Here is a 144179-nt window from a genome sequence, read left to right as displayed (position 1 = left end):
AACGAAATTTTTCTATAGAAAAACTTCAACAACGGAATTTTTTCCATAGAACAACTTCACCAACGGAATTTTTTCTATAGGACACTTCACAACGAATTTTTTCTATTGAAAAACTTCACCAACGGAATTTTTTCTGTTGAAAAACTTCACCAACGGAATGTTGTTCTATTGAAAACTTCACCAACGGAATTTTTTTCTATGGAAAACTTCACCAACGAATTTTTTCGGTTGAAAAACTTCACAACGGAATTTTTCTATTGAGAACTTCACCAACGGAATTTTTTCTATTGAAAAACTTCACCACGGAATTTTTTTCTATTGAAAATTCAGCAACGACTTTTTTCTTTAGGAAAGGTCTTCAATGTTTTTTTTTTCTAGAGAAAAATGTGGGTCCCACGGATTTTTTCTATAGAAAAATGTCACCAACGGAATTTTTTCTATAGAAACTCACACGAATTTTTCTATAGAAAACTACAACAACGGAATTTTTTCTATAGAAAAACTTCACCAACGGATTTTTCTATAGAAAACTTCACAACGGAATTTTTTCTATAGAAACTTCACCAACGAATTTTTTTTTCTATAGAAAAACTTCACCAACGAATTTTTTCTATAGAAAAACTTCACCAACGGATTTGTTTCTATAGAAAAAGCCCCCAATGGACTTTTTTCTATTGAAAAATTTGACCAACGGACTTTTTTTATTGAAAAAATTCACCAACGGATTTTCTTTATAGAAAAAATTCACCAACGGACTTTTTTGTATAGAAAACTTAAACACGAATTATTTCCATAGAAAAGTTCACCAACGGAATTCTTTCTATAGAAAAAATTCACCAATGGAATTTTTCTATAGAAAAATGTCACCAACGGAATTTTTTCTATAGAAAAATGTCACCAACGGAATTTTTTCTATAGAAAAATGTCACAAACTGATTTTTTTCTATAGAAAAAATTCAGCAAACGACTTTTTCTTTAAGAAAGATCTTCAATGTTTTTTTCTATAGAAAAATTCACCAACAACTTTTTTTTGGTATAGAAAGATTCAACAAGCACTTTTCATACAAAATTTGTTTAGAAATTGTGTTCAAGGATCATCTGTGTTATGGACGTGGATTTTTTAAAGACTTTTATTATGGAATCCCAGAATTATAAACATGTTTTCATAAAAGAGAAATATGCAAGATAAGACTTTTTTAAATGACTCATACACACACACACCTACACAGAGACACTCAAAAAAGTACGCGTGCGCAAATGAAACATATTTTTGGTTGGGATCGAAATGAAGAAAATTCGATGGTCATAAAAAGAAGCCGAATAGTAACTCCCCCTTTTCGATGTAAATTATTGGTTCCATACATTTTATTTAGGTTTCCTTGTTTTTTATTGGGATGCCATGTGCGTACAAATCCCCCTCTGTCGAAAAAAAGCCAAGCTAACATACATATCTTGGGTACTTATGATGTCGACTATGACGATGTTAAGCCCAGCTAACAATGAAAAATATGTTCCAAAGATAAACCCAGCAATTCTTCTGCGACTTGGACTCCTTTTCATTTTTTTTTTTATTTTTTGGTTTCTTTGTTAAATTTCATAAGCGACGATATTTGGCTACTGGTCTTTACCCAGCGACAGACGATGCTGCTGATCATGATGATTATGAGGAATGGTGACGACGATGACGATGTTGATTACGATGACGGAACAACAATCTTCTGTGTTGTAGATTTTGGGAGGAGGGGAGCGGGGCAAGGAGGGAGTTTCAGATTGTGCCTTAATTATTGAAGAAAATTATTCCAAAACTTGTTTCTCCATTATGTTAAGGAATTACCTTTGGCCAAGATGAATCAAAAAAGAGCACAGCAATATGTTACACATGCATGTGTTGGTCGTCCCCGCTCAAGTGGCCGGCTGACACTCCTCTTGAGAGCGCAAATCAAAAAGAAAAGACTATTAAAAAGTTATTTTGTTTTCGGGCTACCACTTTATGGCGTTACGCAGCAGCACAAGATTTGGACGCATGAAATCAACTAAATGGGGTCTGTCTGTTCGGACGTCTGGCATTATTGCTTTTTGTTGTTGTTAATATTTTTGTTAAGTTGCCTGTCTGGCACTCGATTCAACCAGCCATTCCATATTTTTTTTTTTGGTTATTATAAATGTCTTTCCCTTCCGTTCGCGCTCAAAAACGCAAGCAGTTATACCGAATTTTAATGAGTTTTTTCTCCATCGTTTAACCCAAAACTATCAAGATATCAGTAAAGGTAAATAAGAAGAAGTGGTGAAGTTGTGTGTGTGTTTTTTTCTCTGAGCCTGGGGTAAATAATTCGTTTAGAATTTTTTTCACATTAAATTGTCATTATTTGGAGGGAGAGGAATTTTTTTTAATTTTTTTAGGGTAAATTTTAATTTTAGGGTAAATTTGCATACAATTTTCACAATATGGGAACATTTGGGAAAATTGAAAGACTTGATCGATCTTCAGACTTCAATGCGGGAGAAAATATTAGTAAATACGCTTATGTCGATATTTCGATTGGATATCCCAAGAGAAATCCGAAGTCATTCTGTAAAAAAGCTTCACCTAGGTATTTTTGTTGATACAAGACTTCCATAGGTATAAAAGAAGTATACAGGGTGGGATAAAAAAACCTCCATCCCCTTCAACTGCTGTCATTTCTAAGCCACTCGTCCAGCGTGTGACAGTTTTCATTGGGCCGTTTGAAGCCATAATTCGTGCCAAAGTTGGCCAATTCGAACACATCTAAACTTATTCTAAATTAAAAATATTTACAAAATTTTTTGATTTCATTCAATAAAATTTAAAAAAAAAAAAACTAAAAATTATGGCGTTTGACTTGTTGCAATTTTTTATCTCACCCTGTATAATTTTTTATTATGTTCTACAGTCCTCTAAAGAGAAAAACACTTAATTTGAATCTTCAAAAGATTAGAACCCTCTGTGGATTCTCTAACGACCAGCTATGGGCCTTCATCACATCCCACTGTGCGTAATCTAGCCCATATGGAAGATACCATTAGTTTTCGAAGACAAATTACTGCCTCGCATTATGCGAATTAAAAAAATACAACTAAAACATTATAAAAAGTCAATTTCTCGCAGTCGGTAGGATTCGAACCTACGCTCCCAGAGGAATCTGATTTCTAGTCAGACGCCTTAACCGCTCGGCCACGACTGCCGCATGGCAATGGCCAAACAAAGCACGACTAGCAGACACCATTTCACAAACCACAAACGAAGAAATGTAAACAACACGCGAGTGCGAGTGCTTTATCGATCACCCCCATCGACAATACTCTCACACAATATCAGAGCAAAGCAAACACAACGCAACGACAGAGAGGAGAGGAGCATTGCTGCCATACCCCCAACTGTCAACAGATGTATTTGAATGTTCGCCGGGTCGTTCATTAGCCCCCGAAATTATCTTTTGTTTGCATTCATAATTTTTATTAAATATTTCTTGTTTTGTTTGTGGCGAAAAATTTGTCAAATAAAGCGGATGGTGAATAAAAAAACACACCACCCAAAAACCATTAAAAATGTTTTAAATGAATTATTTATTTTTTTTTTTTTTTCATTTATTTCTGTTGATGTTTTATTATTGTCTTGGGGTATTTATAAGTTGTTCGATCTTTGCTCTTTCTCTTGTTCACTCTCTCTCTCTCTCTTTCCATCTTTTCCGCCAATCATCAACACATCAAAAATTTGTGTGTGGCAAGGCAAAACAATTTGGCAGAACATGAAAACATGTCATAACAAAAGCACACACACACTTGCACTTGACAAATTAAATTTAAAACCCACAAAAAATAAAAACAAATCAAATATTGAAATTCCTTTCGACAAAAGTCCAACAACACAACCACAACGACAACACAGAGCCAAGGAATTATATTATTTTTTTTATTTTTTTTATTTTTTTTGAAATATAAAACACTGTGCGAACGTGAGTGACATGATTTCTATAAAGGAATTTAATTTCGTATAGGTAGACGAAATATAAAATAAAATAATAATAAAACGAAATTCTTGTTTTGCAAATACTATTATCTCTGAATTGCCGGTGATTATGGGGAAGAGGAAGCAATCTGATGGTGGGAAGTTCAATAAATTTCGAGGAAAATGATGAAACTTCCAATTTTTGCTGTATTTGAAAATTTACTTACGTTCTCTAAGACAAAGCATTTAACTTGTGTTAATTACACAGGGACTATCAGGAGAAATTTGGATAATAATTTAAATTTTTAAACGTGTTATCCTCAAATCAACCCTACGGCGTATACATTACGTCAACACTCAACGCTGCAGTACCACTTTTACAAACATAGAAGTACTAAAAACTACTAACAGAATGGGAAAATTTCAACCGCCAGGGATGGAAAAATGATACTGTGTATCAAATATATTATCACAATTTGAGCTGAGTTTACAGCCATAGGATTTTCGAACTCCCGAGTATCAACAAAATTAGTGTGGAATACAAAAAAGTGCATCGATTAAAAAAAGGAGTGAAAGGGAGATAAATATGAACTTGTAGCTGAACTACCCACCCTACAAAACCATTAGGAATTAGACATATTCCGAATGCTATTTTTACAGAACTTTTTCTTTGCTTTCTAACAGTCTTTAATTCCAATACCATAGCAAAATTGGTTTCAACCCTCAAATTCAGAGCTTCAATTTACTCGTTTTTACTCAAGAGTGAATTAAACTCGCGTGCGCCATTGCTTAAAGAGTAGAAGTTTTACACGAAGTTTACTCTCCACTCTTTTGTTTTAGGTAGGAGCATTCGCAATAAGAGTGTAAGTCAAAATGCTCGAAACAGAGTAAATGTTTGCCGTAAGAGTAAAACCGAGCGGAAAAACATTTTGATTGATGATTTGTGTTTAGAGAAGAGACTAATGGATTTTGCCTATAAAAACAAGAAATACCACTTGCTTTGTTGGTAGTTTGCGACAAGGCTCATCAACGTTTTTGGTTTTGTTTGTAGCTGTGGGTTGCGAAAATACCTCAAGTTTCAAATATAACAAAAACTAAAGAATACTCGTCGAACATAGAATCTTTTAGATTGAGTAAAGCCTACTCGCTCTTATTCGAGTGGAATAGAAAAATACAAAGTACTTAATTTATTAATTTTTTCACTCCAAGAGTCCTCGCGCTCAAATTCAAGTAAAAACAATGTCAAAATTTTCGAAAGACCGAAAATAAGGTGAATCATTATGGAAAACTATTGAAAAATTGGGACCGATTGCGATTTTTTTATTGCGGCGCCTAATCTTAACACTTTTCTAATCTTAACACTTTGCATTCTAAGGTTGCTCTTCGATTACAATACCTTGGGAAACCTAATCGAATCTAACTTTTTCTAAAGGAAAACTGTGGTCCCACCACATGGACCTCATCTAAAAAACTCCTCTTTCGAAGGGTCACCTTCAGACAGCTCGACCACATTCCTGTTGAACAACTTGGGATCCACCATTTTTCTGAGTATTCGAGAATGACATTAGCTTTGACTTTTTGTAGCTTCTTCTGCGTAATAATAAATATTGATGATATTTCAATTCTTGATCCTTTGTTGTGGTGGAACTAATTTCATCTGATGACCTGGTTTAACAAATATTTACAACGTTTTCAATCGATCGCATCGTTCCATCCCACTATCCTAAGAGTAGTATACTTGTGTGTCTGTGTGTTCACCACAGTTCAGTGACAATGGACTGGCATGCGTTGGCGGAAGTTTTGTTGCATTTTGTTGTGGACGCGCACAACGCATTCTTTACGAATGACCGACAAAGTAAACCAACAATAAATTCCGAATTATACGCATTCCAATTGGACAGACGAAAGGACAGACTTCTACTGAGGATGATTTCAACGGGGCATTGAGTTGCATTCTTTCTTCATTTGGTTCGAGGTAGGTATTTGGACGAACATTTTTTGGACAAACCACTGCCAGCCAGCGAATCTGTCAATTCCGTCCGTTACATGGAATGTTGGGGACACACACACACACTGACTCACTCACGAGTCATTTCCATGATGACCTTAAAATGTATGTTAATACGCCAAAAGGCCCCTTACATAAAAGGGAATGGGGAAAATGATTCATTTTTAAATCACTACGGTGTCGAAAATTGAAAAATTCAATAAATAATTCTGAAATCATAAAATTAAAATATGTATGCAAGGAATTTTGGGTATGGATGGTTGTAATTTTAATGCGACTAAAATAAGTCTCAGGAGAAAGCAAAGCCTACAATAAAATAAATCAATAAGATAATTCGGAAACAATTTCAAAACTCTCTTCCATATATTTCAGAATTTCAGAATTCATGTTTTCTTTTGATAATTTTTTTAAAGTAATTGGACCGCATACCCTCTTTAGATACCACCTCCTAAACCAATGAAATACACACATTCGCCTATTGAAATATTTATGCCCACAACTGTATGTTTTTCTTTAAACAACGACAACAACAGCAGCAACAACAACAAAACTTAATAAAACCATTTGTCTATTGTCAAAAATTGTTGTTTGGTCGTGAAGAATTCCGTTGAAACACACAAACAAACACATAACTTATTATTTTGTGTTATTGGTTCCGTTTTCTTGTTATTTTTTTGTTTTGTTTTCCCAAAGAAAATTTTCTAGTTGTTGTTTGTGGACCTAGCCTACTTAACGCCCACTTTGGAGGGGATGAAAGACACATGAATGTGGCCACAATTGAGGCTATTTCATGGAGACAGTGGTCAGGGCAGAAATGCAAAAGTAATAGTTGCAAAATCCAAAATGCAAAAATTAAAACAAAATCTATTAAAAAATGAAACATTGAATTTTAATAAATGATGTAAAATTACTTATCCATATATTGCTGCGACTTATTCCAACAGAATCTAAAAAATTCCATCTACAAAACTACTGTCCAAATCCGCCAAGTATGTATGAGTGCACGAGTGTAGGCATATTTTCTTGTGGACGTAAATAAATATATTTGTTGTGTGTGATTTTTTTTTTTTTGTAGATGTCCATTTGGTATGTTAATTTTGAAGAATTTTATTTATTTCAGAATTTCATCTGTCATTTTATTTGTGTGAATGTGAAATACGCTTGAAAACAATTTCAGGCATAATGAATGGCTATATAAAACAAATTAATTTTATTTTCAACAAACATGTCGCGCCCCTCTTGCCATACCCCTTGGGCATCCACCACTTATGGCACATTAAAAACATTGGGGGATTAAGGCAGGAATTTCTCAAAAATGAAATATGAATTCTTCAAAAAACAAAAAAATATTCCTGCAAACCAACAACAAAATGTGATTTCAAGACATAGTTAGACATACCATTGCTAAAACAATTAAAATCGGATGGAATACAAGCAAGACTTGACTTCTCGTACACATGTCAAAAGCGAGCAACACCAAACGGCCACCAAGAAATGCTGTTCTAGGAATTGTTGTTGTGTGTTACGCTTAATTAAACCGTAATTATGGCAGCAAACCCACTTAGCTATGTTCTGTCATTCATTCACTGCCATCTGCCGTTGGTGTAATACTAGGAAATTGTCTCGTTGTTAGCCACCTCTTTTTTTTTCAAAGAATTAAAATATTTCAAATGACTGAACCCAAGTACGGTGTCAAATGTGAATTCACCTTGCTTCCGGCCATAGGGGTTTCTTTCAACATTCTTTAACAAGAATTGTGTGTGCTACAGTCAATGAAAAAACTTTCAGGGTTCAACAAGTAGATATTGAGGTGTTTTACGAAATTTGAATAACAATTTCAAGTCGCTTTTAAAGTAATGATTGGGGTTGGGAAATTTGTTAAACGCTAACATATTTAATACGTTACTAGGTAGAATAATTTTCCAAAACGTCGAAATTTTAATAACCTCCACCATTTGGAAGAAAATTGAAGAATTTCAAAAATTACTAAAAATACGGTTATGCCTTTATACGGGGGCTATACGATGACGTGGACCTGCATAAGTAATGTCTTTGTCATAGGTTGTATTACCTTTTAAGATCATCAAATACGAAATTTGAAAAAAATTCCGGCGAATAACGTCGCTCAAATCATCAAAATACCGAATAAAAGGTGAATATAAAATGGGGAGGTTCCGTCATATGGGGCTATACGAAGACGTGGACCTAAATATAAAATTTTTAAGCAGAGGCTGTAGTACCCATTACGAACTTTGAAGACGAAATTTGAAACGATTCGTGTGAATAATGTCGCTAAAATCATCAAAATACCGAATATCGGGAGGTACCATTAAATGGGGGCTATACAAAGACGTGAACCTGCATAGCCAATTTTCTGTCATAGGCTGTAGTACCCATTACGAACTATTATTATGAAATTTGAGACAATTCTTTCACCAGAATGTCCTCAAAAACATCAAAATATAGAATATAGGGAGGTACCGTTATATGGGGGTTATACCTATATAGCCCATTTTCAATACCAAAAGTCCTGCAGACTAAAGACACATTTGAGTAAAGTTTTATCAACCTAACTCAATTTATTCGGATGCTAAAGTGATTTCCACAGACAGACAGATGGACGGTCATCGTTAAATCGACATAGAATTTTATGCTGATCAAAAATATATATATCTTGTGGGGTCTAAAATGTATATTTCGAGATATTACTATGGTAGAGGGTATAAAAAGTAATATTACATTGACAAAGTTCAAGAGCAGTATCCCTACTAATAACAGGTGCCTTCAACAGCACACCTCAGGCTGCGCTGGACACCTTACTATGCTTAAGCCCACTAAGCATACACGTAGAGGAACAGGCAATTAGATGTGCTCTTCGATTCAGAGAACTAAACCAATGGCGCAGACAATCCTTTAGACATTCTGCGATCTTAGGGCGTGTAAGGAATGTGGGAGTGAAAGCCAACACAAGTGGTTATATTTCACCCACCTGACATCTACATACCTGGGACCGAAATTGAGACGATCGAACATTTGCTCTGTCACTGTCCTGCACTCATTAACATGAGACACAAGTTGTTGAGGGAACAGGTGCCACATGATTTGTGTTCGTTTCTAACACTGACCCTACAGTAATTTAATTAGCCAGGCGATTTAAATGGCTAAAGACGACTCTATTTCCTATCAATAATATTTCGCCTTTGTCATCACTAGCAGACTTTTGATGCTTTACTCCTCCCCAGAATCAGAGGAAGCTATCTTATCGATACCGAATGCGAGAATTTGGGGTTTAACTCTAGTTTACACAAAACAATGTCGAAAAAAACGAAGGGTTTTTACTAAACTAAAGTTGTACCAAATTTGGCCCCATATTAAAATGGCTACATTTGTACAATTGCTATATCTTAAGTAATATAAACATCAATGGCTTTATTTTCCCAAAAATCTTGAACAACTATGATCAGAATCCCTCGCACACAAACAACCATTACAACTGTAACTGTTTATTGTTTACAAAAATTGCATAACCGTTATTCCACAAATCTTCTTTACTCGCCTCAAAAAATAGTAAATCGCTACAAAAAAGTGTTGCATGCTTTTAGGCTTTCAGTGTCAATACCAAGAGCAATAAATCTTTTCTTTCTTACCATTCGCACTGTCCTGCTGCACCATGATGGTGGCGGCGGCACGTGATAAAACATCCAAGGCTGATTCCATGTTGGTGCTGTTGTTGATCCAAAAGAGTATTTATGATGTGTATTTCTTCCGAATTTTATGCAATTTTGAAGTAAATTTATTTGTTTTTCTGTTTGATTTTTCTTCTTCTTCAACTATTTTAAGACACTTTCACAATTTTCTTTTCCTTTTCTAATTCAAAATTTTCTTTTCTTTTAAATAAAAATATATTTTTGTTCGTTGCACACAAACGAGTTTTGGCTTGATTTTATTTTTTGGTTGAGTATTTGTCTTGTTGTTGTTAATTTTGTTGGTGGTGTTGTTGGCTGGTTGGCAGGCTGGCGGCGGGTGGCGTTGATAAAACAGATATTGTGTTGAATTCTTTTTTTTTTCTTTGCTTGCCTTATGCCGTTGTCGTCAAAATGTCTGCTGGTTACTGAACATTTGTCGTATTTTCCTTTTTTATCAACAAATTTGCAGAGTATATATTTTCACAATTTCTTCGGCCGAGTGGGTGGATGGATGGGATGGGAGTCAGCAAATAGCAATAACACGAAAAGTAACGCACAAAAGAGATTTAAAAATTTACTTTTACTTGAGAGTCGCTCTAGCACACAAATCAATACCGCGCGTAAATGTTGTAGCTGTTATCTTTTTTTTCAAAAATTAAAATCGGCAATTCCCAGCGACTCCAAACTCCAACTCATACTGAGTTTTATTCTGAGATTCTTTTTTGTTTTTAGCGCTGGTGGTGGTGTTGGTTGCTTTTAAATCTTCTGATCAAATGCAAATTAATTTGGTGAAATTTCACAATGTTTCACTTAAGATTCACAAACACACACACACGCAAACACGGCGCGAACAAAACACAATAACCGCACTCAGAGCTCAGAGGCAGCAACACAAAAACAATGATACCAATTTGGGCAAAATGACCTGAAAAGAAGACAATAAAATTTGTGATTATTATGCTGCTCGATTTGGATGGACAATATTTTGTGTTAAATTATTTAAAAGTTTTGAGCCACCATTTGAGCAATAACACTCGGTACATTGAATTACTTGTTGGGCAACTGCTTACTGTTGGTCGTTTGCTGGTTATCCTACTGCGGCTGGGCCTGTGTATTCGTTTAATAGTATCGCTGGGATGCAACTTGGCGAAAAACACAAGACAACAACAAAAAAGTATACAAAATCGACGAAATACAACAAGAAAACAGACGAATAAAACTTAAAAATGGCAGAGCAAAACCGGCAAACGTCACACCAACAACAACAACAACAACAAAAGCAGGAGCAGCAGTAATGAAACAACATCACAACACCACACTTGAAGAAAGCACCAAACCAAAAGTGGCAAATCAGTTAAACACACAGGCACACAAATGCTCGGGCAGAAGCAAAAGATGCAAGCACCCGGAGGAGGAGTAGGATGAAAAGGTAGCACAAAAAAGCTGTAGATTAGAGTGGTTCGTGGTTCAGTCCAAGCCTGAGGCCGAGAAGTTGGCGGGGCCAGGTTGTAGAGCCAGTCATCAGCTCTATACAACCCATATGGTAAAACTTGTTGTTGTTGGTGGTGGTAATGCTGCTGCTGCTGCTGCTGCTTCTACACGCCGATGATGATGACGGACGATCGTTGGTGATGGTGTGGTGGTGGTTCACTGCTGGCTGGTTGTCGTCGTCGTCATGCCCTGATACAAATTCTGAAGTAGGAGAAGCAAGAGGAGGGAGTCGAACATGAGGGAAGTATCAGAAAACAATGCAAACTGTAGAGTGGCGAAGGAGGAGGAGGAGAGAAGATGAAGCACAAACCGAGAGAGATAGGCCGTACGTTGTTTTGTTAGTCATTTCCAACAACAAGTCAGGCAGCTGTTTCAAAACTGCTTACTTTTGGAGTGTGTGGACGATGCGAACGAACGTAACGTTGGTCTCAGTTGAGTGTGTACGTAGCTATGTTTGTGTGTACATTTGTTTGCCCGCATGGACGGATGGATGGATGGATTCGAAACGAAGTTAGTGGGGCGATGAAGAAGTAATAAGCACGATGAGGTTTGGACAGGTTTGGGCAAACACAAGACCAGAGCAAGAGCAATAAACACATAAGAATACAGAGTACTAAGTCAGTGTTTGTGGAGGATGACGATGATGAAGAGAAATCAAACTTAAGGCAATGGACGAATTCGATGGGTGCTACGTACATGGGTGTTTAATGGGTTATCCATTTACAATAACAAATCCATTTTTGCGCTACTCTAAAAAAATAAGTGTTACATTTTATTATTACCGGCATGACATTCCTTCACATAAGTTCACCACAACCACTCACAAAATCACTTTGTTATTTTGGAGGTCACCCATAAAGCGACAAAAAAAGCACCATTACACAGCACACAGTAGACCAGCACTACATAACAAGCACCACCAACCAAACGAACGAATGGCAGCTATCATTTACCTACCTCATAAATTCAAAACAATTGTTGTAATTCCATTCCAGCAAATGATTTCTACGATTCTATTTCTCTTTGGCTGTGCACTTTTTTACGACATTCTTTCATAGCCTCTGCTGTCCTCAATTTGAAACGCTTACGATTTCTCAATTTTTGGTGGCGAAAATAAATTGGACTCCTTAATAATCAAAAGAATATTCACTAAATTTTCGCAATTTTGATGAAAGGAATGCGAAAAATTTTTATGACGTTGGGTAAGCAGTGTTGCCAAGGCATTCTTTTTCACGGCAATTAATGTCTTGCGAAAGGAAATTCCCAGAGTTTACTACAAAAATACCCAAAATGCCAAGAATAAAGTGACCTTATAAATCTTATTTTCCACTGTAAAAATAATGATAAAGTCAAAGAAAAGAAAGAAAAAAGAAATTATATATTATATTGACTAGTCTGTGGGGGATATGGTTGTTAGTAAGTGTATTGATGCATTTGTTGTTTAAGTAACCGTTTTTTGTTTGCAACATAAGAAGTCGACAACTCTGGAGAAGAACTTTTAAACAGCTGTTCATTTGCCGATTACTGCCAATGTAACTACGTAACGTGTACAGAACTATTTTGGGCTTGAATCAACGGAGTTTTTATATAAACATTTAAAAATATGTCAATGTAATGTCAATACTAATCGTGACAGAGCACTCAACTTAGAAAAGGTTTTTTTATAAGCATGTTTACATATGCGTGTTTAAAATCCCATGATTTACGAAATTCACACTTGTCATATTTATTTATTTTAAGGTGATGTGAAACAAACAATACGTCAATTCTTAATTACGTGTGTATATATGACATATTGCATGGGAAAATTGAAAAGGTAACGATATGCAATCATATGTTTAAATTTAAATTTGATAAGCTAATTTACAGATAAATACAGAGCTGGGCCTCAATTCTTGTTCTATGAAAATGTGAAACGAAAACTTTTATAAAACAAAGAAATATCAAATGAAAAATATTATCATTGTAAAATTAAGAAGGAAAAGTCATGTCATACAAGCATTCCCACCTCTGAATTTTCTGTAATTTACCCTGTCAAATTACATGGCAAAGAAAACAGGTTCCAATCTCTGATTTGTTTGTTTACAATAGATTTATGAATATAAATTTTGGCAATGAAATCTTGTCAAAGAAATTGTAAGCATATGATTGCATGACTTTGCCTTCTTAATTCCACCATGATTATTATAAGGGAGATATTTTTCATTTAATATTTCCTTTATAAAATTTTGCATTTGACATATCTTTCCTTTATAAAAGTTTTCATTTCACATTTTCATAGAACAAGAATTGAGGCCCAGGCCCTTGATATTATTATTTGAAATTAGGTTACCTTAATCTATATGTGGACAATTGCGTTAGAACTTAAAGCTCTAGCAGTAATATTATTATCAATTACAGTGCATAAAGTTTAAATAAATCCGCCTCAAGTTAAAATGGTAGCATGATAACACATATGTTTCAAAACTTAACTATTAAAATTTGTTCCGTTCTCCCTCTTTTACCACTAAATATGTACATGAACACAGCAAATGTAAATCATTAATATTTTCTATGTGGTGAACCATGGCACAATGAAATAAAGGTAACTTCATTTCAGATTAACATTACCAGCATTTTCTGTAATTTACTTTGTCAAATTTCACTGCATACAAAACAGTTTCCATCTCTGATTTTGTGTGTGTACAATGAATTTATGAATTTAAATTTTAGATTTTCATTTTTATTTTTCTCTCCACTACACATTTTTTGGTTTTTACAATATTTCCTCTGTTTCGTTTTTACAAATTGATTTCCAATATCAAACATGGTTAGCAACAACTGTCCCAGAAACTGTTAGGCATTAAAAAAACTATCCAACAACTATGTGTTGTGTAAACGGCAATTAAGCAACATGTCTGTTTCAGCATTAGTTATATATCAAAGCTGAAAACTGTGAATCTGCACTACTAACATTTACGTTAAATTTTTTGAATTCTGCCATACGCTACCATCCACACTAATTGGACTCCCTTTTGCTGTTCTTATCTTGAGTACGTTACTTCAGAACATACGTCATGACTAATTTAAGTTGTGTGAGTGTTTTCAGAAGTGGACATGAATTGACTTGGAACTGGAAGCAAAACTTATTTTTTTTATAAAAATTTAGTGAATAATCAATAATTCCTGTGAAAATAGATAAGGTATTTTAGAGGAGAACGCAGTATTTTCGGGCAATTTACAAAATTCCTAAGCCTTTATACAGCCTAAGGAGTTTTTTTTGTTGTAATTCGTGCATAGAGAGGTTCCTTTTTTCGTTGTTTTTTTTTTTTTGGAGATTGAAAACAGCAGCGACAGAAAGTCAGCGCATAAAAAGCCATTGACTACTGACTGAAAACTAATCTTTATCACATGCAAGACGCGTGTGAAGGTGAAAGCGTGTGGAAAAACTTCATATTTTCATCAAAATCATAATAGGAAATTTGTCATCGACTTGCCGGAGCGCGGTGTGCATCAAAGCAGGTGGCTGTGCATTGACTCAAGGTCGTTTACTTTCTGCCGTGTTGTGTTAGTTGGTCTTTTGGCGAGAGAGGAGCAGAAACAATAGCAAAGCAAACAAAGTGCTTATCTTTCACTTGCAAGAATGGCCATTAGTTTCGAGAAACATCGGCCAGAAATTGAAAGAGCATGGAAAGAAGTCTTGGATGACAAATCGCCAACAGATTGGTATGTATGACAGCGCAGCGTAGAGGGGCACTCCCCGATAACAAAATTTGCATATCAATAAACACAATGTGAGCTGGCTTTTTAATGCTGATCGTTTTTATAGGGCTTTGTTTGGATACGAGGGACAGAGCAATGACTTGAAGTTGGTAAGCAGTGGGGAAGGCGGTGTGGAAGAATTATGCGAAGATTTGAACAGTGGGAAAATTATGTATGCCTTTGTTCGCATAGAAGATCCCAAAACGGGTTTGAAAAAGTTCCTCTTGATCAATTGGCAGGTGAGAAAAATGAATGAGTTATACCATATAAATGAGTCGTAAATAATGCTTTTAAATTATCCTTTTGTAGGGAGAAGGTGCCCCAGTGCTGCGCAAAGGCACTTGTGCAAATCACATACGCGATGTGGCCAAAGTACTTTCGGGGGCTCATTTGACAATAAATGCCCGTAATGAAGATGATATTGATTTGGAACGTTTGCTCAAGAAACTGAGCACAGTTAGTTCGGCGTATAGCTTCAAAGAGCCACGTACTATGCAAGAGGAGCAAAGGACACCCATTGGCACCAACTATACAAGGGTGATACCCACAAAGGAACTGAATCCAACAGTTATGCAAGATTTTTGGAAGAAAGAAGAAGAGGAGGAAAAGCGTCGTCTACAGGCCGAGAAACAGCAGCGAGAAATGGAGCAAGCCAAATTGGAAAAGGAGCAAAGAGCCCGCGAGGAAAAGGAACATTTGGAAAGAGAAAAGAAATTGCAAATGAACAATAAATTGCAGCCGGCTCATGTACCTATTAAAACGTAGGCATTGACTAAACGTTTGGATTGCAATAAATATTTCAATAGAATATATCCTTTTTTTAGATCACCACAACCTTTGAGCCCTGAGAAGACCATGCCCAGTTCGGCATTGACAGAGGCCGAACGCATGCGACAACAGCGCAGTCAAGAAGCCAAAGAGCTCATAGGCTCTCGGGTAGGAGCAGCCAAGGCCATGTTTACCAAGCACACCAGTGAAGGTCAATTAATCAACAAGTAAGTTGTTTTCAAGAGATATTTTGAAGAAGGCCGATGTTAATTTATTTTTAATTTCAGACTTAATACAGCACCCCCAGCCAAGCCAGCACGTAATTCCATTGCTCAACGCATTAATGCCTTTAATCAGCCACAGCAGCCAGCGGAAAGCACCCCAGTAGCACAGCAACCACTACCAGGCAAAATTACTTTACCCAAACAGGCAATAATAGCTGAAGAGGTTAAGGCCCCAGAGAAAACTGTTCCAACAATTACAGAGCCCCCTGTGGTTAAGGTTGAACACATTGAACCGGTCCACAGTCCCCTGGAACCGGTAAAGCCTGAAATCACAGCAATTGCAAATAATGATGATGATAACCATAACATCGATGATTATCCCCTGGAGCCAGATACTGAACAATATTCCACCATTAAACGATCACCGCATAGCAAGTCAAATTCACTGCAATCACCAGATGATACATCATCGTCAAATAATACCGATACAGCTTTATACCAAGACGAAGAGGAGGAGGTGGTGCGCACAAAGGTCTCCGTCACTGTGCAACAATCACAGTCACAGGCACCAACGTCGACCGCCAAGAATGGTTACATGGATAGAAATGAAAGTGAGATGGAGGAAATATTTGATTACAAGACATTTTTAAATAATTGTTTAATTAATTTCAGTTAATGATCTGGTCAATGAAGATGATTTTATATGCCAAGACACCTTGGGTGATTTGGGTTTGAGGGCCCGTGCTTTGTACGATTATCAGGCAGGTTTGTATTTTATTTGAAAACTGTGGCAATGAAAGAAAGGGATTTATGAGTCTTTTACTGCGTTTTTTAGCTGATGAAACCGAAATCACCTTTGATCCTGGAGATGTCATCACCCACATTGACCAAATCGATGAGGGTTGGTGGCAAGGTCTTGGACCAGATGGCACTTATGGACTGTTTCCGGCAAATTATGTCGAAATTATAGACTAAATATAAGGGAATTTACAACATTTTATTCTTTACAAAGAAAACCACAAGTAGTAGCAGAGAAAATGAAAAACCAATAACTTACAAAACAAATTCCAAATTTATACCGTAAACAAAATCTTCTGATAATAAGCAATAACTAGCAATCACCAGTTTTTTTGGTAACACCAACACATAAGTATTCACACAAAAGTATTTAAAAGGAGAACAGAAATCAGCAGCAACTAATCATCACATCAGAAGTAATCATTTATCCCCACAGCTAGCATTGTGACAGTATGTAAACCATTGGTGCCAATCATCTATTGGTTTAATTTCATTTGTTAATCTTTATTATGATTGCACGAAACAAAAAACAAGGAATCATATCATTTTGTATTGTTTTGTTAAAGTTGTATTTTATGATGTAATAATGTATTCTATTATTATATGTTTTTATGACGTCCTTAAGTTTTAACATTGCGTCCTGTTAACTTCCTTTTTTCAACTCTATCTCTCTTTTATTATTTGTTATGCTATCACAATTCTATCTATTATACAAAATAAGATGAACGCTTAGCGTTTATGGTAATTTTTAAGCGTTGGTTTGTAATCAAATATTTAAATAGTGTATAATTTCAATATTCCAGTTAAAATGTGACTTCGAGAGCAGCCGCCAATCTAATTTCCAAAAAAAAAAAAAAAAAAAAAAACAATAATGGCAGTTATTAAGGGCAATTTATTATGTTTACTTTGTATTAATAATAAACATTAAAAACCCCTATGAGATTATATACAAAACATATTTACTCTCCCCCATACTTCCCATTTATATAACTATATATTTAAAGAAAAGTATTAACAATATATACATTCGTACACGTGTATACTTTATTCAGTCGTTTTTGCATCAATCAACCAACAGATAACAAGAAATTTCTTCTTATTATTTGAATTCACAAAAACGGAAAAACCAGTCAAGAACAAGAACATGTACACAACAAAATGCGCAATACATAAATAAAAACTATTATTATTATTATTATTGTGCAATGATTTTCTTCAATAAACAAACTATATAATATTAAAAGTTTGGTATATTTATTTGGGAGTTGAGTTAGAATAGTGTTTGATTGGATACTTTCTCTTTATCTTTAAACTTTTGTGCGAGACATATTAAAGATCCTGGGAATGCATATGATTTTTTTACCCATAAAATGACACGATTTATCAGTTTTTGCCAAAAATTTCTTTCAAGTCCTTTCACCTTTGACTTGGAGGGAAATTTAAGATCAGTGGCGTTTGAATTTTTCACTTATTTAGTCCTAATTTTTGATATCCATTTTGATGGCAATGCTCTTACATCTGCGACAAGCTAAAGTTTAAATTTTCAAATTTACCGCCTTCCGAAAAAAAATCCCTTAGCGTTGTAATCCCCGCAAAACAAGCAGGTCAAGTTCATGGAATAGCATTGCCATTTGTTAGCATGGTAACCAAACAAAACAAAAAATTCCCAAACATTTGTTTAATCGATGATGTTAGTAACCAAAACTTGAGAAATAAACAAACGCTTGAAATAATCAGTTTTGAAAAAGTAGAGTAGTGTACAATTTACAGATTTTCTTTGGAAATGTTATAGCATTTGGAGATTTTTCGATCCCTAAACTGATGAATTGAATAGCTCTTACATTGGTCGGTCATCATGGGAAATACTGAAAGTAATGTTACAAGTGGTGTCAAGAAACAGGCGGGAGTTTCCACCCAGGCCCTGTACAAATTTGTCAATCTAAAGGGTGGTGGCCTACTGGTGGACATGATGAAAAGGGCCTGTCAAACAAAACAATTCGCCGAAATAGATCATGCCATTAAAACCAAGGTGGAACCATTTCTCTATAACAAAGGAGCTGGTCGTTATTTTCCGATTTCGAAAATGGTTTTGTTACGCAACAAAGAGAGGGCACGCACAAAACAGTTGCCTGAAATACGGGCCCTTGAAAATCCCGATGAAGATTTCAATATTCACGACTACTGTTCCGAGGTGTCGGAGGCGGAGTATATATCAAATCCGAGTGCCTATCGTTTTGTTTGTTGGAATTTGAATGTAAGTTAAAGGAGAGAGATTTAAAACAAAAGGAAAACAAAGTTAATTTTGTTTGTATTTTCCATTTTACAGGAAAGAGGTGCTGTGGGTGAAACAATTCTACACTTGTGCCTGCTCAATGCCTCTTCGTTGCATGCGGATTTGGCCAAGAGGTTATTGAAATTTTATCCCAAACTCATTATGGATATCTACTTGAGCGATGAATACTATGGAGAATCGGTGTTACACATTGCCATTGTGAACGAGGATCCGGCAATGGTGAAATATCTGTTGGATGCCAATGCTGATGTCCAGGAGAGGTAAAAAGAGAGTAATTATGTTATATTCCAAAGTCTTATTTTTGTGGTTTCCCCACAGATGCTGTGGTGCCTTTATGTCGGCCGAAGATCAAAAGGCTTCGCGATATGACTCCCCCGAACATGAATATGTTGGTGTCCATCCCATGACCAATTATGATGGCTATGTTTATTGGGGTGAATATCCACTGTCATTTGCTGCCTGCTTGTCGCAGGAAGAATGTTTTCGTTTGGTGTTGGCCCGTGGTGCTGATCCCGATAGCCAAGATACCAATGGTAATACCGTGTTGCATATGTTGGTGATCTATGAGAAAATCGACATGTTCGATGTGGCCTATGAGGTGGGCACCAATATCCACATACGGAATGTACAAAATCTCACACCCCTGACATTGGCGGCCAAGTTGGCTCGGGTGGAAATGTTTTTCCACATTTTGAGTATAGAGAGGGAAATTTACTGGCAGTTGGGTAGCATAACATGTGCCGCGTATCCTTTGTCGAAAATCGATACCATTGATGTTAAGACTGGGAATATAAACAAGGATTCGGTGCTGAATTTTGTGGTGTTTGGGGTGAGTATTATTTTGAATCCCTAATTTAAAAAGGAACTAAAAGAATTTTTATTCCCAGGACAAATTGGAACATTTGGAGTTGTTGGATGGTGTGGTCATTGACTTGCTTAAAACGAAATGGGAAACATTTGTCAAGTCCCGTTTTTACAAACAGTTTTATATGTTTTCCTTCTATTTCCTTTTCTCCTTGGTGAGTTTTATATCCCGACCGGGACCCAAAATTGAGGATGAAGATGAGGAGGGTGATGCGGATGATTCGACGGGTAAAGGAAATGATTCCACCACAAATGCCAGACTTTTGTATGCCACACCTGCCAGTAGAGTGACAGGCATTGAAAAGTTACCCTACAGTAAGTGGAGAATAAATCAGGTCCAAAACTATTTTGTTTTAATGGATGAATTACGGGATGGTTTCTTTGTTTTAGAAACATTTTGGCTTAACTTTAGTGAGTACATTGATGACGATGCCAATGCTGAAAATATGCCCTCCTGGTGGGCAAGCTATGAGGAGTGTCCGCTGATGGATATGGAAACGAATTTGGCGAAGGTAATGTTTTTGAGAATTTGAGTGTTTTACTGGAAATCTTGAGGTAATGTTAATAGCTGTCATTTTCCATTGTTGTTACAGTTCCGCATTGTGTCCGAAATAGTCATCTTCTTTGGAGCGATTCTGTATTTGTTATCGGCCCTGAGAGAGGCCAAGTTTTTGGGTTATAAAATGTTTGTTGAAAATCTGGTAAGTAGTTGTGGACATTCAGCCTTACTCCTTACTCATTACTGGGTAATGAGAGTGGCGTGTACGAAAGACTACCAAATGCTGTTCAAGAACCTAAAGTAAAGTAGAGTGAATTGGCAATAAAAAATTGACTCAGAAAATGATCGAGTTATGAAAACATAACCATAGACTAATGAATGTTGATCTGTTCCAGAACTCCAAGAATATAAAAATGTTTCCTATTGCTATGTTCCGGTACCTGCAAGAATATACTATTTTTGCGATTTTCTCCGATATCATAAAGGGAAAATCGGTTATCGTAATAAAAACATTTACATTCTTGCAGTTCTGGAACAAAGCATATGATAAAAAATTAGAAATCTACTAGGTCCTTGCAGGTTCTGAAACATACCATATATAAAAAAAGGTATATTGGTTCTATATTTTTATCCAGATGACTGTCGGCAAGCTTTTGCATAGTCTACCTGCCGATTGAGCCATTCGACCTAATTGACTTTTTCAAGAATTTCATTTGACTAATGGCGTATTTTTTGATGCCATCATGTAATGTACACCTACATTTTATTATGGAATAGATATCAAGGGACAAATATCCTACATTTCTTGACAATTTTGAGTGAGAGCATTTTGTCGTCTATAAATCCATTAGTCCATGACGGAATGTTGCCCTATGACTATTTTTGCCTTGCCTTGATTTTGTCAAATATTAATAAACATTTTCTTCCTAGATGACGGCACCCTCCAGGGTCATGTTCTTGTTCTCCTGCTGCCTAATGATGACCATACCCTGGCTAAGGCTATCCTGTCTCACCGAACTGGATGATCATGTGGCGGTGATGATAATGCTTACCACGGCTCCCTACTTTTTGTTCTTTTGTCGGTAAGCTGGACAACATCAATTATTATGAATTATTATGAATTAAAATAACTTCAATTTATATTCATTCCAGAGGCTTCAAGACCGTTGGTCCCTTCGTTGTGATGATCTATCGCATGGTTATGGGAGATTTGATACGTTTCGTTTCGATTTATTTGGTCTTTGTGATGGGCTTTTCCCAGGCCTATTACATTATTTTTTTGACCTTCGATAATCCTGCCACACCGGAGGAAATTGATGATACCGGCACAAATCCGATGCCATCGCCCATGGAATCAGTGGTGGCCATGTTTCTAATGTCCCTGACAAATTTCGGTGATTATTACGGGGCCATGGGTTCTACGCAACATGAATATGAAGCGAAAATTTTATTCTTCCTTTTTATGGTGATCGTCAGTGTGTTGCTGGTTAACATGTTGATTGCCATGATGGGTAATACGTATCAGAAGATTGCCGAGATACGCAATGAATGGCAGCGCCAATGGGCACGCATTGTTTTGGTTGTGGAACGTAGTGTGCCACCGGCAGAGCGTTTGAAGAATTTCATGCAATATTCGCAACCGATGTCGGATGGACGCAGGGCTTTGGTATTGCGTTTGAATATGAGTGTAAGTTGAGATGAATTTTAATGCGAATTTCAGAACTTTTTTTATGGAAATATGAAATATTTCCTTTATAAAATTGCACATTTTCATACAAAAAGAGAATTGAGGTCCTGCAATTTCTATTCAAAGAAGGAATTCATATTTTTTCTTTCCTTTTCAGGATGAGGACAAAGAGGAAATGAAAGAGGTGCAGGAAATGAAACGCATACATCAACGCTTTTCCAAGAAACGCCAAATGGAGCGGGAGGCCAGAGCCAAAAAGCGGCAGGAGGAATATGAGAAATTCTTTGGCGCAACACCAACGTCCGATAATGAAAATAATAATTTCTAATCAAAATTGCTAGGAAAATTTAATAAATTGTGAAATGTTAAGTTGGTCTTCAAACTTTTAATGGAACAAATTGGAATGGTTGCTATATTATATATACTCTCCACCATGGAAAGGAGGGAATATTAAATTTGTCATTTTGTTTGTAACACCCCATAAAATGTATAGTGATTTAACGAAGTCCGTCTGTTGTAATCATGCTTGAGTCCAAACGGCATGTTATAGAGAGCTAATATTTCGCATAGAGTTGTCTTTTATCGGCTGGCAGGGCAAGTTCGAAGATATGCTATAACAGTCATAGAGCCAAAATGAATAAAGATATGAAGCTAAAATTTTGCAAACATCAGGCTTGTGTCTGCAGGCAGGTCAAGTTCGAAATATCGGTCCACCATATCGTATAGCCCTCATGGGAGGTGTTTGACGTTGTAGATGTGCTGTTGTTGCTGTGATGGTTCTTTGGGTGGAGCTGAATGTGACCTGGCACCAGCCGGCTCATTTTCAACAGCTGACTTAACACCCATGTCCATGGCATTGCTGAGACCATGCTGATTGAGATTTTCGGTCTTCACAGCATGATCGTTCGGAAGTCCGTCATTTGGATCTTCAGTTTGGATGGCAGCATGACAGACCGTCTTCGATGGTGATTGCGGATGGGCCCCATATAACAGAACCTGCCTAAATTCGGTATTTTGATGAATTAACTACATTATTCACCGGAATTGTTTCATTGTTTGAAGTTCGTAATGGATATTACTGCCGATGACAGAAAATTGTAGGGCCAGACCTGGTCTTCGACTAGCCTCCATAAAACGGAACCACCCTATATTCGGTATTTTGATGATTTTAGCAAAATTATTAACCGAAATTTTTTCAAATTTGGTATTTGAAGTTCGTAATGGTTATTACTGCCTATGACAGAAAAGTATCTATGCAGGTCCACGTTTTGGTACAGCTCCCATAAATTGGTACCTCCCTATTTTCGATATTTTGATGATTTAAGCTACTTTATTCACCGGGCTTTTTTTCAAGTTTCATATTTGAATATTGTGATGGCTTATGACAAAAGTTTCCTATGCAGGTCCACGTGTTCGTATAGACCCCAGTATAAGGGCTATATACGGTATTTTTAAGATTTTAAAAGAATTTTTTAAAGATTTTTTTTAATTTCCAAATTCGTTTCAAAGGTGGAGGTTATTAAAATTGGGCCGGGCCGAACTTACTTCTTTTTTACTGGTTTACTTCTTCCTTTATGATATCGGGGAAAAATCGCAAAACTAGTAAATTCCTGTTCTGGAACAGAGCATTATTCTATGGTACCAGGGATTAGAATTCCATTTCCTTACCTTTTTCGAAAATCCTTTTTTTTGTTTTAAAAAAGTAAAAGCAACGCAAAACCATTATTTTTTGTAGTATTTTTTTATTGTTTATAATTTTTAACAAATAATATTTCCGTTTTTTATTGCCGGGGTTTTTTCTTTTGTCATACACATTGTATTTTTAGTGATTTTTTTTGTATTTATTTCTAAATCTAAATTTATTTTATTTATATTTAGATGATTTTCAAATGTTTTTTTCTTTTATTTTAATTCTATAAATAACATTATCATCGTATGCAATACGTGACAAATCGAATCGCTTAAAATCAAAAAAAAAAAAGAAAAAAAAAACGACTACTACATTACAAATACAAAACAAAAAAGAAGAAACAGAAGAGGAAATTTAATCAATTCCTAGATCATCGATTGCGTTCGTTTTGTTATCAAATAAAAATAAATATAAAATGGCATTAAAATAAGAAACGCAAAAAAAGACAGTGGACAACAAGTAATTGATTGAAATCGAAATGGAAGTAGCATTAGAAACAATTAATTTGTAAATAGTTTAGTGGAGGTAAAAGATCAGAGCAGATGCAATGCCTTGGCCTCGCCTGGGATCTTTGGACCCTTAAGTAATTCAATGGCTGCAAAGATCCCTTTGGGAGGCAAAGCTCATTGCTTGGTTCAATTTGCAACGGAAACAGAAAAAAAGCTCGAGAAACAGAAAATTTGCATTATTTTAAAGAAATGTTTAATAATCAAAGCCTTACAACTACAATAATCAGAAAGAAACACCGACTTTCTTTCTCTATAAAAATCGTCTAAGTATATATTTATGTATGTTTGTATGTATGTATATAGAAAAAAGATCATAAGAGTTATAGGCACTTTATTGCTAAATTTTGATTCTATTTTTTGTTTTCTTTTTTACTTCTTCATGATAAAGCACTTTAAAATTCCGCATTTTTGTCTAGGAATACAAAAACAGAACAGCAAAACCAATCATGTTACATGGTTTTCTAAATTTAGAACTTTCAAGCCAATGCTTTTTGTTTTCTCAGACTACAGCTAGGGTTATCTTTCCTGGGAGGGGAGGATGTAAGTAAGCGGGACGCTATGCTTATTGCTGCTGTTGTTGTTATTATTATTATAAATTTGTAATAAATAGTTAATTAATATAGTGTTGTTGTTGTTGTTGTTGTGTTGCTTAATTTACGTTAATTTCGTTTTGTTGGACGCCATAATTTATTTAATTTTTTTTCTTTTGTTTTTATTTTTGCCAAGGAAAATCAACTTCAATTCTGCAAAGTTATGCCACTGCGCTTTGTCATTCCAAAACCAATCCAATCATTCTGCTCTCCTGGGACGTCCTCTTTCATTACTTGAGTTGAGATTGCTTGGAAATTGTGGTTTGTTTAATAGTTGCCTTCCTGTAGGAGCTGCTGCTACTACTTCTGCTCCGACTGTTGCTGGTTGTGGTTTTCTGGGCTAATAGTTTCCTCTCCAATCATCATTTGGTTTCAGCAGCAGCAGCAGTGGCTGGTGCGGCAGCCTCACTGGCTTTTTCCGCAGTCTCCTCTTTTGTTTCTGCCGTGGCTGTTTCAGCTGACGCTGAGGCCGTTTTACTCTCCTCCTCCTCGGGTTTTGTGACATTGGCTTCTGCAGGTGTTTCGGTTTTGCTTTCGCTCACCATGCCCTCGGGTGGTGGCAGTGGTATGGGTTCTTGTATTTTGTTTGCATCGACGGGTTCGTCGGCCTGTTCCAACTTGCTTTGTGAAGAGTCTTTGGTTACTTTGTTGCCCGAGGAGCTTTTCTGTGGTGTGCTGTCCGAGCCATTCTGCTGCTCAGCTGCCTTGGTGTTTTCCTCGGCCTTGGCCTCCAATACATTGATGGAGGCCTGTATGCATTTGATGGCTTCCTTGCGGGCCAAACGAATGCTCTCCTTGCCATTGGTGTCAATGTTGTCCAACTTCAGGAGATTTCTCGTCAACATTTCATCCAGATAGGCATATTCCTTGTCACTGCGGGTGCCAGTGAATTTCTCCACGCGTGTCATCAGTTCCAGGACATCACGTTGTATATCTTGGATTTTGTTGATGGAGTCCACGGTGTGGGGAGTTTGAGGTGGCAGACCTGTGTTTTGCTGCTGCTGTTGGGGCTGCTGTTGAGTATTGATGGGTGTGGGACGCTGTTGTGGTTGTTGCTGCTGGCCACCCTGGGGCTGTGTCTGACCCTGTTGAGGTTGTGGGAATTGGAAAGGTGACTGTGGCTGATATTGTTGTTTGGGTGGTGTAAAGGCCCGGGCCGAGGCAGAGCCAGAGCTGGGTGTGGCATTCTGATTGGGTATGTCTCTGTTGTTGATAATGGGCTCGGAACGACCCTCAACGAATATCGGTATGGTACGTATGTATGTGCCACCGGGAGTCTGTGGTGGTGGTGTCTGTTGCTTTTGCTGGGGATGTGCCTGGGCCTGTGGAGCATAGTAGGCCTTCTGGACCGGGGGACTAGTTTGTGTGCCGAACTGGGGATGTCTCATTTGGGGTTGTGGCTGTTGCATGGGAGGTGTTTGACGTTGTCCATTCACCGGCACCTGTTGCTGGGGATGATAGATGTGCTGTTGTTGCTGTGGTGGTTCATTGGGTGGAGCTGAATGTGACCTGGCACCAGCCGGCTCATTTTCAACAGCTGACTTAACACCCATGTCCATGGTGTTGCGCAGACCATGCTGATTGAGATTTTCGGTGTTCACAGCATGATCGACTTCCGAACGTCCGGCATTTGGATCTTCAGTTTGGATGGCAGCATCACAGACCGTCTTCGATGGTGACTGCGGCATTGGCATGGTTTGATAGTAATGCGGTGGCATTTGCTGCTGCTGTGGTGTTGGTGGCATTTGTGTCTGCTGTGGCTGTGGCGGCATCTGTTGTGGATGCACGTTGGGCGCCATTCCACCGGTGGTGGCACGACGATGGCCAAAACCCTCGGGTATGTACTGACGGAATTCACTGGGCAAACGATTGAAGAAATCTTCGTCGTGATGTGGATTGTTGACACGACGACGGCCCAGCGAGTTGAACTGGGGGAACCCAAAGTCTGGATCATCATCAAAATAACGAGAAAAAACATCAGAATGAAAGGGGGGATCATGTAAACTACTACGCTTACGTGAGGCACCAAAGTCAGCGAATGGATCATGGGCCATGCGTCCTAAGCGGCTGCGTGGAAACATGTCCATATCGACATGGGGATCGAAATCAAAGTCCTGCTGGAAGGAGAGAAGAGAAAATGAGAATAATTTTTAGTAAGAATTTACATAGGAAATGGGAGAAAAAACATGGTTCAAAAATACAACTCTGTTGACACTTGTAACTGACAACAGTGTTGTATCTACTCGATTCGTTCAGCAAAAAATGGCAACAGGTTTGGATTTTAACGCTAAAGTCACGATTGAGGTAACTTTAAGGGTATGGTTAATATTAGTTTTAATATTTGAATACTCATATTCATCTCTAAATTTATATTTAATATTTTTGAATATTTCAGCAATTTGAAATACTTTTTAGGTTTGTTTTGAAAATAGTTTACAGATATCAGATTTCTACTACTTTCAGTTAATCTTGGACTTTAAGCAGTTGTCGCGTTACCCTTTTCCCCCACTGTGCCCAAATTATGGTCACGATTTCAATTATTCTATGACATTTCGATGATCTGAGCTTTATTAAAAAACAATTTACACGAAGAAAAAAATTAATTCTATTTTCATTTACGGTTCGTGTGATGCATACAGAAGAGCTGCGATACATTTGTACACACATTTGTACGTGTATACCTACATACATAGGGAGCTAGGTAGTTATTCGACATCTGGTTAAAGTTTCAAAAAATAAATTTTTTGTCAGGTTTCTATTATTTGGATTCTGGTTCTGTTTTGTGTCTCAATTAAAAAAAATGTTTGAAGTAATTATGTGATAATCAAAGTAGTGGTGGTAGAGAGAGAGAGGGGAGAGGGAGTGAGGAACTCAAGTGTCACTTGAACAAGTTTCAAGTGTTGTTGGCCGCTCCACTCTTTTTTTTTTTTGATAACATAAAACTGAGATGATTTGTTTTAAATAAAAATATCCATTATATCATCATTTGATTTAAACTATTGTTAATTATAAAGTAATTATTGGCGTTGTCGGTTTTTTCTATTATAAATGAATAGCTTCCTAATTAATTAAAGAGAAAAGCGCATTGTTCCATTTTATATAAACGAAAATAAATTGCCACTGTGGGTGGGAGAGCATGGGAGGTGATTTCTACTGGAGAGAGAAATGTTTCTATTAACCAGGCATGAATATTTATTTAATATTTGTAAATTTTACAAATTGCACAGTTTACATTGCTTAGTTACTGAGAGTTTATAAATTCTTAAAGAGAAAATGTACTCAGTAAAAATTGTCGGGTTATAAAATAAATGGACCTAAATTTTAAAAAATATTAATTTTTCAAAAAGTTAAAAACAATAATAAAACAGTCAAAAAATAATTATCTTTTTTCCTTAAATTATTTCTTTTTATACCCTCCACCATAGTATGGGGGATATATTAAGTTTGTCATTCCGTTGTAACACCTCGAAATATACATTTTAGACCCCACAGAGTATATATATTCTTGATCAGCACAAAATTATATGTCGATTTAGCGATGTCCGTCCTTCTGTCCGCCTGTGGAAATCACTCTAGCTTCCGAACGAAATGAAGTAGGTTGATCAAATTTTACTCAAATGGGTATTATGTCTGCAGGTATTTTGGTATTGAATGGGTGATGTACATAGGTCCACGTTTTGGTATAGCCCCATTTACCGATACCTCCCGATATTCGGCATTTTGATGATTTTAGCAACATTATTAACCAGAATTATTTCAAATTTGATATTTGAAGTTTTTAACGGATGCTACAGCGTACGGCCGAAAATTGTCTGTGCAAGTCCTCGTCTTCATATAGCCCCCATATAACGGCACCTCCCGATATTCGGTACTTTGATGATTTTAGCGACATTATTCACCGGAAATGTTTCAAATTTTATATATGAAGTTCGTAATGGGTACTACAGCCTATGACAGAAAATTGTCTGTGCAGGTTCACATCTTCGTATAGCCCCCATATAACGGTACCTCCCGATATTCGGTATTTTGATGATTTTAGCGACATTATTCACCGGAATAGTTTCAAATTTGTTTTTTGAAGTTCGCAACGGATGCTACATTCTATGATAGAAAATTGTCTGTGCAAGCCCACGTTTTCATATTGCCTCCACATAACGGTATCTCCCGATATTCAGTACTTTGATGATTTTAGCGACATTTTTCACAGAATTTTTTTTATTCAAGTTTGGAATATTGAATATTGTAATGGTTTGACAATAGTTGCAGGTCCACGTCGTCGTATAGACCCTAATATAACGCATTCGCTATTTCAAAGATTTTAAGAGAATTTTTATCGGATTTTTTTTTTTGAAATTTCCCAAAATCGTTCCAAATGGACGATATTCAAAGATCGGCCCGGCTGAACTTACAGTTTTTTTACTTGTTCTATTTTGCTCATTTCTGCCTTTCAAACGGGACTGATCAACAATGTGCTCCATTAAAGTACAGAGGCTAGATATCACTTTCTCTTATATCTCTGATATCAGTTTATCTCCGACAATTGCAGAGAAGACAAACCTTTTTCTCTTGCCGAGCCACAATGATAGATAAATGATCTCTTAGTTGCACACCCTTCCTCTCCCCTTTTGATTGATATTTTCTGCATTAGACAACATTCCGTTGAGAAACAAGTGCGGCCCACATCACGAAACAAAAACAGAAAAAAACACTCAACAAGTCACAATTTTGCCAGCCAAACAACCAGCCAGTCAGCCAGCCAACGAGCAACAAATATTTTTAGCAATGATTCATTTCAAACTCGACAGAAAAAAATCGAATAATAAAAACGGAAAAACAAAACACCTAAAAATCGCCAGAGAAACACAACAATAAAAACGACACTTCAACAGAGAACAAGTCGGTGGGTTGGTGCGGTCGCTCGGTCGGTCGTTTGGTTGGTTGGTTGAGCAAAGCAATCTCTGTGGTCGATCGATTAAAAAATTAACTACAAATTTAATAACAACAACATTAGACGCCCGCCGATAACAATAGCAAGCTATAGTCAAACCGTGACGTCAATAAAAAATTAAATTTTAAATTAAGGCGAACAAAAAAAAAACACAGATTTTGCCAACACAAACATGTTAATTTCGAGTCAAGCAGCTGACTCAAAATAAAACAAAAACAAAAAAAAGAACTATCAAAGACGGAATCTGGTTTTTTTGTGTCTTTGCAAAATTTGTGGGTCACAAAAACAAAATCACGGAGATAAATATTACGTCATTGTTGAGAAGAAACAGATTTACATCAGCAAATGCTGGCTGGAGGAGGGTGGCCTGGAAAGCAGAAAACATTCATTTTCTTAAAAGTGTTTTTGGCATGTCGTCTCGAACTGAATGACCGATAGGATTTTTTTGGGGTGAAAATCTTCAGTGGAATGTTAAAGAAGCGGTTCAATAATAAATTCGAGCTATTGTACATCTCTTGTAACCAGCCCCATCTTGAGTAAATTCTTACTCTGATTCAAGTAGTTTCAACCCCCACTCTATTTTTTCAAACAAGAGCAAAATACAAATGAGTTGGGAGTAAACTTCTCATAAAAATCTCTTTCCCGCTAGTGGGTAAACTAATCAGAACTCTTGTTATTATACCATAAATTCACGCAGATTTTTTTTTGCAATCCCACAATATTGAATCCAGTATTCTTGATGAGGAAAGGTCTCTTTTTACTGGAAACCTTGCTCATAAAAAAACTTCTTCGAGAAAAAAAGTTGGTCTTCTCCGAGAAGAGCAGTTTGGTTTTCTCCGAGAAGTGAAGTTGGTCGTCTCCGAAAAGAGCAGTTGATCTTCTCCGAGAAGATCAGTTTGTCTTCAGATCGTAGAGAACACACACAAGCATGGCGTTCCCTTTTAATACATTTTGCCGGAAATGCTAAAAGACCTCTAGGTCTTTAATTCTGAGAGAAGATGTTAAAGTTTTCCTATCCACTGAAGACCTGAAAATAAGTCATGTGGATGGTCTTATCTTAATATGGGACATGTAGAAGGGGTTCCATCCATAAAAAAACCTCGAAAGTATTCGATCCATAATAGTACCAATTCAAGGCCCTCTGTTCATAAAGGACCTGCAGAGGGACTTTTAACAAGAACTTCTATTCCGATAAGGCCTTTTAAAGATTTTCTATACATATTATATCTGTAAACTTCATCCATAGAAGTTCTACAAAAGACCTTTTATTTTATAAGACCTGCGAAAAGACTTCCATTCATTCAATTGATATCTCTGTTGGTGGATCAATGACATTCCACTCTAGGAAGTAGTTGTATGGATTACCTGATGCCGGATATTAATAACAATAACTACCAGTCAAGCAGAGCAACCACAAATCGATCAAAATCAGTTGTGGTTTAATAGCATAGCCTGCGATTGCTGCTACTCTCGAGGCGTATTTGGTGGTTGGTTTCTCAAATGGCATACGCCTATGGTGGCATGTCAGTACAAACATACATTTGTATGTGTGTATGTATGTAATTACCATAAATGACATTTATGAGATTGGTATTAGCCACAATACATATTCTTCATTGGGTATTACACAGATGTTCTGCCAGTCTTACATTTTTGTAAGATACAAATAACCAGAACTATTAAAAAGTTTTGTGGAATGTCCCTTAAAGGCATTTGAGAAGCCTAAATTAAATTTTTATAACTAAAATCCATTTTACCATATATGTTTTAATTTTTGACAAAACTTTTTTATTTGGCACTTAATATGAGAAGACAACAATAGGAAAGTATGAATTTTGGCCTCAAAATAATCAAAGATTTTTTTCTCATCTAAAGATGAATGTCATCCACAAATTTTTCCTTGACCAAGATATGAATTTACTTTTTATTCTTTTGGAAAATCTCGACCCCCAGAGCTCACATGAAATTCGAAATTCTATTGTAAATTTTGCGGCAGCAATAAAAATTATTGTCTTCTTTTTATTTTTAAATTTAATTTTTGTGTGTCAAGATGATTCGGTTCTCTTCTGCGCTTTCTTTGTTAGGTGGTGGTATGCAGACACAGAGAGTGACAGACCGGACGAAATCAGAAAGTGCCGGCCACCTCATGGGCGGAAGAAGAGGCAGGGTGAAAATATTGTAAATGTCTTTTGTGTGTGTGTGTGCCTTTTGTCCGATTTTGGGGACTTTTATTAAAATCACCTTGAAAACACTTTTGAATTTATGATGGTGGCCGGTGGCTGGTGGTGATGATTTTCTTTCAAGTTTGTATTTTTCTTTTTTCATTGCGTATGGTTTCATTCTTTTTTTTTTTGTTTGGCTTCATGAAATCTCTTTCTCGGAATAAAAACAAATGACGAACAGACACAAAAGTGAAGGAATTAAGTGTAACACACATACAACATTCCTTAATGTCACTTGGGTGTGTTTATTTAATAAATATATTAAATATGTTCTGTTAAATTGATGTAGGGAAAGGTGACAGATATAATGACTGAAGTTGAAATTAGTAATATTATTTTAAATTCAAAGTAAGATTATTATAAAATATTTATTTGGCTGATTGGATAGAACGCATTTTCGATTTGCATTGATCATTTTATTATTGCAAAATGGTCAGGCTTAATCCCATTATTTTTGTTTTTATAAAAACAACGTTTGATTATTAGTGGAGAACGATGGAGAACTTCAAAAATTTCATTTGGCTAAAATTTTTGAAATTCATGTTTCCTAAAGATGATTGTACGATTGAAATATAGGTGACGTTCATTTCAATATTTATAACTGTAAAAAAAAAATTGATGTGAATTTTTCTGGAAAACGTTTTTGTTGGTATTCCATTTAAAGCTTAGCAAATTATTGGACCTATTTTTAGGGGAAAAACACAATTTGTAGCAAAATATAGAGGGATTCAACTTTTATATATAAAACAAATATTGATAATGTTGCATACGAATTAATAAAAAATCGATTATATGTTAAAGAGTAAAAGTAGATAAAATGAAATTATCGCGTAACTTGACATCTGACCAGCAAATAAAACAGACATTAGCAAATTGAAGTATAGATGGCGCTCTTTGAACATTTATAACTGTATCAACAATTGCGCTGTTCCAGAACCTGCAAGAATCTACTAGTTTTGCAATTATTATCGCTTATCATTGTTAAATCTTTTATATTCTTGCAATTCTGGAACATACCTAATGTTTTTCAAGATTAATTTAGATGATTTAATAAAATAATACAATTGAAATATAGATGGCGCTTACTGGGACATTTATAACTCTATCAAGAAAGTTTGTGGAATCTATTTTAGAAACATTTACTAAATTAATGCATTTTTAAGGCTAGCAAATATTTGGACCTATTTTTTAGAGTCCATAAATTGTAGAACGTTTTATTATTATCAAATTCTTTCTTCCAAACGCCCATTAAAAATCTACAAGTCATTCTGCGTTTTGCTCTCAAAATTAATGTCTGCAGTCTAATAATTTATTTTATTCGTGGCTATTTCAAAGAACAAAAGTGAAACAAGAATGATATCTGCTTGTCTGTCTCTGTGAAATGAAAATTTATATTTTCATATTTTTTTGTTGTTGTTCGTGCAACGTTAAACAAAGAAAATTCTTGGCGTTTTTTGGTTTTTTTTTTTCTTTAATTTGAAAATGAAAAATGATTAATTTTCGAAATTGGCAATATCCATATAAATATCTGTACCATTTTCGTGTGTGTTTTGATATGCATCATTGGATGGCAGACGAAGTGCATCGGTGTGTGCAGTTTTTTTCTTTGGAAAATTTTATATTGAAACGCACTTTTCACGGCTGGCGGCGTTACGCTGGCCGATTAAGAATAAATATTTATGCACCCATTTAAATTAACCCAAATTTGTTTCTCAAACGGATTTTGGATGTTCTTTGTGATTGGAATCTTTTAAATTAAAAATGCGTATAAATATTTGTACATTGTCTTTCGATGAAGCTGATGATGAGGATGGTGGCAGTGGCTTCATGACAAGCCATGTTTTTTCGAACGATAATGGTTTATTAACACATCATAATTGTACGCCTACATTTGCATTTTTTATCACCGAATTCATTAACAATCGGAGCTCTTCCCCACAGTTTTTTTTTGTTTTTTGGTTTAACAAATAAATAATAATAACAATGAATAATAGAATTGGAGATGCGGGTAATAAACAACAAACTATTCCATTTTCGGCTATTGAGTAATACAATATGTAGGTATTTGAAGAAGAAAAAAAAAAATAGCAAATCTCAAAATACCGTCATATGTTTTGACATGTTTGGGATTGAAAAGTATCTATGTATCTTGGCGGCGTCGCCTCTCCGCAGCAGACGTCAAATGTTTATTCCTGCTTTGCCAAAATAACGCTACTGACTGTTAAATGCGAACACACCAGACCTCCCACGCTTTTTGCTGAGAATGTCGTGAGCGACGACGTCAAGAATACCTTAAACAAAAGAGACTACAAACGAAATCACTTGAACACCCATACCAATCAATAGTTGGGTAGAGCCTTTGATTGTGTGTGTTTTGTACTTTAGATGGATGAATAATGGCCTAGGAAACCAAAAGAACACACACAAAAAGATTCGTCATCTAAACACACTGTCGTGACGTCTAATATGTCAAACAAAAAACCGAAAAATCAAACGTTCCACAACAGCTGAGTCGTCAAGAAATAATAGATCTGTGAGAAAGTGTTATGTCTTGGAAGGAAAGGAAACTCTTAATTAAATTAAATAATTGTGTTCCGAGAATTTGCTAAGCGTTTTACAAAGAAGGCAATTGTTATGGACAAGTTATTGAATTTAAAAAAATTAGTTATAGCACCCTACAAAGGTAAACCGGAAAAGAAGAGGGCATCCCGCTAAAAAATCCCCTATTTTTAAGTTTTCGGAAATTTGAAATGGTTTATCCTCATGAATTTCTAACATTTCCTTCCCAAAGACTTTTATATCCCAAAACTGGCTGTTCTAAGTCAATGTCCACGATTTGAAACTGTCCACCGAAAAACTAGTAAAATACGTAACCAAATTTAGAAGACAAAAGTAATGGTGCCCAAGCAAAAAAATAAAACACATATTTGTCAATTGAACGACTGTGCTGGTATTACTTTTAGAATTCAAGTGGATAATTAAAATCAACCGTTGGCAGAACTCCGATTTAGAAAAAATATTGAATAACTGAAGTGATATAATTGCCCAAGACTATATTCTTTGTTCTACCTTTTTATTTATATTAAAAACGGAAAGAACGAAACTTAAATTTGTAAAAAACACAAATTGTAAAATATCTGACTGAACACGTGCACCGCCATCTAGATGATAAACCTGCGTAGGTTTAGTTCTTCTTAATTGAAAAACTCTTGTAAGATAATTCATTTTAATAAATACGGCTATGAACAATTGAATCCGCCTTCTATATATTAATACCACAAAAGCAGTTACATTTGACAAGCTAAAACATAAATTTTGCAGACATTGGCGTATAGATGGCGTTGATTTTTATGTTTACAAACGTTAGTACATTGTTAAAATTGAATGCATTTTTCTACAATACTAATTATGTTATGAATGGTTTTGAAAATTCTAGTTTGAATTTCCTAAAAAAACGCAGTCTGTTTATCCAGGGGTTTTTATACTCTTAAAGAATGGAAAGTTAAGATGTCCTTTTAAAAAGGTTTCATCAAGACTTTGACGTATAGATGGCGTTGACTTTAATTATCATTACAAAATGTGGTTTGATAACCAAAACATTCGGAAAAGAGCGAGTTAAAAGAGCAATTTTGATATTTGAGTTACTGAGAGATTAAAAATTCTTATTGGGCAAGTTTATTGCCGAGTTTATACGAGAGAAATAATGTTCTCAGTACAAGGTCCTGAATAATCTTTTCTGGAAAAGTTATCGGCATATTTATGGTCTTTTCCAGAACTGCAAGAATTAACACATCTTTACTACGATAGTCAATTTTCCCTTTATGATATGGAAAAGAATATCTAGTAACACAAAGTAAAACAGCAGTAAGTTCGGCCGGTCCGAACTTTGAATATCCTCCACCATTTGAAACGAATTTGGATACTTTCAAAAAAAAAATACCGAATATAGCCGTTATTTTGAGGTCTGTACGATAACGTGGATCTGCACAGTCAACTTTTTTCATAAGCCACTACAATATTCAAATACGAAACTTTAAAAAAATCCTGTGCATAATGTCGTTAAAATAATCAAAATACCGAATATAGGGAGGTACTGATATATTGGCCCTATACGATTATTTTTTTTAGATAATTTTCTATCATAGATTTCAGTTCCCATTACGAACTTTAAATACGAAATTTCAAACAACTCCGGTTAATGTCGCTAAATTCATTAAAATACCGAATATTGGGAGGTACCGTTATATGGAGCCTATACGAAGACCTGGACCTCATATGCAATTTTTTGTCATAGACTGTAGTACCCATTACAAATTCTAAATATGAAATTTGAAACGACTCCGGTGAATAATGTCCCCAAAATCTTCAAAATATCGAATATCGAGGGGTACCGTTGTATGTGGGCTATACGATATGGTGGACCTATATAGACAATACTCTTCCAGGGAGTAAAGTGCTTAGAAAGACCTTCTAGTATGGATTTTTAGACAATTCCATTGAAAAATGTAGCTAGCATCAACAAAATACCGAATATAGGGAAGTACCGTTATATGGAGGTACCAGGTACCAGGTACCAGTAAAATACTCAGAAGGATTGATTTTCAGACAATTTTATTTAAAAATTTTGCTACAATTATGAAAATACCGAATATTGGGGGGTACCGTTATAAAGGGGCTATACGATATCGTGGACCGATATAGCCCATCTTCGAACTTGACCTGCCTGCAGATAAAAGTCTGATCAGTGCAAAATTTTAGCTTCCTATTCGAAATACGCTAGGCCCTCGTTGTGAAACTTATAGAGGTATTTATTTATTAGAGTTATATCATTTATCGAATTTTGTAAACCCAGTGAATTTTAATCGACAACTTCGTTGCATATACGTCAAATAAATACTCATAGTGGAGGTTAACCCGGCAAAAATGCTATAAACATACTGTAAAACATCATAATATGTATGTATGGGGGGCTATATAAAAGAGAATGACTCAATTGCCTACACCTTTGGAATGGCTTATCAAATGAACTTTGATATCTGAAATAACCATGGCATTCAATGTAGGACTGCTTTTGTGAGTCTTTTATAAAATTGTCATTGTTTGCAGACGTTTTTTATGGTTATAAAATTTGGAATTTTTTTCTATATTTCTTATATGGAATAACTCCTTGGAAAATGTACTTCAATTATAAAATATATTTCAATTATATTTAGCGGACTTTCCCGTTTTTTTTTCTTTCTTATCGTTTTAATGTTAATATTGCATGTTGCCTTAGTTGTATTCCAAATTGTTCATCAACTATTTTTTTTAAATTTAGACAACTTCTATTACTTTTAGCCATACAGTCTATCTAATCATCATCGAAGGCATGAGTAGTGTTCTTGAAAAGAAAAAAAACCTCCATTTGCTTTGGGACTCCTGCCTTGCCATTTTTTATCACTTTCTTTTGTTCGCCGTTCATCATAAATCTTATCGTATTTTTTTCTACATGCGTTTTCTGTTCTCAGTTCGTCGAGAACAGAATAAATAAGATAGCATTGTTGATCTAAGAAATATCATCGAGAATGGCTGGCTGGCTCTCTGATAACCAGAATTTAACAAATGCGAATTTAAAACAAAAACCTCGGCTAAATTAAACAAATCCAAACGAAAACATAAATGGCCTCATGCTGGAATTTTGACATTTATAAATTGGCAAATATTGTTTATGGTGTTGTTGATTTTCCAAAATAAAAGAGAAGAAAAAAAGATATTTATAAATATTTAAAAAATTGTTAATTAATTTGTTTTATTATGGCATTAAGAGAATTGATGTAGCCATGTATATTTGCCGATGATTATATCCCCAAGAAATGCGTTTCGCTTTGAATTCGTCAACAAATTATTTTTCAAAATTCTTGTTGTAGGTGTTTTTCTTATTTGGGAAATGAAGTCAAAATTTTGCAATTTCAATTTTCGCATATTCATATTCATTGTTTATATCATTCCGAGATGAAGAAAAAATTATCGACACCATCAGAGATAGAGAGTGAGATACGTACATATTTATTTATTTATTTTATAAAAATATCAATGTGAATAATAGACGAAAAATGTGTTAATGCACACATTGTAGGTATTTATAAATCTTTCGTTCAAATACGAAATATTTTATATATTTGCATATGATGAAATATCCATAAAATAAATAGTGAGTGCAATTTTCCATTTCACGAAATAATGAAAGCAAAAGTAAATTACGAGATTCCATGGGAAAATGTCATGTCATTTTTCCTAAAATAGGCACATTAGGATTCAACATTGTTAAAGTAGAAAAAGTATCTTAAATGAAAAGCAGTAAGGGAAATTCCTACACCACCATGTATATTTAGTAGAGCTCCCGTAACAAAATAATTTATTTGAAGTAGTTTATACCTCCTATCAACATTTGGCTTTAGAGCAGTTATAGTTTGGTTTCAGAGAGAACTAATATAGGGGAGGCATATCCAATTCTGAATCGATTTTTACTAAATTTGACGGAGATAGTTTTTTTTTATAACAAATAGCAATGCTGTAGAGAGCATGATATTACTTCGAGAAGGATTTTATTAAAAATGGACTGATATAAGCCATTATTTGCACAATGAACCTGAAATCGGATGAAGGATATATATGAGAGCTATATTAAAATCTTAACCGATTTCGGTAAAATTTGGCGAAGGTTTTCCGAGCTCTATAAGATATCTGGTACCAAATATCATTGATGCCAAATACATATTACGAATGAGAGGGACGTAAGGCCAAATCGGATGAAACATATATATGGGAGCTATAGCTATATCTGAACCTATTTTCTCCAAATTTGATATACTTGCTTCTAGACAGAATTCGGTCGGATGTACCAAAATTCAGGTCATTTGGACGGATATTAGCCATTCGGTGCACAAAAAACCTGAAATCGGTTGAAGATATATATATGGGAGCTATATCCAAATCTGAACTGATCTCAATTAAATTTGACAGAGGTATTTTCGAGCAGTATCTGATGTCCGGTACCGAATATCGCTCTTGTAGAGTGCATATTACGCATGTCAGGGACATAAAACCCCAAATCGCATGAACATATGAATTTTGGCACATCCGGCCGAATTCAGTCTAGAAGCAATTACATCAAATTTGGTGAAAATCAGTTCAAATATAGTTTTAGCTCCAACTATATCTGAACTGATTTTCACCAAATTTGATGGAATTGCTTCAAGACTGAATACGGTCGGATGTGCCAAAATTCAGGTAATTTGGATGGATATTGGCCATTTGGTGCACAAATAACCTGGAATCGGTTGAAGATATATATGGGAGCTACATCCAAATCTGAACTGATCTCGATTAAATTTGACAGAGGTATTTTCGAGCAGTATCTGATGTCGAATATCACTCTTGTGGAATACACATTACGCATGTGAGGGATTTAAAATCCCAAATCGGATGAAACATATATATGGGAGCTATAGCTATATCTGAACCTATTTTCTCCAAATTTTATGTAATTGCTTCTAGACTGAATTCGGTCGGATGTGCCAAAATTTATCAACCAAAATCGGTTGAATATATATGTATATGGGAGCTATATCTAAATTTACACCGATTCTCACCAATTTCAATAGGGTTCGTCATTGGGCCAAACAAATATTGTTTGAAAATTTTCATCTCAATCGGATAATAAAGGCGACCTGCATTTTGTTCACAAGAATACATGGACAGACGGACGGTCTGACTTGCATAAATCGACTCAGAAAGTGATTCTGTGAAGATCATCAAAAGTAACTATGGGTCTATCTCGCTGCCTTCTCCATGTTACATAAAGACATAATACCCTAACCACCTTGTGGTGTAGGGTACAAAAAGTATTCCAAAGAGGCCAGAGGCCGTAATCTAGTTCTATGTTTCCATCAAATTTAACTGAAGAAGTTCTATTACGATTTAGAAGAAAATCTAGGAAAAATCCACACTTCTTCGATTCAAAGAATCCACATATGCCCAATAGGAAGATCAAGATATCTACATGATCCATAGAAATTTTAAAAGAGGATCCATTAATCTTCGAAAAGATCTATGGACTTTTCCCAGATAAAAGATGTATATCTCGGTACACATATCCTTTCTTCTCTCTCGCTCTCCCTCTCTCTCTCTCTCTCTTTACATTTAAGGCTACTTTGAAGGTGAAAAAATATGAAAGGAAATATTTGTTGTGAAAATAACTCCACATGTGTTGACAATTATTTTGTTTTCCTTCAGCTGCTACATTTTCCGATTCATAAAACAAACAATGCCATTACAGGCTATCTATAGAGAGATGTATGTGTGTGTTTGTGTGCATCACTGTGTGCTGGAGATAAATCTAGGCGAGATGCGTCCATAATGGAAAAAAATACGTACTTCACATCTCAATGTGTAATGATGCGGTATAAATGTTCGACTGGATGGATGGCTGGCTGGCCGGCAGCCTGCCTGCCTTTGGCGACTGGTTGTTGGCAACATGTTGTTTTACCCAACGACCAATGAACGACCTTCACGCATCAGTGGCGCGGCGTATTTTACAACAACACCACCAACAATAAAGTATAAATAAAAACAAACACTCGGAATCGCTGCTGAATGTTGCTTTTGTTGCTTTACATGACAAATGGCCTTGAGTGTCGTGGACTATTGCATCATATCGTTTATAGCTGCTGTCTGTTGTAAGTAGACAGACAGACTGAAGGTGAAGATGTGGGGGAGCATGTGGGAGGTAGAAGGTTGGGAGAGCATGTCAAGGAAACTCCAAAAAAAAAAAAAAAAAAAAAAAAAAAAAAACAAGACAACATGAATTTGTTGCACTTCCCTGTTGTGCCATTATAGCCCGGGTGTTGTCTAGGCTATTGGGAATATAACTCGTTATTTTGTTACCCATAAGGGGGTCCCCTTATACATCACTATACCCATTTGATAAAATCTTAAGCTTTTGTTAATTTTTCTCCAAAATTATTGAAATGGCGTCTAATATTTGGATTCTTTATAGCCACACATTAGATGTGTTGGATGACGAAGTATTTCTAAAATAAATGATTTGTTTCTCCTTCGTTTATCGAAAGTCAGGTTAACTATAGAGCGTATTTTTGAAAAGTGTACAGGCTATGAACCTCAAAAATATTGATCCGCCGATTTTAGAACAGTTGTTTCTGACCATATCAACAACAGGTATGTCTGAAATATCGCAATAGTTAGGTTTAGTTATCGAATAACTCAAAAATCCAATAAATTAGAAAGAGTTTGGGGAGCAATTTTAAAAATGAGAAACTCTTCTTTTTTTGGAAATTTTATTTTAATTTTTGCTTTGTTCCTTTTTATGACAAATCTGCTGATTACTTGCAGGGATTGAGAGGATTTCTCACATAAGAGAATAAAATTAGATTACTCTCTGGGAAAGATGTTGAAGAGCAATATCCAGTTAACTGTTGCATGTGTGTTTTGAACTTGTTTCGATCAGCTGTTGTATGGTTAGCTGTGTATTATTATAGTATGATTACATCAGGGCTTTTTGTCGGGTTAACTTCCTTCATGAGAATTTATTTGACGGGTTTACTAAACCCGACAAACAGTAAAAGTACATTAAAGTTTTGTTTACTGATTATTGTCTCTTAAATTTTCTCTCCTCTCATGCTTGAAAGAGTAAAATTTTTATTACTCTCCCAAATATTTATAAGTTTAGGATCCGATATCTTTCACTACCCTAAACCCATGGTAGAAAAATACAGGTAGATGCATTAACTTTTGGGAACATTGAAATGTCAAATTTTTTTAAAATGTTTTTGTTTTTTTTTTTAAATAAGTAGATTTTTATGAGTTTTCTTATACGACATCAATCGGATGTTGTAACGAGATACATTTTTCGACCATTTTTACAAATTTCAATAATTTTTCATTCAACATTTTCAATTTCAAAATCGGTTTGACAATTCATTGTCCCAGCAGATGTGTCGATACCACTACCTACATTATTCTACCAGCTGTACATTATTATAGTAGGTTTACATTACAGCTTATTGTCGGGTTAACTTTCTTCGTGGAAATTTTAAAGGTACTGTCATGGTGAAAGAATATAGGTAGACGCATCGACACAGCTGCTGGGACAATGAACTGTCAAACCAATTTTGGAATGGAAAATGTTGAATGGAAAATTATTTAAATTTGTAAAAATTGTTGAAAACGTGTATTATAGTAACCTCCGAATGACGTCGTATAACAAAACATATAAAAATCTACTTATATTTGAAAAGAAATTTAATTTTTTTGACATATCGATGTTCTCAAGCGTTGATGCATCTACCTGTATTTTTCTACCATGGGTACTGTTTTATTTCTCTTAAATTTTCTCTCCACTCTTGCTCGAAAGAGAACAATTTTTATTACTCTCACAAATATTTAGAAGTTTAGGATACGACATGCTTCACTACCATAAACCCATTTACAAAATCTAACGTTTACATTGTATTGATTAAATTATTCAAAATAATTTCAAATACCAACCTGGAAGTGTGCTGGAATCTGTTGTTGCTGCTGCTGCCGACTGCTTGGTGATCCATATGCCGTTGCCTGTGGATCGCCGCCCACAAAATGCTGGGCCTGTGTGTGATATTGTTGGGGTTGTGACTGGGTTGCTGCTGCTGGTGGTGGGCCATGGTATTCGTGATTGATTGGTATGGTTATGCCGCCATTGGTGCCGTTGGCACCACCGGGACCGGCTGATGCTGATGCATTAGCATTGGCTATCACAGTGGGTTTCATGATTTTCTTTTCTATTCTGTTGTTATAATTTAATTTTTGTTTCCTTTTTTTGCTATTTAATTCGTTGACTTTTTTGTTGTTTTTGTTTTTTTTTATTTTTTTTTCAATTTCGTACACTATCTGGAACAATGAAAAGATTAATTACATTTAATCGCAAAGAATTGCAAAAACAAAATCACTGTTTCACTGGATTGTTTGTTCAAAGAAAATGGGACGATTTTTTCGTTGTTTGGCTGTTCTATTTCGATTTCTATTAGAATTTTCTTGAATGTGTGTTTGAGTGTCTGCGCTCTTTTCCCGTTCGTTCTTTTCTTCTTCTTCTTGTTCTATTAGATATTTTTCGTTATCTCGCCTCGTTCAAATGGCTAAAAGCAAATTCGCCGTTTAAAAAAAAACTTTAGTATTGACCGTTTTCGCTGCTCGCTGTTCGTTTCTCACTGTCGGCCACCTTCTTTCTTTCGGGCGATTGGTGGAAAATTCTAGGAACACTCGAACAAAAATCTCAGTTGTCTAGCGCGTATCCGTTTCTTTTGTTTTGCGGAAATTTGTTTGGCCAAGGAAATTGTCTTTCAATTTAAGAGAGTGAGAGTCCATCAAAGTGCCAAAGAGAGGGGAGGATGCAAAGAGTATTGTATAATCGTTAGACAGACACCAGGAAGAGTGTGTGTGTGTGTGTGAAATTCGATTTGAAAACAACAAAAAGAAAGCAAAATTCAAAATTGTTCTAAAATGAATTTTTTTGGTTTGGTTACGTTTTGAAATCTAAAGCGCGTACTTATAGATACAGCATAGCACAGCAAAGCAAACAAAAATGGGTATTAAGCAAGCAAACGAAACACTTAGCGTTTTTATTGAGATGTGGATCTTTCGTACGTATTGGTAGCTGGCAATAAGTTTGTATTGATTTCACCTTGATAGCTGTGACGTCGCAAATTTTCGTGTTCCACAACAAAAAATTTTCGCGAGAACTCTTACACACACAAGCTTACGCCCGTTAACACCTTATCTAATGGCTTGGTATTTAACCAGATTTAAGTTCAAATCTTTGTGCAGATCTTCTGAAACTCGTTAATAAAACGAAGAATTATAACTGCGGCAGCTGACACTGTTCTTGCGTTGATATGACGTCACTCACACAGCTAGCCACACACAAACACACATTGCCATCGGCACTCGCAGATACTGGATATGGGAGAGTTATTGATATTTTTGCACTTTCATTAACACTTTGACGTTGCCGTTGTTGTTGTTGTTGCTGTTGTCTTTTGACTCGTTTTTGCCCCCGCAAATGTCTTCTGCCACTATTTTCATTACTTAGCTAATCACGTCTGAAAATCTTTTTTTAATAGATGTACATATGTATGTACGTTCGTATATATGTGTGTATATTAACCATAAACCTACATATATTTCATTTGCTAATATTTTATGTGTTATTGTTGTTGCTGTTTTCAAAAATCCGTTTTCGTTTCTTTTAATTTTTTTTCTTCTTTTCTACTTGTTTCCGTATCGCGTTATTTCCAAAGACATCCGCTTGGTTTCATTAGCACTTCCAATCGCTACAACGTTACTAGTTAAACTGAAGGCCTGTGCTCTTGGCCATACAACAAATAGCCCCAAACACACACTGCTCCACGAATGTGAATGAATGACGGGGAGTCTCCTATTCTCTTTGTCAACTCACAAATATATCCAATTGGGGATGGCCAGAGTGTGTGTGAGAGTGTGCCTGCTCTCTCTTTAATTTGCTGCTCTCGCTCTCTGTTTTGTCTGATGTCTGGGTCAATTTCTTTGCTCAAAATTATGTCAAACTAGAGCAGTGTTACACTTTTGTTTCTTTGTCTTTTTTTGTTAATATCCCATCTAGCATTTGCGAGAAGTTTCTGATTAAAGCCAAAAGCAAAAAAGGCCATATGTGGAGCAAATAGCCAAATTAGCCACCTACAATAATTGTGGGAAGACCAGGAAAAGAGAGGGAGAGAGTGGCACGCGTATTCCAACCTACTGTGAATAAGACCAGATACGTAATCGTGTGGTAGGTACAGTGGTCATGTTAAGAGAAAAATTGGCAAATATTTCGGTACTAAGGTCAATCATTTGAAATATGCATGTCTTTTGTAGGTATAATAGGGTGGTAGGGGTTAATTGGGAGATCGTGAAAAATTAATAGCTTCTCCAAAAATCTGTTTGCTTTTGTAGAGATAAGCTTGGTAGAATTAAGAAGGTAAATACAATTTAAATGAGCAAGCCCAACTCTGCATTAATTAAGAGCAGGCTAGATTTTATGAATTTGCTTAAGTTATTGAGGGCTCGTTTCGAAACAGAATCCATCAACCAATAATTTCAACTATATTTATACCCTCAGCCATATGGCTAGAGAGGGTATATATCATTTGATACGGCCAAACCATGCCTCATTGAAATAACGGTTTTAGACCCTAAACTCTTTGGACCAAATCAGTTGGAGTCGATCTAGCTATGTTTCGTCCGTCTGTATGGCTGGTGCGCACGATAACTCTGGAAGGGAGTATCCGATTTCGCCCATACTTGGTACATCGCAATATTATGGTCAAAGTTAGATCGAGATCGAGATGGGCAAAATCGGTCCACTCCTTCTGGTACCTCCTCTACAAAAGGGCAAAATTTTCAAAGAAAATAATTTAACTCATCCAAGGAGAAAGGATCATTAAATTTAGTGCAAACTTAGCGCAACCCAATATTTTTGTCAGCGCGAGGTCAGTTGCTAAAATGGATAATATCCATCAAGTACCTCCCCCACAAAGCGTCCAAATTTCGAATTGTTATAACTTTTGTAAAATGTGAAATAAAAGTCAGATTATCTTCAAATATATCTGTTAACAAAAGAGCTGGTGTGAAGATGGGATATATATGTATTCTCTTCTGTTACCTTCCCCACAATGGGCCAAAATTTTGAATAACCACAAAGCTCGTGAAACGCGAATTGAACTTCTGATTATATTCAAATGTCACATATTTCAATACTTCTATTTAAGCAAGATCTGGTATGAAGATGGTAGATATCGGACCACTCTTTCTGGTACCACCCCCACAAAGGGTCAACATTTTAAATAATTATATCGTTTATAAAATTTGAACTATGACTCCGATTATCTTCAAATTTCGCACATTTCAATATTTCCACTAACACAAGGCCTGCTATGAAGAACAGATTGAACGGACCCCTCCTACTAGTACCTCTTCTAACTACAAAGGGTCAAAATTTGGAATAACCATTAAGAACATAAAACGCGAAATGAGCATCCGATTATTTTCAAACTCGCCACATCCCAATATTTCTATCAACACAAGATGTGCTGTGAGGATGAACAATGTAGGACTACTCATTTTGGCAACTCCCCAACAACGGGTCAAATTTTTAAATTATTATAACTCTTATAAAACGCGAACTTTTCGAAAAATTATTAAATATCTCACATAAAGTGAAGCAAGTAGTCGAAAAAATTCGAATGTGATAAGTTATTCTCCACTTGTGTAAATATGTGAAATGGAGAATATTGGCCCACTCCTGCGGAACCCCTCCTATGAGGGGTCAACAGTTTGAATAATCATAACGCAAGTCAAAATATATTTAAATAACCGAACATTGGCTGTTGGTATACTGTTGTCGGTAATACCAGACTGATTCCGTTTAACTTGTTTTTATTATCGTAGTAATTGGCAAAAATGCTAGTAAGCTAAAAATATTTGGCAGATTCCTCTTTAGACCTCGTTGGTTTTGTTTACATTCATATTTAATTTTTCGGGTTTATTCGCATTACTTTCTACCAACAAATTCCCTCATATTTATATTTCATGTCGTTACCAATGCATTAGTTCTCATTTACATCTGGCAACACCAGTTTAAATAATTAATTGTCTCGCTTTAAATTTGTGTTATCTATGGCCATTGAAATAAATCCTCATTTCTCAGCTCCATCGGCACAAATTAATTTACATTTGTTTATTGCAACGTCCCACTGTGCTTTTTTCTTTTTACATTCATATCTGATTTAATTGTTTGTCAATAAAAATGATGTAGCCACATTTACGGTGAGATTTAAATCACCTTTTGTGCAAACGCCATTAAGTGAAAGATCATCATCATCCCCATCAGCTGTTGCTCTCAGTTTGCCTCCAATTACTAAACGTCATGTTTGCCCCTCATCAAGGAAATTACTCTCATTTCTCTTGAGAATATTGATTTATCATCTCATCATTATGTCCACAATACAGCTGAAAACAAGAGAACAGCAATAGCTGAGTGGGGGGAATTGGCGCTTACACTGAATGTGTGTGAGAGAGAGAGAGAGAGCGAGATCGAAAGAGCAAACGAGGGACGCCAAAAGATTTACAGAGTAAATACACATCAGAGTTTAAAAATAGAAACTAAACGTGGGAATCGAAGTGAATTTCGTAGTGAAGTGAAGAAAGATGGTCAAATGACAAAAAACTGTAGAAATTAAATACAATATTTTTTGGTTTTTGTTTAATTTCGAATGTGCACAATAGCTGCGATATGAAAATAAGGAATTAAATGGAAAACAACAACACAAAAATAACAAGTTGAGATAATCTTGCAGATAGAACACAAAGTTAAAAAATAATATTGTTTATTGGCAAACTGGAAGAGTGGCAAGGATGGGTGCATAGCATTTTTGAGGAAATTTTAGTCAAGGGGTAAGCAAAAATTTTTGGAGGTTTAAAGATCAAAACAAGAATGTATTAAATAAGTCGAAATTCATTTTAGCTTGGTTTGGATCAATGGATATTTAATTTAATATTTCAAACTCCCAAATTCCAAATGTAAACAAACCCAAGACAACATGGAGGGGAAGAACAAGAGCAGGCACTGCAGAAAAGAATGTAGACCAGTTGCCATTCTTGGGTTCATTGTCTTTTGTGTTGCCTGCCTGCATGGGCGATTGCTCGCTTGGTCGGTCGGGCGGTGGGTTGATCGGCGACATGATGTAGTGCCGGCTTGATTGGCTTCCGTTGTTGCCATTAAATTGCATTGAATTGTTGGTTTGTTTATTTGCCTGGTCATGTTTATCTTCCAACAGCTGGGAACAAATGTTGTCCCTACAAATTGCCTTGTGGCTTCATTATTCAAACGCATTCCCATGCGGAAGTTGTGGCAAAATTAACACTTTGGTGTACATATGTTTGTATTTGTAATGGGAATTGATACGAACAAAAGAAGACAATAGCCAGTGCATAGGCCAGCCGCCATTTGCCACTTGTGTGACCAGTGAAGCGAGCGAAACCTTCATTGTTGTCTCGTCGCCGACTCACTTTCTAATGCCAAAATCAATTCCAATACGTATGTGTCGGGACTTCTAATAGGAATTTTGAAAATATTACATATATAATTTGCATTTTATATTTATTTATGCAATAAGCCGGCATTGGTGGAATATGGCGAAAAAAGTTAAAAAGAAACAAACAATTGAATTCAGGTGAACATTAGGGGTAGTCATTGCGAAAAATCAGTAAAAAGTATCACCAAATATAATAATTGAAGAATATAAAGTCTTTTGTAAAATTTGGCAAAATTAAAGTGGCGAATTCAGGTCCAGCATCTCCCTGGCTCAAATACACAAAATATCAGATAGAGAAAAAAATACTGGCATTCTTCTTTAGAGGAAAATAGGTTACACCTCAGTCAATTATAATTGACATGCGGTCGTATAAGAAAGCCAAATGCAATCAAGGTTGCAAAAGGATTAAGGACTGATGAATGTGATTTTTCCTCTTTCCTTCCAAGTCGTTTGGAATATTTCAGAATATATTAAATCCGAAATCATTGAGTCGATGGATCTAGCATTCCAAATATCAATTACCTCAACATTTGTGAGCTCGCTTTTAAGTCGTCCGTGCAGACGCAGCTATCCGCGACAAATTGAAAAATATGAAGAAAATCCTAAATTCGCTATCCGACAGAGTGAGGTCAAAAAGTTTGGTTTACAATGTATAGACCGGCCTGTGACTAGCTATGATTTGTCAGAATGCCGTATAGAAGATTACAACAGAGTGCCTCCTCATAGCGCCAGTGGAAAATCGACATAGGTAAACGAAGGTGTAGGTCGTACTTTTAGTTGCAGCCGTAAGGCACAAAACTTTTTTGCGAATTTCTTTAACGTAAAGTAGGCACTGAATAAATCCATGTTTATTTATAGAATAGTTAGACTTAGTCCGATTAACCTTTGTTGGTATTAAGATCTGAATCAATAAAATGGTCATAGGCTATAATGAATGCGATTTCATAGCAGTACCCACTCAAGAGTTCCTTGGAAGGTATCCAGGCCATTGGCCATGGTAAAAATAACTTCGGCGACAGAAGTGCCAGAAAGTGTCTTAATGACCTAGAGAGGGAGGATGGGATATTAAGAATCCTGCCAGGCTTGTAATAATACTCAATTAACACTGATTAACCCCTCCTCAATTGATCTCCAGCCATTTTAGCCGAAGAACATGGTATGCCAAGAGAAACAGTGGTCGTTTTGGCCCAACAAAGTTTTGGATAATGAATTGAATTCTTATTGGAGGCGGATTTATGACAATGTGAAGAACCATCTTTTAGCACGCGGTAGTTTTTCAGAGGATGTGGTCTCAACCTGGTGAAAATTCTAGACACAATATTGGTATCCCATATCACACATCGTTGGGTTTTCGATATTTTAAAAGTTTCATTCCCAATTTATAATAGACTCCGCTAACATTTGGGTTCTATAAGAATTGCAAGAGGCTATTAGGAAGTGGCTACAAATGGATAGAATTTTTCCAATCATAGTTGTAGGTCGATGTGTTTACAAAATGTTGTGGTACGTTTAGTTAACGTAGAGTAGGTGTTGAATAAATGCATGTTTATTGATAGAATAGTTAGGCTTAAGCCATTTAATCTATGTTAGTATTAAGATTTGAATTAATAACATGGACGCAGTCGAAAACTGAACGCAGTATTATTATTTAAGACTTCACTTGGGGTTCTCAAAAATATTTTGTATTTTTGATGATGATATAGAAATAATCATTATTTTCAGGAATTTTAAAACAAACCGATTTGGCATGAGGCTATATGAAGTTAGTCTCAATCGAACTTTTCGTCCAACATCCAGCTTTTACATACAAATATGTCTGTTTAGGGAAGCTACAAACGTTATAACAAACTTAATATACCTTCCATAGTGCTGAATATAAAAAATACAACGTCGTTCTGAATCACTGTGGATGTTTCCGATATCTCCTCCCACAGTCACATTCACTTGTTAATGTACAAATAGCCGGTTGATTTTTAACTTGTTTTAGGTTTTTTGTTTTTTTGTTCGATTTTCTTCCACACATTTTCATTCTCTTACTCTCCTCTATCGTCATATTTGCGGTCTCCATCAGCTGGCTAGCCGGTTGGTCGGTCATCTACAAAAAAGGTAATACCTACTCAAAAAAAAAAAAATAATTACAAAAAGTTACCATTTAAGGTAGGCGGTGTGCCGTAGTGAGTTTTTAAGTTGCGTTGTGGAAGAGTTTCATTGAAAATATTTTTATTCTCGAACGTTTGAGAAGGGGTAGTAGTAGCAGTGTTTTGGGAAAAAAATTGAATTGAAATGAATCGATGAACCAACGAAATGGATGAATGAACAAAATATCATGACTCAGTCACATTTGAAGCATGAATGATTTTAATGGTTTGATATCCAATACCGGGTAGGAGGAGGTGGATACATCATTAAGCGTTACAGTATCAAATGTTCGCGTAATTATTAGTAATAATCCATGCTGGACAAGTTGTTGTGGGTGTGGGTGTTGCAAGGAATTAGTTTTAATTCACTATGTAAACTCTTCCCTCCAGCTAAAATAAATATAAACGAACTTCTTTATAAAGTAAAAGTGGAGGATAGAGAAATATATCAGTACCAATAAAAGATTCTGCCTTTGGAGTAGGTGCTGTGTAAAATCTGAATAAAGCTTTATAAAATATTTTGTACACGAATAACAGATAGCCAAGGAAGGAAGGGACAAGCAGCCCTGCGATGTTCTCCATTCAGTATTAGAATAGATAAGTTTTGACGGGAATAGTTAACCCTACAACAGTCGATCACCAAGGGGTCGGTTTCTCTGATCGACTGGTTAACTGCGCTTCTTGCTCGGGCAAGTGTTCTTACGTGGAAAAGGGTTCCAAGTTTTCTCCGGATACGGCCTGCCATCACTGGGATGATGCACCAAAGAGCAAGTTGTTGTTTCTATCTTCGGTACTGGCTTTGAATCAAACGCATAATGGTTTCTCTTTAGTTTCACTCATATTTTACGCTTTAAATTTAAATTATATTGGGGCCCCAACTTTATTTCTACGACCTTCTTGGTCAAGTGCAAAAAACAATTACATTAAAATAAGATTCTTCTTCTTCTCAAAACATTTGTTTCTCCTTTCTTACTCTGAGAGCAAGAGAACATCGATCAAATGATATGGCATTGCCAGTGTAGAAAAAAGAAAGAGACGATGTACATGGGAATTGCCTTCAAGGGCGAGTATTAGTGCTGCCCTTGTAGCGTTTTTCTCATGAAGAATAAGAATGATTGTATGCCAGCGATTAAGTGAAGTTAGATACGTTTTGGCAATACTTAAGGAAAATATGTTTGAATAAAATCAGATTTGAGTTGCAGCCGACACGGATGGTTGCGTTTCTTTGCTCGATGAACGTTTGGTCCATCAAGCCGGACAGATTTGAAATGGATCTGTTTGAATTCGGTTGTCTTTCTCTTCAGGTTTACATTTGGTCCTTCGAGTCGGATAGATTTTTTTTTTTTAAAACTTGTCCTTTGAACCAGAGAAATTTGAAATGACAGTAGGGCTGGAAGATTATGTGTCTCTTCTCGTTTTCAAAAGCTTTTGTGTTTTATCCAACACGGATTTAAATATATTTTTAGTATTTTCATATTATCAAAAATAAAAACTGGCTGCATATTTTGAACAAATTGGGCCAATTGAAAAATTAATAATCATTAAATTTTAAGTGCTTATTTTTTAATTTTCAAAATACTACCAAAATAAACCTGTTGTTTTTGGCCATTGGAGAAAAATGTTGTTTAAATTTGCATTAAAGGAAAGTAGTTTGGTATTTATAAACATTTGTGTTTTCTTCTTCAAATCTCCTAATGCCTAATATTTCATTCAAAATTATTAAGAAAATAAGTCTAATTTATTATGACTCAAAACTAACAAAAATGGCCATTTGCATTTTTTTTAAATAAATTGCTAAAAATTTAATGAAAATGTAACAAAACAAGTTAATGACAACAATAAGAAATTAAATAAAAACAGTGGCATTAAAATCCAGCTGGTTCTCTGTTTGTGTTCTTCTATAATTGTGACGCGTTTTCATAGTTTTAGTCACTGAGACAAACACACGCAGCTATTGAATTATTCGCTCAATAGTTTATCTATCCTTAATTGGTAAAATCTGGTATTTAAGTGAGACTCAGCTGAAACTTGATGGCGGATTTGCAAAAAAATGATTCTCAATTAATTCTTAATACATTTGTGTTGAAAATTTTAGCACCTCAAATGAATTTCATCATTTCCATCCACGTGCCAAATTCATTTAATTTAGTTCCAGTAATACATATTTTAGTCATTTATATTTTATGTATTATTCTTGAAAACTTTTTGCCCAGTCCATATAATTGTTTTTTTTTTTTCTTGTGTGCTTCTTTTTTTTCATTTATCCCATGGCGGCATTGGCATGAAATGTGAATTATAAACACAAAATGAATGAGGCGCGCACACAACAGACATCGAGGGGGTCAACAATGTAGTCAACATCCACCCACCCACATTCAGGTTTTTAGCAAACAATTCGTTTGAAATATATTTTCAAACACAAAATTCTATCGTTTCTAGATGTGTGGGATAGTACACGATAAAATCAGCTGATGGAAATGTTTGAATATTTTCCAAGACCGAGTGGTGTGCGGGATATAAAAACGTTTTACATAATTTTTATTTTACATATTTTTTATTTCATACTTTATGCTAATGGGGAATGACTGGGTATGAGTGTTACTCAGTTTTGCATGAAAATGATGTCGAAGATCCCTCTTTGGGCCTTCCCCTCTTACGACCAAAACTCGAGAATCTACTGCATTGCAAGTAGCAATACGCCAAAATATCGACTTTGAAACTTTCCAATTTTTGCGAGAATTTTTTTTTTTCAAATTTTCCGCTTTCCAGCTCAAAATTGACTAACATCAATTCAATTTTTTTAATTCCTGATATGTGATTTAAACGACAGATAATAAATACACCGGGGCCTTGAAGTGCGTCGTCTTGAGTTGTAGTCTTAAGGCATAATTACAGTTGGAAGTGTCCACAAATATATTTTGGCACTTTTCGTTAACATAAATTAGTCGTTGAATAAATACATGTTTATTTATAGAATAGTTAAATTTAAGCCATTTAACCTATGTTAGTATTAAGATTTGAATTAACAAATTGAAAATTTACGCCGCTTTTTAAATTGCAATTCAATTGTTTTCCCCTTGCGAATATTTCCCCAATAAATTAAATATCAATGTGCCTTGTACGAGGTGGCGCAAAAGTATATTTGACCAATAATCGGTCAGTGGCCTTGGCACGACGTGAATTTCGTCGCAGATTTACTGGACGTCCAACGCCTACTGGTGAAACACTCAACGTTTAGGCGCTCGCCTCGAAAAGACTGGCACAGCAAAAGATGCTGCCAGACCCCGGAGTATACGTTCTGTAGAGAATATTTCTCCTGTAGCCGAGGACGTGTCACGCAAATGAGTATCAGTCAACGGTCTTTTTGGTACAAGATTTGAAGATGTTTCCGTACAAAGTCGAAATGGTGCATCATCTTTTAGCTGCTGACAGCCAATAGGGTCTAACATACGCTCTAGTCATCCTTATCAACCACCAAGAAGAAGATGATTTTTCATCAAAAATAATCATGAGTAATGAGGCCCATTTCCATCTTAGCGGGTACATAAATAAGCAAAATTTACGCTTCTGGGACACTGAAAATCCGCGTGTAACACTCAAAGACCCATTACACCCTCTCATAGTCACTGTATGGTGTGCTGTTTTCGCTGGAGGAGTCATCGGACCTTTTTTCTTTCAAGACATCGCGGGCCATCGTTGCAAAGCAATGATCAATGACTTCTTTTTGCCCCAACTTGATGTGCTGGGATTGGAAAACATGTGGTTCCAACAGGACAGTGCAACGGACAGTGAAGTATGCAATTTTCCGGGAGCCTAATCTCCCGTTTTGGCGATTTGCACTAGCCAGCAAGATCTGAGCTGATTTAACCGTTCCAGGCTTCATTTTGTGGGGTTTTTTGAAGTCGCGGATTTATGTCAATAAGCCTCAGACTCTTTCTGCTCTTAAAGACAATAACAAGAATGATAGGTCCTATCGCCGGAAGTTTTGGGCAAGGTGATAGAAATTGCCAGAAAAAGGGCTCAAACGACAATAAACTGTGGCGGCGGCTATTTACATGACATCATATTCTCGCCTTGACGACGAATCAAAGTTTTTTCATTTTGTCTTAAATTACAGCCAAAAAACGTCGGAAGTTTACTTTTGTACCACCTTGCATATAGAAAAAGCGAATTCGATTTGCGTCGAGTTTCTCCGATCCATTAGCGATGCAAGTCGGGGCTATAGTGTACATCGATTTTATGACTATTTGGTGGGAATTATTACAAACACATTAACCGTTGCCTACTTTTTGGCTCCTATCATAATGTGAATTCGACATAGATTCTATGGGGGCAATTTCGGCTGTTGATGACGTAAGAGAAAAGAGAAAGGAAAATAAGCTCAAACCTTTGAATGGATATTCCAAAAATTTTTCTTTGGAAAATTCATCATAGAAACATAAAAAGTTTACTTTCTGATTATCCCTATGAGCGCCATCTACACCTGAATTTTATTAAGGTTCTAGAAGACAGTGTATACTTTTAGGCGTTTACATTTACAAGTATTTTTAATGTAAATAAGTGTTTTTCTTCCCCATTTATGTTAGCACGAAAATCTTTTTCCTTAAATTTTATTTTCATCTACTGCGCACAATAACTCAAAATCACCCGAAAACGTGGAATCACCCATATATGTATATTTAAAATGTATATAAGATTATATGTTTTTTGAAGAAAAATGCCTAATCCAATTTTCCGTTTAATATCAAATACAACAAATAAATATTTAGATATACGAATGAGATGTGTATTGAAAGGGGTCAGAGTTTCGAAATATTAATTTTTATTTGATGGAAAACGAAGCTGTTTAAAATGGAAATTATCAAGAAATTATAATTTCAAAAATTATTTTTGTATTAATTAATTTATGCTTGTTTTGTTGTTGTTGAAGATTCAAATGGGTGATCGCTTAGATTTGAGTATTTCCCCATTGACTTAACTTCATATTACTTTCGATGATAGAGAACAATTAAATTTCGTTTTTCTTTTCCTTTCCCCCAATTTGGGTCGACCCACCTTACTGTGTCACTGGTATGTTATGGTTTTAGACGACTTCTCTGCATATATATATTTCAACAAGTATTTTACGTCTACACCTACTAACAAATCATTTTAGATGGCTGACGGAGAGATTTGGCGATTTTGGCTGGCCATTGAAATTTAAACAAAGAAACCAAACGAAACAACAACAACATTAAAACATTCATTTTCCATTTCAATGATAAATTAGCACAAATTGCACAAAAATATTTGAGACACCCAAACAATTTTCGGCAGGCCAGCAGCCAGCCATATGACATTGAACACTGAGTTGGTGGATTAAATGTGAGCGTTTATAGGCTTTTTGTCCGGTCATTCCATATGGCAGAGGGAATTCTGGGAAATCACAAAGGAAATGTTTGCTTTCCATTCGAATAAAGGATATGAGATTTCCACTTCCGTTGCGAGTCAAGGCCACTAGCGAACATCAATCGTTTGTTATTTGTTTTGTGCTTTATTCCCTTTTACACTTTTCACATTTGATCTCTCTCTCTCTCTCTCGCTCGCTCTGTCTTCCTGTGTGCAACACTTTTGTCCGGTATCATCAAGCCATCTGACAGTTGAGTCGTTGAAAATAAACATAGGTTTTGATTTAATAACTAACATTTAACCCCCATGACCATTGGCCGGATTTGTCCGGCCACCTCCTTCTCTACTCATTTTCAAACTAAATTTCTGCATCCGTGTTGGGTCACTTGGTCATTGATATATCCTCTGTGAACAAACAGTGCACAAGTGCAGTTCCCGCCCATATGGCCAGTAATAAGTTTTGCAGAAACAAATTAAACACTTCTTCCCCGCTGAAGACCCCCCCCCCCCCACACACACACACTGACGTTTAGCCACAACAATGCAGCTATTCACGACGACACGGCCAAAGTGCGAAAGTTGTTATTATGAATGGGCCAGTTTTGCCTGCCATCAACACCTTTTAATTTGCGCGGAAGTACATTTGCACATACCTCAGTGACACTTGTGCCTCCGCACACACGCACAAACACACCCTCGAAAAGTTACATAGAGGCACTTGCTGTAGTCGTTTAGTTGCTTCAGATAGTCAAACCATTTGAGGAACTATTCCTAGTCACTAAAGTTTGTTGTTGATGAATGGTTATATAAGTTGGCCATTTGAGTGAAGAGAAAAAGAAGTCCGGAAGGAAATTGAAAAGAGATAGAGAGGGACAAAAGAGAGGCAGACATTATGTGAGAAAATAACTCAATGCAGGGTTCAGAAAACATCAAAAGACGATATAAACCAGAATATACTGAGTGAAATCCTATTGAGATTGTTGGAAAAAGAATTAAAACGTGGATTTCGGTGAGCAAGATTTCGAATATTTTTGGTATTGAAAACGGGAAATTGATAACTGTACCAGCATATTGAGGGTGTTTAGAGGGTTTCAGACACAATTTCAAAAAGTATTAGCAGTAAATTGGCAGTTTGTGTTCACTGTGTGCAAGACAAATCTAATATTGACCTATATATAGGTACAAGTTTTGGTATGGATCCCAAGATATTCGGTATTTTGATGATATGTCAAACTTTTCTCCGGAATATTTTCAAATGGATACTACATCCTACTGCAGGATGTATACCGGTTGTTGAGGTGTCTGGTTCATGACATCTGCTGTATTTTTTTCATTCCCGGCGAATCGCTTGCTTGAGGGGAACGACATAATACTCCAGACACACTAGTCCAACGGATTGGTATCCGGCGATTTTGGTGGCCATTGTGAGCTGGAAATGAAGCGAGGAAGCTCATTTGTAACCATACTTGGGTGGCGCGTGCTGAGTGCGATGGTGCTGAGTTCTGTTGGAATGTCCAAGGTCTGCGGCCAAAATGTTTGCATGCCCAAGGCTTTAATACAACTTCCAGAATATTTTCACAGCATTTATTCTGATGCCACGGTCGATTAATACGAGCGGAGAGTGACCAACGGCTGTTATGGCGGTCCACACCATCACAATGGCCGGCGCTTGAGTTCTGATGGCCAATCGAACACAACCGGTGCACGTTTTCATCTGACCTCTTTGTCAAGTAAACACGATCATTTTGTTTGTTTACAAACTGCTCGACAACGAATGTTTTCTCATCGGAGAAAACCAAATTCGAAAGTTCACCATTTTCGGCCAAGCGAAGCAACAATTTAATTTCTTATGTCCGTCCAGTTCCCTGACGTCGGGCTACGCTACCAGTATCACGGTAACGAGCGATGGTACGTGACACAAAAGATTTATTCACATTTAAAAGCTGGAATGCTTTAACGATAGCCACTTGTGGTTTTCCAGCCAAATATAAAGAAATCACAGAAATAGTCAATTGGCCTCCCTACAATTCAATATAATTTAGATAGCACAAGTTACTTATAGAAAAACGGGATAGGATTGGACAATATCAATATAAATGTACCAGGATTGTTTGGGTTATATAGGGAGTCAATGAGTATTTGTATTTTGTAGTGTTATTTGTGTTCCAATTGTTTTCAACGGGTCTTTGGATTTCAAACCTTTAAAAAAATTTTTAAATTAAGTCGCATTTAAATCTTAATCCAACAGTTGTTTCCCGATCAAATCTCCTTTATAAGAATGTATTTGAAGTTTATGCAATGGAATTGACAATTTAAATCCACTGGGTTTACTTAATCCGCTGAACTGTAAAATTGATATTAGATTGCAATAATACTCACCATAACGCAATATTCATAATTTGTATGATTTCCGAACCATGTGTTTTTATCTCTCACTCCCTCTCTCTCTCTCTCTCTCTACTAATGTGCGCAGAGTCGTAGGGAATTCCCATGGAGCAATGATTTGGAGTGAAAAATATATGGTATTCCTGTTACCTCTTAAAAATCAAATACTCTCCGCAATTATAATTGCTGGTGCCTTTCAATGCTCACTTTAAAGATGTTTATTTATCAAAGTCATTAATCTTCTTTAACTTATCAAAGTGGGGGGATGGGATTTACTAATGCCGTCTAACAAAAAGAGTACAATTTTTTTGTGGGGGGGGGGGCAGTCATAAAGAATTCTTGGGTATTTTGTTTCAATTTAGCAAAATAGATATCCATTTATGTGTATCACACATACATCATTTTTCACTTTTTTGTTATCTTTTGAAAAAACTGTCAAATTTAATGACTTTCTAAGCTGCTCAAATTTGCTGCGAAATTATTTCATTGTTTCGAATGACACTTTTGTTGGCTCCAAACAAAAAAAAAAAAGAATGAAAAACCGAAATACCTTTGTCACGTTTCCTTTCAAATTGGCTTACATTTGAATCGAGTCATTGCTCTCATTATTTTGAAAATAATGAAGGTCATCATTCGACGCCAAGATATTGTAACCGGTTTCTTTGTTGTTGTCAGGAAAACTCCCCAACCACCAGAGAAATGCTCCACCCGCATTTCTGAGTAATACCTAGCTATGATGTGAATTTTGTCAGTACAACGGGAGGTCAAGGTTACACGTCATGTCATGCCAGCCAACATCTCCCACTCCCAGCATTCATATTTACCTACCCACAAAGGATGTTTAACTTCTAACTGTCAATGAAAGCTAAACATTTAAATATCCATTTAATGTAAAACAAAACAAAGCAAAATGAAATGAAAGATTACCACAAGGATATAAATGTGCCCATTTATCCCTTTCTTTAACTGAATGCAGATTGAGTCATAAAAATATTTATTAATAAAATCATATTAATCGCTTTATGGCCGATGTTATGGTCTGACAATAAAATATTAATGTAAAGTCTTTCAGACAGTGGGTGTCGAAAATTAGTTCATAGTTGGATTTTTTACGAATTGTTCTAAAAAAGGACCTTTTGAAAGGTAATGATAATTAAAATAAAAAAATTAATGACCTGGCGGTTTCTAGTCGAGTATTAAAAAAACACGAGTAAAGAAAGGGGCCGACTTTATGATAACCTACACCCCTTTGCATTAAATTTGCATATACAGGGTGAGATGAAACAACGGCAACCAACTTCAGACTGCTGTTATTCTTAAGCCACTCATCCGACAGCTGTTAAAATTATTCCAGTGAGAGCTCCTTATATTATTTACAAGCGTACAAAGGCATTTTGTTGAGAATTTTCCAGAAAAGAAGTTATTCGTGATGGATTTCCAGTGTAAAAGTGTGATTTCCTTATATTTGGCGGGAATACAACATTTAAATGTGAATAAATCTTTGGGGTTTCGTATCATCGCACGTTACCGTGATACTGGTAGCGTAGCCCGACGTCAAGGAAGTGGACGGTGGAAAACAGCAACATCAGCAGAAATGGTTCGAAAATAAAGAGGCGACTTGATCGAAACCCGCGTTGAAGTGGCCGAAAAATGGCTCATGAGCTGAACATATCGCAATATTCTATTCGACAAATATTTAAAAATGAGCTCGGGGTAAAGCCATTGAAATTCCAAAAAATGCAAGAACTTACAACGCAACAGAAAAAAATATACTCAAAAGAGCTAAAGAGTTGCTTCGCTTGCCGAAAGTGGGGAACAGCCGAATTTGGTTTTCCCTGATTTGTTGTCCAGCAGTTGTAAACATACAAAATGATCGTGTTTTCTTGCCAAAGAGGTCAGCTGAAAATGTGCACCTTCGGTTGGCCACCAGAACTCAAGCGCCGGCCATGGTGATGGTGTGGGCCGCCATAATAGCTGATGGTCGCTCTCCGCTCGTATTTATCGACCGAATATTATCGCGAAAATATTCTGGAGGGTGTATTAAAGCCTTGGGCACGCAAACATTTTGACCGCAGACCTTGGACATTCCAACAAGACTCAGCACGCGCCACCAAGAATTGTTACAAAATGAGGTTCCTCGCTTCATTTCCAGCGCACAATGGCCACCAAAATCTCCGGATACCATTCCGTTCGACTATTGTGTTTGGAGTATTTTGGAAAGCAAGGTTGACACAAAAAATTCCAAAGTCTCGATCACCTCAAGCAAGAGCTTCGCCGGGAATGGGCCAAAATACCGCAGAGCAACATTCGGGCAGCGTGTGACGGTTTCGTTGGCCGTTTGAAGGCCATAATTCGTGCCAAAGGTGACCAATTCGAACAAATCTAAACTTATGCTAAAATTTGGTGCTATTTCCGACATTTCCGACAATGGCATATGAGCATCATACAATTTACAATTTTTTTTTTCTAAATGTGTCCGTATCAAAATCGAAAATCTTATATTTTATTTCTTCACATTTCGTTTTCCGACATAGTTCATTTTTTGTTACCACCTTTCGACACCGACTGTATGATTAATGTCTGCTCTACCCTCTCCCGGTGGTTATGGTAAATGTCACACAAAAAACCTACCTACCTACATATGAATATTGCTCATACAAGTCCATAAAATAAATAATTATAATTCATTCATTCATTCATAGTTAAAGAAAATCAAAAGCTTTTGTTCTTCAGCGATTTTTATTATAAGCTTAATTTTTGCAAGCTTTTTTTGTGTTTTTGGCTGGAGCAACGAACAATGAAATGCTGATGAAAAGAAATTGTTTGGGAACAGTCGAAACTCTCTGTGCTTACTTTAGTCCCACTCAAAGGGAGAGCTTTTGAGTAGAATTCCTTAAAAGGTTACCATGGCGAATGAGTGAGAGTAACTCTGCCGCCAAGATATGGCTCTCTCCCTTTCTCTGTGCACTGGTGGTTGTGTGTGTTGGTGAGGGGTTTTTGCATATCCAATCAAACTTTTAGTCCTTAATGGCTCGGCTAACGGTAAAAATGTGATAACTCGATAACGGTGCACGCGTCTTTGTTGTTTATAATTGTAGCGGTTTCTCATGATTTCCTTATTTCTAATTTTAACTTCAAAACAAGCAGACCAAAGCGAAAACAAAAACGAACGCCGAGCGACAGAGTAAACAAAGTAAAAATAAATAAATCCCCATTTGTTTTTGAACAATCACCCAATCCTAGCCTTTCCAAAAATTATTAAAAAAATATTAAGCCAAGAAAATTGTTAACAAAAAATCAAGAAAATCTTTAGGAAAAGGACATTGCATGTTGGCCGTGCCATAAGCGGTGTGTGTCTCTGTGTGTGTGTTCCTCCGTTCATCGATGTGTGTATTGAGCAAGCTGTGATATAACAAATTTCTGTTGTGTTTGTGTGTGTGTGTGTTGGTGCGTATTTGATTCCTCTTCAATAAAGGCTATGAGAAAAATGTGTGGCGTTTAAAGGCAAAATAAAAACACACAAACGGTAGCGGCGGGTGTGAGAGTGTCAACAAAAATCAGCATTTATCCATCCCCCCTCCCCCATTGGACAGTTCCAGGGAAGAGGAAGAAGATTTGCCATTAAATTCCTGCGAACGAGCGAAAGAAACATAAAATGTATGTATCATAAAGAGATTTTCATTTCCTAGCAAAAGAAAAGCAAAAACAAAGACCAAAAAAAAAAAAAAAAAACAATAACAAATTTCTCGAGGGATAAGCGTTGCAATGGAATTTGATTAGCCCCCACTGCCGCCGCCACCACTCCACTCCCAGCACCATCGAACTGCTGCAGTGCATTGTGAAACGCATGCACTTTTTGTCCCTGGAAAATGCATTGAAAACTCTGCAGAGAAAATAGAAACGTTAGTCAAGGTGAAATTTCCCATGAAAGGGAATCTAAAGCAAATACCGAATGGATGCTGATGCTGTGGCGTTGGCGGCGACAACGGCAAAAACCATTTCCCAGTTGTTTCAGGTTGCCGTTGCCGTTGTTGTAGTTCTTGTTATTGTTCTATTGTGGTCCATGGCAGTGCTGGGCGGAAAACAAATCCTTAACATTTTGTTGCCCGCAAATTCTGTAAATTCTTCGTTTCAACCTTAATTGTGTACTTGACAAAAAAATTTGCGACTTTCTTCTTTTTTTTTTTTGAAAAGAGTCAACGCAATTTTAGAACTCAACCATTTCCCGGTTAACGGATAAGGGGCTGTCGAGTATCTTCAAGTGCGGGTCTTTGCATTACAAAGTTATTTTTCCAGGGTAATAGGAAAATGGTTACAGTGGGACTTGATTGCCATGAAATTTAAGAGATTACAATTTTGCAGACCATTTTAAATTGGTTACAATTCGGAAATGTCAAAGAGTTTTAAAATATTGTCAATACAAACATGTTCCACTGTGTATGGCAATCATGATTAGATTGTGTCGTTTGAAAACAAAACAAATATAAATATAAATTTTTGTGATTCAACCAACTAGCCACATTTGTGATAACATGGCCAATAACTGATAACTGAAATTTCAAATTAACAATTACGCATCAATATTCGACCTGCTGTTTTTTAGGAATAATCACAAACTTGATACGAACTAAAAATGTTTACCAAATAAGGAAATAAGAATCGCTTGGATTTGCCTTTGGGCGTCTATCTCGCCATAAAAAAAACTCTAGGGTCAGACGGCCTTATGTGAAATTTACTATCAAACGCGGAGGACATTGCTAATCCTTTCTATCTAACAACATAGCAGTGGGTTGGAATAGATATAGAAAGTTTTTTTCTGCTTAATGCAGCAGAACGAGGCTATGAAAGACAATAAGCTGTCGACCAAAATATGGATCTGCCTTTATTCAGGTTAAACGATAGGAAGTCCAATCGGTATATATTTTCCAAAAAAAAAAAAATATAGATAGCTTTAATATACCTTATCCTTATATGATTATAATTCACCTTTCTGACTAACGGGACGATCTACAGATACCGCCTTTTGTAAGGATTAAATATAAAAAAAAAATATATACCCCGGCCTTTTTTCCAAAAATGGAGCGATCTTTTTATAAAAAATCTTAGCTATAGCAAATTGTGACGACAAAAATGAGATTTTCGAGGTAAGTTCTCCCAAAATATCCAAAAAGTACCAATGGCGCCCAATGATTCTCTTTAAAATTGATTGAATGCTAACATTTGATTGCTTGATTTTGAAGGATTATCTACGGATTTAACCACCGATGTAATCGGGCTCCCTGAACCCCATTCTGGTTAAATTGGTGGTTAAACCCAGAGATGATCCTTTAAAATCAACCAATCAAATCTTAGCATTCAATCAATTTTAAAGAGAGTCATTGGGCGCCATTTGTAATTTTTAGATATTTTGGAAGAATTTAGCTCGAAAATCTCATTTTTTGTTGTCACCATTTGCTATAGCCAAAATTTTTTATAAAGAGACTATTCCATTTTCCGACAGAAGGTGAGATAAAAAACTGCAACAAAGTCAAACGCCATAATTTTTACATTATTTTTTTTTTTTATTGAATGAAAGCAAAAAATATAGGCAATAACATCAAATTTTAGAATAAATTTAGATTTGTTTGTTGTTAGTGCCAACCTTGTTTTCCGAACAACAAACAACAACCTTTCCAGACACAATAGTGCAACGGATTGGTATCCGGAGATTTTGATGGCCATTGTGCGCTGAAGTTGAAGCGAGGAGCCTCCTTTTGGAACCATTCTTGGGTGGCGCGTGCTGAGTGCTATGTTGGAATGTCCAAGATCTGCGGCCAAAATGTTTGCGTGCCCAAGGCTTTAATACACCCTCCAGAATATTTTCGCGATAATATTCGGCATTATTTCTGATGATGAAAAATTTTCACTCGATTAATACGAGCGGAGAGCGACCATCGGCTTTTATGGCGGCTCTCACCATCACCATGGCTGACGCTTGAGTTCTGGTGGCCAACCGAAGGTGCACATTTTCAGCTGACCTCTTTGGCAAGTAAAAACGATCATTTTGTTTGTTTACAAACTGCTGGATAACGAATGTTTTCTCATCGGAGATCGGAGAAAACCAAATTCGGCAGGTTCACCACTTTCGGCCAAGCGAAGCAACTCTTTAGCTCTTTTGATTTTATTTTCTTTCTGTTGCCGTGCACTTTTTGGAATTTCCATGGCTTTACTCCGAGCTCATTTTAATTATTTGGCGAATGAGATATTGCGATATGTTCGGCCACTGCGACGCGGGTTTCGATGAAGTCGCTCCTTTACTTTTCGAACCATTTCTGCTGATGTTGCTGTTTTCTTCCGTCCACTTCCTTGACTTTGGGCTACGCTACCAGTATCACGGTCACAAGCGATGGTACGAGACACAAAAGATTTATTCACATTTAAATGCTGGAGTGCTCTAACGACAGCCACTTGTGGTTTTCCAGCCAAATATAAAGAAATCACACTATCCCGCTTCAATTCCATCATTTTTTTTTTTTCTGGAAAATTCTCACCCAAATGCTTTTGTACGTTTGCAAACAATATAATGAGCTGTTACTGGAATAATGTTAACAGTTTTCGGACGAGTGGCTTACAAATGACAACAGTCTGAAGTTGGTTGCAGTTTTTTCATCTCACTCTGTATATTTGTAAGTCAATAACTTGTGTTAGGTTATAAGAGCACATCACCTGAACTGCAAAATATGTATATTCCCAGGTGTCGCAATAATATTAAATTTGTCCCTTAACAACACCCTAATGTACTTTAAAGTTTCCTCTACACATACATACATACATATGTGCCATCCAAAATTGCTGTGGGTGGTCGGTCTATGGTTATGCTATGGCCCACTTTATGTCACAGAGGTTCATTTATTATATTTTGTTTTCTTTTTTTTTTTTTCATTTTTTTCTGTTTGGGTGCCAAAGCAGCAACACTTCACCACATTGTATGTGTTTACACCGGTTGCAGGCGATGACGCAAAGAAAAAAACCGCCAACCTCACGTGTTTCATTTACAGGAATTTCCGCTCCATTTCCCTTTGGAGCAAAAAAAAACTGTTCATTCCTTTACTTTGGGGTTTTAGGTTAAACGCGAAAAATGTGTTCCATCGAATGGGGGAATTTACATGAGTAATACATATTTTTTTTGGGGTAACATGCATGTGGAACGGGTCATAAAAACAATGTTGTAATATTTAATGGTTATAACTTATGCTCTGTTCTAAAACCTGCAAGGATCTACTAGTTTTGCAATTTTTTCATAAAGGTAATATTGGTTATCTTGCAGTTCTGGAAATGAGAAATAATGTGTCTACTTATTGTGTAGTATCTCATATTAGATATCATATTACAATTGCTCTGTTCCCAAAAACTTGAGAATCCACAATTTTTGCATTTTTTTTTCAAATTTTTACTTTAAGAATTTGAAAAATTTCGCTATTTTTTTCCTACGGGAATACAGAAGATATCAACCTATATAAAAGATTAAAGATTTTTAAGTTCTCTTTTTTTTAATTTTTGGAAATTTTTAATACCCCATTATGCCGTTCCACCTCAATGTCGCCACCCTTCAGTTCCCAATGAAAGTGCCCAAGTTAATGGCATTCAAGGGAGTTTGCCTCCACATATTCGTTTTATTTTCTTTTTTAAAAAAAAACAAACACACATTTTTTGTTAGTCATTTGACATGCACACGAAATGCGACCAATTTAATTTCACCCCCTCCTCCTCCACACGCATTGAGGGGTTGCCAATGGGCCGAAAAAAATAGTTGGCGGACTCCCTGAACAATGGCACTTTAAAATATACATATCTGTATATATTGTGTGTTGGGGAAATCTACATTTGACACTATGACACAAAATTCTACTTTTCGTCCATTGTTTTTGGGAAGCAAAACAACAACAAACAACTGGAAGAAAGTTGGGGAGGTGTCAACTATTTGTTGGCATGCGTTTCAAAAGTGGAAGGATTTCCTTTTGAGTTTTAAAAAAAGGAATTCTAGGAAAAAAATGTGTGCCACAGAATTGAATGTAGAGTAGAATTTAAAATTTAAAAATACTTTGGCTTGTAGAAATCTATGGAAAAACAAGTAAGGAAAAGTTAAAAGTCGGGCGGGGCAGATTATATGATACCCTACACTACTATGCATAATTAGTTGAGCTCCCATAACAAAATAATTTATTTGAAGTAGATCATACCATCTATCAACATTTAGCTTTAGAGCAGGTTTCAGAGGGAATTAATATATGGGGGGCATATTCAATTCCGAATCGATTTTCCCAACATTTGACGGAGATAGTTTTATCTTTTATAACAAATAACATTGCTATTGAGTGCATGATATCGCTTCGATATGATTATATTAAAAATACATATATCGGTGCCGAATTCAGTCAAATGGAAACGTACGTCCCGAAATACACTCCACTTGGACTGATATTAGCCATTATTTGCACAATAAACCTGAAATCGGATGAAGGATATATATGGGAGTTATATCTTAGCTGATCTCGATAAATTTTGGCGAAGGTATTTCCGAGCTCTATAAGATATCTGGTACCAAATATCATTGTTCTCAAATGCATATTACGAATTAGAGGGACTTAAAGGCCAAATCGGATGAAACATATATATATGAGAGAGCTACATCTGAACCGATTTTCACCAAATTTGATATACTTACTTCTAGACCGAATTCAGTTGGATGAGCCCAAATTAAGGTCATTTGGACTGATATTGAGTATTTGGTGCACAATTAACCCAAAATTGGTTGAAGATATATATGGGAGCTATATCCAAATCTGAACCGATCTTGATACAATTTGGTAGAGGTATTTTTGGGCTGTATCTGATATCTGGTACCAAATATCACAGTTGTTGAGTGCATATTACGACTGTGAGGACTTAAAATCTCGATTCGGATGAAACATATATATGGGAGCTATATCTATATCTGGACTGATTTTCACCAAGCTTGATGTATTTGCTCCTAGATCGAAATTGATCGAATGTACCAAAATTCAGGTCATTTGGACTGATATTGGGCATTCGGTGCACAATTAACCCGAAATCGGTTTAAAATATACATATGTGGGAGCTATATCCAAATCTGAACCGATCTTGATAAAAGGTATTTTTGGGCTGTATCTGATATCTGGTACCAAATATCACAGTTGTTGAGTGCATATTACGACTGTGAGGACTTAAAATCTCGAATCAGATGAAACATATATATGGGAGCTATAGTTATATCTGAACGGATATTCACCAAATTTGATGTGCTTGATTCTAGACCGAGTTCGGTTGTATGTGCCAAAATTCAGGTAATTTGGGCTGATATTGGTCATTTAGAGCACAATTACCCCAAAATCGGTTGAAAATATATAAGGGAGCTATATCTAAATTTAAACCTATTCTCCCCATTTTAAATAGGGCTCGTCTTTGGGCCAAACAAATATTGTTTGGAAAATTTAATGTCAATCGGATAATAAATACGACCTGTATTTTGTTCACAAGAATAAATGAACGGACGGACTGACATGCATAAATCGACTCAGAAAGTGATTTCGCTTCCTTCTCTATATTATAAACAAATGCACAAAGACATAATACCCTTACCACCATGTGGTGTAGGGTATAAATTTATGTGCACCGAGGTAGCCCATCTGCCTCAACACAATTAATCTTTGGGAAAGAGATAGACAAAAATTAGAGAATTTCGTAAAAACATATTTTAATCTCACTAAGTGAGAGTCATATGGAAAGTGACTTCTTTCATTTTATATTTACGAGTACAATTTTCATAGCATACTTTCTAGAGCTATTTAAACTTAGAGGTTAAAAACTTAAGACAGTGCCTAAAAGTATACTTTACAAATACAAAAGATAAATATGGAAACAGTAATTTTACATAATATTCTAACCTGATGTGTAAACTTGGCTTTAGAAAACCCATAGGTATATTCCTTAATGACTTGGTGATTCAAAATTATTTCATTGGAAATGAAAATAATTCCCCTCCATCGCAATTATCCAGGTAATTTGAGACTTAATTATTTTGGGAAATTTCGTGAATATTTGTTTCTCTTCATTGGCAGCTTATCCTACCAAGGAATCTCTTATTTGCTGCGTTAATATTGTGATTAACCTCATGAAACCCAGTCATTAAACAAATTTACCAAATTGCCACTAATATTTCTGGTCATTGACTTAACTTCACAGGAATTCGCAAACTTGGGACACCAAAAAAAAAAAAAAAACGCCATAATTCGAAGGAAATAATTACCTGCAAATGTGAGCACGTGGTAAGGTAGCTTTCTTTTTAAATTCAGCATGCTTAAACAAGTTTTTTTCTTCAATATGAGAAAAAGGACACGTATTTCGCCTAGCCAGCATGCCTGAATGGTGGCCTGTCAAGATCCTGGCCATCGTGTGAGCCTCTTTGGTGCTTCATTAAATAGTTTTTTTCTTCTTCACCATTTTTGTTTTCTTTTCCCAGGCCTATGGGGACTCATGTGTCAATAATGAAATGCTTGGCAAATAATACGTTTTCACTACCCCTGCTTGCTGTGAAAACAGAGCGAACAGAGAGTGGAAAGCGAAGCCATTTCCCCATTAAAACCCCATTAAATGCCATTTAATTGCAACGTGGAAAAATGTTTGCAGCCAGCCAGCCAGCCATGGGTGTTAAATGCCTTTGAAATTGGAAACTTCTAATGAATTTCCCGCCATTAGAGAAGTGTTGCCATTTCCCCCTTCTCTTCCCTTTCTTCTAGGCTTTGGTTCGTGCCATGAGTTGCTGGCTCTTGGCAAATATTTTGCATTTATCAAAAATTACATTTCTTTTTATCTGTCAGACAGAATCTTGATTGTTTTAGTTTCTGCTTTTGTTTTTTCTATTTCAATATGGCATGTCAAAGCAGAACCATCCACCGGAATCATTAAGAAAATAAAATAGCTATTGAGTCATTACGATTACTTGAATGTTTTGGCGCGCTAAAAACAACAACAACAATGAAGATGATGGCAGCCATGCCAGGCTAGGGAGAAGAGCGGCATGTCATGACGTATGATTGATTTTAATATAGCTGTGAAATAATTTTTGCTCCTCCATCAGGCTTCATTGACTTATTGATTGGTAATGGTTTGTGGGGAGAAAACTTTCCTTGTGTATGAAGACAACAACTTCCAATATCCCAACATTTTCCAAAGGCAGCGGAAAACTTGCTTTTGTATTTCATTGTCCTCTGCCCCTCTCATCGATTACTTGATGACTTTTATTGATTGGCAAATGTCTTGACAATTGTCTGCCCTGCTCGTGGAAGCATTCACAATGATATGTACATATGTAAGCCGGTATGTTTGTAGGCATGTACTTGTGTCACAATAACGCCGCTGATGGTTGGCTGTCTGCAACGTGTCGTTAATTCTCAGGCCGTTAAATTAATTGCTATCCGATAATTTAGCTTCACATTTGATTATCCATCGATCGGGTCGTCCATCCAACCATCCATCTGAAATGACAACCATAAAGAAATAATCTATTAATTAATAATATTATGTTTTTTTACATGAGTGTCATTCGCACTTGAAAGACATTTGCGCGGCGGACACATGGAAGAATTATTAACTGAATTAATATTTCAAACTTCAGTCGAGAAATGTGGCCAGTGTCCCAGGAAAATATACTCAATTACAGATATTTTGTTATATCAAAAGGATCATATAATAGTAGCGGTCAGCAAGGAAATATCACAAATGTAGACATTGTTTCAAAGCTTCCATCTCTGGCGCTGGGAACGATTTTTACCAATAAATGATTGGAAATACTCAGGGACCTTTAGAGCTTAAATAAATTTGTGGAATTTTCGATTGTTGCGGACAATACCTCGTATTTGTATAAGATTTTTTTTTTTTTTTTTTTTGTACTTCATACGTTGTCAAGTGTGTTGGTGGAACACGAAGTGTTCATTCACCAGTGCTAGTTGTTGGTTACTTGAAACCATATAAAAGTACTCTCTTTATTTCTCTTCTTTTTACATGAGGATACATATGTGTTAGTGCATCTAAGTATACATGAATATACGTATAAACAAAGCTTTTGTTTTTTTTTTTTTTTTTGAAAGGAGTGTAGCAAAACAAAACAAGAAAAGCAATATTTTGATTTTGACAGGATAAAAAGATTAATTGATTTCATAAAACAATTTTACATTTGCTAATGAAATTCAGGAGATCATCTATGAGTTGAAAATCTTTGGCCATGAGGACATCCGGTAAGTTATTGTGTGTTTTAAAAAGGTTGTGTTCATTTCTTTCTCTATTAAATTTCTTGCAGTGGAAGATAATGTGATTTTCATCCTCGATCACATTGCAGGTCTCGCATAAACTGGAGTTGGAAATACCAACACGGTGAAAATATTTTTTGGTATATGTATGTCCAGTAAAAAGTCTATTAATGATTTTTATGTTTTCAGGTTTCATGCTAGAGTTTTTATACCATGGTTGTTTGGGAGGATTTGGGAAGAAGCGGAAGAAATAAGATCCTTTGTGCAGAGAAGTTTCTTTGAAACGTTCAACAAAATCGTTCCAGAGATTTGCTTCAATCTTTTGGATTGCATCTGTGACCGAGAGTTCATATGGTATAACACATCCAGCTTCCGTAGCTTGTTTTGCATAGAAATCGGCAGTTTCATTTAAGGAAATTCCAACATGTGATGGAACCCAAATAAAAGTCACTTTGCATATAGATGAGTTATTAATTTTTGTATTATGTTGTATGTGGTGTAATTGTTGGAGGAGTTATCTTGTAAAAGAAGACACGCATTTTTACTGTCTGTGAAGATCGCAGCCATGCTGATTCCGTCTTCAATTATTATATCTATAGCTTTTTCTATAGCTCGTAGTTCTCCAGCTAGAGAAGATAACTTTTCTTCGATTTTAAATAAGAAGTTCTGACTTGAGGATATGTTACAGACAGCGCATCCTGTGTTATTATTTGTTACCGAGGCATCTGTTGCCCAAATGGAAACCCCTTGAGATTTTAGCTCGTTAAACATTTTGCGAAAATGAGATTGTATGCACTCAGAAGCAACATCATTTTTTGAGAAATTAAAAATGTTTAGTTTTGTCTCAATTTTTGACGATTTTACGTTGTAACCAATTCTTGTTTTATCAAATATGTTTTTGAAATTGTTGTAGACGTATCCAATGCTCGTTTTCTGAGATGAGTTCGTTGTGAAGTAATCATATAGAGAAAGATTATAAATTTTTAATCTTAACAACTCTTTAGCCGCAAGCTGTTGGGCTCTTAAATCCGTTGGAAGAATACCAGCGAGAGCACATACAACATGATTTGGCGTTGATGGCACCAGTCCCAAGTTTCTTCTTAAAAGTTGATTTTGAAAAGAAGTTAATTTTTTATTTATGTATGCTGGTCTGTGAGCCATTGATGATATTGCATATTCTGTCTTGGAAAAAATCAGAGATTTACTTAAATTTACTGCTTTTGCTGGATGTAATCCTTTCTTTGGGCCAGTTACCATCTTTAGAGCGTTTAAAGTGTTTTTGCAAGATAGTATCACCTCATCGTAATGTTCTTTCAAGGACAGACTGTTTTTAATGTGTCTACCCAAAAATTTTATGGATGTTACAACTTTAACCTGGTTTCCATTGATCATGACATGAGGTTTCTTACGGCCTCCTTTGGCAACATACATAACAGCTGTTTTTTCTATATTGACGCTAAGGTTTAATTTCATAAGTAAGTTGACGAAATTACTTGCTTTTTTTTGTAAAATTCTATTTGCCAGATCAAAGTCGAAGTCGTGAACTAATAGAATGAAGTCATCAGCGTATTGAAAAAGATTAGTGTTCCCATCTGAAATACCATGCAGGCCTAGTGTGTATAAATTAAACAGAGTTGGGCTTAAACAACTTCCTTGAGGAATGCCATTGTAAATATTTAGCAGGGAGTTTCCCATTCTGAGTGTTCTTTTGCATAGAAAGTTTAGGATCCAAGTTCTGATTTGCTCGGGAAAATCCAATTGTTGCAAGATCATTCGTAGACAGCTGATGTCTACACATTCATAGGCCTTAGATACATCCATTGATAGTATAACAACTTTCTCATTTCTTTCCTTGTGAAAGTTTATTGTGTGAAGAATGTCGTTGATGCATGTTGATGTAGATACGTGTTTCCTATAGGCATATGATCTATGTGGAAGCAATTTGTTATCATCAATATAGAGATTTAGGCGTTGCTTTACCATTAGATTTATTATTTTTGCAAAAACAGAAATCAAGGCAATTGGCCTGAAATTAGTTGGAATATCCAGATCTTTGTCTTTTTTGGGAATGGGCACAATTTTGATTTCTCTCCATTCATCAAGATAATTGCAGTTTCTCCATAATTTATTATATGCGACTAAAAGATGGTGTTTGGATTGTATGGAAAGATTATTTACCATTTCATATGTTATGCCATCCAGGCCAGCTGCAGATGGCTTCTTCTTCATATCAAGAACTTTTTGTAGCTCTGCAAATGAAAAAACATCGGATTTTTTTAAGTATTCGTCATTGAAATATTTTGATTGTTATTTGGAACTTGGTCCTTCAAATGTTGTAGAAAGACGATATTGTTGTCGGAACACCACTTTGAATGAGTTTGATTTTCAAAAAAGGACTTACATCCCTTGATGTAGCGGAAAAGAGACTTTGAGTTTGAGATGGTGTTTAACTCATTGATTTTGGAAACTTGTGCAAGGGCTTTGGCTTTTTTAACGGCATTTCTGAAATTATTTTTAGCTTCTATAGCATTTAAGGCATTTTCAGTATTTTTATAGCTTTCGAACTTTTTCTCAGCGGCATCTTTGAGACGAAGTAATCTTTTTAGATCCTCGTTCCACCATGAATTGAATTTTGTTTTCGGTCCAATAGCAAAAGTAGAATTCTTTACTTGATGACTTAACTCTGATTGTATTGTATGCATATCCGTTCCTATATGAAGATTGCATATATTATTCAAAAGGTGTTTTTTTTTGCAAGAAAGGTTTTTTCTTTATGTTTAATATTACTAATATCTAGTAGTATTGGCTTATGATGACTACCACCGATAGTAATGTTTTGCACCTTCCATGTAAAATGGTATGCCGAGTTAGTAAAAGTGAGATCCAGGACAGAACCAGGAGAATTGTCATACAAATTTTTCTTGAAAGTTGCAGAACCATCATTAATGCATCGGAATATTGAACCATCAAACAAAGTTTTCACAGTCGAACCACGAACAGTGTCAAAGATATCTCCGTAATCTCTGCATCTTGCATTAAAATCTCCAGCTATGAACACGTTTGGTTTTCCTTCAAGCAGTGTAAAAAGTTTAGATAATTCTCTCTTTAAATGATTGGATTTAACAGAATGAGGAAAATATACTGATACGAAGGTGAAATTGGGGCATAGATTAGTGGTTTCACAGACCAAAATGTCCAAATCCGTATTGAAAGAGATTTTTTTCATAAAAATATTGTTCTTATGTAAAAAGGCTACACCACCATAATTATCGCTTCGTTTTTTGCAAATCAAATTGTAATTCCTTAGGAAAGAGTTGTTATTTTTTTCGTTGACATTAAAAATTTCACTTAGTATACAGATGTCCACTGATAAATTATTTATGTATAATTCGAGATAGTTTTTGTTTTTACTAAGACTTTGAATGTTGTACTGCAAAATTTTCATTGTTTTTATTTGGGGGAACTTGAGAGTTTCCTTCTGAAGCTATCTTTAGTGCACTTGCAAAACAGTTTAACATGTCTAATCCTTCACTGCAATTGGCCTCTGATAAAATAATTGCCATTTGATTTGTAAAAGATGATATCATTTTTTCATATTCCGTAACTTTAGAAAAATTTCTAAAATCATATGATGGTTTGCTGGGAGTTATATTTTCTTCGTCTCCTGTTACGTGGATCCGTTTCGGAACCGAAGATACCACTTTACTATATTTAGTTTTTGTTAATTTCCGATTTAGCTCCTCATCCAGTGATTTGCGTACAGGCTTAGTCATTGTAGAAATCAAAGGAAAATCGTTCTCATATTGTGGGTCATCAAAAATTGCATAATAATTGGGCTTGCTTTTGCGAATAATTTCATTTCTGGACAAATTTGAGATAGCCATGGCCTCCCTAATATTTTTTTCCTCGGTGTACTTGGGACATTTTTTTGATTCCATGGCATTATGTTTATCGTCGTTACATAAAATACATCTGGGCATAGAACAAAAGTTATTGCATTTAGTGGTTGAGAGACAAAAGTCGCATTTTAATTCGCCACAATTATTAGGACAATCTATCTTCCTTCCACAGTGAAGACATCTTTTATATGATCGACATCTAATTGCAATGTGGCCCAGACGGCCGCAGTTTTTGCAAAGACGTGTAGGTGGGGTATACAATTCACATTCAGCTAAACAATTGAACATTCGTATTTGTTTTACCATGAAGTTCGCTACAATTCCTATTTTAATTGTTTGTGATGGGACGTATTGTCCATTTTCGTTCTTATAATTGAATCGGTATACAGACACCGCTTTAAAATCATTATCGCTGTTATTGATTTGATCTATGATCATTTTGCCGCTGAAAAAAGTAGGTACCGATTTTACAACATAAAATTTTTGCACAAATGTATCCGGTATAAATGCATTAAGGCCAATTTGCTTTACTTTCGAATCCAAAACAAAACTATTCGCTGAATCGCTGTTGTTGAAAGTTAAACGGAAAGTCTTGTATGCTATGTTTTTTGAAACAAAATGATAATTTATGTTTGCATTAGTTAGCTTTGCATATAAATGAAGCTCAGAATTTTTCCTCTTTGAGCTGATGGGTTCATCAGTCTTAACTAATACATAAAAAGGACCAGGATGCAGTTTGTTGTAGAGAATCTGTGTATTTTGATATGTTTTGTAGTTGTGAAAATCTTCTTGATTGGTGTTAGTTGTGGCCGCTATGGGAGTGGGATGGTTGGAGTGTGAGTTGTTGGGATGAATGGATTGTGAAATGATGGATTTATCGGTGTTGGCGCTATTGTTTGGATTATTGGGATTGGATCTATTTGTGTTGGAAATAATGGTATTGGGATAATTGGTAGTGGGGTTATTAGTATTTTTAGAAATAATTTCATTTGTATCATTGTTTTGATGACTGGTGTCTTCAGTAACTTGTGCAGCTGTAGATGTTGTTGGTGTTGGTGAACTCGTTTCCGAAACAAAAACCATTTTGTTTTTTATTGTTGTTGGTGTTTGAAGATTTTTAAACTTCTTGCTGTCCGGGTTACTTCCAGCCTCATATTTCCTCCTCGGCAAAAAACGAGGAGGTGGGTCCTCGTCATCCATCCGGTGAGTTGGAAAAACACTTTTCTTCAGAAAAAGAAATTGTTTCAATAATATAAAAAGAAACCAAAAAACGATTTGTTTTGTATGAAAATGTTACTGCAGTGTGTGTGTATGTGTGAGTAAACAAAAGACAAAGCAAAAAAGTCTTGGTTGCGACCGGCGCGAAAAAGTCTATCGTCAACAAAAGTTGAATAGCGACTGTACGTTGTATAAGATTTATTGGTCTTTTAACGATTTGCCAATGAATTCCAGAATAGGGACATGTAGATCGACTTTTAATTAACCGATTAATTCATGGTACAATAATATGAGGTAGAATAAAGCACAATAGTCCAACGGATTGGTATCCAGAGATTTTGGTGGCCATTGTGCGCTGAAAATGAAGCGAGGAACCTCATTTTGTAACCATTCTTGGGTGGCGCGTACTGAGTGCAATGGTGCTGAGTCCTGTTGGAATGTCCAAGGTCTGCGGGCAAAATGTTTGCGTGTCCAAGGCTTTAATACACCCTCCAGAATATTTTCGCGATAATATTCGGCATTTATTCTGATGCCACGGTCGATTAATACGAGTGTAGAGCGACCATCGGCTGTTATGGCGGACCACACCATGTGTTGCGCCATGGCCGGCGCTTGAGTTCTGGTGGCCAACCGAAGGTGCACATATTCAGCTGACCTCTTTGGCAAGTAAACACAATCATTTAGTTTGTTTACAAACTGCTGGACAACGAATGTTTTCTGATCGGAGATCGGAGAAAACCGGCAGTTCACCACTTTCGGCCAAGCGAAGCAACTCTCTAGATCCTTTGAGACTATTTTCTTTCTGTTGCGTTGTAAGTTCTTGCACTTTTTGGAATTTCAATGGCTTTTCTCATTTTTCAATATTTGCCAAATGGAATATTGCGATATGTTCATCTCGCGAGCCACTGCGATGCGGGTTTCGATCAAGTCGTTTCTTTACTTTTCGAACCATTTCAGCTGATGTTGCTGTTTTCTTTCGTCCACTTCCTTGGCATCGGGCTAAGCTACCAGTAGTTAATTATTTTATTTTTTTAGTAATAAATTCATTGTTTTATAATTATTTTTCATATCAAAAATATTGTCCTTTGTAGGGGAAGATACCAAAATCTCGGCCGGATATTACCAAGCTTCGAACTCACAATAAGCTTGAAAGAATTCTTTATCCATTATTTCCTTTGAGAGTTATCTTGGGCGCCAGTTTGAAAGATAGACAAACGGCAGAAAGAAATGATGCAAGGTTGGACATGGCTAGATTAAATTCAAATATTTTGGAAAGAATGTGCTCCTAAGGAACTAGCATTTTAATGATACCCGAACGGTGTCTGGAGTCAAAATTTTTTTTTCAGATTCCACCTCTGATGAGTTTGCAACAATATTTTCTCCATAAAACTCTCCACAACTATTCACCTATTATTTTCCATACTTATTCTGCTATTGTTTTTGTTGTATTTGTCTTTCCAAATTTTTTTCTTTATGTAACAGTCTCAGTTTTATAGTTCTCATTGTGGCGTTATTAATCTTCTCCCTCACTCGTATTTATAATTAATGTCCAATTGTTGTTTACAAGCATTGGTATTTTTTTGGATATGCGTGTTTGTTCACTGAAGAATGGTCGCGGTTGCAATTTCGTTGGAATATTTTAGAAAAATCTGGTGGGAGATTTCCGATACTTCCATGTATAAATGAGGACCTATAAATACGAGCGAGGCCAATCAAGCAGTTGTGAATCAGCGAAACAAAATCGTGAGAAAAATAAAGTGTGAATTATTGAATAATGCATTCTAAGACTTGTAATCTTAACGGACCTCCTTTTTATTTGTTACAAATCTCGCCGGGAAATGAAACAGCATCTATACTGGGTTAGGAGTTGCCATTACATCAATTTAGAATTGAGATCTTTAAGTCTAATAAGATTTGTTGTTGTTAAATTAATGCCCAAATTAACCTTGTGCTCCAAAAAATTTCCCCAAATTGTTTCTTTAAATAAATTAAATTTACATTTTCTTCTCATTTTCCATTTTTCCTTCTTCAATCCTTTACTTCATTAATCATTTTTGCAAGTTTTATTGACCCTTTCAGGCAGCAAGAAAAGAAAATAGCTGAAAAAAAAATATTGAATTTCTAATAACCCAACAACCTTCGCATCCTATCAGGCCGGCTTGGATGGCAATTGACAGAGACACAGTTGATTAAACAGCATTAGATCCTTGACAGGACTCACCAGATGATGGCTATTTATTAGGCAAATAAAGTGAAATGGAGATGTTGAGAGTAAAGGACATACACATTTCCCCATACTTTTACTTTACATTTTGTCTATCAGGGGGAGGGGGAGGTTAAGGGGTTAATATCATGATTTCCAAAGTAATTTGGTACTTTTGCGAAACTAATTTATATTAAAATAGGAAGCTGAATCTTTTTTTTTGGAGGAGGTAGATTTATATGAAATATTTATTCCAAACGTATGTACGTAGGTGTGTGGAGAAGAACTTTTCCCAACTCGTCTTCCTCTTCTCCTTCTCCTCCTTCAGTTTCGCACATTTTAATTATCATTTTAAATGAATGCCAAAGTGTTGCGGTGAGCAGTTTTTTGTGGCTCCTTCGTGTTATTCATAAATTTTAATCCTGCCCCAACCATGATTTCGGCAGCGGTTGTTGCTGTTTGCCTGATTTCCCAGCAGACTTGTAAAACAGCTACCCCGACAACATTGCATTAAACTTTAGGTTATGCCAAAAAAAAAAAAGAACCAAAGAAGAAGAACACTTTTTTACAAAATTAATATGCAGTTGAATTGTTTAAACGTTGTGTTTGTATGTTTTACCTTTTTTATATTTTTTTGGTTTGGTTGAATGTGAACCAAAACAATGTTTCTTGTTGTTGTTGTTGTTGCCGTTTTTGGGCTGAATGCCATTTGGCTGGCTTAAATTTGCCGCAAGTGACAATTTACACCAACTGACAGCTGCCATCGTCGTCATCATCAGCCAGCCAACCAGCCAACCAACCAACCAAGCGAACATGACCTTTGTCCATATCGCCAGGATAAATGGCAAGGAGTAACAAATTGAAAGCGTTCAAAGAATTTTTTGTGAAACAAAAAGCCTGCTAAATGAAAATGGGGAAAATGTACATTAAATATTCTCTGCTCCCCTTTTTTTCTTTAGTGCGTAGGTTCGAGAAGCATCCAAAAAAAGCACAGCCACTGACAAACATTTTAATCATAATTAACAAAAAAGTTTATTTGTTTAATGACAACATCAAGTAGGCATTTTTAATTCACTCTTTCTCTAATACATGTACACACACACACACACTCGCTTGCTATGAGTTATATAATAGAATATAAAATGAGAATAAATCCCCAAAATTTTTAATGGGGTCCCTGTGGAACTTTTGTAGCAAATTACTTTTTTACATTCGAAATATATCCTTGAAATATATCAAATTCTTTAAAAAGAGTAAATAAATGAGATAAAAAACTGCAACAAAGTCAAATGCCATAATTTTTACATTTTGTTTTTTTTTTTAATTTATTGAATGAAGAAATGAATGGGAAATAGCATCAAATTTAAGAATAAGTTTAGATTTGTTCGAATTGGTCACCTTTGGCACGAATTATGGTCTTCAAACGGCCAATGAAACCGTCATACACTGCCCGAATGTTTGCTCTGTGGTATTTTGGCCTATTCCCGGCGAAGCGCTTGCTTGAGGTAATCGACACTTTGGTATTTTTTAGAGCTAACCTTGCTTTCCAAAATACTCCAGACACAATAGTCCAACGGATTGGTATCCGGAAATTTTGGTGGCCATTGTGCGCTGGAAATGAAGCGAGGAACCTCATTTGGTAACCATTTTTGGGCGACGCGTGCTGCGTACGATGGTGCTGAGTCATGTTGGAATGTCCAAGGTCTACGGCCAAAATATTTGCGTGCTCAAGGCTTTAATACACCCTCCAGAATATTTTCGCGATAATATTCGGCATTTTTTCTGATACGATACGAGCGGAGAGCGATCATCGGCTGTTATGGCGGCCCACACCATTACCATGGCCTGCGCATGAGTTCTGGTGGCCATCCGAACGTGCACATATTCAACTGACCTCTTTGGCAAGTAAAGACGATCATTTTGTTTGTCTACAACGACTGTTTTCTCATCGGAGAAACTCAAATTCGGCAGTTCACCACTTTCAGCCATGCGAAGCAACTCTTTAGCTCTTTCGAGTTTATTTTCTTTCTGTTGCGGTGTAAGTTCTTGCACTTTTTGGAATTTCAAGGGCTTTACCCCGAACTCATTTTTCAATATTTGTCGAATGGAATATTGCGATATGTTCAGCTTACAAGCCATTTTTCGGCAACTGACGCGGGTTTCGATCAAGTCGCTTTTTTACTTTTCGAACCATTTTTGCTGATGTTGATGTTTTTTTCCGTGTACTTCCTTGACGTCGGACTACACTACCAGTATCACGATAACAAGCGATGGTACAAGACACAAAAATTTCAATCACATTTAAATGCTAGAGTGCTCTAACGATAGCCACTTGTGGTTTCCCAGCCAAATATAGAGGCATCAAACTATCACGCTTGAATTCCATCAGGAATAACTTTTTTTCTGGAAAATTCTCACCAAAATGCTTTTGTACGCTTGTAAACAATATAATGACACTGGAAAAATTCTAACAGCTGTCGGACGAGTGGCTTAGAAATGACAGCAGTCTGAAGTTGGTTGCAGTTTTTTCATCTCACCCTGTATGTATTCCAGTATTCCAGTATTTAAAATCTCAATGCAATATATTTCTGCTTAAATATCCGAGTTGGTCAATTTAGTTCCGAGTGATTAATCTTTCTCAGTGCTTTCCTTGATATGAACTGTTTTGTTCAACTAGTTCCTTTGTTCCATTTAGTTCAATATTTCATATATTTTTTAAGGACATAGTTCTTAAGAGTTCCACCGTTCCTTGACGTTGAATCGTGCAATTTAGGGCTCTATCAGACGAAATGTTTTTTCCATATGTAGAAGTTGCACATACCAAGTGATACATAGTTGAAATATTAGTTGTGAAATACATGAGAAAAGTACATATGTACAGTTTCGATCGCAGCCACACCTATTGTCATCGGAGAAATGTAATTTTTTTTCACAATTGTTGCTTGTTTGTTGTGTAAAAATTCATCCATAAAATATTATAATTTTATGTAAAATACAATATGATCAAAATAAATGAAAACAAGACATATGTAAGTGTGTGCAAGCATAAATTATAAGTCATATGAAAAATGACAATTTTGACGTACACACGGAAAGTGGCGGCACATATGTAAAACCAATTCAGTCTGACAATGCCTTTTCAAAATGGGTAGCCATATCTGCATATCTTCAAAAAGTTTACCTCATTCTCTTCATAACGATCCTCGCCACAGTACCCATCTCTAACTCACAAAGTGTAAATGAAATCACCTCAGGTGCGCGGGTTAAATAAACACTGTTTACATTTGTTTCGTTGTTTTCTTTTGACAAACAATGTTTACCAACGCCACCACCACCAACAACTCCCGCCAATTCAAATATTTGAGTGATGATGATTTTTTCGGTTTAGTGTTTTATTCTCTTGGTTTAATGGTTACACACAGGGTTTACATCGAGTAATCGTTGTAAATATGTAACCCCCCCCCCCCCCCCCCCCCCCCTTCCAGATTTACATACGCAACTCAAATAAGTTGAGAATCCTTTATGGCCACAATTTTCTTACTCCTCCTCTGTCTTCAAAAAAATCCTTCATTAAATAATGTCGGTGTACCGCACCTTAATTATTATTGTGGTGTTTAATAAAATACAAAGAGAAAAAATGTTTGAGATTTATAACAGAAATTGCCCTGTGCAATTGCGAGTGGGGGTGATGGGATGTGTGTAGTGTTAATTAAAACTAAATATAATCCTTTTTGATGACAATGAGAAGGACCCTCGGTGATTTTTTCGGTTAATGTGTGTTTACATGCAAAGTTTTCAAAATTATTGTCATTATGTGTGTAGGGAGATATTTTTCTCATATCTCGGTATTTACTCTGTGAATTCAACTTTTTTGTTGCAAGGATAATAGCTTTGGAGGATTGGTACTACATGACTCTTTAAAGTCCTTGAAATTATTTTGAGGGTGCTCACATTTCTCTGGATCGGGGTTTAATATTTGTTTTAAGTAGAATATTTGGAAGAGGAATTTACTAAAAAATTCGACATAAAAATTGGTATGTTTCAGAACTGCAAGAATGTAGAAATTTTGCTTTACAATATCGAGAAAAATTAAAAAATAGAAGATTTTTGCAAATTCTGTTCTGGAATAGAGCAAATATTGACCAGAAAGTCAAAAGACCTGAAGAGTGATATTGTTTTTTTTTTTTTTTTTTGAATCGTAGGTTTTTATTTAGTTATTAAAAAAATGTATTGCTGAATGTTCAAAAATATTATCACCTGTTGATGTGTTATGAAATTAACTGTCAACTAAGTATTTGCCACCTGTTTATATGCAGTCGTGGCCGAGCGGTTATGGCGTCTGACTAGAAATCAGATTCCCTCTGGGAGCGTAGGTTCGAATCCTACCGACTGCGAGATGAAACAAATTTTTATTAAAAAAATTATAAAACTATAAAAATTGAAGTGAAGGAAAAAGTTAAAAGTTGAATTCCCTCAAAATGTATTCGACTAGTTAGAGACAGATGTGCCCAAAGAGATAATAGTTAATTTGGATTTTTGACAAATTTTGAATATTTTTCTACTGCAAAAGACCCAAAATTTTCTTAAATATTTTCTTGAATGTTTTGAGGAAGTCTTTATAAAAAAGAATGCCACGACTCTGCCATATTACAGCGCTATGCAGCAGTCGTGGCCGAGCGGTTAAGGCGTCTGACTAGAAATCAGATTCCCTCTGGGAGCGTAGGTTCGAATCCTACCGACTGCGAAAAGAGTTATTTTTATACCCTCCACCATACATAGTATGGAGGGTATATTAAGTTTGTCATTCCGTTTGTAAGTCATCGAAATAATAATTTTAGGCCCAACAAAGTATACATATTCTTGATCAGCGTAAAATTCTAAGACGATTTAGCCCTGTCCGTCCGTCTGTTGTAATCACTCTACACTTAAAACGAATTTAGATAGGAAGCTACAAGATCTGTCTTTTGTCTGCAGGAGCTATAACGGTCCACGATATCGTATAGCCCCTATATAACGGTACCCCCGAAATTCGGTATTTTGATGATTTTAGACACATTTTTTAATGGAATTGTCCGAAATTGTCTACACAAGGCATTCTTTTTGAGTACTTTACCCCCTGAAAATAATTGTTTATGTAGGTCCAAAATATCGTATATCCCCCATATATCAGCACATTCCTACATTCGGTATTTTTAAGATTTTAACAGAATTTTTAATGGATTTTATTTTTTTGAAAATTTCCTAATTCCTCCCAAATGGTGGAGGGTATTCAAAGTTCGGACCGGTCGAACTTACTGCTTTTTTACTTGTTTCCTTAAAACTATACGAATATTGTCAACCATAACCACAGCCCTTTATAAACCCAAACTTCTACTAACATATGGCTGATTTCTGGGAAAATAAGATCCGTTTCAATATATCAAAGTTCAAAGAGACTTATCGATTTCTATATATGAGGCAATAATATTTTGTGGCCTTCAAAATCAATAATATTGTGTATAAGCTTCGTTGTCGAACTACCCAAGAATTAATCCTAGCATTGGTCGAGACTCACGGGTCTTTTTACTCTTCCATTTCATGTGTAACTATTTCTTAACAAAATTCATATTTATAGTCCGACAAATATCAGTATGATATGATCAATAAGTCGGCCATGTTTTGTATTCATATCTCGACATAAGTGCCTCTTTCAGATATTTGATATTCACTTCTAAAATTTAATTTAAACACATACTTATATAATTATAGTTTTCAACTAAATGAGAATCATTTGCCTTAACCAAAACGACTGCTGATTGGGTTGAAAATAACGGCTGTCATGCAGTCGTGGCCGAGCGGTTAAGGCGTCTGACTAGAAATCAGATTCCCTCTGGGAGCGTAGGTTCGAATCCTACCGACTGCGAGAATACAAGTTTTTTTTAATGTCCTTCAAAAAAATTTATTTTTTTTATAAAATCACAACATTTGAAATATTGTGCGGAAAATATGTTTAATATTTTTTTTATTTACGAACTAAAATCAAGGCCACATTCCTAGTTCAGCAAATTACACACCTAAAAAATTGCCATTAAACATTTCCCCGCCGAGAAGAACTTTGCGTGTGGGAATTTTTTATGACCGATATTAGCCAGACATCAAAACACCAAGCCATGGTAGTTTAGAAAATCACCAGTTAACTCAATATGATTTGGCCATTAGCTGTTGTTCTGTTGTGTGTGAGTGTGTGTGTGTTCTCATTAACATGGTAATATTCAATTTAATGTCAATCTTTCGCCAAACCGGATATGAAAATGGCCAATAACACAACTGCTGTACAACCCTGCACCACCAATAAATGTTTAATGAACAACAATTTAATGAGCTACAATTAGCATTACAATTCAAATAAGAAATGACACCAACAACAACAACAATTCCCACATTCTCCGGACGACAATTTTCAAATGGGATCATTTGCTTTTGTTTCTAAGCAGAATTTCCCACCCACGCTCTTGTGCTCATGGAGACAATTTTTAAAAATAGATTTCAATGAAAAACGAACAGCGTATGTCGGGCATGTGGAGAGTGAGGGTGGGTTTGTTATGGCCCCTGTGTGTGTGTTTATTTTTTATTATCCTTTGGCTTCCTCCAGTAGCCTTGGCGAGTAGAAGCGTTGCCTGGAGCAGTCGTGGCCGAGCGGTTAAGGCGTCTGACTAGAAATCAGATTCTCTCTGGGAGCGTAGGTTCGAATCCTACCGACTGCGTGAAAGAGACTCTTAGATACGTCGTAATTTTTGTGGAAATGGATAATATGAAAATATCCTTTAAAATAGGCGATTTTACCTAATATTCCTAGCAAAAGGACATGGAATTTAACGTAACATGTTGAATCAAAAACCTCCAAACCTCTTTCCACTCTTGAGTTTGAGCAATGTTTGTCATCAAAGAATGAATTCATTTGTCCTCTTTCAAATTGTCCGCATCTGCCAAATTCCTTTATATTCTTCTGAATAGATTTTGATTGACCCATTCCGTTTTATGAGTGTTTTATTGTGTGTGTTTTGTCCCCAAATATTGAACATTGAAATCCACGACAATAGCCCAAAACTAAAATTCTCTTTGATTTCCCCTCCCCCACACCCCTCTTGATGTGAAATTCATATTTGAAACAATAACACAATACTTGGCTGTAATTGTCCTAGTCTTTTGGCTGGCTGGCCATCTTTTATTTTTGGCATTTTGGTTTTTTTTTCTTCTCGGTAATGGTGCTATATCATATATCCATCCTTCCAGCCCAGCTGTAGACAGAATCGCCGACTCGCATTTCCACTTGTCGTTGCCATCCATCCATCCACCCATCTATGTAAGTAACAAACATCGCAACACCAAGTCCTTGCCGACAAAGTCTTTGTCTGCCAACATGTCTGCCAGTTATAAAAAAAAAATGTGGAAACATAAAAAGAACAGCAATCATAACTGCCACCAAAAGAAAACAACAAAAACGAAAACAACAAGCAAAAGATTGTTATTGTTTGGTTGTTGTTTTTTGTTATTGTATTTGGTATACCAGTAGTTGTGCTTTGTAGTCCTCCTTTTGACTGTCCTTCAAAGTCAAAAGCCGGGTTGCAGGAGGTAAGTGTGACACTTTCAGCCTCCTTGTGAAGACAATGCCGAAGGATGATCGTCTCATTCATCCTCATCTCCCCCCAAGACACCAGCATATAAAAATATGAAATAGTCCTTTAGGCCATGAAATATTTTTAGATGTCTCTCTTGTTTATTTTTACAACTCATTTGTTTATTTTTTGAAAAGACCAGGGGTTAGTAGTAGAGAGTGGGGGGGGGGCTCTTCCTTGTATGGGCATTTGAGGGCATGGAATCAACCGTAGGCACAATTGAGCTGTCGTCACATGTGACCAAACACTTTAAACCAAAAAAAAAAAAAATTCTTTGAGTGATTATTGTTTGGTTTGAATTCAAAATTCGGGTGAAGAGGCTACCAAAAAGGTAAAGAGCAAAGATATTTCAAATGAAAAAAAAAATGGATAGCATTGAAGGAATTTATATGGACTTAAGAGGTCGGTAGTAAATTTGAGATATATAGGGTCAGTTTTGCATAAATAACATTCTGTGGAAGTTAATAATACAATGTTATGCTAACTGCGAGACTTTCGGAAGATTAAGTGAAAGTGGATTTAAATGTGGGAAAATATTGGCAAAGAAGTTGCCACAAATTTAGATTAGGAGAATTTGGAATAATATTAAAATAAATCCAAAGAAATATACAAGTTTTATAATTCCTTCTATTATTTCATAAAAAATTAAAATGTTGTAAAAAATGTTTTTGAAAAAAGTAATTTTCTCGCAGTCGGTAGGATTCGAACCTACGCTCCCAGAGGGAATCTGATTTCTAGTCAGACGCCTTAACCGCTCGGCCACGACTGCTATATAATTAGTATTTTGGCTAATGGCAATAATTCTCATTTGATTTGAGGAATATAAATTATAAGGCCTAATTTAAACCGAACATGTTTTCATTAAACACGTTATTTAGATTGTCAATTCTTACATATTCAATGTCAAAGAAATTAGAAATTGTATTTCGTAGCTTAGGAGGTGGTATAAAGCTCTCATATAAAATTTTGGAGAACAAAGTAGCTAAAACTAACTCAATTGTATATTTAAAAAGATTCAGGGTCTTCGAACTGCCTAAACCTTTTATTCTGCACAAAATATGAGCTCTAACAACTGGAAATATACCTTCCGAAACAAATCTGGATACTATTGCTTTGTGTTTCCTAACTTTACAAAATATAACTTCATTTAGAGAGTTGAACCTTATTTATAAGGGTGGTGATACATAAGCAGCTTGGCATCCTCACATGGCAGATTTTTTAACATAGTTGAATTGAGTATAAACTAATGTCAGAGCCGCTCTCGAATCCGTTTCCCATTATAATTTGGCATTAATGCTGCATGATGCCAATCTGCTATGTATCGTTACCCTAAAGGTGCAGCTACAAAAAGAGATTATTTTTGTTGGCTTAAGGCATTTCTACTTAAAAGAAGAAATGAGCTTAGGGTGAACCCTTATAAATGACGGATCAAAATTGAATTAAGTCAACCTTAAACTCTTTTGTTCCTTTACGAAAAGGTCAGCCAATGACATTCGGTGAGATATTTAGGTTGACTTAGTTCGATTTTGTTCCTCCGCTCCTTTGTGCTTTTCCAAAGAAGCCAGCCGATGAATTCTCTCCTTTGAAACAAAGTACTTTTTATATAGCTGCATTTTAAGTGTCACTCCTAGCAAAAGTTTGAAAATATTAGACATAAGGGTCTCCAGTTGTAGAGTTTTGTGGTTTCCCAATAATATTCTCTACCAAAAATAATATCTTTCGCAGTCGGTAGGATTCGAACCTACGCTCCCAGAGGGAATCTGATTTCTAGTCAGACGCCTTAACCGCTCGGCCACGACTGCTTCATGCAGTGTAATTAGATCAATGCAAATAATTCTCATTTACTTGGAGGAATTATACAACTACCCTGCAAAAATAGGTGCGAATAAAGGAAATTTCTTATTATATAATGTTATTTCATTAGTTGCGAAGTTTCGTCTTAGTATAACATATTGAAGACCACTTTATAAGTATTTTAAAAGTTTCATAATTTGAGACTTTCATCATTTCAGTAGTTAATATAAACTGTCAAAAATTCGAAAATGAACCGACTTTTTCATAAAATTAAATGTGTTTTTCGCTCCTCGTCTAAAAAATGTGATTTTCAAAAAAGAAAATCTAAAATAGGTAATTGAATTTTTTTTAATTGATTTCGAAATTTGGGTTCTCTTTGAAGAAAAATATGCCTTTCGAAATTTTCAATATTGGTCCACCTATTTTTACATAAGCTCCATAAATCGGTTGACGATGATATTAAAATAACATCAACCCTAGCCTTATACGGGCACTTATCACTAGACATATTCTGACGAAGAGGCTTCAGCTATTGGACTCTAGGAAATTTGTACCTCAACCAGAAATGTTCCCAAAAGCGAAGAGCGAAGAGTAGGTCCGTCCATTAGTCCCAGTGGTTCAGCATCTTCAACAGAATGGTTTAGTCTGCGTACAAGACTACAATTGCTGCTATTTTAAACTGAGTTCCATCATTATTCTTGTATCATACATTTTTAATCAAAACTCGTTTCTATTTTGGATTCTCTATTAATATTTTCCGTACAATCTTTACCAAAAACGTATTTTCTCTCGCAGTCGGTAGGATTCGAACCTACGCTCCCAGAGGGAATCTGATTTCTAGTCAGACGCCTTAACCGCTCGGCCACGACTGCTGTACGAAATGTGGTTGAAGCAGTGCGAATAATTTTCATTAGAAAATTCTTAAAAATAAAAAAAATCATCAAATTTTATTTTAAAATAGTTTTAATCAAAATTATTCACAAAATGATAAAAGATTAATATTTTTTGCCAGTGACACTGTCTATCTTCATTTTCTTTGGTGGTGCATATATTTGAATACAAAACAAGATTATGACACGATCAATAATATTTCTTATTGGAACTTTTGTTGAGTGCATATGTTGCTTATTTATAATTTGGAGATTATGCTTTAACTCCAAATTTTAAATTCATGAAGCTCATCATTCAATGACATTTATTTATTTTTTTATAATTTATTATACAAGACTACAATTTTTATAATTTATTATAATTTATAATTTATGATGATCTTGATTGGTTGCAAACTGGTGTGTTATTTTCGTTTATAGTTTATATTTTTGTAATTTTAAAAAGTTTTTCTATTCGCAGTCGGTAGGATTCGAACCTACGCTCCCAGAGGGAATCTGATTTCTAGTCAGACGCCTTAACCGCTCGGCCACGACTGCTGTTGAAAACTTCTCAAGCATGAAGATAAAATAAAATGGTTAATATTAAAATGGTTAATATTAAGTCAATAATTGAAATATATTGAAATAATACATACAGGGTGAGATAAAAAAACAGCAACAAAGTCAAACGCCATAATTTTCAATTTGTTTTTTAAATTTTCTTGAATGAAAGCAAAGAAAGTCGGAAATAGCATCAAATTTTAGAATAAGTTTAGATTTGTTCGAATTGGTCACATTTGACACGAGTTATGGCCTTCAAACGGCCAATGAAACCGTCCGAATGTTGCTCTGCGGTATTTGGCCCATTCCCGGCAAAACGCTTGCTTGAGGTGATCGACACTTTGATATTTTTTAGTGCCAACCTTGCTTTCCAATTGTCTCTAAACACAATAGTCCAACGGATTCGTGTCCGGAGATTTTGGTGGCCATTGTGCGCTGCAAATGAAGCGAGGAACCTTATTTTGTAACCATTCTTGGGTGGCGCGTGCTGAGTGCGTGTTGGAATGTCCAAGGTCTGCGGCAAAAATGTTTGCGTGCCCAAGGCTTTAATACACCCTCCAGAATATTTTTGCAATATACTATAATACGTGCGGAGAGGGACCATCGGCTGTTATGGCGGCCCACACCATCACCATGACCGGCGCTTGAGTTTTGGTGGCCAACCGAAGATGCACATTTTCAGCTGACCTCTTTGGCAAGTAAACACGATCATTTTGTTTGTTTACAAACTGCCGGACATCGAATGTTTTCTCATCGGAGGTCGGAGTACACCAATTTCGGCAGTTCACCACTTTCGGCCAAGCGATGCAACTCTTTAGCTCTTTTAAGCCTATTTTCTTTCTGTTGCGGTGTAAGTTCTTGCATTTTTTTCGAATTTCAATGGCTTTACCCCGAGCTCATTTTTCAATATTTGCCGAATTGAATATTGCGATATGTTCAGCTCACGAACAATTTTTTGACCACTGCGACTCGGGTTTCGATCAAGTCGCTTCTTTACTTTTCGATCCATTTCTGCTGATGTTGTTGTTTTCTTCCGTCCACTTCCTTGACGTCGGGCTACGCTACCAGAATCACGGTAACGAGCAATAGTGCGAGACATAAAAGAAAAGATTCTCATTTAAATGCTGGAGGGCTCTAACGATAGCCACTTGTGGTTTTCCAGCCAAATAATATCACAAATAACTTTTTTCTGGAAAACTCTCACCAAAATGCTTTTGTACGCTTGTAAACAATATAATGAGCTGTCACTGGAATAATTTTAACAGCCGTCGCAGTTTTTTCATCTCACCCTGTATATGGAATGCAGATCTATAACGAAAAATATTAGGTTTTTGCGCTTAGGGCCTATATATCTATGTCGAAGAAAATGCAAAAAAAATACAATTGCTAAACAAAAATTTTGTTTAGAGTACGTATTGCCTCGTTTTCACTCGGGGAGCGAAATGTAGTTTACTCTTCACCCCCGAGTCACTCGAGTCCAAAAAATTAAATGGGAGCCAAAATCAAGCGGGCAAAACTCCATTTTTGGTATCACTTGAATAAGAGCGAGCAAAACATGCTGCTCGATTAAACTGTTGATTAAGTTCGAAAAAATCAGTCAAATTCAAATGCTTATCTTAACGAAATTTATCGTTAACGACGACATTAAAGTAGTCGCTAAGGCCTACCGCCTGATTTTCTTTTTTATATTTTATTTTTTTTTATTTCTTTTTTATATCAAAATTTTGCGTTTGAAAGTTACCGATTTTTGTCGGTAACTCCAAAAATGAGTTAGAGAATCCCACGACTGATTTTATGCAATTAAAGAATTAAAACTTTGTAAAGTACATTTATATTAAGTGGTTTTATTTAAGTAGTTTTATAATATCAATTTTAATTTGTCATTAAATTAAATGGCCAACTAATTTTTATGACAATATTTTCAAATAAAATTGTAAATTTGTTAATTAAAAAAAAAACAATGTATGTTTTCAATCTGATTATGAGCGATTAGCTTTCCATTATTCGGACAATTTGTCCCTCCAATTAAAATAAATTGTTTGACAATTGTTAAACCCTGACAACATGACAACATAATCCACAATAATTCGGAATGTAAGTCAATATTTGCAATGTTTTCATTTTTCTTATTTCACCCCACAATTCCCAGAAATATTTAACAGTTAATCGCTCACTTTTGTACATTTCATTATCCTGAGGATTTTCCCTCATATTTTTTTCACAATTTCTCATTTTAATTATTAATTTTGTTTTGGTTCATTGTTCCGATTCGCAATGCGAGCTTAAATGGTTAAATGTTTTCAGTGAAAACTGTTTTCATAATTTAATCATGCAGGGAGTTTTCCATTTGCTTTTCCGTGGAATGGTATTTAAATGGCTTCATGTGGTACGTGTGGAAAACATTTTTCATATTTTCCGGTAATTGGCAGAACAAAAGAGCATTTCCATGAAATAGAAAATAAGCAAAAGTTGTCATATTCCAGGGAAAGAAAGGAGAGGGTTTGTATTGGGTTTGTATTCCAGTAATGATACATGAGAATTGATTATTGTCATAAATGCCACATTTTTAATATTTTCCAATTATATTTAAATAATAAATAAACGTTAGTTTAATAAAAACAACAACAATGAGCTTAATTAAAAATTATAAAAAAATTTAAAAATTACCCAAATTTGGCAATTTTAAAAAAATACATCTTAGAATTGAGTAATGGATGGTTTCAGAATTACTGGCTCTTAAATTCGACTCATTTCAAAAAAAGTGTTTTACTCTAAAAGAAAGTGATTATATTAAAAAAAAAATTATGAACAAAATAATTAATAACCGAAATTAAAACAATTAATAACAAAAAATTTTATCCGGAAAACAATTCTCGCAGTCGGTAGGATTCGAACCTACGCTCCCAGAGGGAATCTGATTTCTAGTCAGACGCCTTAACCGCTCGGCCACGACTGCATGCCCTTGAATGAAGCAAAAATCACATGATGTTCACCTTATCTCAGCAACACAACAGTTAAACCAGTTACTTTGCTCACTCTGGTTTTGCAGAGAAAGAGAGAGAGAGCCAGTTAAGGGGGGCGATGAAATTTTCTCTGAATGGGCAATAAACAAAATGTACATGTGTGGAAAGGTACATTTGAAACTGTATGTCGTGTGTGTGTCTGTACCCCTTCTGCAAGGATTACACGTCGACAATTTAATGGCTCCCAAAGATATGCACTTGTAAATATCTTCCGGGCTTTGTTGTTATCTCCATAAATCGTAACTGTGAACTGTGCATTTATTAGAGTGTCCTTTGAGGGACAACAAATTTGTTACTTTCGCTTTGTTGTCTCACCATCGTTTTGATGTTGGCCATAAAATTGAAGTTTCTGCCCCATAACCGAATTCCCATTTTCCCTTAATCGCAAGTTTTTATGGTTGGTCCCCCTCCAGCCCTCTCTCCTTTCGATTGTTTTGTCGTTTATCCCTTTTTTCCCTCCTCTTCCTCCCAATGTAAGCTTCATAAATGGGCTGGTGTGTTGCGAGTCTGTTGACATGGGTGTCAAAACAATACAGCCATATATTGAACACATGTAAACATTTCCAGTATTCAAAGTGGTTACGATATTCGAAGAATATGGCTCAAGTTATAACCTATTGTTTTGGGTGTATAAATATATGTACAAACATACATATATTGTAATAACCCGCTTGTGGACAGAACACACATAACTGTGAAGAGTTTTTGGTTTTTTCTTCTGAAGACTAAGATGAAGTATGCCAATAAAATGTTTATTTAGGATAAGCACACACACAGACACATACACACGTGCTTGTGTGCAAACATGTAGAATTTCCTAAGTATTTTACTGGTAACTAATAAAGTTTGGGTTTCATGTTACCCTCACCCCCTCCTCGTCCCCCACACACACATACACGTATGTTTTTATGTGGAACAAGTAAAAATACCCTTAACTTCGGCCAAGTCGAACTGGATGCACACTACATCTGAAATATTGAAAATAATAAAAAAACAAAATCTGTTTTCCAAAAAGAAAAATCGATTAAAAAGTCCACTTTGCAACATAGGCAAATGTCGGCTTCGACTTTTAGACTTTCCAACATCAAAAGTCGATGAATTGATTATTCGCAAGTAAACCTACGTTCTCTTAATTATGAAGGCTTGGATCTTTAAAATTCAAAATTAAATGGAGTTTTTAGGTCCGTAATATAATACCTCGGCATTATTGGGGGTCAACTTTCTTTGGGGTCAATAGTCTTATTCCTATGCTAGGAGGGCAAATAAGACTCTAGTGAAGGTCAATAGGCATACATTTCGACTTCTTTGATTCGGAAGCATCTAGCATTTATTTGAACATATGCAGCCATCAGATTCCCACCATTTTCGATGCATTATATTTCGATATTGCTCTTTAAATATTCAATATTTTAAAATGAGCAAATCCGTTTACAACGACTATATTCCAATTTTAGATATTTAAGTCAGACTTTTTAAAGGATTTTGAATTATTTTCACATTTTTAGTTGTCAGTGTATAAGAAACTTATTCGGAATACCCTCAGCTATATGACTACAGAAGGTATATATCATTTGATACGGCCAAAGTTTGCCTTATCGATATAAAGGTTCTAGACCCTAGGTCGCTTTGGCCAAATCAGTTTCAGGACATTTGGAGACGATTTTGCGATGTCCGTCTGTCTGTCTGTCTGTCTGTCTGCTGGTTGGTTGCGCACGATAATTGTCGAACGGAGTATCCGATTTTGTCCAAACATGGCACAATTAGATAGAGTTTGGAGGTGGACATTATCAGTCCACTACTTCTGCTACTTCCTCCCAAAAGATAGAAATTTCAAAAAAAATGTACTGAAAGAAAAAGGATAATCCGAGAAAAGGGCAGGATATTTTAGTATTCGAACATTGGCTGAGAGTATAGATCTGTCGGCAAAACCGACTGATATTTTTTTAGCTTGTTTCTTCATGAAATCAAAAACAAAAATGCAAAACTAATAGATTCTTGTAGTTTCGGGAAGAGAGCAAGAATTGTTTACTTTCCCATACTTCAATGTCTTAAAATGGAATTTGTCATATTTTGGATTTTATTCCCAAATATAACCTATAGTTTACCAAACAAAATTCTATTAAGTTTCACATTTCTATTTATAAACAATTTTTTGGGTAAGTGGCGCCCAAACTGAAGAGGTGCCGTAAAATTAGAGAGAAGATGTAGATATATATTTCAAAAGCCCTCAAAACGTGAGGTTCTTTTAAATTAACTCATAACGTAACATTATCTCCCCCTTTTAAGGAATTTGAATGAAACAAATCCACCTTCACACGAATTTTACTGCACTTGTTGAGATTGGGCGCCACTTGCCCAAAAACTTTTGCTCATAACCTGAAATGTGAAATTAAATGGAATCAGGTATGGAAAAACAATGGGTTTTATTTGGCAATCACATCCAAAATATAGCAAATTCGAATGGGAAGCTTTAAGCTTGGGCGCCACTTAGTAAATTATTAATTTTAATTTTTTAAGACGAATGAACATGATGAAATATTGGAGCATTTTCTCTGCCAATGCCTAGCTTTTGCAAATATTAAATCCCAATTCTTTGGGAACGATCCCATACCAAACCTAAATTCGATCATGGTAAATGAAATAAAAAAGTTAAGGAATTTTGTTAGGGCAACTGAATTTCAAATATAATACACTGTAAACTGTCCGTCTTCTTTCAATAACCTCTTAGTCTAGAGCGCACAACAGGTCTATACTGGCGTAAGTGTATGTCCAACAGGACATGTTACGATCTTTTCAACCTAAACTAAGTTAATCTAAGCCCGATTTTCGATAGAGCTCATCGTATAAAATCCTCTGATAATTTCTTCTTGGTTTGTGAATTAGGGAATATATTCAAACACCCAATATTTTTCGTATTTCCTTGAGTCTTGTTTTGCCATACAGGCACCCATATCCGCAGCAAACCAAACACTCGTTTAATATCTATGGATGTTTGTTTTGTGACCAGTGTGGCCATGTACGCGTGTGTGTGTTTGTGCACATATAAACATTTCATTGCGGCCATTTTCATAAGACAAACATCTCAGAGCAGAAACAAAAACAACACTCAACCAAGTCCAGTGCATGGTCATACCTATAAACATACAACAAACACACATGGGTATATACCACATAAGATAATGTCATATGTTAGGATATAGTTGTTTGTATTTGTGTGTGCCAGTGTACGATAACTGGAAGGACAAGTGCTGATGCAGTGGTTAAAGATTGAAAGGATATTCTTCCTTCTCTGGAACATTGAGCGGGCCCCTTTCAGTGCTCAGTGTGGAACATGTCGATAATGTGAAATGACAGTGATTCTATTAAAAATTTAAATTGTCAATGAGATAAACCACTCACTCACTCACTTTCTCTTGCCCCAAACACAAACACACATGCAATTGTGTGTGTACACACACGTATACAAATCCATTATGCACACTTGCATTCAACCATTTATTGGTTGGTCGGTTGTTGTGGTGTGTCGAGAGAAAGTGTGCAAGAATTTGTGACGTCAGATGGGAGTTCATTTCTGCGACGATGATGCCAAAGACAACAAAACTGACAGCTGAATGGCATTAAAACGTTAGTTTTTTTGGAAGAACTTCCGCAGAGATTTATATTTCCTTAAATCGAAACCCTGTTAAATATTGAACAATGCATAGGCATGTCCAACATTCCCATTCAATTGTCTGACGTTGTAACACCATCCAATCAAATCAAGCCAAAGGGCGGTAGCCTTAGTTGTTGGAAAACATTTCTAACACCCCGATGAGGTGTCATGATGATTGGCATTCGACTCGTTATGGGTGCTCAATTAATGAATTACTAACTACATTTATGCATAACACAGTCATGCCACTCTGGCGCTCTCTCCCCCCTCTTCATCCCGGCCCAATGCCTCTACACATTTCCCCCCCAGTGGCTGTCAACATCATTATGTCATCTGGGCTTCCACCACACAGAGGCCATTGTCGAGTGATACTTCTTTGGTAGGCAGCCAGGCCATGGAATATTCATAGCCTGATTTATTTATACCTCAGAAGACGTCGACGACGACGACAAAAGCAGAAATCATCATCGCCACCATCGTTCTGGGCTTGGTAATGAACTCAAATTAACACAATTGCAGTGGTAAGCATCTTCTTTGGTGGTAAGATGAAGGCGAGCCTCTCTTTCTCACAAATCTGGACTTTGGACCTCATTGAAGGAGGGAGGTGGAGGTAGGGGGTGTATGACATAAATATGCCTGTATGCCATTAATATAATTAGCATTTCCATTCAAGGGTATAATCATTAAATGTCAGGAAACGTGTTCTATCATCATTCCATTCAGCATTTGTCACAAAATGTTTGCGGCAAGAGCAGTAGATTTGCTCCTGAGGTACTGGGGGTTGGGGAATTCTTCGAAGAGCAGATTGAATTGAATAATAAATCAAAAATTAGTCCAAACTAGAACGAATTTGATTTTGTGGGATACTTAGTGGTAAGCTCTTTGTGGTAATTGATGAATGGGAAAGGACACTAAAATTGAAATGTCAAAGGAAATCTGCTTCTTGCAAGAGATGTAAAGGACACCAGTTGAGGTTTATGGGCAAAAATGGAGCGTTTGAATCAAGGAAAGGTATTTTTATATTGAGAATAAAAGGAAAGGGTAAACTACACTGCATTTAAGGCTTCGAGTCACCTTTTCGTGAAAATGGAAGTACGAATGCATTCTAAGATTCTTTGCGGGCGTGGATTGCAATTAAATCTATTAACTACCGATTTATATATTTAAAATTCTCAAATTTAATAGATTATTTGTCTCGAAAACCTATGGAAAATTTGCATAAATTTTTCATGGATGATAAAATATGGAGGAAAATGCAAATAAACGCTTTAACAAATAATCTACAATTCCAAAAAAAAAAAGAAAAATACAAATGTTTGAATACAAACATACAAACGTACATATGTATGTTCCTACATACAATTTTCCCGGAAAATTGAAAAAAACATTGGACTCTCAGCATTAACACCAGAGTAAATAAAACGTGATGAAACTGAATCATGTGTGCCGCACATACCTCCTCCATCCACACCCTTACTTCCCCACACATATCAAAATCACTTCTCTCAATGTGGCCATTTAAAAAAAAGGCCTCCAAGCTATTCGAAATGCGAGGATGATAACGAGAGAAAAGAGGAAAGCAAAAGTAAGGCTGGATTACTTTATTAGTTAGCGTTTTAGGATTGAGAAAGGGGTTTTCCCTGCTTGCTTTGCATTATTAGGCTGCCTTTTCTGCCTTTTTGGTCTACCCAATTTTGGGTTTTTCCCTCTTCACACTATTTCGAATGGGCCATTAAACAATTTTCCAATATATATTTATCAAATCAAACAACCACCGATTGGGTTGTGAGATAAATCGTTGGGGATTTGTCAGCTGTTCAAATTAATAATGAGGGTTGAGGGGAAAAGGTAGATTAACTCGTTATTAGAATGTTAGATTTCAAAATTCCACCACATAACCAAATCGAGGAAGATATCTTGCAATGTTTTATACTTTAATAAAGTAATAGTAGAGAGCAAATTACACACGATGTTAGAGTCATATGTAATTTGAATTTTTCTACATTTTATAGCATACTTTTAGACGCTTCACAGAATTTGTAAACACTTGACACTTTAGTAATAGTAAAGTATGCTACTACATAGAACAGTATAGGAAATTACAGGCTAACATAAAAAAACCGCAACAAAGTCAAACGCCATATTTTTACATTTTTTTGAATGAAAGCAGGAAATGTCGGAAATAGCATCAAATTTTAGAATAAGTTTAGATTTGTTCGAAGTGTTCAACTTTGGCACGAATTATGGCCTTCAAATGGCAATGAAACCATCACACGCTGACCGAATACTGCTCTGCGGTATTTTGGCCCATTCCCTTGCTTGAGGTACACTTTGGTAATTTTTAGTGACAACCTTGCTTTTTAAAATACTCCAGACACAATAGTCCAACGGATTGGTATCCGCAGATTTCGGTGGCCATTTTGCGAATGTCAAAGGTCTGCGGCCAAAATGTTTGCATGCCCAAGGCTTTAATACACCCTCCAGAATATTTTCGCGATAATATTCGGCATTTTTTCTGATGCCACGGTTGATTAATAGGAGCGGAGAGCGATTATCGGCTGTTTTGGCGGCCCACACCATCACTATGGCCGGCGCTTGAGTTCTGCTGACCAACCGAAGGTGCACATTTTCAGTTGGCCTCTTTGGCAAGTAAACACCATCATTTTGTTTGTTTTGTTACGAACTGCTGGAAAACGAATGTTTTCTCATGGAGATCGGTAAAAACCAAATTCGGCAGTTCACCACTCACCACTTTCGGCCAAGCGAAACAACTTTTTAGCTCTTTTGAGCTTATTTTCTTTCTGTTGCGGTGTAAGTTCTTGCACTTTTTGGAATACCAATGTTATATATGTTCAGCTCACGAACCATTTTTCGGCCACTGCGACACGAGTCTTGATCAAGAAGCTTCTTTACTTTTCGAACCATTTGTGCTGATTTTTTCTATTTTCTTTCGTCCACTTTCTTGACGTCGGGCTACACTACCAGTATCACGGTAACGAGCGGTGGTACGAGACACGAAAGATTTATTCACATTTAAATGCAGGAGTTCTCTAACAATAGCCACTTGTGGCTTTCCAGCCAAATATCACCTTATCACGCTTGAATTCCATCGCGAATAACTTTTTTCTGGAAAATACTCAGAAAAACGCTTTTCTACGTCACTGGAATAATTTTGACAGCTGTCGGACGAATGGGTTAGAACCGACAGCAGTCTGAAGTTGATTGCAGTTTTTTTCATTTAACCCTGTATAATTATACCTCCAGAAATTCGGTATTTTAATGATTTGTGTCACATTTTCCACGGAATTTTTACAAAGTCGGAATATGGAGATGGCACTGGATGCTGTTTTCCCATACAAACTCGGCCTTCTATGACAGATAATTGCCTGTAGAGATCCACGTTTTAGATTTCGAAACTGAATATTTTTTATTCAAAAACGCTTAAACGACAAGGTCAACATTTATTGAATCGAGTTTTTTGTATAAGTAAGAATTTCTTCTGTCTATACGTTATTTAGTCTATGCTCTGACATGTTTTTACTTCACTTAATATATGTTTGGAATATATTTTCAAGGGACTTTTTTCCAAGGACTTTAAAATCTATTTATAACTTGTAATTTATAATTTTTTTAATAATATATTTCCCATACACTATCCGTCCACCTGTTTTTTTTTTAGATCCTCTCCATATGTTGTTTACAATGTCCATATTCGATCCATGTTGGATAATTTATGCCCAACTTTACAACTCAACCAAAACGGGTTTTTTATTTTTGTTCATTTGAGTGGAAGTCTGAAATACTTGTCACATAATTCGACAGCGTTTGTGTGTGTGTGTGTGGGGGGGGGTCTATGATATTGAAAATATTATAATAATTGTAGCATTTTTCCAGCACCAGATAAATTGTGTTTTGTTTTTTTTTTTTTATATCCTAGCCTATGTACACACTCATACATGTATGCACACACATATGTATGTAAATGTATCGTTTTTTTTTTTTAACTCCAGCATGAATGCGACGCACTTTGTTGTGTTAGTGCAAGTGCGCACTTTAATAATTTATTCCAAGAATTGTCATTGTCATTTGCATAATGTAAATATTTTTCCGAAGTCGAATAATAGATAACAATCAACGGCGTATGATTAATATTAAATATGTCAACACGAATTATGTATACGCCGCATGAATGTGATATTGAGCAGGTGGGGGTGGGTGTAGATGAGTGAGTGGGGCGTATGGGTTATTTTAATTTGTTACTTATTTGAAACAATAGACAAGCAAGAATAATTGTTAAAAATGACAATTATTGCACATTAGTTTTTAATTATAATTTTTTAAATTTATTATTATTATTTTTTAATTATTATTATTTTTCCATTATCACCAGTCCAAGCCAGGCAACTACTATATTGGCAAATTATTATTAATTTTCAAATTTCTGTCCTTTTTCAACCAATTTTAATTTTCCCTAACTTTCTTCTCAATTTTCAAGTTTACACATTTTCAAGTTTTTTTTTTTTCAACTATTTCTCAGAAATTTTCCCTGCTTTGATTCACCCAAAAAGCATTCATTATTAGTTTCGGCTTTGAAAATGTTCTCTTTCATCTTCTTCATAATTTCCAACTTCATGATGCTGCTGCTACTTCTGCTGCTGAAAACTAACTTAAAATGATAATGAATTGGCCTTCACAACTAGTCGCTGTCTTAACCCTGACAGCAGCAGCAGCTGGCGTTTTGTTGTTGTGTTAGAGGTTAGTTTTTTTTTCTTTTTGTTGACATTCCATGTAAATACATAATAAAATCACGGTCACGTTTATGGCGAACGAAGATATAAAGAAATACTTTTTATCCACCAGGTGCTGTCTTCTTCTTCTTCATGGTTTTTTATGACAGCCAACAACAATAAGAACCACATCATGAAGTAGCCAAGATAAACAAATTTTACAACTTATGTTGCCGTTAGAGTAAACTCTTTTTGTTGCAAGTGCCCAACAACAAAAACAACAGCAACAACAACAACAACATGCCGCAACTCATCACAACCGTGCAGACAGTCGTTTATCCATGAACTCAGCTTGCAATTGTTTATGAGACACGGCAAATGCTGCTGGCAATTCTTCTGAAAAAATGTGTTTTTGGACTTGCACGCGGAACGAGGATGTATTAGCTGGTAGATGCATAACTAATTCTGCTGCAGAATAGAAACACAAAACCCGTTGGTACTCAGCCAATGTTGTAACCTTTTCAATTACCAGCGATTTTAACTTTGCTCCCAGTTCAACGTAGCATACTTTGAGGCGCTTGGTATTTTTTTCGGTGAAATTGTTTAAATTTATTGCCAAAAAAAAAATTACCGAATGGCAAAAAATTAATGAGGCCCCAAAGCAGGGCCCTAATTATATCCTCCACCATAGTACGGAGGGTATATAAAGTTTGTCATTCCGTTTGTAACACCTCGAAATATACATTTTAGACCCCACAAAGTATGTATATCCTTGATAAGCTTAAAATTCTATGTCGATTAGGCGATGTCCGTCCGTCTGTCCGTCTATCTGTCTGTGGAAATCACTCTAGCTTCCGAACAAAATTAAGTAGATTGATAAAATTTTACTCAAATGTATATTATGTATGCAGGAGTTTTGGTATTGAAAATGGGTCATGTAGGTCCACGTTTTGGTATAGCCCCCATATAACGTTACCTCACGAAATTCGGTATTTTGATGATTTTAGCGACATTATTCTCCGGAATTGTTTCAAATTTAGCATTTGAAGTTCGTAATAGATACTACAGACTATGACTGAAAATTATCTGAGCAGGTCCATGTCTACGTATAGCCCCCATATAACGGTACCTCCTGATATTCGGTATTTTGATGATTTTAGCGACATTATTCACCGGAATTGTTTCAAATTTGGTATTTAAAGTTCGTAATGGATACTACAGCCTATAACAAAAAGTGTCTATGCAGGTTCACATTTTGGTATAGCCCCCTTCCTATATTGATGATTTTAGCTACATATTCACACTTTCGCATTTAAATACTGCAATGGCTTATGACCTACCTTTACAGGTTCACGTTGTCGTTTAGACCCTAATATGACGGCTTATTTGGTATTTTTAAGATTTTAAGAGAATTATTACCGAATTTTATTTTTTTGAAAATTGCCAAAATTCGTTCCATTCCAAAATTCGTTGCAACTCGTATTCAAAGTTCAGCCCGGACGTACTTACTGCTTTTTACTTGTTTTTATCATGAATTTCTTTAGACTAGTAGAGCTATAATGGTTAAAATCTTAAGATTAGTTCGCCATTATTGAGATATGAAAATATTTCCCAAAAATTATCAGAATCAAAACCCTGGATTATAAACAAAATATTGCAGTTGTAATCGTAGATAAAAAAAATTCTAACGAATTATCCGAGATATAGTCATGCAGTTTTAAAAAATGCTTTCCCACCAACCATCGGATCTGTAGTGTGTTTTTTACAGATTTTTGTCCTAAGAACTATCATGAATTTTCAAAGATAGTAGTAGAATTATGCAATTTTTTTATTTTATTCGAATTAAATGATAACGAATCTATAACCCATATTTCCACATTTTCATTTCGTCCCCATCTTCCATTTCCAACGCCCCTGCTGTTTTATCTTTCGTGTCAACAATGCGATAAGATATACAGCTATCCTGCACAACGAAAACAAAATGCAAATAAAAAACTAGAAATATAACCACCCAAAAAAAAAAAAAAAAAAAAAAACTAGAAAAATAAACATCTGTTTAAACATTGGCTGGATAATTTTGCATGTGCACTCAATGTCAAATAAGCTTCAGCCGAAAAGCCGAAAGCAGAGCTGAAAGAAAAAAAAACTAGGCTATAAAATACAAAAGCCAACAAGCCTATAAGTATGCAAGTCAACGGCAAACTGTTGAGTCAACAACAATGAGTTGCGGGTTGGAGAGCTTTAAACAAATCCGTTCTCGACATATTCATACAAAAGGATAACGACAATGCCAGCAACAACAACAATGACAATAACATCAACAAATGTACTTTTTTGCCAGCCAGCCAAAAAAAAAAAACAAATGCAGTGACAAATGCAACAAAAGTAATATTTGTGCAAGACCTCCTAAAAGTATGCCCTCAAAAATGCTTTCAAATTTGACTAGGCCTGTTTTAAGAAGGATATTAGTTTTCTTCTTTATTTGCATTTAAATCTATTCGAAAAGGACAAACAATGACAACAAATCAAGAGACATGATGACCCATGACTTTCACCGGGATTTGCATTTGGGGAAATATTGATTCCTTTGTTGAAAACGGAATTGTAGATTGGAAATGGTTGCCAAAAAATCTTGAGCATTGTAAACTAAAACAGAAACCTATTCATTAGCATATTGTGTTTTATTGTTTAGTTGAAAGAATGGTGACATTCGGCTAAGAAATGGCATTTGACATATTTTTGGCTTTTACAGCACCTTTGGAATGGGGAGGGGCAAAGGTAAAATGATTTTGAATTCATAACATAACGGTGATAATGCATTCACACAAAGCAAAGAAGACACACACAAAGTTCAAATTCCTTGTGTAAAAGAAATGCCATATTTCTCACTCTCCCGGCGAGAAGGTGGCGGTGCGGGGGCATTGCAATGCAAATGACATTCACCAAATTGTTAAACTTTTCTTTTTTGACATAATTTTTTGTGAGAAATGTGCATTGAAAAGATGAACAATTTCTTCAAAAGCTGTTTCCAAGAAAATGCATTAAAACTTACTGATGCATACTTTATGGGATTTTTATTATTCTTCTCACAGAATTACCTACATTTGGGGGGTAATATTGTAATTTGATGCCATACTTAAAACATTGTTTCTTATTATGCATTTTTTTTTTTTTTTTCTTTGCAGATTTATTATCTTCATAGTCAAGTTAACTTTTTAATGATACAACATGGGAAATGGTATGAACAAGGTAAGTCAAATATAAAGTTTTGGAATTTAATCCTATGTAAATATGATAATAATAATGTGCTTGTCGGGCTCTGAGAATTTTTTTTTAACGCTTGAGTAATGGAATTTACGGTTTAAATGCCTTGGGTTTTCGATAAACTGCAAACATACTATTAAAAAGAAGCCAAAAAGTTTAAACGCCACTTGAAACTTGACCCTACTTTGAGTACAGAAATCTTCTGAATAAATCCTAAAACTTTACAAATAATTCCATTTTCGTTTCGATTTGTATACACTAAGCATTATGGTCTCTCAAAACAACGACTTTAGAATCCACGTCTTTATTTCAGGAAATTAGGAGCCATGTTTGTCTGCCAGAACATCTAATTTGGTTGGAACCTTGTATAACCTAACACTTCTTTACTCTCTTAAAATGAGAATGGGAATCAAATGTGTATATGGCAACACCTTACGTTGATTTTACAGTATTGCCACCTAGTTTTGACATTTTTGGCAGTTTTTCGATACATCTATGAAATTTTTATCTCTCACATTATCTCACAAAATAGTGGCCTTCATTGCAAAATTTCAAAGTTCAAGCTATTATGAAGCTCTCAGTATCCATTTTGTGCCATATTGTACCTTTTAATATTTTTAACTTCTTTGAGTACGAAGTTCGAAAATTTCTTTCCTATAACAAACCTTTATTAAAATACTGACCCGTATACAAAATTTCAATATTCTTGCCTTTGCTAAATAACAAGATAGTGCGCTTTTGTACTATTTAGTTATTTTTGCTCCCTTTAAAAGGAAGACTCTCTACACAAAGACCGACTCCAATGAGAAATTTTAATTTTGTAGCTTTCATCGACAACACAGTAACATGAAAGTTTGCAAGGAGAGCATATTTTATAATTTTCCCATACTTTCGTTCCCTACAATCTTCTCTGTGTTGTATCTTGACAGTTGGCTTAATTAGAATTCCTGATTTACCTTACCCTGTGTTTAATGCTAATTTAATAATCTAATTGGTAAAGTAATATACAATTGTCTTGTGAAAACACCAGGTTAGGCAATTTCCAATGCTGCAATTGACAGTTAGTTTTAGGGAAATGTAAGTCGACTATCGATCAATTGATGCGAAAAGTCCAGTTTATTTTAGGGATACGTAAGTCGACTTTCGACTAATCGATCATACGGCAAAAATCGCAAGTAGATCCTATATTCTGTTAATTTGGTTTGAAAGGCCAAAATAGATTTTTAATGTCGACATTTTGGTCGATAACAGAAATTGAAAAGCCTCCACGTCGACTTTCGATTTCGACTAGCAATCCTTAGTTTCTTCGTGAGAAAATCATTACTTCTGACATCCAAAAGGCCAAAGAATCTATAAATGAGTTTACGAAACAATTAAAAATTTGCATTCGTTTCCGACAGAGATTCGAGATTCTTTGTGACAAGGGTGGGAAATCGAGATGCCCAAATTCTCACATAAAACAAACAACAAATACTGTATTTATAATTGACTAGTGTAAATGAGGACTTAGTTATTCCACAAAAGTTACTCGAACAAAGCTTAAAAGAATAATATTTAAAGCTTTGTTTTAAGCTTTTTTGGTTCCATTTCTAGTCATTATTTACTGGGAACTGAAACCTTAGCAATGAGCTCGGCAAGATTCTTGAACAAAAGAAAATAGTTATTTATCAATATTAATTCCTGTTTCTGGCTCTTCTCTCGCAGGTGTTGCCTGGTCTGTATGTGGGCAATTATCGAGACTCGAAGGATACCCAACAACTGGACAAATTCAAAATAACTCACATTGTGGCCATACATGATAGTCCACGCAGATTATTGCCGGTAAGTCTGTCTAACCCTAACAACCCATTATAAACACTCAACGCTATCTCTCCCTCTCCGCAGGACAAACACTACCTATGCGTCATGGCTGCCGATACACCCGATCAAAATCTCTCCCAATATTTTACGGTCTGCAATGATTTCATCCATGCCGCCCGTTTGCGTGAGGGCAATGTCCTCATCCACTGCTTGGCTGGCATGTCGCGATCCGTCACCGTAGCCGTTGCCTACATCATGACTGCCACGAATCTGAGTTGGAAAGACGCCCTGAAAGTAGTGCGCGCTGGACGCGCCGTTGCCAATCCGAATGTGGGCTTTCAAAACCAACTGCAGGAATTCGAAATTTATCGTTTGGCCGAGGAGCGAAGACGTCTGCGCGAACGTTACCCCTCCATGGCATTGGAGAAGTTGGATCGCATGAAATGCATGGCAGCATTGGATAACTATGAGGAGCTGTTGCAGAATCGTGATATTTGTGAGGGAAATTGTGTTCGGGGGGAGAAATGTCCCACAGGTGGGTTGGCCGATGAGAATAAAAAGGCACAGTCATCCTCTCATGCACATGTCAAAAACTACCTCAATCATGCTCTGCCCTTTGCCGTCGAACAATGGAAGGCGAGAAGTTCTTCGGGCCAATATCGCTGTCCTCTGAAAGAAGCGGTAGCAGCGGATAAACGAAATAAAGAGAAAAACAATGATACTCTTGATTATGATCAGGGCGGTGAGGTGTTGATGGAAAATGTTGTGCTCTATCGGCCCCTAGTGGATATGCCAGCAGAAGAGCAACTGGTCCATGAACAATCCTGAACAATTCCATTGTATTATTTATTCCTATGAATTTCCGATTTTCTTAATAAAACTTTTTAATTTTATTATTTTGCAAAAGCTTTTGTTTCGATCATTCATTGCACTTGTCACCATCTATCTATCTATTATTCATCAAGGGCAAAGCAGAATGAATGCGTTACGTGTTGCACTTTCTGCTTTCCCGCCTAGAATCAATTGTGTGCGTCTTGTCCTTGTATGTGTGTTTTGTTTCTCTTCCCCCGCCACAGGTGTTTGCAACATGGACCCCACCAAAGGTCTTTTCCGCCGACGACCTTCATCTGCCTCAACACGATCACGCCTCCGGCCCCAGGCTTCAACGGGTGGCGTCACCACCGCTCAATCGTGCCCAACGTCACCTAAACACTCAGGCCAGGCCGTGGGTTCACGTCGTTCACTGGGCGGCGAAGGAATACCTGAAGACGAAGAGGCCCACCTTAGTCCTACCACCTCGTCCGAGGCGGCCGAATATGCGGCCGCCATTGAGGCCAGCAAAAGAGAGGCCCAAGAACGTCAACAACAACAGCGACAACTGCAACGTTCACCCTCCAGGAATTCAACGCGTTCGCCGCGTGTCAGTAGCGCCGGCAGCCGTTTGACCGGCAATGGCAAAACGGAAAATTCCTCCAAGGCCGGCGGCGGTTCGGGTGCCTCCAATACCACCGCAGGCTCTGGCTCGAGGGGTGGCGGCAGCGGCGGTAGTAATGGCGGTACGAATTTGCAACGCAGTGCCAGCACTGTCAGTGGCCTGGCGGTGCGTCCTCGCAGTAGTCCTGCTGGTTTACATTCCTATACAGGTGCGTAGTGACTTAACCTCCAGGTTTGGGTCTATTCTCTTATCGAACAGTCTTTGTCGTCGTCAGGTTCCGTGCCATCGTCCGTCCATGGCTCACGTGTCGATTTGCGTGACACCGACAAGGGATCGGCCATTTATTTAGGTTGCTCAGCGCCACGCAACTCCACCCTGTCGCTGGCCTCGTCGGGCTCCTCAGCACCAGCTTCGCCGGCAAGAACACCACCCGTCAGTCCCAGACATGGCGTCAGAAGGTGAGTGGTAATGAAAATTCGGAAGAAGGGGAAATATATTAAGGGTTTCTTTCTTTATATTGCAGATCCGCAAGTTTGGTCAAGAAAACGAGATGAAATTGCTGGACACCCACCATGGAAAATCGCAATTTGTGAAAGGAGGTTCGATGACACGGTGCTGCAGGAAAGCTCAACAAGGACTAGAACTTGGAATTGAATTGTGCCGTGAGGTTATGTGTCTTTGAGGTTTTGTAGCACCGTGTAATCGCATCATCTGAAGCGGAGCATTTTACATATAAGTCCTTTAAACTAAGCAAAACAAAACAAATTTACCTACCCACGTTCAAGTTGGATAAGCTTTTAACTTTGTTAAGCTTTTTAAGCTAAGGGGAGCAAGCAAAAAAAGGTAAAGCTTACTATAAGCTTTCTACCCACAATTTTCCAAGCATTGGCATTTGATAAGCAATTAAAACGATTTCCAAAATCATTATTATTTAAAAACAAACCAAATAAACAAAAGACAAAAGACAAAAAAGAAGAATCTACTCTAATCATACTTACTAACCTTAAAAACAACAACAAGCAAATATTTAAAGAAATCTATTCTAGATACATACATATTTACACAAGAAACCAAAAAAAAAAAAACATACATAAGCTATATTCTTGTACTCCAATTAAAAAAAAATCAACAAATTTTTAAACTTCCTCTGCAAAACTAATATTTGAAAACAATCCGGAGCAATTGTCAAAACAAATCCTACACTACTCTAACTCTAAATCCTTTTTCTACCTTTTCTAGACTCTAAGCCATAATTAGCCTGTAAAAAAAACAAAACTAAAGCTAAGATTGAAAACCTGTTAAAGAAACAAAGAATTTTTGTAAATTTGCTTGTCTTAGCCAATAGAGCACTCAAACCGACCACATGTATACATCCATGAAGTTAAAGACACTTTTTTTACATCTGACACATCCAGAATACCCGCAAAACGGTATCATTGCAACTATTTATGTCTGTATGTACAGTGAGTCACAGTGAAAATGGTCCACCTGTGACAGAACACTTTAAACATTAAAAAGTCTTCGAAATCAATAAAAATATAAAACAAAAGAGGAGTAATTAGTTAGATTATGTTCTTGTAATAATAAATAGGAAAATAAACTTTAATAATTATACATTATTTTGGGCAACATTTAACATTCAGCAAAAAATGAAAAAAATGCATGTCACAGTGAAAATGGTCCACAGTGTAGATCAACGATAAATAACGGTTGTTTTTCATATTCTTGTTATGTTTTGTATTCTTTGCCTTTGCTTATACTTATGCATTGACACGAAATTAGTTTAGATCGATCTACTGGTTCTTTTCATTTCATTTTCACGATGGGTCGTCATACTACGGTCGAGCTTCGAAATTTAATTATTGACCACTATAAAAAAGGAAAAAGCCAAAGAGAAATCGCGGCTATCGTTAATAAACCTCGAACAACAGTTGCAAACATCATTAAACGGTTTAAAAATGAAGGGCGTGTTATAAATAAGCCAAAAATTAGCCCAAAAAAGCTTTTCAGCGAACGTCAGGAAAGGTGGATTGTCAACCAAATCAAGATCAATCCAAGATTGAGTGCACCGAAGCTACGCGATATGGTTGAGAAACATTTTAATATAAGCTGTAAATGGCAGAATCGCACGTAAGAAGCCGTTTGTAAGTTCAAAGAACAAAAAAATTCGATTGCAGTTTGCTCACAGCTATGCTGGGAAAGATTTTTCATTCTGGAAAAACGTTTTATTTACGGATGAGAGCAAATTTAACTTATTTGGGTCTGATGGCAGAGTTAACGTTTGGAGAAAACCCAATCAGGAGATGAATCCGAAGCATTTGCGTCCGACGGTTAAACACGGTGGGGGTCATGTGATGGTTTGGGGTGCTTGTTCCGCCGGTGGTGTTGGTAAATTGCACTTTGTTGAAGGAAATATGGACAAAATACAATATTTAAACATTTTGAAAGCCAACCTTAAACAAAGTGCTGAAAAACTCGGCATAGAAGACTCCTTTCATTTTTATCAGGACAATGATCCAAAACATACAGCTCTTATTGTAAAAGAATGGCTGTTGTATAATTGTCCCAGAGTAATCAAAACTCCCCCCCAGTCACCAGATTTGAATATAATTGAAAATTTGTGGCAGAAACTGGAAACAGAAATTCGAAAACACGATATTTCAAGCAAAAATGACTTAAAAATGGTTCTTTTGGAGGAGTGGGAAAAAATAAGTCCAGAATATACCAAAACCCTAGTGGAATCTATTCCCAATCGCCTTAAATCAGTTATTCGTCAAAAAGGATACCCAACAAAATATTAAAAATTAGTTTTATTACTCTTTATTTAGTTTAAGTTTAAGTGGACCATTTTCACTGTGACATGAATTTTTTTTCTTTTTTGTAAATGTAAAAATTTTCGCCAAATTATGTGGAATTAATAAACTTTAATTTCATATTCATTTCTTAAAGAATATGAACTAATTATTTACGCCTCTTTTGTTTAATATTTTGATTTATTTCGAAGGCTTTTTATTGTTTAAAGTGATTTGTGTGAGGTGGACCATTTTCACTGTGACTCACTGTACGTACATGTAATACACCGAATAAAATACATCTATCATTTACACACACACAGACACACACGCAAAAAATTGTATTTAAGACAACCATTTTGTAAAGCCAAGTTCAGCAAACTCACCGTTGGTACCTTTTCCGCCTGCAAATGGAACGAATCCGGAACGTATCTTCATGTTACCTGTCGTCAAAACGAAATGAAACGAAATTGAAACGAAACAAGCGACTTAGAACACAAGAGAAATAAGTAATGATCATGTATTTGTTAAGCCTAACATTTAAGCCTAGTTCAAGCTCAAAGGAATGCCATACCTTTTGGTTTTTGTAAAAATATTTGTTGCGCCCTCATCATCTTTTATTGACACAATTTCAAAAATGTCAGACAAACGCACATCGTAGCTGAGGTAGCCTACAGATGCTGTAAAGACATGTTTTGTTATTAAATGCCTTGGTAGAATTAAGAAGGTGACTTATTATTAGCATATCCAGCTCGGCATTTTGTTTTTTTTTTTTTTTTTTTTTTTTTTTTGTAATTTACCATGTCAAATTAAACAGCGTAGAAAACAAATTTCCCATCTCTGATCTGTGTATTTACAAAGGATTTATGAATATGCATTTTGTCCAAAGTACAATAGTAACGAATAAAAAAACTGTAAGTTCTAAAATATATATTTCGAGGTGTTACAAACGGAATTAAAAAATTAATATACTCCTCATACTATGGTGAAGAGTATAAAAAGAAATAAACATATGATTACACTAAGTAACCTTCTTAATTGTGTCCCATTCCGAAGTAGATCAGATGACAACCTACCTTTTCTTATTCTAATTAATGCTTTATGTTTTTGCCATGTTGCCCTCATGGCAGAAGAATACAGGTAGATGCATCAACGCTTGGGAACATTGATATGTCAAAAGTTTTTTAGGGAATTTGAATAACTTTTCATTCAAAATTTTCGATTCCAAAATTGGTTTGACAGTTCATTGTTCCAGCAGCTGTGTCGATACGAATACCTGTATTCTTCTACCATGACCCACCTTAGGGTCTGATCTAAACGATGGTTAATGTCTTCCTACATTTTGTCTATTTTCTGTTTCTTTCTTGCATTGGTTTAGGGATACGTAAGTCGACTTTCAACCAATCGACTTTTGTTAATGAAAACTTCTAGTCAACTTTTGCGTGTTGCAAAAATTACAGTCTACATTTTGTAATGCAGTTGGTATTCGGTTGAATTGTTCTTCACGTTATTTAAGGTAACAATGTTGTTATAATGGCTATGGGGTTCTTCCATGGTACAATAAAAAGGTAAGGTAGAGCTAGCAGTTTCTATTTTTCTTCTGTGCCCGGCTTCTGCCAATTTTGTGTATGTATCTATTATTTTGAAAAATGAAAAAAAAAAATATTTTCAAAGCCAATAATTGGAAGACACGTACACTGCGCCTCGCGCATCAAAGGTTTTAACCAGTTTAGTCATAACATTGGAAGATCGAACAGTTTGAATCATATTTTTGAGATAAATTCCAGGCATTCCATTCATTTTTCGCGTTACTTAGCCCATTTTAAAAATGAGGAAAAATATGAAAAAAAAAAAATGAAAACAATTGTTTGTATATAAATTTCTGTAGTTTTACGAAGCTTTTCTACCTCCTTATTGTACCATGGGTTCTTCCTCTTTGCAAGCACGGTTTAGGGATATATAGCTCGACTTTTGATTAATCAATGTTTGGCATTGAAAAGTTTTAGGTTAGTTCTTGTATTTTTCCATTATAGTCCACTTTTGTTTATTCCTTACTTTAGGAAAAGTAAAGGATGAAGTTCACATTTTCGGGTTCTCATTATTAAATCTTCGCTTAAATATATATGCATTTTTCAGAGATATGGAAATATAATTAGAAATCATTTGTAAATGTAACTAGTAGTCACATTTTTTTAATAATTTTAGTTAAAAACAGTAACAAATAAAGCGAATTTGTAACTAATCTCGTGAAGTAAATCTTTAATGCAATTCTGCAATATAAAGTAAACGATTTGTGTTATCCATTTTCATTTGAATATATTTTGCTGTTATTGCCATATTATCAATATAAAACATGGCAACACCGATTCAATAAAATTTATGTTAAAAGATACAGTTCATACTTAAATGAAACTTGTAATAACGCAAAATGGCTTTTTTGTCCGACAACATAATATTGTTATTTATTGGAAAGATGTAACAAACGGCCAGTTGACACAATAAGCCTTTAATACAGAGTTGCATTTTTCCTAGCTTATTTGGAATTAATTTTTTCTTATGCCATGGTTTGGGGGGAAAAGATCGAGTCTTAAATTTATTGTTTATTTTTGCAACAATGGAGTCATATTCATAGAACAGAGTTCATTCTATGGTTCTATGAAATTTTGAAATGAAAACTTTTGTAAAGAAAAGAAATGCCAAACGAAAATTTGTATAAAGAAATATTTCCAGCCCTGGATGCAGATTTTTTGAGGAAACCACATTTTTTATTACCAATATTTAATACATCTTTCTCTCCAGAATTCAACATCTTCTTTAAAATCAAATATATTTCCACAATGAACGCATGTAGGCTACCTCATCTGACACATGGCTATTGCCATCGGCAGCTTTGACTTGCAATTATTAAATTTTTTACTAAAACAAAAAAAAAGTTGTTACAGTAAAATAGCTTGAAATTAGTAAACTTTACATATTTACATATATATTTATAACAAAAATACAGAATCAATTATATGAATACATATATATTTAGTGAAAAATTGTTTGTTGAATTTGAAAAATGTAGATTTTTTATACCAAAAAGAAGATTAAAAAAAGAAAAATATAAAATGCAGAAATTTAATTTTTTATACCAGCTAAAATTGTTAAACTTGTTAAAGTAGAAGGTGTAAATGAAAGACAAAAAATGTTGTAGCTTAAAATTTGTATTGCAATTTATTGTTTTTTTTCCTATCCATAGCATTTATCATAACATCCTAGTGAGAGTATATTAAATTTAAAAACATGAATTGAACGTCTAACATCCATATGGCTGTAGCCCGTGTTTTGTGAATATAAGACTTTTATTCACGATATATATTAAAGTTCGTTAACAAATCCGGTGAATTTTAACTGTCATTTCCATTGCGTATATGTCAAATGAAATCCATGAAATCCACTGGCAATGGTATTGTCAGTTGAATTCCACTTCATTTAGTAAGTGTAAACTTACTTTTAATGATCAATAACAAATGAGACCAAGGTCCTTTAAACAGGCCGTGTAAGTAGCACATGATTTAAAACCATCATATTGTAAACATTTTCGTTACGTTTTCATACATTTAATTCACAATTGTATGTATTTAACAATACGGATGAAATCAGCTGGTGTTGGCATGACTCCAAAGAAAGGCGTTCCACCAAAAGTTGTTTTTCTCTCATTACTATTGTTTTACACTTCATAATAAACATTCAGTCATAAGAAAATATTTTGACAGCTGATCAGCTGTGATAATTGGAGGCCCTGGAGTCATGATCTTTTTGATAAGCTATATTTACATACATTTGTAAAAAATGTGATAAGGAACTCTATAATGACTATATGTTTATAAAGACATATTTTATGTAAACGAAAACTAATACCATGTTCACATTAATGCATTGATGTGTAAAAGCCTATTTCAAACAGGTCATGACAGATCCATTCTCTCAAGAAAAGAGTTCGTATGTAAACGTAACATGACATCCGTTTTTCTATTACCCAGTTTAAACGTGGATGTCATTACATATTATTTATTATATTTTACATCTTTAACTACAATTTCGCGGGATTTAAATAGCCATTCTCACCAAATCGGAAACATTAAAATTGTTTTTATTTTTTTTCACTTATTTATCATAAAAAGAGCAACGTTTGGAAAATAAAAGCACAGAAGATCAAGACTAAGCCTTTGGAAATAAATATGTGAGTTATGCAAAAAATAAAACCAAGAGATATTTATTCTTAAGATTATATTCTGTCATTAAAACAAACAATCTGCTACAACTTGTTTTAAATTAACAAAAACAAAACAAATGTAACAATCCAAAGAAAAAATAACAAACTTAAAAAAACCAGACACATCTAAATGGAACAACAAAATGAAGATACAAATGCAATCAAAGCTAAACAAAAATCATAAAGCAACAAAAACAAAAACTAACAAATGCACAGACAAATACCTATGACAGCAACAACAACAAAACAAACAAAAAACAAAGTTCGTAGTTTATATTGAAAATTTAAAAGAAAATTGTATAAAACTGCATAAATTTATTTATGATAAAATGAAAGAACATAACATCTACTACTAAAACAATTAAATGAAATGAAATTATTGTTGAAACAAAAATAAAACATATTTATTTTAATGATTTTTTATAAAAATATATTTAAAAATGAATATTGTTGGTTAAAAACAAATTGTTAAGTTTTACTTAAACAATTAATTATTACAGAAAAGAAAAAGAAGATTATACATATATTATTATTATAAAAAATAAATAACTAAACTGCTTTAATGAAAACAAAATGTGTTTTTTTTTTTATATAAAAAGAAGTAAAAAAGCAGTAAATTTGGCCGAACCGAACTTTGAATACACTCCACCATTTGGGCGAATTGGAAATTTTCAAAAAATAAAATCCATTCAAAATTCTTTCAAAATCATCAAAATACCGAATATCGACAGGTGCCGTTATATGGGAGATATACGATATTGTGGACCTATACAGACAATTCTTTGCCAGGGGTAAAGTGCTCATAAAGAACTCCTTGTGTACAATTTCAGTCAATTCCATTGAAAATTTGGCTAAAATCAAAACCGGAGATACCGTTCATATCATGGACCTATATAGATAATTCTCTTCCAGGGGATAAAGTACTCACAAGGAACTCCTTGTGTACAATTTCAGACAATTCCATTGAAAAATGTGGAAGATACGGCACTTTTAGAGGGCCACAAAGGTTATACCATGATAGAAAAATACAGGAAGATGCATCAACGGGAACTGTGATGTGTCAATTTTTTTAATGATTTTGAAAAAATAAATATAATTTTATATCAGAGGTTGTTAAGATGTGCATTTTTAAACAATTTTTACAAATTTGAATAATTTTTCATTAAAAATATTCAATTCCAAAATCGGTTTGACAGTTCATTTTCCCAGCAGCTGTGTCGATTCGACTACCTGTATTCTTCTACCATGGGCTATACCAAAAAGTGGACTGATATAGTCGTTAAATACCAAATTTGAAAGCTCTACTCCAATAATAATGTGGGCTGCATCGCCAGGCAACGGGTTCCGATGATAATGCGCCTAAAAGTATGCTTTGAATTTTGATCTTCACGAAGTGACAGTTCTGGTAATTACAACTGCTAGGACAATGGCCAATTGTCAAACCAATTTTGGTATTGAACGTTTTGAATGAAAAATTACTCAAATTCGGTAAAATTGTTGAAAAATGTATATCATAACAACCTCCGATTGGTATATCAATGTTCCCAAGCGCTGATGCATCTACCTGTATTATTCTACCATTGATTACAATTATTTTAATGGCAGTTTGTTTGGAATGAGTTGACCTTCTTAATTCTATCATGTTTGAAAATAAACACAAAATAATATATATAAATAAACACAAAATAATATTAGTTCAAATGACGTCTTTATTTTAACAACATTTATTTTTAATATTTAATAGGTTTACGGAGCTCCTCGAGCTAAAAATTTCTTCTAATATAATACAGTTGTAAGTATATAAGTTTACAATGGAAAGTTAAATAATTATTGCAAAATTATCTGTCACTCAGTATCAGAGTGATAAGCCGCTGCTAGTAACCATCGGGGGGAAAAGTTCTCTCATTCAATATCGACAATTTTCGATCAAAATAAATTTTTATTATGTCAATTTTAGCTTCAGTTAATTGAATATTTCGGTAGACTAGAGATCGAATTTTGAACATCATTTGAGCATGCAGAAATTTATCTCGATAGAATTTATTTCGACATCGAATGAGAGAACTGGAACCTGGATTTTACACAGCATTTAAAATGCATAAAATATTGAAAATAAACAAAAGCTTTAATAAAATTTATCTTAATCTTTAACATTCAATTTACTAGATGCTCACTTAAAAATAAATAAATACAACTAAAATATGCCATACATAAAAGCTTAAACATTATTTTTTTATAAAAAGAGACTAGACACACAAAAATAAAAATGTTCCTAATATTAAAAACAAAAAAAACAATAAGCAACTAATTTAACACAAATTGATTTTTCTAAAAAAAAAAAAAAACAAATAAAAAACATTTTTAAGTACAATATTCGAATTATTGATAAATATTTTATAAAACTTTACATATTTCATATGTAAATGAACACAATTATAAGTTTGGACTTAAGCATTATATATCTCTATTATTTAAAACGGTACTCTTAGTAACTAAAACGAAACACACACGTAAGTACTTGTCGAGTTAACAAATAGGTATATATCAAGAGAAAGATTATTGTTTTCGTCCGTAGTAACATTGAATCGGAGTTTGGATTTTGATTTTAAATTCTTGTTCTATTTTAATTATTGTTTATATTTTTTTGAAGTTCGTTTGTCAAGTTTCCTTGTGGTTCAGCAAGAGCGGCGTATTGGCATTGGGATAGGATGATGGACGTCTTTGGCGTTGTAGATTGGTCAAATCATCACAGCTTTGGCAAGATAGTGTAGACTCTTCGTAGCGCGAATGACACGAGGTTCCCGACGAGCGACGCAGACCGGTGTAAGAGTCTGTAACGACTTCTATGAGAGCTTCGTCACTGGAAAGAGAAATAATAGTAGATTTTAAGGTATAAAGATAAATATATGTAAAAGAGAAATTGAAGAAAGAAGAACAGAGACACAAAAGATTAAAAAAAAAATAATTAGAAATAAAAATTCTAGGCAACCTTCTATTGCAATCCATTATTATTTAACCCTCTTCAAATTTTTTTCTGGGAAGAGATATGTCTAGATATACCCTCCACCATTGTAACACCTCGAAATATACATTTTAAACCCCACAAAGTATATATATTCTTGATCAGCATAAAATTCTATGTCGATTTAGCGATGTCCGTCCGTCTGTGTAAACCACTCAAGCTTCCGAACGAATTAAACTAGATTGATAAAGTTGTACTCAAATGTATATTATGCCTGCAGGACTTTTGGTATTGAAAATGGGCCATGTAGGTCCACGTTTTGGTATAGCCCCCATTTAACGGTACCTGCCGATATTCGGTTTTTTGATGATTTTATCGACATTATTCTCCGGAATTGTTTCAAATTTGGTATTTGATTGTTTCCCCTCACCTATGATAGCGATGATGCTCCAGTAGGGAACCTGTGGCAAATCTTAGTTTCTTTGGCGATTCCAAACTCGAGGAACGTGTCAATGAATTCCTCGGCATTTTTTTCAACGATGAACGAATACCCAAATCATTGGCCACGGATAGGCTATTATTTTGTTGTTGTTGCTGCTGCTGCTGTTGTTGTTTAATGGTACCCTGTATATATTTATTCAATGCCCTCGAGCCTCTGCGTTGTGACCGCTCATAGGTACGTCTTTGTTTAGCCTCTTCATCCTCACCCAACAGCCAATAGGTTCTTTGATCTCCCTTGCCTTTCATGCTAACCATGCCACGTTCCTGATAATGATAGCCACCCAGGCGCTCCAACAGCTCTTTACACTGCCAACTACAATGGATCTTCAGGGGTACGCCAGAAGATTCCATGCGGGATGCTGTATTCACGGTATCACCGAACAGACAGTAGCGAGGCATTTTCAGGCCCACCACCCCAGCACATACGGGGCCCGTATGGATACCTATACGTAACAGTAACTTATTGTGGGGACGATGACGTATCTTGAATTCTGAAACTGCATCCAGCAGATGCAAGGACATGGAGGCAATTTCAGCGGCATGTAAATCGCCGTTACGTATGGGTAAACCGGAAACCTGCAATGAAGCACAGATTAAATACCATATTCTTATGTTAGAAAGTATTCTCTACTTACCACCATATAAGCATCACCTATGGTCTCCACTTTGTAGACATCATAGTGGCCTATGATGGAATCAAAGCAGGTGTAAAGGTCATTGAGAAAGTCCACAACTTGTAGCGGTGTACTCTCCGCCGACATCGACGTGAAGCCCACAATATCACTAAAATATATGGAAACCTGTTCATAGCTCTCCGGATCAACCTTATGACCCTTTTTCAATTGCTCCGCCACTGGCCGCGGCAGCATTTCCAAAAGCAAAGCATCAGTCTTCTTTTTTTCTTCCTGTAATTGATCGGTACGCTCATCGACCAAAGCCTCTAGGTTATTGGCATACTTCTCCATCATTGCCATCATATTGTCGAAGATGTTGGGTTTCATGCCCTTGCGCAGGGGTCTCAATTTGGCACGTATTGTCTTAAAGTCGGGACGATCTTCAGGCCGCTCAGCCCAGCATTCGTTGAGGATTTCTCGAACACAATCAAAAGATGTTTCCAAGGGCTGCAGGGAGGGCCGATAGGGATAGAGGTTGTCCTGTACTTGCAGTACCTTCTGCAGACACTGCATTGGTGTTAGGCCCGTTTCCCCAAAGGGTCCATGGCGTGTGTGCAATTCATAGAGCACAATGGCAAACGAATATGAATCACCTTTTTGTGTACCCATCACCAAAGAAGCTGGACCTTGCCGCAATAATTCCGGAGCCCGATAAAGTAATTCTTGGCAAGAGGAAAAATTAAAATTTGAAAAAATTATTTAACAAAAAGACTCGCCGAAAAACAACTTTCGCAGTCGGTAGGATTCGAACCTACGCTCCCAGAGGGAATCTGATTTCTAGTCAGACGCCTTAACCGCTCGGCCACGACTGCTTACACCAGCCGTTGTGATTAAGAGTTATTTTCTCATTGCCATGCTGTGTGTGTGTACAAATAAAACAACAACAACGAACCAAGTAAATCACCACCACAATCATTGTGCTTAAGAGAGCAAGCAAAGAGAAACAGTGTTGGCAAATCAAAACATTGCCACGAATGTCAGCAGCATATGTGTGTGAAGAGAGAGAGAGAGAGAGAGAGAGCGAGAGACAATAAATAGTTAGTCAGTGTTGGCAAATCACTTAATTGGGTACTTTTTCAAAGAAGAAATAGTACGACTTGAATCTGTGTCATCTCTATTGATAAATGTCAGGGAAATGCTCTTTATTTTGATTATTAGTTAAAGACGAAATATTCAATCAATATGGACGTAATTCAAATTGAAGTTATTTGGGTGAAAGGAAATTCATTGAAAGTGGGGTGGAATAGATATTTGATTTTAAGATTATTTGCAGCGTCTTGATAACATGCAGTCGTGGCCGAGCGGTTAAGGCGTCTGACTAGAAATCAGATTCCCTCTGGGAGCGTAGGTTCGAATCCTACCGACTGCGAAAGTTGTTTTTCGGCGAGTCTTTTTGTTGTTTTCTTTCTTTTTTTGTTTTCACTTTAAGCAAATATTTTCCTACTTACTTGTGCATTTGGCAGCCATTGACACCACATCTGTCGAATTGTCCTCGATGCCTTTCTTGAAAGCAAACAAACCAAAGTCGCTCAATTTAACCACCCAGCGTGAGTCAATCAACAAATTGGAAGTGCACAAAGACCCATGGAAACGTATGGGCGATTCATGTAAATAAATGACACCCTAAACGACGACAATAGATGTTTGGGGGGATGTGGAGAGGGAAGAAGAAAAAAGAACAGAAAAACAAAAGAAACCCACAACGAAAACCCCATGGGAAAAAGTCAATCAACAACAATTGAAAAAACATAACTCGAGACAGACATTAACAGATGATGGAGTTTACATGGCTGGACAAGAGGACAAAAGGAAAGATGGTTTGGTGACTTACACGTATTATATCGGCTACCATGGACGCGATAAACATGTTGTCCAGCTTGACGTCCTCGTTCTCCAAAATGTCCTTTAATTAGACGAAGTGAAAGCATGAAACGAAACAAAAGAAAAGCACCGAAGTGGATTAAATGCGTTTTGCTGGCTGGCATTTAGCTGATGATTTATGTACCTTAAGGCTACCCCTGGTGCAGTATTCGGTTATGATACAAATGTTGGGAGGATCTGTGCAGGCTCCAATAAAAGCACAAATGTTGTCATGGCGGGCATCGCGCAGCTGGAAAGATTTGAAATTAAAGAACAACTATTTATTATTCTTTAAATAAAGAGAATTTTTCGGGGGGTTTCTTACCAATTTCAATTCCTTTTTCATTTCCCGCGAAATATCTACACATTTCTTGCGCACTTTCTTAATGGCATACAATTGGCCCTTGTACAGCCCGATGGGAGTAAAAATGGTTGTATAACGAAAATCGGCATCGGGATTTGAACTTAAACTGACTTGACTAGTGCGAATTAGAGGATGGGTTGACTGAAAAAAGTATTTAATTAATATTTATCTGAATTTATAATATAGTAAAAATATTGACAATATATACAGGGTGAGATGAAAAAACTGAACCAACTTCAGACTGCTGTCATTTCTTAGCCACTCATCCGACATCTGTTAAAAAAGTCAAGGAAGTGGACGGAAGAAAACAGCAACATCAGCAGAAATGATTCGAAAAGTAAAGAAGCGACTTGATCGAAACCCGCGTCGCAGTAGCCGAAAATGGCTCGTGAACCGAACAAATCGCAATATTCCATTCGCCAAATATTGAAAAATGAGCTCGGGGAAAAGCCATTGAAATTTTAAAAAAGTACAAGAACTTATACCGCAACAGAAAGATAAAAGACTCAAAAGAGCTAAAGAGTTGCGTCGCTTGATCGAAAGTGGTGAACTGCCGAATTTGTTTTTTTCCGATGAGAAAACATTCGTTATCCAGCAGTTTGTAAACAAACAAAATGATCGTGTTTAGCTGAAAATGTGCACCTTCGGTTGGCAACCAGAACTCAAGCGCCGGCCATGGTGATGGTGTGGGCCGCCATAACAGCCGATGGTCGCTCTCCACTCGTATTAAACGAACGTGGCATCAAAATAAATGCCCAATATTATCGCGAAAATATTTTGGAGGGTGTATTATAGCCTTGGGCACGCTAACATTTTGGCCGCAAATCTTGGACATTCCAACTGGACTCAGCACCATCGCACTCAGCACGCGCCACCCAAGAATGGTTACAAAATGAAGTTCCTCGCTTCATTTCCAGCGCACAATGGCCACCAAAATCTCCGGATACCAAATCCGTTGGACTATTGTGTCTGGAGAATTTTGGAAAGAAAGGTTGGCACTAAAAAATACCATCAACTCAAGCCAGCGTTTCGCCGGAAATGGGCCAAAATACCGCAGAGCACCATTCGGGCAGCGTGTGAAGGTTTCATTGGCCGTTTGAAGGCCATAATACGTGCCAATGCTTTCATTCAATAAAATGTAAAAAAATGTAAAAGTTATGGCGTTTGACTTTGTGGCAGTTTTTTTTCATCTCACCCTGTATACACTGTGTCCAAATTTCTAAACAAAATTTCCAACAAAAAATCGTAAAAAGAAATAATAACATACATTTTTTAATTAGAATTCCCGAAGGAACTAGTTCTATTGAACGATTCATTAAAAGAACTAGATATCAGTGAAACTAGTTCCTTCCTGTTCACTGATCACTAAGATTAGCGATTGAACGACTACAAATATGGCTCAGCCAGCCGATGACTTAAGCCAGTCAAAAAAAAAGTTTTATGTTTTATCACCTTTATATTTGTGCCTTGAATAGGACAATAGAATTAGGGTGACCTAGTTAAAATTATGAACCGAAATTGAACTAAGTGAACCTAAAATTCTTTTGTTCTTTTACAAAAAAAAAAGCTGATCGGTGACATAAGCCAAATAAAAATTGTCTATGTATTCTCAACAAAAGCCCTAATTTCAGGTCTTTTTATAGTCAAGGATTGGCCCAATATTTCAACTTACCCTCGTCTGCTTCTGGGCATTGGATTCCTTTTCATTTTCATGCATTTGAACTTCACGAAAGTCAATTTTCCACAATAAACTATCCAATTCTTGCTCATAACGCCAATTGCGATAGAGAACCAATGAGACAATGCCCAGCAGAAGTAAGGCTCCTCCAGCAATGCCAGCTGATATTTCACCGGTATAACCTGAAATGGGACCAAGCAAGTAATAAAATTCCTTATACAGAAATTTTGAATGAGTATCGTACTTATACACTTTTCATTGGCAAAACCGCATTTGGGTTCTGCTGCCGGACGACCAGCGCCCACCCATTCTATTTTGCCATACAAATTGAGATCCTGCCAAAGAGAAACGATAAAAGAAGAAAACAAATGTTAAAATGTTAGCGATTCAATAAAAATAAAGCTCTAAAAGGATGACCATAAATTTTAGAGTAATAATGAGCTTACCTGCCAATAGCTCTTTGTACATTTACATTTTATAATATTTTAAAGTTAAGAAAGGCATAAATTACAATATTACACAATAAAATGGAAAGAGAAAAAAACCAACAACCATAGAATGGAAAAGAAATATACATGAAAAAATAGAAAGTAAATATTCCAACACTAAAGAGTTTTAAGCAGCGGTTTTTTGCAGCCAATCTTCGACATAAACATAGAATTTATTTCCGTATAAAAATACATTTACTCACAGGCAATTTATCACTTTGCGTCTGACTAAAGGTACCGACCGGTATCAGACCAGGAACTGTTTTATTTTTATGATTGCGTGCCAAGCCACGAGCTAATACTGTATAATTGCCGGCAGCATCTCCATTTTCATCGATGTAGACGTGATAGCTGCAATGGAAGTCTTAAAGGATTACCGAATGCTGAAAGTCGTAGCCATATGTAAATACCTACCCCATTGCACTGCGATATTTGGAGCCCTTGATAGCCTCGATTATGGCCGTACCATTTCTTGGCCTATCACCCTGGCGTAAGACTTTAATCAGAGCCTTGGCATACAAGTGTACGGCATCGTAAAGATATGCCGCTTCAGCACTTATCTGGAGAAAAAATGGGAAAACCATAAAAAAATCAAACGAGAATTGTATGGAATTGAATGCCATAAAAAATAGACACACGCAGCATCAGCAAAGGCAGAGGGTGACAAAAAACCTTTCTCCTTTTTGCATAGCTATTAAAATTAGTTTTATGGAGAATTCTATTTAAATATTTTATTTATGTATAGCTTGTGTGGCCTTAATCGCTGTCATGCGACCATCCAGCAAACTTCCAAAAAAAAAGCGGTGCCAATAATAATGACCGCATTATGACCCATCTCCGCCTGCTGTAACTGATGCTGTTCCGTGCCTTTCTTTCACTACTAACCTGTTTGGCACCTCCAAATAGACCCAATGGATTGGGAAAATTAAATGGTGGCAGTTCCATGTATTTGTTAACCTTGAATGAAGACGGAAAAGAAATAGACAACAAAAAGGATGTTTACACAAATTACTTTTAAATAATGATTAATGATTTTGAAATTGGCTAGCTATCTGGCGAGCAAAACAAAACATGAAAAAAAAAACATAAGGACAAAGTACGATGTTGGCATTCGAAAACATTGATATCCGTTCTGACAGACATGGTGATAATGGAAAATTAATTACTCCACATCATCAGCTGGGTGGATGGTTTGTTATCAATTTATGGCAGAGAGCTGCAGTCTTCAAATAACAAAAAAGGACATGGGATTCGAAATCAAAAAAACAAACAACAACAAAAATATAGTTCAGAAAAATATAGGAGTATGTAAACGTACTATACGTCACCGATTGGCTCTTGGCAGAAAAATAGAAGTAGATGCATCTACGCTTGGGAACATTGATATGTCAAAATTTTAAAAATGTTTTTTTTTTTTTCAAACATAGGGTGAGATATAAAAACTGCAATTAAGTTATTATTTTTTTTTTAATTTTATTGAATGAAAGGAAAAAAATGCCGGAAATAGTATCAAATTTAAGAAGAAGTTTAGATTTGTTCGAATTGGCCATCTTTGGCATGGATTATGGCCTTCAAACGGCGAATGAAGCCGTCACACGCTGCCCGAATGTTGCTCTGCGGTATTTTAGTCCATTCCCGGCGAAGTGCTTGCTTGAGGTGATTGACACTTTGGTATTTTTTAGTGCCAACCTTGCTTTTTGGTGGCCATTGTGCGCTGGAAATGAAACGAGAAACCTCATTTTGTAACAATTCTTGGATAGTGTGTGCTGAGTGCGATGATGCTGAGTTTGAATGTCTAAGGCCCAAGGCTTTAATACACCCTTCAGAAAATTTTCGCGATAATATTCGGCATTTATTCTGATGCCACGTCTATTAATACGAGCGAAGAGCGACCATCGGCTATTATGGCGGCTCAGACCATCACCATGGCTGGCGCTTGAGTTCTGGTGGCCAACCGAAAGTGCACATTTTCAGCCACCCCTGTGGCAAGTAAACACGATCATTTTGTTGGTTTACAAACTGCTGTACAACGAATGTTTTCTCATCGGAGAAAACCAAGAAAAAACCACTCTCGGCCAAGCGAAGCAACTCTTTAGCTCTTTTGAGTCAATTTTCTTTCTGTTGCGGTGTAAGTTTTTGCACTTTTTGGAATTTCAATGGCTTTACCCAGAGCACATTTTTCAATATTTGCCGAATGGGATATTGCGATATGTTCAGATCACGAGCCATTTTCGGCCACTGCGACGCGGGTTTCAATCAAATCGCTTCTTTACTTTTCGAACCATTTCTGCTGATGTTGCTGTTTTCTTCCGTCCATTTCCTTGACGTCGGGCTACGCTACAGTGTCTCACAGTGACGAGCGATGGTACGAGACACAACATTTATTCACATTCAAATGCTGGAGTGCTCTGACGATAGCCACTTGTGGTTTTCCAGCCAAATATAAAAAAATGACTCAATCATGCTTGAATTCCATCAGGAATAACTTTTTTCTGGAAATTCTTACCAAAATGCTTTGGTACGCTTGTAAAATATATAATGAGCTGTCACTGAAAGAATTTTAAAAGCTGTCGGACCAGTGGCTTAGAATTGACAGCAGTCTGAAGTTGGTTGCAGTTTTTTCATCTCCCCTGTATGAAGATTTTTCAGTCATAATAGAGCGTTTAGAAACAAATTGTTACCAGTTTTAACCTCAAAAATTGACTAATTACAATTAAGCGTATGTCCCATCAGGGTTAACCCGGATAAAGATTTTTTATGTAAACGTACCATAGGTCATCGGTTGTATCAGGGCTCATCAACGCTTGAGAACATTGAAATGTCTAAATTTTTAAAGTGTTTTCTCCAAAATAAGTAGAAATTTATATGTTTTCCTATACGATTCAAATCGGAGGTAGTTGTATATGCATTTTCAGCGATTTTTACAAATTTAAATAATTTTTCATTCAAAATTTTCAATTTCAAAATTGATTTGACAGTCCCAGCAGCTGTATTGATGCATCTACTTGTATTCTTCTACCTGGGTTGGATTTTCCGTAAAAAAACAACAGGAGTGCAGGTTGACTTTGTTCAATTTCGACCCATAATTTGAATTTGGTTACCCTATAGTCCTTTGTTTTTTGTCAGAAAGCCAGATGATGACTTCTGCCAGAAAAAAAAAGCTTTTTGATTGGCTTAAGTCATCGGCTGGTTTCTTCAGAAAAGAACAAAGAAGCCAAGGGCCGATATCGAACTAAGTCAACCTAAAACTCCTTTGTTCCTCTACGAAGAACACAGCCGATGATTTTAGCCAGCCAAAAAAGCCTTTTATGTACTTTCACCTTTAATCTCCTTAATGAGGAGTTATTTGACATGGAATTGACAATTTCAATTCACTAAATTTACTTAATCCAGTACAATGTAAACTACTTATTTAATAACTTATTAGTTAAAGAAATAATAACACCACTAGGCCAACTCTTAAAGAAAAGCCTTACAAATTGCAAATGTTTTGTGGCTAAATTATTAGAAATGTATTCGAAGTCATGTACAAAATGTCAAAGTCTACCAACATCTAATTAAGTGTCAAAATAACATTTATGAGCTTCCACAAAATTCACTGGCCAACTGAGCATCATTGTAATTCAGCTGTCAGCCACATCTAAATACAGGCTTAATGAAAACTGCCAAAAATCCATCATTTGTCTTTTTTGCTTAGCACTTTGGAATGTTGATGTTAGTGCTTACATTTTAATGTTTACAATGGCAGAACCCCATTCATCAATCTCTTGCTGAGCCTCCAGGGATTACTAGCCTTAATTTCATCCGAATTGAGTTGTGGCCTGTGAAAACAACACTTTAGTGTTGTGGTCATCCCACCCACACAGATTGTGGTCATAGGAGTTAATTTTCCGGCTTAATGTGAAGTAAAAACTGAAATTTCATTGAGACCATAACACATGCATGACTTTATCAATGGCTAATCATTCTGGTCGTTGTCAAGAACAACAAAACCTCATCTCAACAGATTGCTCTATAAATGTTATGAGGAATTGATGATACAAATCTACCGGTCAAGCATCACTTGATTATTATGACGTGTTTGGTTTCTTGTACAAGCCATTAAAATTTGGAAATTAAAATGTTTGGTTTTGCTTTTGGTTAATGATGCGGAAATCCGTTCACACTTACTTACCTCCTTGGCGAATTCGGCAAATTTAATGGGCGCTGTTGGTAGGATGCCCAAATACGACTGAAAGGCCATTTCCGCTCGGGCATCGGTTTTCTCCAATAAAAGGCCGCGTAAATATTTATCCGGCTTGGAGGGGTCATACTGCTCAATATCGACTCCCAGGACAAAATACTCACCCTCGTCGAGCAGACCTTTGCCATGAAGGGCCACCATTAAGCCCACATGTTCGTAATAATGACCCAATATAAGATAAACTAATCAAAAAAGCAGATAAAGAGAAATAAGAAGAAGAGGATGAGCGTGAAAAGAAATAAACAAAACAATATGGTTGGTCATCAAGTTTTTATACGTGCAACGTAGGAACATGGCATCTGTATACCAAACAGTGGCAATCGTCCATTTGCTGAGTAATTAACTGTAAACTTTGTGGTGGAGAGCAGAGAGAGAGAGACTTAAACAAAGCGATTGGAACTAAAAGCATTGGACGATAATAACTTCATTAAATTCCCAACTTTGTAGTGGCGTAAAGTTTTGCGGGAATGGACAAAGTGAATAGGCTAAGGCAGAAAGGACATCGTTTAATAGCTTTGTTTACTCTCAGGAAAAACATGATTTAATACTATTATCATAATGGGTGTGTCATAACCACCTACAGAATAAAAACACACATGTTCACATATAAGTAGGAGGGTTAAGAACACTCAATGCCAAACGTAAAGTTTTCAAGTGAAATAAAATCTCTCAAGTCGTGACTTCAAGTGAAAATAGTTTACAACACCCACTCATTGAACATAATTTAGCACATGTGCCGATGACAGCTGTTACTGATTGGCAATAGATATGACGTTTGCTTAGACCCACATGCCCAGATTGCATTCATGGAATCTAGACCCAATTATTTTTAACGACTTGTTATGAAATGTACAAATGTTCATAATTTTTATTCAAACCCCGAAAGTATGCAACGGAATATTTATCTTCAAAGAAAAACAAATGTTTCCCTCCGAAAGAAAATATTTGTGTACCAAGAGTTAAAAAACAAGTAACAAAGCTGTAAGTTCGGCCGGGTCGAACTTTGAATACCCTCCACCATTTGGAACGAATTTAGCAATTCTCAAAAACAATAAAATCCGTTAAAAATGCTGTTAAAAATTCTTAGAAATACCGAATGTAGCTGTTGTAGATGGTCAATACGACGACGTGGACCTGCATAGATTACTTTTGTCATAAGCCATTACAATATTCAAATGCAAAACTTAGAACAGAATCGGTGAATAATTTAACTAAAGTCATCAAAATACCGAATATCGGGAGGTACCGTTATATGGAGGCTATACCAAAACGTGGACCTACATGGCCCGTTTTCAATACCAAATGTCCTGCAGGCATAATATACATTTGAGTAAAATTTTATCAATCTACTTCAATTCGTTCGGAAGCTAGAGTGATTTCCACAGCCGGATAGACGGACAGTCGGACGGACATCGCTAAATCGACATAGAATTTTATGCTGATTAAGAACATATGTACTTTGTGGGGTCTAAAATGTATATTTCGAGGTGTTACAAACGGAATAACAATCTTAATATACCCTCCATACTATGGTGGAGGGTATAAAAATGTTTGTTTTTTTACGATGATATACGTATTCGTTTTACTTCTTCTTTGAAATATCTCAAACCAGAAAAACGTACACACAAAAAGTAAAACACGGAATTAGGACAACAATTCCCAAAGCTATGCAATGCATCAAGGAAATACACCCCAATTCCTTTGGGTGCCGAACAAACACCTTTTAGTCAATGACTTAAGGGTGGGTTTTTTGTTTCTTCTACGAGACACTCACACCAACCTCTAACCCCCCCTTGAGATTTATGACATCCTTTCTAAATAAGACGTCCTCAACATCTATGCGATGAGTGCTGAACTTTGTTAATTGTTCCATATCGGGGAGATTTGATAAGAAATTTTTCGAAAAACGAAAAGTATTCTAATTAAAATATCCTTTAAAACAAAATGCCTTTTATTCCCTTTTAATCCTTGCAATCTTCTCCACTTTAAGGGGGAGGGGGAGGCAAAGAAACCGGTCTAATTGTTAATTCCATTTACAGTTACTTTAGTACATACTTACTGCGCGTATTTGTATAAGTCTGCTCGACCAAGTCCACAAAAGGATTTGCCATAAAACCATGATGATAGATGGTCTTCCATGTCCTGACGTCACGTACAGTAATGGCAGCACTCTTTAAAATACTCAAGATGGTATCGGCCACAGGTTGATACAAACTATCCGGATGGTCAAGATACAAAAAAGTTACCTACACACGCCGTTCCAGACGACCATCCAGTGTCCAAGTGGAAGATGCGACAAAGCCGTTAAAAGCAAACAGATGGCATGTAAAAGGAAAGAGAAAAAGAAAAACAAGTTTAAAAGATAAAAAAAATTAATATTAAACTGAATGAAGTGATAAATTGTGACGAAGAGGGAGTGTGTGTGTATGTGTGTGGAGAGAGAGGAAGAGAGCGGGAATAATGTGAATCAACGTTATTTGTTTGAAATGTGTGAAGAAATGCTGGTGCCAGGAGAGGATGCACTGAAGGAAATTCAGAATTGATGCAGAGGCTAAACGGGGAGGAAGAGACAGAGAAAAAATCGGAGAACCTCAGTTTACTTTTTTAATATATTTCTCCTGATAACATTCGTCCGTTTTGCCAACAGATCCATACCCTCAGCCAATGTTCGATTATTTAAATATATTTTGACTTCTGTAACGATTATTCAAATTGATGACCCTCTACGGAATGGGTGCCGAAGGAATGGGCCAATATTGTTCATTTCGTATCGGGTATAATTAAATATGATATAAATATTACGACGTGCCAGGTTGTGGCTATATATGTCACATTTCTAGAAAATGTTAAAATGTGTGTGAGGTACCAGAAATAGTCGACCGACTATTTCATACTTCATTTAATACAGATAAGAATATTGGTATGGGTACAAGAAAATCGAACATTTATATTCAATTTTATGCCAAATCATATTTTCCATATTCATCTCAGGATTCTGGTTGAGAGAAATTGAAAATTGGGAGCCTTTGTGGGTGAGGTACCAAAAAGGGGTTCGCAGATATATCAACACAAAATATTGAAATCTTGAACCCTATGTGGAGGAGGTACCAGAAGAAAAGGTCCGATCTCTACATTCTTTATAACAGACCCTGTGTTGATGAGAATATTGAGATGTACCATGTCTGAATGGAATCGGACGTTAATCTAGCGTTTTATGAGCGTCATTGATATTCAAAATTTGACCCTTTGTGGGAGAGGTACCAGATAGAGTGGTCCGATATATCATCACAGCAGATCTTATGTTAGTAGAAATAATGGGATGTGTAAAATATGAAGAAAAACGGATGCTTATTTCGGATTTTATGAAAGTTTTGGTTATTAAAAACTTTGACCCTTTGTGGGGGAGGTACCAGAACAAATGATCCGGTCCCTCCCATATTTATAACATATCGAGTGTTGATGGAAATATTTACATGTACCAAGTCTGAATGGAATCGGCTGTGAATTTCGCGTTTTACGCCCTTCATAGATATTCAATATTTTGACCCTTTGTGGGAGAGGTACCAGTAGGAGTGGTCCAGACCTTGAGTTAATAAAAATATTGTGATGTGTGTGTAATTTGAAGAAAATCGGACTTTTACATCACATTTTATAAGAGTTATAATTATTCCGAATTTAGACCCTTTGTGGGGCAGGTACTAAATATAGTGGACCATTTTCCCACCTGACATATCACTGATACAAAAATTATGATTTTGTTTGATTTTTAGCTTAGATCTTAGGTTTATTTTTTAAGAAATATTTTTTCCCAGTGTATTTTACGTTTGGTTTTCCTTCAACAGCCATCCATCCTCTACTCCAGAGATTTATGTCATCTACTATTTTCTTATGCTAAGACATAATTTTTAATCTCTCCAACCTTACCTGGGTCCAGTTAAAAGCCATCAAAAGTGACACAACCGACTTGGAGATTTGTGTGTCCGGTGGACGGGTACGGGCAAATGTGGGAAAATCATGTTTATTGGAGGTGTCACGGTGTGTGCAATACTAAAATGGAATGAGAAGATATTGAAAGAATTCGCAAAACAATGCCCTCCAAAATCTCACATAAGATATCATGGGTAAATTGAAGGCAGCGGCCATGCGGCCCTCATGGACACAGGTCTCCTGGGGTCCAATGTAGCCAACTATTTGTTTGGTCCACAAGGCTGCTGTTTGGCGTATACTGTTGACCTCATCGCCATACGTTTCGGCTACTAAGAAATCCAATTCATGGCCCAACGATTTCAATTCGCCCTCATTGACTTCTTTGACCGCCAGGCTAATGGCTCCGGAGATGGTAATGCCTGGCAAAGGAGAAATGAAATAATCTTCTTGTGGTCTTTTGTGGTTGCCTACCTGGTCTTTGGTAATCCAAATTTCCCGGCGTTCTCTGGGAACCCGTTAAATAGCCCAAAGTAAAAGTTTCTGCCCCCACCAAACGTTGGCCACCGGATGTGGAGTAGAAAATTAAAAATGCAACAAGAATCAAGAATTTATTAACAGCGAATGGCGATGACGATGCTGGCGAGAACGTGGACGTGAAAGACGGCGACAACGACGAGGAGGACGACGATGAATATAACAACGCTAATGAGCGTAAGAGTGTCTTCATTACGTGCTGCACGACTGGAACAAGATTGATGTTTGCCCGAGGGGGTGGGGGGAAATGCGCGTTAATAGTTTTGTGTTCAGTAGCAGATGAGGAGGGTTGGATATCGTCTTAGTTTCGCTTCCAAGAAATTAGGAAATAATTTGCACAGCTGCTGTGCATTAAAGGTTTCCAATTATTTCCCAGCCAAAGAGGGGGACGTGATATATATGTTTGCAGCCAAGTTAGTAGTGGTTCTGGGATTCCTTTCTTTATTGCTCTCGAGTTACACCTTCGCCGCACTCATTGGCCATCCAGCCAAAGCATGTAACGAATTCGCTTTTTACACAAAATGTTGATTTCCAAACGCTTCTCCAGCGAGTCTTTTTTCCGCTTCATAGTTTGTGTTGATGTTTGTTGTAACGAATTGTTGCTCTTTTGGCTTTTGCGGAATGAAAGGAGGGGGAGTTGGTTGGCGAGAGTGGGTGTGTGCGTTTTAATCGGCCACTAATATCTTTTCTTGCGGTCCACCAATAAATCTCTGAATGTTTATCCTAATCTTTGAATGGTTTATGCTTCATTAGTTTTAAAATAACATTTCATGTTGCGTGTACATACATCTAAACGTGTGTGTGTGAATGGTTTTCTTTCTCCCCCCCTCTCTCTCTCTCTCTCTCTCTCTCTCTCGCTTGTCCGCACTTAAGTACTTTTTGAAATTGCCTGATAAGATTTGTGGTTTCCTAAAGGTTTGTTTGGTCTACGTTTCAAATGGTTGCTGTTGCAGACAGTTTGCCTCCCAAAACAGTTCTTAGATTTATTTTCTGCAAAAGAATAGAAAAGAAAATAGAAGCTTATAAAATCGCTCATGTGTATGGATGTAAATGTACTTGTTTATGGTTGTTAGTTGTTGAAGATTTACTGCATTAAATTGCCACATTCAGAGGCGGAAAGAAAATACTTAAAATGTTGTCATCTTGTCTATCAGTGTGGAAGTCGGTCGGACAGCTTGTTAGTGCAAAAAAAATCTCAACATCCTTTGGCAGATCTACTCGACACATATCCATATTTGTAGAAGTATTTAAGGTTATGTTTGTGCGAAGTGGTACTTATGCTAAAAGCAGAAGTCATCAACAGAGTCGGAAACAGACGGAATGATAGACATCGTCATCATCATCATCATCAACACTAGCAACAATTGCAGAGTGAACTTCAAAATGGATGTGTGTGACAACATATTTAATGATATTCAAATATAGGGTTTAGGATATGGAGCTATGTTTATGTTTTTTGTCTAATTTTTTTATTGGTCTAATTAGAAACACTTCCCTAGAAAAATATTTAATTCACAAGTTCATAGTGCCGTTTTCTACCCAAAATGGGGAGCTTAGAATTTTTTGGAATATTAACAAGTTGAAAGGTAGCAGTAGGTTTTGGCGACAGATGTTTACCCTCAGCCAATGTTCGATTATTTTAAGCACTTTGTACCCTAAGTTGTGGAGGTACCAGAAGAAATGGTCCGATCTTCACCATCTTTATAACAGATCTTTTGTTGATGGAAATATTGAGATGGATCAAGTCTGAATGGAATCGAACGTTATTTTAGGGTTTTGTTAGCTTCATGGATAATCAAAATGTTGACCCTTTGTAGGGGAGGTACCAGAATGAGTGGACCGATATATCCCATCTTCACATCAGACCTTGGGCTAATAAATATATTGCGATGTGTAAAAGATAAAAAACCGGATGCTCACTCCGGATGTTATAATCGTTTTGGATATTAAAAACTTTGACCCTTTGTGGGGGCGGTACCCGAAGAAATGATCCGATCTCCACCATCTTTATAACAGATCTTGTGTTGATGGTAATATTGAGATGTACAAAGTCTGAAAGGGATCGGATGTTAATACCGCGTAAGAGTTCCTTGGATATTCAAAATTTTGACCTTCTGTGGGATAGGTACCAGAAGGAGTGAACCGATATATCTTCACAGCAGATCATGTGTTAGTAGAAATAATGGGATGTGTGAAATATGAAGAGAACCGGATGCTCACATCGGATTTTATAATCGTTTTGGTTATTCGAAATCTTGAACCCTAGGTGGGGTGTGTACCAGAAGAAATGGTCCAATTTCCACCATATTTATAACAGATCTTGTGTTGGTAGAAATATTGAGATTTATCAAGTCAGAATGGAATCGGATGTTAATTTCGCGTATTATGATCTTCACGGATATTCAAATTTTTTACTCTTTGTGGGGGAGGTACCAGAAGGAGTAGACCAATATATCCCATCTTCACGCCAGACCTTGTGTTAAGAAAAATATTTTGATGTGTGTAATTTGATGACAGTCGGAATCTTACATAACATTTTATTAGAGTTATAGTTTTTCAAAATTTTGACCCTTTGTGGGGGAGGTACTTGGATTGGTATTGGTATTGGAGTGGACCAATATTGTCAATTTTCGCACCTGGCGCACTGATAAAAAATATTAAAGTAAGAACAAAATCGGATTATTCTTTCCCTTTCTGTGCAGTAAAATATTTTTTTGAAAATGTCGACTTTTTGTAGGGGAGTTACCAGAAGGAGTGGTCTAATATTATCCATCTCCGAACCCGATCTAAGTTTGATAATAATGTAAAGATGTACCAAGTTTGGACCAAATAGGATACTCCTTTCGAGAGTTATCCCGCCAACCAGCCGGACAGACAGACGGACGGACGGATGGGCATCGCTAGATCGACTCCAAATGTCCTAAACCGAATTTGGTACAAAGAGACCTAGGGTCTAAAACCGTTATTTCGATGAGGTACGTTTTGGCCGTGTCAAATGATACATATGGTTGAGGGTATAAAAAATGAACCTCATTGAAGTAATGATTTTCGACCCTATGTCTCTTTGGAAGAAATCCGTTTCAGAACATTTCGAATTGATGTAGTAACCCATGTTTAGGGTAGCTCTCGAAAAAAGTATACAATTTGGAACTAATTCTCCACGAAGATGGACAATATCATGGACACTCCTTTTTAACCCAACCTATAAACGATCAAACTTCTCCAAAAAAAATCTCAAGCAAAAGAAAACCGAGTACTCGATCTAGTCTAATCTCGGTACATTTTGAAAATCATGTGGATGAAGGGTAAAAATGGTTACTCCTCCCGATACCTTCTTTACAGACGTCCAACATTTTGGAAAATTCTAAAGAGAATATTCCTGTATAATCTAGAAGTTTGCAGATTTTTTCATAAAACTTGAAGATAAAAAAGTGTATGGGGATTCCCCACAAATCTATCGATTTCTTCTCTTTAAAAAACTGTACTTAGGTCACTTTAACTTGCCACCAATAAACCTATATAGGTTAACTACTGCCCAGCATTTTATGAACCTAAAGTTCATTCCCGCAACAAAAAAGGAAACACATTCTATTATAACTGAAACAGACAGCAAACTATTTATTATGACTGGAGAATTCACTGCCTCATCTGAACAATGAACAGAAGGCAGAAAAACCCTGCTGCCACACACAATTTCACACACAATACCATTCTGCGTTTTGTTGCAGTTGGTCTACAACAAGAGTCTGTGACTTATCATTGCTACAGTAGCAAAAACAACAACAACAATACAAAACATGCCACATATCTACATGAGCATACATGCATTATGCTTCTGTTTCTGATTGTGCAGAATCCAACAATAAAAACAACTACAACATTTTGGATGCCAACTACCAAACCAAAAGAACATCCTGAACAAGCAGAGATTAGAATTTAAATAATATCACAGACACACACACACACACAACCACCATACCTACAGATAATAAGACACACACCATTACCAAGCTATAATGTATGCAACGAATTAATGTTTTTTCTGAGTTAAAGGGCCAGAAGAAAATAGGACTCCATGCCATGAGAGAAGAGTTCTTGAAACAAAAACATTGGAAGATAGACAGACATGCACCTACTCACATCATTATTTATCTCCCACTCATTGTCAGACACACACACACCTACGTTCTTTGCTCTTCAAATTGCTTGCTGTCATAAAAGGAGTCTCTTTCTCTTCTTTTTTCCCTTTTGTTTCATAACATTGAAGGTGTAACACGTCGTATGCCATACGTCATACGCCACCCAGTCATTTGCAAAGTTGGAAGTCAAAACAACGGGTTGCTGTTGTTTTGGTTGTGTTTCACGGTTACAACAATTGTCAACACACACATAACATTGAGCACAGTTTGCCAAAAAAAAAAAACCGCGAACAACAACACACGGAACAGGTGTCAATTTTATTGGCCCGCTTCATTTATGGTTTCATATTGCTGGGGTTATTATGTTGTCACAATTGCTGATTTTGTTGTTGTTGTTGTTTTATTTTTTTTTTTGCTTCTTCGCTGTTGTTGGCTGGGGGGTGAAAATTAAATATTTTAACAACGTAATGAAAGCAAGAAAGATTTATGGCCAATTTAAAGCATTTATGTCAGGAATTTCAATTTGACACACACACATACACACACATAAATACTTGGTGCCTGTTTTGCCATGCATATGCTTGCCGTGGCTTAACATGTCTGCGATATGCTTATACGGAGTGTGGGATATTAATTACATGTGCCACAGGATTAAATTGAATTGATACAATTTTAATTGCAGGGTGGATTTGGGAAAATGGGAAACTGGTGTTGCAGGAATTATATGGCGATTTATGGTGTTTAAGAAGCATTTTCATTCTTTGATCACAAAATCTCTGGTTGTAAAAAAACTAAATATTAACCCATTCTTTGCGGAGACATTTGCTTTCATACTTCTTCTAAAAAAAATATTAATATGGGTAAAATTATAAGAAAATCAAACACTTATATCCAATTTTATGTGAAATCTTAAATTCCATATTTATCTCAGGGTTTTGGTTGAGAGAAATATTTAGATATTTAGTTGGCAGATATATATCATCTTCACAACAGATCTTGTATTAGCAAAAATATTTGGATGTGTGAAATTTAAAGAGAGTTGGATGCTTATTACGCTATCTTTGACCGTTTTGTTTTTCAAAAATTTTGAACCCTTTGTGGGGAAGGTGACAAAAGAAATGGTCCGATCTCTGCCATCTTTGTAACAAATCTTGTGTTGATGGAAATATTGACATGTACCAAGTCTAAGTGGAATTAGATGTTAATTTCGAGTTTTATCAGCTTCATAGATGTTCAAAATGTTAACCCTTTGTGGGGGAGGTACCAGAAGGAGTGATCCGATATATTCCATTTTTAAAGCAAATCTTGTGTTAAAAGAAATAATCAGATATGTGAAAAATGTGTAAAAGAGAATCGGATGCTTATTTCGAATATTATAATCGTTTTGAGTATTCAAAACGTTGACCCTTTGTGTGGAGGTAACAGAAGGAATGGCCCAATCTCTACCATCTTTATAATAGATCTTGTCTTAATAGAGATATTGAGTTGTACCTTGTCTGAATGGAATTTGATTTTAATTTCGAGTTTTACGAGCTTCATGAATATTCAAAATTGTATCCCTTTGTGGGGGAGGTACCAGAAGGGGTGTACCGATATATTTCATCATTACACCAGACCTAGGCTTAATAAAAATATTGTGATGTGTGATATATGAATAAAACCGGATACAAATTTCGGATATTATACTCGTTTTGGCTATTCAAAACTTTGACCCTTTGTGGGGGAGGTACCAGAAGGAATGGTCCGATCTCTACCACTTTTATAACATATCTTGTGATAATATAAAAATTGGGATGTACCAAGTCTGAATGGATTCGGATGTTAATTTCGTACTTTATGAGCTTCACAGTTATTCAAATTTTTGACCCTTTGTGGGGGAAGAATGGGGAGAAGGAGTCAACCGATATACCTTCTCACCAGGCCTTGGGTTTACAAAAATATGGTGATGTGTGTAAATTGAAGACAATCGGATACTTATCCGATTATCCTTTCTTTTTCTGTGCAGTAAATTATTTTCTTTGAAAATGTTGACATTTTGTGGGGGAGGTACCAAAAGGATTGGAACAATATTGCCTATCTCCGAACTCAATCTTAGTTTGATAATAATATTACGATGTATCAAGTTTGGACCAAATCGGATACTCCCTTCGAGGGTTATCGTACGCACAAGCCATCCAGACAGACGGACGGATGGACATCGCTAGATCAACTCCAAATGTGCTGAAACGGATTTAATCCAAAGAGACGTAGGGTCTAAAACCTCTAGCCATATGGCCATAAACATACCATACTTTTATCATAACATGTAACGAGAAAGGTACAGCAGAGTGGGAACGTCCGACTACAAAAACCCGCACGGGACTAATGCCGAAATTTCGTAAAGACATCTTTTCACCGTATAAAATGTTATATAACCGCTGTGACCAAAAGGGTACAAATCTAATAAATAACAGTTTAAATATTCATGGATAAACCTCACTGTGAGGACATAAACCTTGGAGAAATGAAGTTAATATATCTTTTTTTGTTTTTGGTAAAGGTTTTAAAACTTACGCCCCCTTTAAACTAAAACCCGGTATTACTTGCTCACATTTCCCATTAGTTTCGTAATACCCTCCCATTTTTTTAAACATTTTTTCACAATTTGTACTTTTATATCCCCTCGTAAAATTATTCCTAATACCATCATTTGGCCATGTTCACAGCATTGTCCAAAGTATCGTAAATTTTAACAACTTTACATAAAATATGTTTGACATTTCTTTAACATTCCACAACATTTACTGCACCATAACTTTGAAACAAAGTGAAGCAGAAAAAATCACAATTTGTTTAGGGGATTGATTAGAGCTGACATGGCTGGTGCCAAAGAAAATTCCTTTTCTTTTCAAAAAAAAAAAATGAAAGAAAGGCAAGGATATGACTTGATATCCATGCCGACATAAATTTACAATATTCCAGGGCAGCAGTGGTCCTTTCCCCAAACCCCGCTTCGTTGATGGAATTTGGGGTACAACATGCTTTTGCAACGGTGATGGATGAATAAAAGAGCCTGGCTGGCTAGAGCCATGTCTTGCAGTTGATTGCAATTTTGTGTGTCGCCTTTTTATCGCCGTTCAATTTATGTGACATTTTGTTATTGAACTTTATGGGCAAACCACTTTAGAAAAAAGCTCTTCAATAAAGTAATATCCTATTTATTTGATGTTGTTGTTGTTTTTATTGCAATATTTATTTATGCTTTTATTATTGCTACTGGATTGTGGCAATCGGTGTTTGTTGTTGTTCTGCCTCGTCTATTGATGGATGTTTGCTTTCATATTCCCCACCATGCCTGTGTGTCTCTGTGTGTTTGTCTCATATTCATATTGAAAGGCACTACTGCATTATTAACGGCAAAGTGTCAATATTGATTTTGTGAGCAAGAGAACACAAACAAGAGAATGAGCACGAGAGCAGTTTTTTTTCTAATAACTTCAGCATGGCTTTGTCGGTGATTTGTGTTCCCCTTCTGGGAGAATGGGAGAGCAAAGGAGAATGATGCAGAGCATTATTATGAAGAAATGGCATGAAATATTGGAAAATAATTTTGCACTCTTGTAGTAAAGACATCAAATGAACAAATATTGTGAGTAAAGTGTGCGTGTGTGTGTGCGTAGGGTTTATCTGTTGTATACAGAGATTTATTATATTTTCTTTTCATATTTCTTATGGCACACTGTCCATTGCAGTGGTCGTCGATCAATGGCAAGCAATCAAAGTCAAAAGTTTGACAATCTAAAGAGAACCATCGTTTTGTTAGTTATTAAATGTTCTCTAGATACGTATTTCATTATACAGTGCAGTAAAATATTCCCAAGGGCAATTGTCGTGGCAACAATGTTGCCGATATCTGAGTGTTGGCGTATTCCAGGCAATGCTGCAGATAGTAATTGCAAGGTGACGTATGAATAATGGAAATTAATTTTGAAAATCTTTGTGAATTGAAAAGGTAAATTTACATTTCCTGTGAATTTGTGTTTACATTTATTTGTAAAATAGTTGCGAATGGTAAACAAAGTGGGCAAATTGAATTCGTTAAATTCATTAGCAGAATCAATTCCTAATTGATGGATAAGTAAATAGTTTACATTGTAGCTGATGTGTAATTAAAGTGAAAGCAAATTGAAAATGGAAAAGGCTTCCATTTATCAATAGCCATTGTATTTGAAGAAAAAAATATTTTCAAATTTATTTTTTTTTTAATTTTTGAATTGAAATCAGAAAAGCCCAAAATCAGAAATTAAAAAAGGATTCGGAATGGAGGTTTCAAGTATCGTCATAAAGAAATAGACACTTTAGTTTAAATTTAAATACAAAAAAATAAGCTGCATTTTAAAGCATCAGCTTAACTTAAATGCTGGAAACTAACCAAAGCACACGTTCCCATTTATTTGTCCCTATTGGGTATTTAAGGATGTGTGTGGATGAGTGAATGAATGTGTGTGTGTGTTTGTGAGTGCGTGTAAAAGGTTATTTCCTTTGCCATGGAATGGATTGCTCTATGAAAACTGTTTACTACTGAATACTACCCACACACCCACCTCTCTCCAATTTCCTCCCTTTCCATTTTGCCATTGAAAATAATCAATTGAAATACTAAAAGCAAAAAAAACTGAATAAAAAGAATTCTAGAATTGCAAAGCAGGACGAATTGAATGCTGTGTGGGTATTTCTAAACGTGATATCAAAACGAATGTGTGAATAATGATGAACCCCTCCCTATCCCCCACATTACGAGGGCAATAAATTATTAACACATGTGACTTTAAATTGTAACAATATCGAATAAATTACTCAATTTAGATGGTAAAAGAAAACACACAAATTGACAAATAACAATGTTTCGAAAAGTTTTGGATTAAATTAGCAAGGACATAAATTTTCTTTCTATTATTACCCCAAAAAAAAAGTTTGAACACAAATCCTTGAAGTATGCTAACGAACTTATGTATTCTCTTCCGGCTTAAACAAGAAAAAAAGTCTTCATGTTTTTCTCCCCGGGCACCAAGGGGAGCAGGGCTTTGCATAAATAAATCAAAATATGTCGCCTAAAATTTCAATACTCTTTTTGTGCTAGGCTATCCTCATGGTCCCTACCAAATTTCTTAACCCTCATCATGCGAAGCGTGAAAATGCCAAAGAAGTGGTTAACCACTTAACTGTCATTTGTGATAAGCCTTAATCTTGTCGCCGATATCTTTTCATTATTAAGTGCTTAGAGATGGCAGAACATTTTATTTATGAACATAATGAGGGGTTTATTTGGTAAACATAACAAATGTTGTTAGAGGGTACTTTGTGTTAAGGATGTAATGGAGAATGTTTAAAATGACGGATGTTAAGAATTTTTTTCTTTAGAAAATTCATATGTTCTTAAGTCAGGGCCAGGCGAATGCAGGCACGTGCCTTCAATGAACGTAATTTGACGGCGTTCTCTTACATTTTTTTTGAAATTCTCAATACTTTTTTGAGTAAGGGAACAATTTTCCATTAAAGAGTTGCAAAAATGATAAAAGTTGTAGATGCTGACACGTAAACGGACAACGCTTTTATCAACTATATCCTGCAATATACAGCGCAATGCATAGCACATATACGCTCTTTTTCATTAGGGAGCGAAACTTGCTCGCGAGCAGAATTTCACAAAGAGTGGGAATTTTTATGGAGTGTGCTCTTCACCCTCTTGTTTCGTATGGCAGCGATCCCGAGTCACTCCAGTTTGAAAATTAGAGTGGGAACAGCAGAAGAAATCAGCAACATCAGCAGAAATGGTTCAAAAAGTAAAGAAATGACTTGATGGGAGCCCGCGTCGCAGTGACAGAAAAATGGCTCGTGAGCTGAAAATATCGCAATATTCCCTTCGGCAAATATTGAAAAATGAGCTTGGGGTAAAGCCATTGTAATTTCAAAAAGATCAAAAACTTACACCGCAACAGAAAGCAAATAGACTCAAAAGAGCTAAAGAGTTGCTTCGTTTGGCCGAAGGTGGTGAACTGCCGAATTTGGCTTTCTCCGATGAGAAAACATTCATTGTCCAGCAGTTTGTAAAGAAACGAAATTATCGTTTTACATGCCAAAGAGATCAGCTGAAAATGTGCACCAATGGTGATGGTGTGGGCCGCCATAACAGCCGATGGTCGCTCTCCGCTCGTATTAATCGACCGTGGCATCAGAGTATATGCCGAATATTATCGCGAAAATATTCTGGAGGGTGTATTGAAGCCTTGGGCACGCAAACATTTTAGCTGCAAACCTTGGACATTCCAACAGGATTCAGCTCCATTGCGCTCAGCACGTGCCACCCAAGAATGGTTTACGAAATGAGAATCCTCGCTTTATTTCCAGCGCACAATAACCACCAAATTCTCCGGATACCAATCCGTTGGACTATTGTGTCTGGGGTATTTTCAAAATCAAGGTTGGCACTAAAAACTACCAAAGTGTCGATCACCTCAAGCAGAGCTTCGCCGGGAATGGCCAAAATACCGCAGAGCAACATTCGGGCAGCATGCGACGGTTTCATTGGCCGTTTGAAGGCCATAATTCGTGCCAAAGGTGACTAATTCGAACAAATCTAAAATTATTCTAAAATTTGATGCAATTTCCGACATTTTTTGCTTTCACTCAATAAAATTTAAAAAAGAATGTTAAAATTATGGCGTTTGACTTTGTTTCAGTAGTTTTATCGCACCCTGTATTTAGGTCATATTTATGTCTTAAATATATTAATTTACACAATATGTCATATTTTTATCATAAATATATTCATTTACATAGTAGCGCCTAAAAGTATGCCATAAAACTGTTAAATTTAAATTGTGAAACTTCACATTACATAGACTCTCATATGACGTGTAATCTAGCCTTAAATAAAAAATGACACATAATTCTTAAAAAATCAAAAATATTTGCTCATTGACAAATTAAAACAACAAACTATTCCCATCACACCCCATCCGAAGCAATTTCTTCCCCCCAACCAAAACAGCAATAAAAAACATGGCAGTTACCGTCACTCAAATGTCCTCCCCAAATGGCATTTCAATACAGATTTCAATTGTTTTCGTGCATATTTATGAGTTCTACGACATTCTTTATTATTTTATTATTATTTTTTATGATGCCAGCGGAAAATCTCTGCATCAGCAGTCGTCGATTTTTGATAGAATAGAACAGAAGTTGCGAACAGTGCCCTCACATGCGTGCCCCCCTCGCTCTCTCTCTCTCTTTTGTGGCAAAAGCCATTAAGTCATGTTTGCTTTTTATGACTGCATAACTTGCTCGCTTCTGGTTAAGCTTACTTTTTTGTCAGGCAAAGGGGAATTTATTAAGCGTTTTGGGGTTTTAGCTTTTCATTTGTGTGCGTGCGTTCGCTTTTTTTTTGCGATGCCAAAATCGATTGCCAGCAATTGCTGGAAATTGCATGCCAGAGCGAAAAAATGCTTTAAAAAACGACCACGTTCCACGAGATGTCCTCTGTGATACTCTCACACGCACACACACCGACGCACACAGCTATTATCTGCAGATTTACATCCATTTAAAAGAGAGCCACCGAATAGAAAAGAAAAACAATAACAAAATACCATTCAAATGGAATTCCGTTGTTTGTGTTTCTTTTTCTGTTGTTGCTGTTGTTTTCCCAACACGCGTTGCTTTATCAAGGGGCTTGAGTGAGAGAATGTCAATGTAACAGAGCCAAAGCAAATGCAATAACAGAGCGGGAGAAAAAAACAATGAATATTTAAAGCAAGCTTAGAATATAATGTTTAATGAAGACATTCAAAATTTAAACACTACGTTTCTGAAATGTAATTAAAATCCTGATTATTCTTTATTTAAGGAACCCGGTTCAAAACTTCTTCCATCTACTGTAAATTTAATGAAAAATATTAGCTGGAAGCATGCTGCTTCCTTTGAACTAGAAGCATAAATTATGTATTAGTGTGTGTGTGAGAAACCTGCATATGTTGCCATTTTGTTGTCCTTTCTCTAGCCTTACATCACATAATGTTAAGGAATATTAAATGCCTGTAATTTGTAATACCCTACTTTTATAAATTTATAAAAATATATGTGACATTTCTCAGGTAAAGTTGAAAGAATGAGGCATGGCAGAATTAGAAGGTAACTTTAGTTCAAAAAAGATTTTAGAACTCTGCATTTTTGTAATTTATCTTGCCGAATTATCTTTAGAAAAATTTTAGAAAAATCTACAGAATTTAAGTTTTTTGAGGACATATAAAGGATTTAAAACTACGGTTTATGATTTTCATGACAAACTTAATATAAAAATATAGTGGCATGACTATATTTTTATATTAAGTTTGTCATTCCGTTTGTAATAACTCGAAATATACATTTTAGACCCCACAAGGTGTAAATTCTTGATCAGCATTAAACTCTGTGTTGATTGAAGGAGACCGTCCGTCTGTCTGGCTTTTCGTCAATGGAAATAACTCTAGCTTCCGAACGAAAGGAAGTAGGCTGATAAAATTTTAATCAGACGTGTGTTTGTTCTGCTTGTCTTTTGTTATTGAAAATGGGTATACCCCCCATATAACTGTACCTTCCTATATTCGGTATTTTGAAATCTTTGCTACATTATTCACCGAAATTGTTTCAAATTTCGTATATGCAATTCTATATTCGGTATTTTTAAGATTTTTAATAGAAGTTTGAACGATTTTTTTTTTTGAAAATTTTCAAATTTGTTTCAAATAGTGCAGGATATTCAAAGTTCGGCCCAGCCGAACTTACTGCTTTTTTTGTTTTTATTTTTTTCAAATTTTATTGAATGAAAGCAAAAAATTGTCGGAAATATCATCAAATCTTAGAAAAAGTTTAGGTTAGTTCGAGTTGGTCACCTTTGGCACGAATTATGACCTTCAAACGGCCAATGAAACCGTCACACGCTGCCCGAATGTTGCTCTGCGGTATTTTGGCCCATTCTCGGCTAAACACTTGCTTGAGGTGATTGACACTTTGGTATTTTTTAGTGCCGACCTTGCTTTCCAAAATGCTAAAGACCCAATAGTCCAACGGATTGGTATCCTGAGATTTTGGTGGCCCTTGTGCGCTGGAAGCAAAACAAGGAACCCCATTTTGTAACCATTCTTGGGTGGCGCATGCTGAGTGCGATAGTGCTGAGTCCTGTTGGAATGTCCAAGGTATGCGGCCTTGAAATATTGCGATATGTTCAGCTCACGAGCCATTTTTCACAGCAGCCACAGCGACGCGGGTTCCGATCAAGTCGCTTCTTTACTTTTCAAAC

General features: G+C 36.0%; 5 protein-coding genes, 1 long non-coding RNA gene and 12 other non-coding genes across 24 annotated transcripts; 8 read left to right on the top strand and 10 right to left on the bottom strand.

Annotated features, from left to right (window-relative positions):
• Nucleotides 1-3122: 3122 nt before the first annotated feature.
• On the bottom strand, nt 3123-3203 carry TRNAS-AGA (transfer RNA serine (anticodon AGA)). Its single transcript has one exon. It is a non-coding gene; the product is annotated as a tRNA-Ser (tRNA).
• Nucleotides 3204-7640: 4437 nt separating this feature from the next.
• On the bottom strand, nt 7641-12392 carry LOC131801490 (uncharacterized). 2 transcript variants are annotated; one of them, XR_009341849.1, is made up of 3 exons: nt 12110-12392; nt 9623-10586; nt 7641-7738 (listed from the first exon to the last, which is right to left on the bottom strand). It is a non-coding gene; the product is annotated as an uncharacterized LOC131801490 (long non-coding RNA). The 2 variants fall into 2 exon arrangements; XR_009341848.1 differs by lacking the exon at nt 7641-7738 and adding an exon at nt 9459-9550 and having other exon boundaries at nt 12110-12391.
• A 1829-nt stretch (nt 12393-14221) lies between these two features.
• LOC101888817 (drebrin-like protein) lies at nt 14222-17926 on the top strand. The gene is made up of 7 exons (XM_005180433.4): nt 14222-14857; nt 14961-15132; nt 15203-15654; nt 15718-15888; nt 15949-16496; nt 16558-16650; nt 16721-17926. Exons 1-7 carry the CDS (start codon nt 14775-14777, stop codon nt 16858-16860), a joined length of 1659 nt encoding a protein of 552 aa, XP_005180490.2. The 5' UTR covers nt 14222-14774; the 3' UTR covers nt 16861-17926.
• A 497-nt stretch (nt 17927-18423) lies between these two features.
• On the top strand, nt 18424-22395 carry LOC101888639 (transient receptor potential cation channel subfamily V member 5). Its single transcript, XM_005180432.3, has 9 exons — nt 18424-18937; nt 19010-19236; nt 19295-19805; nt 19864-20155; nt 20231-20352; nt 20434-20541; nt 21270-21421; nt 21492-22026; nt 22184-22395. The coding sequence occupies exons 1-9, from the start codon at nt 18539-18541 to the stop codon at nt 22352-22354; spliced, it is 2517 nt and encodes an 838-aa protein (XP_005180489.2). The 5' UTR covers nt 18424-18538; the 3' UTR covers nt 22355-22395.
• A 1353-nt stretch (nt 22396-23748) lies between these two features.
• Nucleotides 23749-44393, bottom strand: LOC101888120 (BAG domain-containing protein Samui). 5 transcript variants are annotated; one of them, XM_020035691.2, is made up of 3 exons: nt 42531-44391; nt 26833-26929; nt 23749-26760 (listed from the first exon to the last, which is right to left on the bottom strand). In XM_020035691.2, exons 1-3 carry the CDS (start codon nt 42786-42788, stop codon nt 25178-25180), a joined length of 1938 nt encoding a protein of 645 aa, XP_019891250.2. In that variant the 5' UTR covers nt 42789-44391; the 3' UTR covers nt 23749-25177. The 5 variants fall into 5 exon arrangements, with proteins under 5 accessions (XP_019891250.2, XP_011291240.2, XP_011291241.2 ...); XM_011292938.3 differs by having other exon boundaries at nt 23749-26932; nt 42531-42908; nt 44193-44390; XM_011292939.3 differs by having other exon boundaries at nt 23749-26932; nt 42531-42904; nt 44193-44390.
• Nucleotides 44394-47467: 3074 nt separating this feature from the next.
• LOC131801489 (protein phosphatase Slingshot-like) lies at nt 47468-107415 on the top strand. 2 transcript variants are annotated; one of them, XM_059120239.1, is made up of 7 exons: nt 47468-47486; nt 103130-103193; nt 104913-105029; nt 105093-105543; nt 106085-106651; nt 106718-106901; nt 106967-107415. In XM_059120239.1, exons 2-7 carry the CDS (start codon nt 103173-103175, stop codon nt 106995-106997), a joined length of 1371 nt encoding a protein of 456 aa, XP_058976222.1. In that variant the 5' UTR covers nt 47468-47486; nt 103130-103172; the 3' UTR covers nt 106998-107415. The 2 variants fall into 2 exon arrangements, with proteins under 2 accessions (XP_058976222.1, XP_058976221.1); XM_059120238.1 differs by lacking the exon at nt 47468-47486 and adding an exon at nt 61050-61695.
• Nucleotides 81976-82057, top strand: TRNAS-AGA (transfer RNA serine (anticodon AGA)). Its single transcript has one exon. It is a non-coding gene; the product is annotated as a tRNA-Ser (tRNA).
• TRNAS-AGA (transfer RNA serine (anticodon AGA)) lies at nt 82326-82407 on the top strand. Its single transcript has one exon. It is a non-coding gene; the product is annotated as a tRNA-Ser (tRNA).
• Nucleotides 83484-83565, top strand: TRNAS-AGA (transfer RNA serine (anticodon AGA)). Its single transcript has one exon. It is a non-coding gene; the product is annotated as a tRNA-Ser (tRNA).
• Nucleotides 84325-84406, top strand: TRNAS-AGA (transfer RNA serine (anticodon AGA)). The gene has a single exon. It is a non-coding gene; the product is annotated as a tRNA-Ser (tRNA).
• Nucleotides 86006-86087, bottom strand: TRNAS-AGA (transfer RNA serine (anticodon AGA)). The gene has a single exon. It is a non-coding gene; the product is annotated as a tRNA-Ser (tRNA).
• On the bottom strand, nt 87039-87120 carry TRNAS-AGA (transfer RNA serine (anticodon AGA)). The gene has a single exon. It is a non-coding gene; the product is annotated as a tRNA-Ser (tRNA).
• TRNAS-AGA (transfer RNA serine (anticodon AGA)) lies at nt 87903-87984 on the bottom strand. Its single transcript has one exon. It is a non-coding gene; the product is annotated as a tRNA-Ser (tRNA).
• On the bottom strand, nt 88458-88539 carry TRNAS-AGA (transfer RNA serine (anticodon AGA)). The gene has a single exon. It is a non-coding gene; the product is annotated as a tRNA-Ser (tRNA).
• TRNAS-AGA (transfer RNA serine (anticodon AGA)) lies at nt 91417-91498 on the bottom strand. Its single transcript has one exon. It is a non-coding gene; the product is annotated as a tRNA-Ser (tRNA).
• A 7786-nt stretch (nt 107416-115201) lies between the features above and the next one.
• LOC101901784 (speract receptor) lies at nt 115202-131709 on the bottom strand. Its single transcript, XM_059120237.1, has 17 exons — nt 130662-131709; nt 130371-130609; nt 130188-130310; nt 128323-128509; nt 126195-126445; nt 122906-122977; nt 122435-122580; nt 122224-122371; nt 121777-121867; nt 121527-121714; nt 119816-119995; nt 119636-119740; nt 119462-119533; nt 119079-119253; nt 117592-118292; nt 116886-117532; nt 115202-116353 (listed from the first exon to the last, which is right to left on the bottom strand). The coding sequence occupies exons 1-17, from the start codon at nt 130915-130917 to the stop codon at nt 116152-116154; spliced, it is 3783 nt and encodes a 1260-aa protein (XP_058976220.1). The 5' UTR covers nt 130918-131709; the 3' UTR covers nt 115202-116151.
• TRNAS-AGA (transfer RNA serine (anticodon AGA)) lies at nt 118361-118442 on the bottom strand. Its single transcript has one exon. It is a non-coding gene; the product is annotated as a tRNA-Ser (tRNA).
• Nucleotides 118918-118999, top strand: TRNAS-AGA (transfer RNA serine (anticodon AGA)). The gene has a single exon. It is a non-coding gene; the product is annotated as a tRNA-Ser (tRNA).
• Nucleotides 131710-144179: the final 12470 nt, after the last annotated feature.

The sequence above is a fragment of the Musca domestica genome, unplaced genomic scaffold (assembly GCF_030504385.1).
Source record: "Musca domestica strain aabys unplaced genomic scaffold, Musca_domestica.polishedcontigs.V.1.1 162, whole genome shotgun sequence".
Taxonomy (NCBI): Eukaryota; Metazoa; Arthropoda; class Insecta; order Diptera; family Muscidae; genus Musca; species Musca domestica.
This window is presented reverse-complemented; position numbering and strand designations above follow the sequence as displayed.

Excerpts from the sequence above, each read along its gene's own strand:
- LOC101888817 (XM_005180433.4), top strand. The coding sequence starts at position 14,775 with ATGGCCATTAGTTTCGAGAAACATCGGCCAGAAATTGAAAGAGCATGG. Across the intron at positions 16,497-16,557 it reads TTACATGGATAGAAATGAAA|TTAATGATCTGGTCAATGAA; the intron begins GTGAGATGGAGG and ends AATTAATTTCAG. Across the intron at positions 16,651-16,720 it reads TTTGTACGATTATCAGGCAG|CTGATGAAACCGAAATCACC; the intron begins GTTTGTATTTTA and ends TGCGTTTTTTAG.
- LOC101901784 (XM_059120237.1), bottom strand. The coding sequence starts at position 130,917 with ATGAAGACACTCTTACGCTCATTAGCGTTGTTATATTCATCGTCGTCC. Across the intron at positions 128,510-130,187 it reads TGGCTTTTAACTGGACCCAG|GTAACTTTTTTGTATCTTGA; the intron begins GTAAGGTTGGAG and ends CGGCGTGTGTAG. Across the intron at positions 118,293-119,078 it reads AATGGCTGCCAAATGCACAA|AATTACTTTATCGGGCTCCG; the intron begins GTAAGTAGGAAA and ends CCTCTTGCCAAG.
- LOC131801489 (XM_059120239.1), top strand. The coding sequence starts at position 103,173 with ATGGGAAATGGTATGAACAAG. Across the intron at positions 103,194-104,912 it reads TGGGAAATGGTATGAACAAG|GTGTTGCCTGGTCTGTATGT; the intron begins GTAAGTCAAATA and ends CTTCTCTCGCAG. Across the intron at positions 105,544-106,084 it reads GGGGGAGAAATGTCCCACAG|GTGTTTGCAACATGGACCCC; the intron begins GTGGGTTGGCCG and ends CCCCCGCCACAG.
- LOC101888120 (XM_011292938.3), bottom strand. The coding sequence starts at position 42,788 with ATGAAACCCACTGTGATAGCCAATGCTAATGCATCAGCATCAGCCGGT. Across the intron at positions 26,933-42,530 it reads AGATTCCAGCACACTTCCAG|CAGGACTTTGATTTCGATCC; the intron begins GTTGGTATTTGA and ends CTCTCCTTCCAG.
- LOC101888639 (XM_005180432.3), top strand. The coding sequence starts at position 18,539 with ATGGGAAATACTGAAAGTAATGTTACAAGTGGTGTCAAGAAACAGGCG. Across the intron at positions 18,938-19,009 it reads TTGTTTGTTGGAATTTGAAT|GAAAGAGGTGCTGTGGGTGA; the intron begins GTAAGTTAAAGG and ends TCCATTTTACAG. Across the intron at positions 20,353-20,433 it reads TGGAAACGAATTTGGCGAAG|TTCCGCATTGTGTCCGAAAT; the intron begins GTAATGTTTTTG and ends TTGTTGTTACAG.